Source organism: Acomys minous (assembly GCF_964271855.1).
Source record: "Acomys minous genome assembly, chromosome: 6".
NCBI classification, from domain to species: Eukaryota; Metazoa; Chordata; class Mammalia; order Rodentia; family Muridae; genus Acomys; species Acomys minous.
The window spans coordinates 102,983,631-103,126,280 of record NC_140487.1 but is presented as its reverse complement, the minus strand read 5'-3'; the positions used below and the strand labels follow the sequence as shown (position 1 = coordinate 103,126,280).

The window sequence follows — 142,650 nt, the reverse complement described above, 5'->3', positions numbered from 1 at the left end:
CCCTCTGCCTCCCGCTTACCAGCAGAACCTCAGTGCTTCTGGAGAAACAAAGACTGGTGCCCATTGTCTTAGAAGAACCGGGTTCAGAGAGACTACATCACTTACTCACAGACATGCGGCAGTGGGACTACAAACTCACTGTCCATTACGTTTGTCAGTTCTGACTCTATCCAGCAAGTACTCATATCCTTTGGGTCCCCCTCTGTTTTCCAACCCCATGCACAATTTTTTTTTTATGTCCCTCTGGGGAAAGATCCTTTTTTTCCTCCCTAAGACAGGATCTCATGTAGCCCAGGCTGGGCTCAAATTGCCTTTGTAACTGAGATAACCTTGATCCTTCTGCCTCCATCGGTGCTGGGGTTATAAGCATACACCTCCATGCTCAGTGTATACAGTGCTGGAACCAAACCAAGGACCTCAGCATGCTAGGCCAGCACTCCACCAACTAAGCTATGTCCCCGGACCCTGAGGGCGGTGTTCATATAATATCTAGAAGATGCGCATTCAGCATGCAAACGCCCTCTGCCACCTCTCCCTCCAAGTCGGGGACCACGGGGTAAACTAGAGGCCCAGTAGCTACCAGCTCAGGACTTGCTGTGCACCCGAGCACTGAGAGTGCTCAACCGAGGCCACTCCTGCGTGTCGGTGCACAAACCCAGAACAGCTCTACCAGTCAACTTGACAGAGCAACCTGTCTGTTGATTTCACTTCTTTGTGGGGGGAAAGGAGAGTGAGCATCCGCACTGGTGGAGGCTTCTAGCAGAAGCTAAGAGAGAGGCTCTCATCTGCCTGTGGGCCACCAGTCACAGAGGTGCTGCAGTACATACTGCTGTGAGGGCGGGAGTTGTGCTGCCCAGCTGTGGCAATGAGGGGACGCCGCAGTGAGACACTCTGGGAAGGATGAGAAGACTGATTCAGTCAGCTTCTCACCACGCACAGAGAGAACACTGGTGATAAAACATGTGCGCCCCCCCCCACTCCCGTGGGCTGTCCCACCACACCCCTCAGCTCAGCCCTGGACCGTCCTCTTCCTCTGTAACTGCAGCGGATATTAGGAACCATCCCAAAGTAGGATGCCGCCTCAAAATCTGCCTTCCACACGTTTCTCTAAAGCACCACATTCTGAGCTGATGTTAGAACTGATCCCCAGGGCTGGCAAGCTGGCCCAATGAGTAAAAAAGCTTGCCATACAAGCTTGATGGCCTGACCTTGAGCATCAGAACCCACCTAGAGAGAGAAGGTCAGAACCAACTCCACAAAGTTGTCCTCGGACCCCCACACTCCTGCTGCGGCACAAGCACATCTTCCCCCCGGCCCCTGACATCATAATAGCAAATAAAAATTAAATTGTAAAAAAAAAAAAAATAGAAAAGAACCGATTCTATGTCTAGGTCTGGCAGTGCATGCTGGTAATCTCAGCTACTTGGGAGGCTGAGATAGAAGGATTGTTAAATTCAAGGCCTGACTGGGCTGTAGACTGACTTCAAGGCCAGCCTAGAAAACTTAATCAAGAACCTATCTCAAAGTGAAAAATACTGAAAAGTCTGGGAACATAGCTGTGGTAAAGAATTTACTATGTATAAGGCCCTGAGTTCGGGCCTCAGTACCAAAAGCAGAAATAAAAACCCATCACCACGCACAGGAATCCTGGAACATAAGATCCCAGGCCCACGGGTCTTAGCCAGGGCATGTTTGAGATCTGTTTCATGGACTGTTCTCTGGCCTGGAGGTGTCTAGCATGAATCTCATGCTTTCAAACTGAACAAACCTACCCAGCCCAGCCCTCCAATTCCACAGCCCTCACTCATCTTCCCTTACTGTCCAGAGCTCTATTTTTGTTCTATGCTTATCCGTCTACACACCTGCTTCCTGTCCCTAAGGTCCTGGCCTGAGAATCCAGTCCAAAGAGGCCTGGCCTCCTGCTGGTCTAGCTGTGGGTTGAGCTCCCCGTTTTTGTCAGCCAGCGCAGCCCCCAAGGGAGTCCTGGACGGGTGACTTCTCACCTGTGCTGCATGCCATCAATCTGACCTCGAACCTTCAAGGAAATCCCCAGCTGAGGGACCTGGCCTTTGGTGTTATACCGTGGCCTGGCTTGTAGGTTTAGTGTCTGCCCCCCTCCTCTGCTGGAAATAAGTTTCAGGTCAGTAGAAGTCATGTGACAGGGGATAGATGGACAAGAGCCCCAATATTGTTGTCCATTCACACTCACACATACACACACACACACACACACACACACACACACACACACACACACACAAAACAGGTGTCAATTTTAGTTACTTTATTTAAAAATATTTTTTATTTTTATTTTATGAGTTTGAGTGTTTTTTGTTTGTTTGTTTGTTTGTTTGTTTGTCTTTCTCTGCACATATATAGACATATGTGTGTGTCTGGTGCCCACATGGGCAAGAAGAGGGTATTGGATCACCTGGAAGTAAAGTTACAGATGATTATTGAGCAGGAGATGGGTCCTCTGTAAGAGCAGCAAGCACCCTTAGCTGCTGAGTCACCTCTCCAGCTGGCCCACTACCCCAGGAAAAAATCATTCTTAATTAAGGGTGTGTGTGTGTGTGTGTGTGTGTGTGTGTGTAAGTGTAGGTGTGTGCACATATCACAGCTGCTCTTGGAGTCCAGAAGAGAGCATTGAATTCCCTGGGCCTGGAATTGTAGCATTTGTGAGTCACTCAGTGTGGGAGGTGGAAACCAATCCCTAGCCCTCCGCAAGATCAATAAGCACTCATATTACCAGCTTTAAAGAAATTCTGCTTGTCAAGCACGGAGCCCACATCTGTAATCCCTGCATTGGAGCGGTCGAGGCAGGAGGATCAGGAGTTTAGGGTCATCCTCAGATATGTAATTCAAGGCCAACCTGGGCTACACAAGACCTTATCTTGAAAAAAAAAAAAAGTAAGAGTGATGATGGCCTCAGAGGAGAGCAGAGGAAAGCAAGCTGTACCGGTAGCTTTTACACATGTCACAGATGGGACCTTCCTGAGGATGCTAGAGTAGGGTCCGTTGTGGTAGAGCTAATTGAGGCGTAACTATCGCCCTGTTCTTTCCTGCTGATGATTTGTTGCAGTGAGAGAGAGAACCGTGAAAGGCAGTGTTCCGTCCGTTTGGGGTCTTCAGTGGGTACCTGTGTAGGGGGCAGACAAGTGGGGGGACAGGAGACACAAAGAAATGAGGGCAAGTCTGGATTCTGATCAAACCCCGTTTATTGAGAAGTTTCACAGCGTTTTTATAAGGCAAGGGACAGGGAAGCATATTACTATGGCAACCCAGCTGTAGGCTATCTCAAGACTCGAGGAATTCCAAGCAGGTCACAACCTTCTGCCATACCGAATATTTTGCTATCTTTATCTAATCTAACTGCTAAACTACAACAGGGTGGCTCCGTCTAAATCTTATCTTTAGTCTAACTGCGGAACCATGACAGGGTCTGCTGGTTTCTGGTAAATGGCAGACTGCTGGAGAAATAGGAACCTAGGCTCTGACAAGATGGCTGAACATTGGCCATATAGCCCGTCCCCTACAAAGCAGGGGGTGGGGGGGTGGGGGGGTGGGGGGGTGGAACACTGAGTTTGAATTGGATTAGAATGACAATGCGGGCTCAGGATGCAGTTCCCTTCTGGAATATCTAAGTTTGCTTCCCTTGTCACTAGTCATTGATATGACTTGCAGGTGCATGAACAACTCTGGTGTATTTCTACTTTTGGATTTGACCCAAAAGAAGCACCAGTAAGTCTCAAGACGTGGACCCTCAGAAGCCTGGAGATCAAATACGACAACTTTGAAGACACGTGCAGGAGATATTAGGTGGTGTGGTTAGGTTGTGGTAATTGAGGTATAGAATTAGATTTTCTGACTTTGATTTTTTTTTTTCAGTAAAAAGAAAGTTTTGATATGTTATTTTGTTTGTTTGTTTATTTTTTGGTTTTTTGAAATAGGGTTTCTCTGTGTAGCCTTGGCTGTCCTGGACCCACTTTGTAGACCAGGCTGGCCTCGAACTCACAGCTATCCGCCTGCCTCTGCCTCCCAAGAGCTGGGATTAAAGGCGTGCGCCACCATGCCCGGCTGTTTGTTTGATTTTGAGACAGGGTTTCTCTGTGTAACAGAGCCCTGGCTGTCCTGGACTCTCTTTGTAGACCAGGCTGGGCTTGAACTCACAGAGATCCTCCTGCTCTGCCTCTCGAGTGCTGGGATTAAAATCATGCGCCATCACCACCCAGCTTGAGTGTTATCTTCATTTCATAAGCAAATAAATAAGTGTAGAAGAGCGGATTAAAGTTGGCCTATTTGGTGCTCGCGTCGGCAGCACATACACCAACGTTGGAACAGTCCAGAGAATGTTAGCATGGCCGCTGTGCAGGAATGACTGACGTGCAAATCCACAGAGCTTTCCGCACTTTTTTAAATGGTCTAATCTGGGGAAGAGACAGAGGACTCAGAAGTCAAAGGCACTTGCTGCCACACCTCACATCAAACACCAGGCCCGCATTTGATCTCAGGACCCACGTGGTAGAAGGGAGAAAACTGACCCTTGAAAGTCGCCCTCTGACCTCCACAAGTGCAACATGACATGCATATGCACACGCACGTGCACACACATAAGTAAATAAATAAATAAAATGAGATTTTTAAAAACTAAATGTATATTAAGAGGATTCTTAACAATTGTCTGGGAAAACAAAATCCCAGCCTGCTCAGGCTCACTCCAAGCCTCACAAAGATCTAGAGGAAAATAAACAGAACTCAGGTCCACACAGGCTGAGAAATGCTGTCCTAGCCACCACTCATCGTGCTAATGACCCTAGTTCCTTACCCCTTCCCCATACACAGCCTTTGTCATATGACCTTGTAGCGTTTCCCACTTACAAGGCGCCATCTGTCCGCCCTCCTCTTGAGGTCTGCTCTGCCCAGCAAAATGAAACAGAGATATAACTAGGTACTGGTTCTGAGTCAAGAGCTTCAGAGGCCTTCATGTCTGTGTCTGTCCTCCTTCCAGTCCCACCGAGACCCCAAGCTTGGGTCCACTTGCAAGAAGCAAGATGAGTGACCATGCCACCTCCCTGGCCAAAATCGTCTAGATGAGTCAACAACCAAGTAACTTCCATACTAAAGGTCCCATCCTAAGTCAACAGGGCCGTTCAGCCAAACTCAACTAACTCCCTCCAGGCCTGGGAGCCATGCATCTTTTCTGATGCAAACTACTGAGGTTTTGTGCTCCTCACACAGCGGAAGCTAATGCGTGCACTCTCCGGGCAGCTGTTGGGTTAATTTGTTTTAGCTTCTTTCCTCACAGCGGCCCATCGTCCACTCATACCTGCTCTACCAACAGGAACCTTATTACCTCTATGGGCAGCCCATTTCAAAAACAGTATCTATATTTTGAGTTTAAAGTCTCTGTCTGAAAAAAATAAAAATAAAAAATAAAAAAAATAAAGTCTCTGTCTGTGTACTTCAACACTGAGGATGAACTGGTCAACCTACCCAGTCTATCCAAGTCTATTTTCATGTTTACTTGGGTCCTTTGAGTTTAAAAAGACCCCAAAGAAAGGCTGTTTTCTCTCTTAGTTTGTATAAGACAAGAACCCCTTGGCTCTCTGGAGCCTCCCTCTTCCTCGTCCTCTACACTGAAAAGCTGCCAAAAGGTGAAGATTGAATTTCCTCGGGGTCAGGCCTCACTCTCTCCAGGGCTGGCTCCACATCTCTGGCCTGACTCCCTCCAGCACTTGCCTGTCTGCCAATAGTCACACCTCTCTATTCCTTCCTCCACAGCAGCTGTAATACCGCGCCGCCCAGCCCGCTCAGCGTGTCACCGAGCGTGTGCTCTGATCCAGGAACTGTGTCGAGAATAAGGACGTGAAGGGCGCAGTCCCTGCCCTCCAGGAATTCAGCTAGTGAAGGCGTTTGAGGATCTAACTCAGGGACCTCAGTGGTGACGACACGGCCTTCGTGGGATGCATTGTACATACCAGGTGGTTTATTTACATTCATCTGTTTAGCATGCGCCAAGAGGTCAAAGGACAACTTGCAGAAGTCAGGCATCTCCTTTCTACCGTGTGGATTCTAGGCAGGACTGGAACTCAGACGGTCAGGTTTGGCGGCCAGCATCTTTACCTGCTGGGCTACCTCACCAGCTGCTGTGCTACGTACTTTATATCGTGCACTGTCTTATATCAAGATATTTTATATCACGCACTGTTTTACATCAAGATACTTTATATCATGTAGTACCTTCTTGCCACAAATGCTAAAGTTTTATTATCTTTTCTTCTTCCTTCCTTCCTTTCTTGTGTGGGGTGTGTGTGTGTGTGTGTGTGTGTGTGTGTGTGTGTGTGTGTGTGACTAATCAGGGTCTCTGTTCTACCACTGAGACCCCCCAAAGCTCACATGATTTATCCAAGTTATAGCTTATACACAGCAAGGATCTCCCTGTACACCAAATTGCCTTTGACCTCTCCTATTCAAAATTTTTGTGATGTCACACACCTCCCCCGAGTCCAATAATGGAATAAAAAGCATCCTTTTTTGCGTGGCGTCTGAGGACTCTCCTATTGTTATGCTCACACCAAGCCAGCATTCTCCAGGCTTTCCTACATTCTGAGCCTGGGATGCTCTCTAATCTAGGATGTCTCACTCCCTTTCAGACCCACTTCTTTCTGAGTCCCAACTCTGGAGTCTTCTGCTGGGACTCTCCTGTGTTCCCACAGCACTTTGGCAGGACTTCCCCCTGGCCCAGGCCAGTCACTCTCCCACATCAGATACAGGGGTGTGCAGAAACACAGATCGAGGTGGTACCCATGATGCACCCCACACAGGGCCAACACTCAGGTATCAGTGAGGCCGGACGACTCAGACGATAATATTGACAAAATAGGGCAGTGGACACAATCTTGGGACCAGAATTGGTTATTTAGATTCATTCAGCCAGAGCAAGAGAGAGAGAGAGAGAGAGAGAGAGAGAGAGAGAGACAGACAGACAGACAGACAGACAGACAGACATAGAGACAGAGAGACAGAGACAGAGAGAGAGAGAGAGAGAGGAAAGAGAGAGAAGAGAGAGAGAGAGAGAGAGAGAGAGGAGAGAGAGAGAAGAGAGAGAGAGAGAGAGAGAGAAGAGAGAGAGAGAGAGAGAGAGAGAGAGAGAGAGAGAGAGAGAGAGAGAGAGCTCTTTGTTTAGCCCAGGTTGACCTTAAACTTTGAGCTTCTGGTCCTTCTGCCCTCATCTCTTGGGTGCTGGCATTACAAGTATGCACCACCAAGTCGGGCCTCTGTAGTACTTGGCTGAGGGGGGGGAGGTGCTCAAGCCCAGAGCTTCGTGCATGGAAGGCAAATTTTCAACCAACTCAGCCACGTCTCAGTGCCATTCAAGCGACATTTCTTGAGCACCCCTAGTCAGTCAGGACTCCCGTTACAAACAACAGTAACAATTCAGTGGGAACCCACTGTAGGGGCATGCAGTATCTGCGGGAAGGATCAAAGTGAGTCTTAGAACACGTAGGCACCCAGGAGTCTTTGGCCGCTGGAGGTCTAGCTGAACTGACACTATAGGCAGAAAATCTGTGCAGAACAACACCACAGATGTCCACTCATGCCTGTGGGCACAGCGTCTCTAAATGACTCCTCTGAACCCCTGGATGTTTCTGTGGGTTCAAAGTCCTAACCTAGGTCACATGTCCTTGAGTGACTCTACAAGTAGAAGTCCCCTACTTCCACTGACCTCTGACGGAATGGGAGACAGTTCTTCTCCACCCATCCCCCACAAGACTCGAAGGAGAGTCCGTGAAAATGAGGAAGTGGGTGGGGCGCTGGGCAGCCAGTATTACACAGCTGAGGTCAACAATGGCTCACGCTTTGGAGCAGGGTGAGGAGGAGCCTCAAACACCTGTTAGAACAGTTCCCAAAAGGTAACCAGTGGAACAGTGGGCAGGTGGCTTTGAGGAGGGTTCAGAGGTCAAAGGGGTCATTTGAGAAACACTGCTTTAAACATCTTCAAGAGCTGTAAAAGCTTCTAATGTGTGATGTGCACTGTGTCTACCCAGGGACCCATGACATCCTTGGCTCTCCTGGTCACACAAGCCTTTTCTTGGAGAGTGTTCTGTAGAACTAAACCCAAGAAATCTATCCTCCATTATCAGACAGGGAAAGTGAGGGGCTTTCCTGCTCTCATGGCCTCTGACAGGCAACCCAGGACTCAGGAAAGGACCAGTTCCCAGCAGGAGTCAGAGAGATGGAGGTCAGGACCTGGGCCAAGGGACCAATCAGACCCTCCCCAGCCTGGCACCACGTCCCAGTGCTGCCTGCTGACACAAGCACCCTCCAGGTGCAGCTGGACAATGCACATTCTGTGTCTGCAGGTCTCACTTCCACCCTCAGGGAAACCCCTACCGCGACTGAGAAACACTGGGAGACTGGACCAGCTGTCCAGCTGCCCCAAGGCCAAAGGAAGGAACAGGAGACCCAGCATTTTGCAGGTGCGCAGTCCCCAATATGGAGTGGACTTCAGACACCTACTGTTAGTCCTTCCACACACACATCTGTGTGACCTGGGAGAAAGCTACATTCTCTCAGCCTTGGTTTCTTCAGCTGGAAAAAAAAAAAAAAAATTAAAAGCTGTATCCTATCAGTTGACTCATTTCAAATAAAAATCCAATAAAGTATTAAGCATTTTGTTTTGTTTTGTTTTGGGTTTTTTGTTTGTTTGTTTGTTTTTCAAGACAGGGTCTCTCTCTGTAGCCTTGGCTGTTCTGGACTCGCTTTGTAGACCAGGCTGGCCTCAAACTCACAGCGATCCGCCTGCCTCTGCCTCCCAAGTATTGAGATTAAAGGCTTGCACCACCACCGCCCAGCATTGTATTAAGCATTCTTTAGATGTAAAGTTATTATCATATTAGACATCAAAATTTTTTTCACTGGAAAAGTTTTTATTGAGACCCCACCAGCTGCACAAATTGCTTCTGGCATTAAACACCTTCCTCCTTGGCAATGTGGTCTTTCCTGAGTGGTCTCCGGAATGCTTTCTTCTCCTCCATGGTCTGGAAATGACCGTGGCCAAACTTGGAGGTGCTGTTGATGAACTTCAGGTCAGTCTTCTCCAGAGCTCGCCATTTGGTCTGCACCAGCAAGGACTTGCGGAGAGTAAGCACTCGTTTCTTGCTTCCCACCACACAGCCTTTGAACATGACGAAGCCATTGGTCACCTCACCATAATGGACAAAGCCACCCAGTGGGTTGATGCTCTTGTCAGACAGGCCGCAGTCAGGGGATGCATTGTTCCTGATCAGCTTACCATCCTTGATGAGGTAGCCTTGACCAATCTTATAAATCTTCTTGTTAATCTCTGTTCCGTGGTGGTAGCCTCTCTGCCCATCTCGAGCCACAGAGAAGACCACACGGGCAAGATGCCAGGCTCCAATACAGCCAACTTTGCGTAGCCCTCCGTGGGTCTTTCGCCGTAGTTTCTTCGTATGCCAACGACCGGTCACCCCTTTATATCCTTTGCCTTTTGTCACCCCATGACGTCAGTCATCTCATCCTGTCCAAACACCTGGTTCACAGGGCCCTGCTGCTCCAGCTCTCTCTGGCCCAGTCTAGCTTCTCAGCCACCGTGCCCCCCCCCCCCCCCCCCGGTCACCTGGATCTCCATCAACTGTGCTTTCTTCTGGCGCAGAGGAAGCAGGTGCACCTGAGTGTGGGCAATTACGCGGATGACCTGACTGTACTTCGTGCTGTTGAAGTCCTCCTCCAGCTGTTTCTTGCCCATGTCGTCCTGCCATTTCTTTCTTTTATATTATTTATTTATTTATTTATTATGTATACAGTGCTTGAAGGCCAGAAGAGGGCATTAGATCACATTATAGATGGCTGTGAGCCACCATGTGGTTGCTGGGAATTGAACTCAGGACCTTTGGAAGAACAGCAGAGCAGTCAGTGCTCTTACCCTCTGAGCTATCTCTCCAGCCCGCGTCCTGCCATTTCTTACAGTATTTGGTGAAGGCCTTCTTCTCAGACTTGTGCCAGTTCTTATAGAAGCGCCTTTGACACTCATCGCTGATGTGCTCAGCAAATACTGTCTTGAAGGTCAGGAGGCCTCGTGGGGTTACTACATATCCCACAATGCCCCCAACCACCATGGGTGGGGTTTCCACAATGGCTACAGCCCCCAGGACTTCTTTCTTGTTCACCTTAGATCCTGGCCTGTCGACTTCCCGGACGATGCAGGTCATGCCAGACTTGGAGCCTAGAAAGGCTGTGAGGTAAGGCGGCTTGGAAGGGTCATCCTTGGGGAAGCTCTTCACGTTCCCACAATGCCGGCTGCTGCACTTCTGAGGTAAGAAGCCCAAGGACTCGTACCTGGGAGCAGAGAAGTTCTTGTGAGACATTTCCACCGTCACACGCCACCGATAGAGCTAGACATCCAATTTTTGTTTAAGCACCTCTTTTTCTACTTAAGACCCTGAAAGATTTTTCAAGTAGATCATATACAACACACACACACACACAAACACATATACACAACGCACATACACACACACACAAAACACATACACACAACACACACACACTGTCATCTGTGGCAGAGCCTGGCACATGCAGCTGACAGTGTAAATATGAAACCCAGCTCTCATCTCTCTGCACTGATGGCGGACTCAGGTTTTGTCTTCTACCAACACTCAAAGAAAATCTGATGTATTCATCTCTTCCCCCAAAGCAAACCCCACGCTCCGAGCTCTGAAGATTCCATAGAGGAAATGCAACACCATACAATGAGATTCCAAACACTCGTAAGTGTTTCTCCCAACAACTAATATTCTTCAACCGAAACACAGTGAGCATCAGTGCTCTGCCAAGGAGGGAACACATCATTAAATCAGGGTGGCTGCCCTCTGCTTCATGGGGAAGCCACATCAGCGCAGTGCTCAGAGGCGGGGAATACAAAACCGATAGGAAGGGCTGGGGGAAACTCGCTGAAGAGAAGGCATCGCACTGAACTTTGGAAGATCTAGAAGCCGCCATCAAATGAACTGTCCTGACACCTCAAAGAGGAATACAGTGATAGGAGAGAGAGACACTGAGGGACCGAGCAACACCCACTGCCAACTGTAGAGGAGAAAAAAAAAAAAAACAGCTGAGTATGTCGGTCCTGGCTGTTCCTGGCCCAACCTCCCGCCAGTCCTAGGACAGAAAATAGCCTGGCTGACCCGGAGCATACAAAGCATTTCCTGTGCAGCCCTGGGGACCCCTGAGCTGTACTTTCTCAGGGGTGGGGCTGCCAGGGGGAGGGGGAGGGGGTGTGGGCAGAGGAGGAGGGGACAAGCCATCTTGAACTCTCTCCAACACCAAAGTGGCCAAAGATGGGAGGGAGTGGCAATGTCTGTGCCCAGGCCCGAGTGTAGACGCAAGTGTTCCTGTTTGTGTTAAGGTGGAATGGTGGCGCGTCTCTCTGTGGCTAATCTTGGGTTCTGTGTGCATTTCCCTGGGAACCGAAAGCTGGACAGACACACAGCCAGACCGGCTGGCCACCTCCTTGTTTTAGAGTGACAGACAAGTAAAGAGACTACCGGTGTCACAAACACCCACACCCTTGGGAACCCTTCAGCTTCAATGTTGCTGGAGCAGCTTCCGACTGCTCCCCCATTACCGTATCTGGTCCCCCCAAGACACCACCTCGCGTGTTCCCTTGGGTGCCAACAACTTGGTGGAGGACTGAGTGACCAGCCAGAACTTTCACTGAGGGCCTTTCCCAGGAAGCAGGGTGGGAGTGGAGGGGGGAGGATCCAGGGACAGTGACTCTGGAAGGTTGTCCCTTTGGGAGGAGTCCAAATATCCCCAAGTGACTTTCACCATGACGTAGCCTAGCCTTTCCCCCCTCCCCTTGCTCAGTCCTTGTCCCCGCCTCCAAGGCCACTGCTTAGAGTACTTGTCTTTAAGCCTGCTCTACCCATCTCATCATTAGACAGTTCATGATCTGTTTCTGTTTGGTAGTTGCAGTGGTTTATTGTTTGTTTGTTTGTTTGTTTGTTTTAAAAAGATTGATTTACTTATTATACCTGTACATACACCCGCAGGTCAGAAGAGGGCACCAGATTCCAGTACAGATGGTTGTGAGCCACCATGTGGGTTGCTGGGAATTGAACTCAGGACCTTTGGAATAGCAGTCAGTGCTTTTAACCTCTGAGCCATCTCCCCAGCCCTGTTTGTTTGCTTTTTCATTGCCTCATGATGTCCAACACTATCCTCCTAGCAGAATAGCCACTAGCTGTGTCTGCTTTCAAGAAATCATCACACTGGGCTAGTTGAGGTTTCCTCATAGAAGGAAGGGTCACCACCCCCCTCATCTGAGTATACAGGCCCCCCCCTCCAAGCCAACCTTACGCAGTTCTCCCCTAACTGCACACAGCCTTGGGGTTCTCTGGGAGAAGGTAGAATACATTGGCCAGGAAAGACTGGAGGAAAAGAGGGTCCATCTGTGCACCCCTTGGGAAGTCATCATCGATGCTGTGTGAAAACCTTCTAGTGAAGCAGGTTTAGGGTCACCCACTGTCCTGTCAGTAAGCCTAATAAACTCATTGCATCCCTAGGATGAACTGTAGTAAGGACCAAGCTATGGGTTGTCACTGGGACCTTAGAAGAAAAGGAGGATGTTACCGTCCCTCCACCCCCCAGGAAGAAAATTCTCAAAATATCCCAACATAGGGAGATAGACTTCCCTATCTGTTTGGCTTGCTGGCAAGAGCAAACGTTGCAACTATGGCAGTGGCTGAGTGGTAGGAGTCTTGTGGGAGGAAGTTGAGCTTTTGTGTTCAGGGGAGTAGACACACACACACACACACACACACACACACACACACACACACACACGGCCACTGTCCAGGTAAAACACTGCCTGCCTTTCGGGACACTCACACTCATTAGCCTTATGTCTGTTCTAAGTCTGAGGTCTCCTGTCTCTGCAAGGATGAGTCTCCCTAACCCTTGTTTTCTATCCTGACACACGGGTACCACCAGCCAGGACCGCAACCCTGGACCCCATGGAGTCACAGACTCAGCAAGACCGATGGTCTCCACCTCCGTGACAGGGCATGAATGAACTCACGGTGGAGGAAGAGGAGTGCCTGCCACGTGTCTCCTCTAACCGACCCAGACATCTTCTCAGGGGAATTGAAGTACTGCTAAAGGCTTCTCTGGATTCAAAGTGTGATTGTGTCAGCCGTGTCACCCCTCCCTGTGTGGTTGACAAGAGAAGGGCCTGAGGCAGAAGGAGTACGGAGGAGGCCATGACCTTTCCCAGCCTAGCTCCCGGGCCTGGGTCAGAGCCTCAGACAGGAAAGGAGGAGCCACTGACGGAGTCCGCGGGAGCAATCTTTCCTGAGGAATGTTTAGAGAGAAACTCACAAGCATGCTGTGTTGAGGTTCAGGGACAAAGCATGACATAGATCTGGTGAGACAACTACACACACACAAACGCATGTACACACACACACACACGCACATGCATGCACACACACATGCGGAAACATGGTGTATCCAGATATGGTAGCACATGTACTAATCCCAGCACTCAGAGGGCAGAGACAGGCAGATCTCTGAGAGTTCAAGGACAGTCTCATCCTCTACATTTTAAGTTCCAGGACAGACAGGGCTATGGGAGAGGCCTTGTCTCAAAAGATCCCAAAAACAAAACAAAGAAATAATTTAAAAAGGAAGCCATGGATCAAAGGCCACCAACTCCTGTAACATCTAAGCCAGTGGTTTTCAACCTTCCTGGCGCTAAGACCCTTTAATACAGTTCCTCATGCTGTGGTGGCCTCCAACCATAAATTATTTTCATTGCTACTTCATAACTGTAATTTTGCTACTGTTATGAATTGTAATGTGAATATCTGTGTTTTCCAATGGTCTTTTAGGCATCAAGACCCACAAGTTGAGAACTGCTAAGGCACAAGAGCCATGTGCTCTGCATGGATAGGTCTATGACATGGGGCTTAGGGAAACACGGTGTCGCCTGGAACCCAGGCTGTCTGAGAGTTGAGGGCAGCAGGGCAGCCTCTAGACACAGAACGAAGACTCTTTCAGGTTCCTTGTAGCTCCTCTGTGGCTTGTGGGGGGATGGGATGGGGTTCAGTTACAAAATAGAAGGTGATGACCATGTGAAATGTGACCTACCTCTGAGCGGGTAAGAGTCAGGGGTCCACTGATGTGGAGCCGAGACAGGGGAATTTAAGCCAATATGACTTCATTTGCAGCCATAGGTGGGTAACTTTGGTGGAAGTAAAAAGTGGGGGTGTGGTTGGTAACTTACTTGTATGCCACAGGGGTAAGTTAGATTGTTTAGACCCATGCATGCCCTTTCCGGTCCTCCCTTGAATAAGGACAATGAGCTATGGTGTCAGGAAAAAGAGAAGCAGGCCCCCCCTCCTACCCCTCCACCCGCCCAGGGAGAGCGAGTGTTGGGGCATGGGTTGTCCCTTGGGCTTCTCCCAACAATGGCATGGGTAGCAATGTTCTTTGTTTCCAGAATCAAGATCCCTCCCCGGATACCCACACCCCTCGCTGGCAGTCCGGTGAGGAACAAGCAAGAGTGGGTGGCAGAGGGAGGCAGTTGCTAGTGTCTTTGGAAACCTCCTGGTGCCTGGGATACCACGTCTACGACCATAGCTTTATGTGGCCGGGAGCAGACAAAGCAGAGGTCAGATAGGGACAAGAGAACAGACCGTTCCGTGTATAAGAGAAGAAAATGACTCCAGGCTCAGATGGAGAAAGGATGGGCTGGCCCACCTGGTTGTTTGCCCCCTACTCAAACCTCGGGACCCTCCAACTGTGAAACAAGCAACAGAAGCAGAAGGTCCTTTGGGCCAGAGACCTGGAGTTTGGAGATAAGCCAATCACACATGTGACGCCAGATCAGCTCCTAACCTTGACGCCTCCCCGGTGCCCTTGAACCCAAACTACTGCAGCTGCGTGTTCACCTGCCCAAGGTGGACAAGCCCACAGAGGCCTTCATCACCTTGCCCAACACTAGCCACCTCAGAGCCAGGCATGCTGGGACTTCACTGTTGGTGAAACACAAAGCCATGACTTGGGCTGGAAGAGAGTGAACTAACTCCAAAGGTGGGATCCAGCACAGCAGTGAGGTCTTCCAGCTGAGTGATGTCAGAATAGAGAGATTTTAGAGTTTCAGGAGATGGGTGTGATCAGAGCAGGAGGTCAGGGCACAGGTCAGGGACACAGAGGCCAAGCCCAGCTCCTGTGGGGAGACAGAGAAGGAGCTAAGGCCAGGCTCGTCAGATGTCAGAAGTAAGCGGAGGTTACAGGCAAGTGTCATGGAGCTTGGACGGCTAAGGTCCGAGTGCATCCACAATTCATGCACATCCAGGCCCAGCTAAGAGAGTCATGCCGTGCATGGGTCAGCACCTGCAGCCAAGCATACCAAGTCAGGAGCGATAAACAGTCACCAGCAGGCGCCACCATCCGTGCTCAGAGGGCAGCTGTGCCGTCAACGGCCTTGTGAACGCCTACTGTCCTACGTAAGGAAGACAACGGAACAAGGCAAGGGTATCAGCCCTCAGGCTTTGGGTTAAAGGATCTCATGGTGGTTCCGGCTTCCACAGGCCTAAGCCGCCACAGTTCACACCTGGTGGAGGCCGTGACACACAAGGCGAACAATAGTTGTCAGTGAGGCTGACTTGAGCGGCTTCCTTAGACCAGCTACCAAAGTCCTGCCCTTTGAGGGTCTGCTCACGCACCCTCCCGGAAGAACCTCACCAACGGGGCAGAGTGTAGGGATGAAGAACGCAAGCCCTAGAGACACTCAGAATGCACAGAGGGCAGTATGGACCCCGCTCTTAGCTCCAAGTTCTCTGTTCTTAAAGAACCTAAGTATACTGCGACTCAGGTGTGCACACACAGAACACAGCCTCCAGCACAGCACCCAGTAGGATGTGCCTCAGTGACAGAAGTTTCCATCTCTGCTGACCAGCACTGTAAGTCGCTAGGCATATGTTGCAGCTGAGCACTTAGAAAGTGGCCTCATGTCAGTTCATTGCTTTTGTTTTTTAACTGTCAGCAGTGGACTGATGGCTTCCGTGCTGCACAGCGTAGCCCAGGCTCTTCTATGTGGCAGTGATGATGCTGCCACTCAGATGGGGCTGCACTATAACAGACGACACTCAGAGTATGTCCCTCCCCCTCCACCCTTTCTGCATCCAGCATGGGCCTCTGTTCTCTCTGGTGAACGTCTCTGGGACACTTGCCTGTCTCCAGATCTCATAAAAATCTCCATACTAAGTCAATGGTATGTGCCCCCACTCCCAGGCTTGGTCCAGGGCCAGCTCAGGTCAGACAGTATCAGACGATGCTCCAGATTGTATTCGATCTATCGTCTGTGATATTGATCACAGCTCTGAAAAGAATTTAAGAGGCAAGAGGAAGCTTGCCCCTGTTGCTCTTCCCCATGTCCTTGACTTAGCAGGCCTCGTGGGAACCACCTCAACACTCCCCTCAGATGTCCTTTACATCATCTCAGAAGGCGATATCCTCGGGGAGACATCAGACCCAAAACTGACAGTTTCTGAAACAGTATCTGGCCTCCGTATATACGTTGGACAGTGGCCCTCAGTGGCCTGAAAATGGTCCCTTTCACACCAAAATTCTTACGGACTCAGAACTAGATCATCATAGCACCAAATGGCCTTTTTCTGTCCTGTCTAGCCTAATGTTGTTGTGGCCCCACCTTAAAAATTTCCCATTTCCTTGGTCTCTGCCCAGCTTTCCCCCCTCCCCCCTCCCCCCTCCCCCCTCATCCCCGGCTTTCCCATATGCTGATGTTGCGTGGTTTCTTCCTTTTTAAACACTTCTCTGGAAACTTTTTCTCTGCCTCTCTGCTAGGGCATCAGCAGAGGCTCCAGGTCCCAAGCGTCAGCCTGGAGTTGAAAGCACCGGACTGCTTCCTCTCTCTCCTCCACCAGCCCTGTACTTAACAACTTCCTCCTCCACAGGGGTGCCTCTCCAGTACCCCCTGTGTATCGCACTCAGCCTCTCCAAACTGTTAAGATTTCAACCCCACAAACGAGATCAAAGCTCCTGTCCACTTCTTGTTCCTCCTCACCACAGCTGCCAGCCACACAGCTCTCTCCTCTTCCTGTTCACCTCTCCTGCTTCCTGCAGCATTTGCACCCTGCCCTGCCAGCCACGGGTCAGTACCTAACGAGTCTTTCAAAATCAAACAAATAAATAAAACAAGGTTTTAATTAGCCACCAGTTCTCAATCCGTAGGTCATGACCCCTTTTTGGGGTCGCATATCAGACATCCTGCAAATCAGATACTTACATTATGATTCACAGCAGTAGCAGAGTTACAGTTATAAAATAGCAACGAAATAATTTTATGGCTGGGGGTCAGCACAACATGAGGGACTGTATTAAAGGGCCCCAGCATAAGGAAGGTTGAGAACCACTGCTTTACAATCTGGTCCACTGAGACTGTCTTTTGGGAGGTGGAACGCCCCACCACACTCTTGCTACCACCCCCAGCAAGCCACTGCCACCTGCTAAACTGCCTCCCCCCCTCCCTCCCCTTGGCACACACACCCACTTTGGCTAAAGTTCTGTCTCAGTGTTAACAGTCTTCAGTCAGGTCCTAGAAAATCATGCAAAAGACTTAAAACACTTACATGCCGTTGCCAGGTAACTAATGACCCTGACGATCGTCTCCTGTTGGCCAGCAGTTGTCATGTCTCTCTGGATTTTTACAGTGCATGCTAACTTTATTTGTAACTGTTAATTTAAACAATAAGACCTATCACTCCTAAGCTCACGAGACCTGCCTCAAGTTAAGACAAGCACATCTGGAGGCTGGGGAGACAGCTCAGCAGTTAGCAGCACCGGCTGCTCTTCTGGAGGAACTGGGTTCAACTCCCAGCACCCACATGGTGCCTCACAGCTGTCTAGAATTCCAGTTCTGAGAATCCGTCGCCCCTTCTGGCTTCTGTAAACACCAGACATACAAGTGGTGCACAGACATACATCCAGACCACACACCAAAACACATAAAATAAATTTGAAATAATTTTTTTAAAGTAATACACATTTTTTGTTTTAAAACTAGCTTCCTAAGCTTTAATCTGACTTTTTTTTTTTTTTTTTTTGGTTTTTCGAGACAGTGTCTCTCTGTGTTGCCTTGGCTGTCCTGGACTCTTTGTAGACCAGTGTAGACCAGGCTGGCCTCAGACTCACAAAGATCCACCTGCCTCTGCCTCCCGAGTGCTGGGATTAAAGACATGTGCCACCACGCCCGGCTCTGACTTCTTTTTTAAAAAATATTTATTTATTATGTATACAGTGTTATGCCTGCATGTGTGCCTGCACACCAGAAGAGGGCGCTACTGTAGATGATTGTGAGCTACCATGTGGTTGATAGGAATTGAACTCAGGACCTTTGGAAGAAAAGACAGTGTTCTTAACCCCTGAGCCATCCCTCCAGCCCTAATCTGACTTCTTAAGTTTTCATTTACCTAATTTAAAATATATACATTTGGTATTTAAAAACCAATGAATTTTCATTTTTTATTCAAAAATTCTAACAATAACCAAAATTACAAAGTGAACAAATAAGAGTTTGTTTGTTATTTGTTTATTTAGCCTTTCTTGATAACAAGGTAATTTACAGCTCTTCCTTCGGATATAATTTGGAATTTACTCCAGGCGTGGTGGCGCATGCCTTTAATCCCAGCACTCGAGAGGCTATCTGCAACTCCAGTTAATTGGGGGCTCAATGCCTTCTTCTGACCTCCAAGGGCACCAGGCATATATATATTCAGACAAAACCACTTATACACATAAAATAAAATAAATCTAAACATAATAATAATAATAACTTATGTTCAATAATTAATTATTTGTTTGCTCACATAACTTTAAGGTTAGAACATAGGACTAAAGAGATCTATTTAAGATTAAGATGTAAGGCTTGAGGCTTAAGTGGGGTTCAGTGATGCATGCCTAGAGTCCCAGCTCTCTGGGAGGCAGAGGCAGTCGGATCTCTGCGAGATTGAGGCCAGCCTGCTCTACAAAGTGAATCTAGGACAGGCAGGGCTGTTACACAGAGAAACCTTGTCTCAGGGAAAAAAAAAAAAAAGACTTAAGACTTAAGATCTCCCACCATCTTACAGAGGGCTAGCAAGCTCCTACAGAGAGGATGTTAGTGTGACAGGTGCCCTGGGGCCTCTGAACTTCAGGAAATGCTAAATCCCCCAGGCTCCGCAGCTAGCTATCTCTGTCCCCTTCAATCCGCTCTCATAATTGTTTCTGAGCTTACAGATGCTGTACAAAGAGGTAAATATCCTGTCTGAGTTCATAAAGCATCCTGGGAGATCGGCAGGACTCTAGGAAATCAGAAACCTTGGTCAAAGCACACTCCCCGTGCATGCAACAAAGGCATCTGCCTTTCTTTTCACCCCCCCCCCAATACCTATATTCAGAACTTCCCCCACAATGCACGACAGCCCCTCCCCCCATCCCACACCACACAACTGCCTTAAACGGGGCTCCCTTAGCCTTCCAGGCAGTCCTATATTTTCCTTTTCTCCTTTGGACCTGCCACACCCCTCTGGCATTAAATAATAAGTCTTAGGGACTCAAAGAACAATCTTTAGTGTCTATATCCTCTGCTGTATGAGAAACCCAGCAACAAGAACAAAATGCTGGCTTAAATGGTTTTGTTGACCATGATGATACTTACTAAACTGACGAATTAAGATTTACGTTATTTGGGGTTTTATCTGAGGTATATCTGAGTACAAAACGTTATCAGATTCTGTAAGTGTTAAAAATAAGACCTGATCACTGTTAAATTATAAAGTGCTAACCATTTAGTGTTAAGTGGTATACAGGATTATGGGTGTAAGTGTGGATGTTTTTAATATATAATAGTTTAAGGTAAAGACGTCTTCTATTAATAATGTTTAAACATGGTTTCTTCCCCTCCCTCCCCATCTGAGGCAGGATGTCACTATGTAGAGCAAGCTGGTCTCAGACACACAGAGATCTGCCTGCTCCATTCCTGGCTACAATTTCTTCTTTTATGTGCGTTTTAATAATAACTAATTTCCATAGTAATTTCAAGATGATTTTTTTTGAGTTCTTACTTGTTTATTAAAAGACGTTTTGCTTTGTTTTGCTTTGTTTGAGGCAGGGTTTCCCTGTGTAGCCTTGGCTGTCCTGGGCTTACTTTGTAGACCAGGCTGGCCTCAAACTGACAGAGATCCGCCCGCCTCTGCTTCCTCAAATGCTAGGATTACAGACGTGTGCTACTGCACCTGGCCTTATTAACAGATTTAAGAGTTACAGACATAAAGTACAGATTTGGTAAAGGAGGTTCTTGTTAAATGAATGCCTTTAGACTAAAAAAAAAAAAAGATTTATGTGAGAAATTTATAAGGATGATTATAGTACAGTCACCACTTACTTATAATTCCCAAGGTCAAAATTCTGTTACACTTTAATAGAATAATGTCAACTCTATGTTTGCAACAATAAGTGGCTTATTTTGTTTTGTTTGTTTGGTTGGTTTGGTTTTTTCGAGACACAGTTTCTTTGTGTAGCCTTGGCTGTCCCAGAATCCTCCAGCCTCTGCCTCCTGAGTGCTGGCCACCACATCTGGCTACAGTGCTTTTAAGTTAAAACATATTTCTTTTTATTTTTGCGTATGAGTGTTTGCTGCATGTATATATGTAACCGTGTGTGAGCCTGGTGCTTGCAGAGGTCAGGAAAGGATGTCAGCTCCCCCGAGGACTGGAGTTTCAGATGCTTGCGAGCCTCCACGTGGGTCGGGGAACAGAATCCAGGTCCTCTGCAAGAGCAACAGGTGCTCTTAAACTGCTGAGCCAGCTCTTCGGCCCCTGAATTCACTTTCTTATTGAGTGAAGCCTTCATTTACTAATTAATATCCAGTCCCAGCACCTACGTGATGGCTCACAACTGTTTGCAGCTCCAATTCCAGGGGCTCTGGCTTCCTGTTCTGACCTCCGTAGGCATGAAGAGCACACTCGGTAAATGTCACATACCTAGAGACAAAACACTCCTACGCATGCAATAAAATAATAAACAAGTAAATTAATTAAAATATATTCCCTGTCTTAAAAGGCCGAGCTTTTAAATGCCAAATGCCAAGCAAGCTTTCCATCCCCCCACTCCACCCCGCCCCAAGACAGAGTTTCTCTGTGTAGCCTTGGCTGTCCTGGACTCGCTTTGTAGACCAGGCTGGCCTCGAACTCACAGCGATCCACCTGCCTCTGCCTCCTGAGTGCTGGGATTAAAGGCGTGCGCCGCCACCACCCCGGCTGCTTTCCTTATTTTTGCATGTTGACTGGGTCCAACTGATTAGATTACTGCTCCATTCTCAGCCCAATTCCATTCCCTACACTAAGGGCCTGAAGATTCAAGTGACCTCCGGTCCAAAGAATGTGCCCCCTTCACCTGCCGGTTTTGCTCCTTTCAGGGATGTACTTTCCGCCATCATGTTCCCGTTACAACTGTGTTATGTCAAATAGAACAAAAATGAGCAATTAAGCCTGAAGTATAATATGGCTGATAGGTAATACAAGCCAAAATAATTTCATTTAAAAATGTTTATTTTGATTTTATGTGTGAGCATTTTGTCTGCAGGTGTGTCTGTGTACCGGGTCCATGCCTGGTGCCTATGATGGTCAGAAGAGAGCATCCAGGCCCCTGCTGCGGAGGCCGGAAAAGAAGGTCCAACCCCCTGGGACTGGGATGATGGAAGGTTTTCAGCCTCCATGTGGGTGCTAGCAACAGAACCTGTGTCCTCTTCAAGAACAGCAAACACTCTTACCTGCTGAGCCATCTCTCCAGCTCCCCAGAAATCTCTTTCTTGGTGGCTTTCAGGAACCATCTCTGTCTCTTGAGGATCTGCCTTCCTGACATCTCAGCCCCCTCAAATTCTAGAGTCAACTCCAAGCTACACTGGGACTGGTAGCTGCCATGTTCTGTACGCTGAACCTTCAAGAAGGAGCCAGGCCTCTGCTGAACCTTCACCAGGCTGCACCTGTTAGGGCGTCACGGGTCCAAAGCTAAAGTTACGTTGGGCTACAGCAGCCTTTTTATTACATGGCATTACATTCGTATAACTAATACTCAAAACTTTTTTTTTTTAACTGGGACTAACTTTAAGGAGACCTACAGCAACTTACTGGAGACCTACCTACCTTTTCTCTCTGCCTTCCCCACGACTTCCTCTAAAGGCAAAACTTCAAATCTTCAGAGCACACCTCCTCCTCTCCTGCTAGCCTGCACCCAGTCCTCTCAGGAATTCTCTCATGGACGTCCTGACTTAGGCTTGCAGTTATTCCTCTAACAACTGTTTTGATTCCTATATTCATAAGCAGGCCCTTCTTTTCTACATTAATTTATTTTAAGTATATTGATTGGAGTTTTGCCTGTGTAGACCAGAAGAGAATACCGAGTCCTCTAGAACTGGAGTTGTAGACAGCCTGTGAGGGTTAGAAGTCGAACTTACACTCTCTTGCAGAGCAGTCACGGCTCTGAAACTTTGGGCCATGGCTCCAGCCCAAGGCAAGCTTTTTGCACTCATTAACATCCTCACCTTTGCCCCAGAGACCAACACCTGACTACTTTCTCCGGATGGGGAGTCCCCACTCTAATCCCAGGATATCCAATTTCGGCTCAAAGGAAGTTAGACAATTCTGTCATCCTCTGCCCCTTGGTTTTCCTCCTCCAGCTCCGTCTTGTAAAATCGTCTCTTTCTTTCTGTACATAAACAAAAAACTGGAATGTAAGACGATGACATCAAAATCCAGCCTCCCCACTGGCTGCCTCTGACAGGTACCCTACTGGGTCATTGTCTGGGAAAACACCCCCAACCAGACTTTCTGGTGCCAAGACATCTCACCTGGGAGTGCCACTTCCTGCTCTCCACCCTTTTCCCACTCTTCCCTGGAAACCAGAGAGCCAGACTGCAGGCTCTGGCTGTGAAACTGCCTACCGCTCCCCTCCCCAGCCCCCCAAAAAGTATACAGAGACTCCAGCCCCCCCCCCCTGCCATGTAGGCTCTCATTCCCCTCAGAGACTCCTCCATGAAATCTGTTTCTGGTACTAGAGTCTGATTTCTCCTCGCCACGGCTCTTGCCTCCGTCTATTCATGGCATCAAAGATTCTTCTAGTTAAACTCCTTAGTCCCTCATAATTGGTCTCAGTGTCCTACTGAATCTCCATCTATCTGTGCCGGGCAGTTTTATGTCAACTTGACAAAAGCTAACCTCATCTGAGAGGATGGAATCTCAGGTAAGAAAATGCCTCCATAGATCAGGTTGTAGGCAGGCCTGTAGGGCATTTTCTTAATCAGTGATTGATGGGAGATGACCCAGCCCACTGTAGGTGGTGCCATCTCTGGGCTGGTGGTCCTGGGTTCCACAAGAAAGCAGGCTGAGCAAGCCATGAGGAGCAAGCCAGTAAGCAGCACCCCTCCATGGCCTCTGCCTCAGCTCCTGCCTCCAGGTTCCTGCCCTGCTTGTGTTTCTGCCCTGACTTCTTTCCACTTACAATGTGGAAGTGTAAGCCAAATAAACTCTTTCCTCCCTGAGTTGCCTTTGGTCATGGTTTCTCATCATAGCAACAGTAACCCGAACTAGAACACCATGCCAAGTCTGGTGCTGGGACCACCAACAATTGCTCTCTGCTCAGAGTAGGGCTGAGCAGCAGGACTGTGGGAGGGAAGGAAAACATAGCCAGGTGAGGAGACGCATATTCCTTTATTTCAACCTCACAGAAAGCCTGCAAAGAAAATGTCATTAACACCTAAAAGTACTACATATGGTGGCTCACAACTGTAACCTAACAGGAGGATTGCCACCAGTTCCAGGTCAGTCTGGGTTTCATCGTGAGTTCCAGGATAGCGTGGTCCACAATATGAGACTCTCTGTCCCAAACAACAAAAATCTGAAGGTGCCACCCTACAAACATAGGGCCTGAGACTCCAAGAAGGCAACCACTTTACCAATCAGCCACTCGCTCCAAAGCTAAGATTTGACCACAAGTGTCTGACTCCAAAGTGCACAGCCTTCTGCACCCAGAAGCTGAAACAGAAAGCGGCCTCTTCCTGGTACTGACAGTTTACAGAGCTGAGCAGGACAGAGAGCCAAGGCTGCCACAGAGGTCTCTGTATGGACTCACCTCTTCCTGGGCTGGGTCTGTCCTGTTAAGACTTCTAAAAACTAAATACATCCTGATTCACACATAAGGCACATGGCCAAAGAAAAATTATCTGCTGCCGCTCCATGGGTTGGTTCAGATGATAACAGTTGATCTGATAGTCTTGGCAGAAAGCAGAGAGAAGCTTTGTTTGGGCTGACGTTAAAATGCCGCACACACCCGTCTGCACGCACCAGTTGCCTCGCTAGAAGACCGCTAGGATCAGCACTGAACTTGGAGAGGCAGGTGAGGGTGAGGAAGGCACTGACACTTCTTAGACCTTTAATAAGCACCAGGAACCCAGTCAAAGTTCAGCAGATGGTCTTAATAGCTGCCCTGAGAGCTACCTGTGACTCTCCTCATGTTAAAAGACTCATGTTAAAAGCTCAGACAGACAGGTGAGGTGACTTGCCCAGAGTTACAGTCGACAGAGATGGAGAATGACCAGAAAACCCAGGTCTCCTGACTCCGTGTCCTGTACATCACACTGGCCCCTGATGGAGGGCTAGAAAACCTGCTGACACCAGTGAAACACACCCTCTCCCCCACCCCCACCCCCAGGGCTAAGGAAGGCCTGGAGCACCTCTGCAGTCCTATGGTGCTGAACTTGAAGCCAGACTCCTCGGCGGCCATCCCTTCTTCCCAAAGTTCAGGCTCCCACGGACAAGAAAGGACCCCCAGCCCCCAGCCTTCATTGTGCTTTGGATGACAATGCAAGGCAGGCGTCCCCTTTTCTTACCCACCACTTTCCTTCCCACCCTGTGTGGTGCTGCCAGTTCAGCACAATAGTACATTCTGAGTCCAAGGGCCTCCACTGGCGGTCCCCAGGCTTTTGCAGCCCCCGTAGACAATGGTAGGGCCCCAAAAGGCCTGATAGCCGGTGACAAATGTATGTGAATGACCAGCTCACAGGAAGTGGCCTTCAATAGTCCGATAGCTTCCTGTATCCTGACATTGTGAAGGCCCACTTCCTGCTCTGTCTCCGAAAATACAGTCAGGCACCCGGGGTGGTAGTGGGAGGGGGGGTGCAGGGGCAGAGGCAGAGCCCCCCTTTTCTGCCCCCCCCATTACCCTCCGTCCAGGCTTCTACAGTATTCTGAGGACACCGCCAGTCTCACTTTCCTTGGGATTGGAAGGTGAACTCCCCCTGGCCTCTGACCACTCAGCTCCTCCGCCTCTGGCCAACCCCCACCCAAGTCCACTCAGAACAAAACGACCTTTTTTTTTTTTAAATCTCACAACCGCAGCCTTCCTCAGTTTCACCCGCCACACCCCGCCTTTCCAGGATCTCAGGCCTTCTACTGCTGGGAAAGGCTGGCTCAGGACTCCTCGAGGACCTCCGTGGTCCTCTAAACCATTTCCTGGTTTAGAGCTGGTCACTCTGCTCTGAATGATAACCTTGCCAGTCTCACGGAGGACTCACAATGCAACCTTATCTTCCCAGGGTGGATAATCGAAATTCCTTCAGCTTCCTCTAGGGTCGTGAAAAGCAAGGCAAAGCAAGGAAACCAAGCGGGGCACACACAGGGTCTTCTTTTATCTCCCGGCTCCAGATGGGCTGGGAAAGGCTTTCCCACCTCAGTTCATCCCTGCCCCGCACCTGCCCCCCCCCCCTCCCCAGCAGAGGATAAAACAGCAAAAGACCCAAGAGCCAACTAGCAACAGGGGGAAAGGGGGGGATGATGTGCGAAGCCGGGCACGGCACAGAGAGCTCTTCCTCTCAATCGGTTGGTGGAGTAGCAAGACGCCGTGGCTTCTGCCTCTAAGCCTTGAACTCAAAAGGCCAAGGCTAAAGGAGCATCGAGTGTTGGAGCCAATAGTATAACCCAGGACCTAAAACTCTGCCTGGTGCAGGCATGTGAGTTTAGATGCAGAAGACGACAAAGAGGCTACCACTTTCCCCTGGTATCACACCCTAGGACCCGCCTAGAACCCATGCTGTAGGCATAAAGAAGAGCAGATGACTACTCCCAATCTGCCGGGAGCCTGTTTCTTCTACTTTCAACAAAGCGGGCCCTGACTCAGCCTTAAGCCATTGTAGTAGCTGCCAGGCTCCGGAGGATTGGTACGGGACAGGGGACAGGTCAAAAGGTGACGATCCATTCAATCCCTCAAAGCCACTGGAACCCCTAGAGTCTGTGCAGGAATAGGGGGACAAAGAGGTCTCTAGAGACAGGAAGGAGGCAGGGGGGGAGCAAGCTGGCTCCAACTTCTCACCCCACCCCACCCACCCCAAGCTCAGGTGTCCAAGGGGAAGAGAAACAAAGGGTTCAGCGAAGTTGAGAGGGACGGGCAGCTCCGCTGAGGGACATCTTGTGCTACTTAGGCGTCTCCGCCTCCTAGCCTTGGTTTCCTTGTCAAAGCCAGGCAAGGCTCTCTCCAGATGACCAAAAGAGATATAAAGTGTCCGGCCCTCACGTTTAAAGAGCGTGGCCTCAAGAAGCCCCAGTGAGCAGTTTTCCTTTTCTTCCTTTCTGCCACTCATCCGTCTCGACTTCCTGAGAGGGACAGGACCCACAGAACAGAGTGGCTATCTTCTGCCTTCCCAAAACGCAGGAAACGTCTGTGACCTGGGGGTTTCATGCATTAGGCAAGCAGAAGGTAGCAAGTGGCTGACCAGAAGCGCCCAGCCTTCCTGCTCCTGCAGTGCTGACTCCAGAATCTTCAGGGACAAGGAGCTTATATGACAAAAAAGACTGCGGACCCCAGAAGGAGATGCTAAGAGCTGGGGGAGAACAATGCACTGGCCCCACCCCACCCCCCACCCCCACCCACCCACCCCCGCAAAAAATGCCCCTGAAATGACGTTGAGATCACCCAGTAGGGCTGTGTGAAAGGACATGGCCGGTGGGGGAGGGGGAAGGGAAGGCCGGGCGTGGTGTCGCACGCCTTTAATCCCAGCACTCAGGAGGCAGAGACAGGTGGATCGCTGTGAGTTCAAGGCCAGCCTAGTCTACAAAGTGAGTCCAGGACAGCCAGGGCTACACAGAGAAACCCTGTCTCGAAAGAAAGAGAGAGAGAGAGAGAGAGAGAGAGAGAGAGAGAGAGAGAGAGAGAGAGGGAAGAAAGAAAGAACGGACATAGGGAATCGCAGGGAAGAAAGGAAAGGTCTTCTGACTCCCAGCATGCCCCTGCATCACTTCCCCCGACTCAGCCTCAGCTCTTGCCAGAAAACACGTGAGCGCGAACATGTTTACCAGAATGTCGGCCTGAACCAAGCCAGGCATGTAAATCTTCTGGAAATAATAACAGAAGTGATGTTTGGATTCCCCGAGCTATCTCCACAGCTCATGGCCTGCCTGGGTAGAGTATACAGCGAGTTGCAGGGCTTGGCTACAACTTAGGTCAAAACCCAAAAAAATCACTGCGTGTCCTGTCCGACTGGGAAAGCCGGCGGTCCCAGCCTCGAAGCAAGCGGAAAGGCGTCAAGTTCTGATAAGGCTAGGGGGAAGGATGAGACGGGGCCTGAGGCCTGTTGACTGACTGTTCCTTCACCCCAGGGAACACAGGGATAATGAACTCCCAGAACCTTCCGGCGCACCCTAAGGTCTCTTTGGGGCGGGAGGAGCCGGAGTCAGCAGACTAGCCCAGAGAGGGCCAGCACCTTCACTGGCAAGGCCGCCTACTGTACGGGGCATTTCCCAGACACCGCCGTCCATGCTCCCAGCATGCTCTGCAGGCTCAACGACTCCCTCCAAAGCTGCTGTGTTGATGTTCGAGGCTTCAGTACCTTCGGTGGGGATTAAATTACAATGTGGCTGTTAGGATGGATGCTAATAGAATCTGGCTGGTGCCTCTTGTGGGTTTTGTTTTGTTTTGTTTTGTTTTGTTTTATGGTTTTGGCGTACGGGATTGAACCTAGAGCCTGGCGCTTGCTAGACAAACCCTCTACCACCAAGCCACGGTCCTTTTGTTTGTTTTGCTTTGTCTGTTTTGAGTGAGACAGGATCTTACTTCACAGCCTAAGCTGTCCTGGAACTCACTATGTAGATCAGGCTGATCCAAATTTACAACAACCCCCCTGTTTCTATCACCTGAGTGCTAGGATTAAAGACCTGTGCCATCACACCCAGCTCAACTTGTTTTTTTTCATGTGTGTGTGTGTGTGTGTGTGTGTGTGTGTGTGTGTGTGTATGTGTGTTAGCATGTGCCTGTAAGTCCCAGAAGGTACACTCTTAACTAACCACTGGGCTCTTTTCTTTTCTGTGTTTTGTTTTGTTTTGTTTTTCCTTTTTTTTTTTTTAACTTTTTGAAACCAGATCTCCATTGCCCAGGTAACTCAAAATCCACCTGACTCGGCTTTCTTAGCAGCTGGATTATAGGTGCTTGCCAGTAGGTTCATTCATCTGTTTGTTTACTTTTTTTTCCCTTTGTTTTTAACCAGGGTCTTTTGTTGCCCAGGAACTCACTAGGTAGCAGAATTCCCAGTTTACAAAGGCACCTCTGCCCCCTGTCCCAGGTCTTAATCCCAATAACCACCTTCTCCCAAGTACTGGGATTATAAATTTGTGCTACCAAGCCCAGATCATGATGCAATGTCTTTACAAAATGAAATTTGAGTCAGGCCTGGTGGTTCAGACCTATAAATAACCCCAGCATCTAGGAGGCCTCAAACTAGACCACATAGTGAGAACTTGACTCAAAAAAACAAAACAAGGGGCTGAAGAGATTGCTCGTTCATTAAGAAGGCTTACTGCTCTTACAGGGTACCCAGGCTGGGTCCACGGCACCCTAGTGGCAGTTCACAACCAGTTCCAGAGAACTTGACACACACACACACACACACACACACACACACACACACACACTGTTCATAAAGCATGAAGAGTCACACACATACATACAAATAGAAAATAAATCAATGGCTCTTTAAAACAAAACAAAACAAAAAGCTCGGGAGGGAGGGCCAATGCTGCCAGGGCCTTGGTCTTGGGCTCCCAGGCCCTCAAACTGAGAAAATAAAGTTCTGCTGTTTAAACCACTTGGTCAACAGTGTTTTGTTACGAAAGCCTGGCAAGCTAAGGAACCTCTGTTATCATAGAGATGCAACAGATCTGATATGGAAAGCTTTGTCTGGAGGAAGGGAAAGGGAGAGTTAGTCCTGAGTGGGCCATGAGGGCAGAGAGAGACAGAGAAAGGGGGAGGAGGGGTGCCCCAGAAACAGGGAGGGAGAGAGAAAGCCTAGGGGGAGAGAGAGAGAGAGAGAGAGAGAGAGAGAGAGAGAGAGAGAGAGAGAGAGAGAGAAGGAGAGAATGTGGCAGGTTGGCCCTTTTATAGGCTGATATCTACCTGGTTGCCACAGGGGATGACGTCAGCGGTTGCTAGGCAACCTAGAGGCAGGCTAGCGGTAGCTTGTGAACTAACAACCCATCTTGATTTGTCTGGGGGACCCCAACCCCCAGAGAAATAGAGGTTGGAGCCTCCTCTGCATATTCCTCCCAGCTCAGCCCTACGCTGGTTTCCAGCTTCGCGGTCCACACAAACTAGTCAGAGCCTCTTCCGCTCATCCTGTACCCCCAACCCCCCCCATCCCTTGCCCCACCCCCACCCCCAGCCCCAGCTTCCAGAAACCTTCATCTACCTGTGAGCCAATGAGTGAACCAGCTGGGGAAGGGCTATGTGAGTGCTGAGAAGTCAGCTGGAACTGGGGAGGGCTAGTGGCATCTGACCACACAGTGCAGAAGGGACATGTGGGAGAGCAGTCAAATAGACAAAGAGACAAGTGCCCAACAGACTATAGGCTGAAAACCAGAGTCCCCCGCCTCAGCATTGCTGTAGGCCTCAGTTTCCCTCTATACTGTGGGCACCTCCTCTACGAACCCAGAATCAATCCAGAATCTTTAAGGGTGATTAAATGCTGATCACATTAACCAACTTATCACAGCTGTATGCACATTAGGAGTATGGGATCCTCACCCCACACCCCCCAAAAAAAACGGCCTTGGAGCATTTTGTTCTCCAAACTGCTGTAAAGTCTGGTACATATTTGCCTCCATTTGACACACAGACTTAGGTCTTTAAATGTTGCTGATCAAAGCATACACAGCTCTAAGTGGTAGCTCCCGGCTCTGAGTGAAAGCAGTCTAAGCCTGGACCTTTTTTTTTTTTTTCTGCAAAACTCAAAGAGAAGCCTGGGATGTGAGCCCACCAAGGCCCCAGCATATGTCACATGAGGTAAAAGGCAGCCAGGACAGGGCTTTGGAGACAAGAGCAAGCTGAACAGTCAGTTCCCTGACATCAATTGACTAAATGATAAACACACAGGATTCCCATCTGTGGGAAAGACTGTGACCTCCCACCCGCCCTGCTCTCGGGGAAACAGCTTGGAGAGCATCAAAGGGCCAGAGCTTACCCCAAGAGTTGATCTTTTGTCTGCAGACTGGGAAACAAAAGCCAAAGAGGCAGGAAAAGCAGGTTACAGCCTGCAGCAAGGGTAAATCAGGGAGGGGAATGCCAGCCAAGGGGCTGTGGCGGTGCCTGACAGCCAGCAGGCAAGGTGCTCCCCTGGTCCTGTCAAACAATCTGCAGGTGGGAGCTGACCGTGGCTGGAGTGCTGACAAGAGGCAAGCTGGGAAGGGGATGGTGGGGAGGCTTAGGACTTTCTCTGCCAAGATTCCCATGTTATCTTGGGTGAGCCACTTTCCCGCGCAGGCCTCAGCCCCTCTGTGAGCTTGAGGAGAGCAGTAAGTGCCCACAGTGCCTGTTGGCTCTTCTCTTTTAATTCCTCAGGGGCTGAGGCAAGTGGAAAGAGGATTCCGGAGAAACCTAACAGTCATTATACTAGGTCAGCGTGTTGACCTGGGTTGTTGTTGTTGTTGTTGTTGTTGTTGTTGTTGTTGTTGTTGCTGCTGCTGCTGCTGCTGCTGCTGCTTCTGTTTAATGTCTTTTTAGACCCATGGATCAAAACCAGGACTACATGAGTGTTACCTACAGACTCTACCACTGAGCCACTTGCCTAGGGAAAAAGAAGATTCCACAGCCTGGCCCCATGTTTGCTGAATTGGAACCACTGAGAAGAAGGGCAGAAATCTCTTTTTATTCTCCTCCTGTTAAGTATCTAATCTGGGGCCTCATACATGCTAAGGATGCTCTCTGCCCCATGCTATAGCCGTGCTGGCTTGTACGTAATGCCAGGCTTTGGTTGGTTGATTGGTTTGTTTTTGTTTTCTTCCTTCTCCTTCCTCCCATCCCCCCACCCCTCCCCACCCCCACCCCTGAGACAGGGTCTCTCTGTGTTAGCCTTGGCTGTCCTGAATTCACTTTTTAGAACAGGCTGGCCTCGAACTCACAGCAATCCACCTGCCTCTGCCTCCCTAGTGCTGGAATTAAAGGCGTGCGCCACCACTGTCCTGCTTGTTTCCTTCCTTCCTTCCACCTCCCTTCTCTCTCTCTCTCTCTCTCTCTCTCTCTCTCTCTCTCTCTCTCTCTCTCGTCTTGCCCAGCAGTGGTGGCACACATCTTTAATCCCAGCACTCAGGAGCAGAGGCAAGCAGATCTCTAAGTAGTTCGAGGCCAGCCTGGCCTACAGGGTGAGTTCCAGGACAACCAGGGCTACACAGAGAAACCCGGTCTCAAAACCAAAAAACGAAAAAGAAAAAGTTGGAATCTCACGCAGCTCAGGCTGGCCTTGAACTCACCCCGGCACAGCTTCCTGTGTGCTGGAATTACAGGTGTGTGCTGCCTGCTTTTCCCCCACCTCGAGGGAGGGTCTCAACTAGAGGGAAGAAGGTGCTAAGGGGAAAAGGAAAGAGAAAAAAAATGGAGGTATTCCAAGCCAGCTCCCATAGGCTCTTCCAGGTGGCGCCCTCGCGCCTTCTCAGGACTCCCTTAGCCCAGAGGCTGCTGGGACCTGCTGAGTCTGTGAGCTCCACATAGCAGGTGCATTAAGTGGGTCCTTGCTGGGTTCCTTGGAGTTTCCCCCGTCCGTCCACCCTGCTGAACTGCTGCAGGGCTTTGATCGCCACTACACGAAGAGTTTCCTGAATGCTTTCCTGAGGACATTGTTCCACACTGCAGAGTCATCAGGGTCAAATTCATCATTGGCTGGGCTGGGCTGGTCCAGGTCCTACCCAGTGGGGAAACACAGCCCTCTGCCCAGGGCCCACTTCCCCTTGGAAAATTAAGCTGACAGTTTGTCCTAGGGAAGACAAAGCTGTGGCAAGCAGAACACTGCTTTTCCTGCCCTCGTGCCGCACTGCCGGCCCATCAACACACAAACCATTGGCCGTGCTCCCCAGCATTGTCTCTGTACTCAGGCCCGATTCCTTTCCCTCCCAGAATCACTCAAGGGCCCCTCTTTCATTCAGCACCTATTGATGGTAACTACATATGAGACGTTCCTCCTGGTCCCTGCCCTCAAGGACCTAAGGCAACATAGCAATCACAGTGCCTGGTAACAAACAGTGCCATAGAGAACTGACCACAGGGCCAGAGAGGCAGCGAGGGACTGACAATTGGAGAAGTGTGGTCTTGGGTCCATCATGCGTAACTAGGAGTCCATTAGCTAGGCAGGGAGGGCTGATTGAGAGAGCAAGCGCAGTGTACACGGATGCACCAAGGTTCCAACAAGCAGAGCACAAGCAGGAAATGCAAGAATCAGGTTCTGTGGCTGGGTTGGTGGGCAACAAAGTAAAGAAGGGCTGAGTGGTGGTGGTGGTGGCACATGACTTTAATGCCAGCACTTAGAAAGCAGAGGCAGAAGGATCTCTGTGAGTTTGAGGCCCATATGGTCTACATAGTGAATTCCAGGACAGCCAGAGCTACACAGAGAAAGCATGTCTCAGAAAACAACAACAGCAATGCCTGGTGCCTCAGGGCCTGGGTGGGCAGACCACACCCAAGATGATCCCTACCTGGTGCCACACGGCTCAGGCTGGCATAGCACTCCTGAGACAGTCCCAGACACCTAGAGGCCCCAAGTGCCACTAAGAGGAGCAAGTAAGGGCTGGAGAGGTAGCTCAGAGGTTAAGAGCACCAACTGCTCTTCCAGAGGTCCTGAGTTCAATTCCCAGCCACCACATGGTGGCTGACAAACATCTATAATGAGATCTGGTGCCCTCTTCTGGTGTGGAGGTGTACATGCAGACAGAACACTGTATAAATAATAAATAAATAAATAAATCTTTAAAAAAAAAAAGAGGAGCAAGTAAGAGATGGAGAGATGGAAGAGAAGGAGAAGGATGTGGGCACAACGAAGAGAGGCAGCACTGGAGACTGGAGGGTAGTGAGGACCAGCCTGATGTGAGTAGCCAGTGATGCCACTGAGGGTCGTGTCTGGGTCCATGGCCCTGCAGCAGAGGGGGTCTGTTATTATCAAAGTCAAGGCAAATGTAGCTGGTCTGAGTTGTCCACTGGGACCATGTTGATGCCTGAGGGCTGTGCAGAGCAGGCCCCAGCCCTCGCCTGGGCATCAGGGAGAGCCAGCCCTACAGGCATGAGAGCAGAAGAGCTGGCCTTGCCCTCACCAGCTGCAGCACTCAGAATAGTGGGCCCTGCACAGTAGAGCTGCCCCTGCAGGGCATGAAAGCAGGAGAGCTGGCTCTGGCCCCTTACCCGCTGCAGCATTGAGTGAGCTAGCCAGATGCTGGAGGGCTCACCCTGGTGGTGTGGGTGTGAGAGAGATAGCGGACTGACCAGCTCAGCTACTACCCAGGCCCAGATCCAGGGCTTTGAGTTGGCCCACCTAACTAACATCTACCTCATCTATCAACTGCTGGAGTGTGTGAAGGGTCTGGTCCCACCGATCCAAAGCTACAGGATCTCCATGACACGGGGCAACAACAGGGTATCCAAAAGGAGCCAGGTGAGAATCCAGTATTGATGGTGTCGCAGTGGCCAGAGGCCTCAAACCAGACCAACGACTCATTGAAACGAACATTTGCAAGTAAAGATGCCTGCACCGAAGAGCGTACTATGGAAGACACAGCAGCACACTACAATTTCCACAAGATTTTGTTCTCTCTTTTTTTTTTTTTCTTTTGTGAGGGCTAGTACAAAGGAATTGGGAGGTGAGTGGGATTGGAGTGTATGATATGAAATTCATAAAAAATAAAAAGTTAAGTAAAAACCAAAAAAAACAGTTTAAACAAATAAAACCATCAAAGCAAAAGAGAGTGACTGGGGCAAGATGGAACAGACAGATCTTGGCAGAATAGTGTCATCAAATGTTTTAGAGAGAAATGAGACTATTCAGCAGGGGTCCACGGTTAGGCAGAAGGCGATCAGGGCCTTATGCCGGATAAGTGGGTTCTAGATGCAGAAGAGGGTCCCCATAGCCTGGCAATGGAATCCGTGAGGGAGGCAGCGAGAGGAATGGGCCCCCATGTGAGCAAGATGAGAAGAGGAGGCCTACAATGCCAGCTGCTCAGAAAGCGCAAGTTCAAGGCATGTCATGAGGGTGAGGTCAGCCTGGGCAACTTAGTGGTACTCTGCCTCCAACTAAAACTGTGATTCGAGGAGATGACCCTGTGGGTTTGGGAGCTTGCTGTGTAAGCCTGGCAAGCTGAGTTTCCACAGGAAGGTGGAAGGAGAAAGCTGACTGCTGAAAGCTGTCCTCTGGCCTCCACACGAGCGATATGGTACACATGTGCCCTCCCCACAATAATCATAAAAGTAGCCCGTTGTGGTACACCCTGGAAGGATATGCTGAAGAGGAGGAAACAGGGGAATTACAAGTTTGAGGCCAGCCTTAATTCCAACACTAAAGAGACAAAAGCAAGCAGATCTCTGTGAATTTGAGGCCAACCTGTGAGGAATTTTAATCCAGCAACATGGCTGCTCTAGCAAGAGATCACACCCAAAGACTTTCTAGGTTTATGTGATTTGGCTGGAAAACATATATGCTCTGGATTACAGCATAATCTGGCTGGAATACAGACATTCCCTTAGTGCAGACCTTTCAACCCAAACAACGAAGGTAAGAGTTTATAGGTCACAGAAAGAAGCAGCCATGTTTGAAAGTGAAGTCTAACTGAGGGGCAGACAAAGTGATGAGTTGGAGGAAGATTTGACGGAATGAGTCAGAGACAGGATATGCTCAACTCTCACGACAACAGGACAGGAAAGAGAAGCTACTTAAGAGCAGAGAGGGGGAGAGAGGACTTTTTTTTTTAACTGAGAGGTACTGGGACAGTTTTACAGAGACAGGTTGTAGAGAAAACAAGCCAGACACAGGTAAAGACAGGATGAGCCAGAGAATGAAAAAAGAACCAAAAGATTAAAACAGATTGCCAGAGTTAGTTTGAGCAACTGAATCAAAGCCAAGAGAAAACAGTTTGAATCAGTGCACTTGGAGGGGAGTTTAAGCCAGAACAGCTGAATTGAACCAGCCAGAGACAGTTCAGAAAGAGCCAGAAAGGCTTAGGGACAGTTCTCATCTCATCCCCTCATCTGAGGAAATAAAAACAGCCTAGTCTACATAGAGAGTCCCAGGCTAGCCAGAGATACATAGTGAGACTTGTCTCAAAAATTAAACTCAAAGCCAGGGTGGGGGGGCAGGGGGGGTGGCAGGGGGGTGGCACACACCTTTAATTCCAGCACTCGGGAGGCAGAGGTAGGCGGATCGCTGTGAGTTTGAGGCCAGCCTGGTCTACAAAGCCAGTCTAGGACAGCCAAGGCTACACAGAGAAACCCTGTCTTGAAAAACAAACAAAAAGAAATCAAATCAAAAGCCAGGCACAGTGGTGTGGTGCACACCTGTAATCCCAGCACTCAAGGAGGCAGAAACAGGCAGATCTCTGTGAGTGTGAGGCCAGTCTGGTCTACAAAGAGAAACACAGAGAAACACTGTCTCTAAAAACAAACAAACAAAAACAAATCAAAACAAAATAATAATAAAGCTTAGATTGCCTCACTCCTTTAATCCCAGCACTTTGAGGCCAGCTGGTGGGGGGGGGGAGGAGAAAGGAAAGTGGGGAAAGGGGCAAAAGGGGGTAACAGCACCAAAATGTCTGGATCATATAGTGAAGGGTCTCTGGGAGAAGGGCAGCCCTGGCCCTAGATAGAGGGCAGTGCATACCAGTCACACCCAGCAGCAGAACCTAACAGTCTACATTAGAAAGTTCCAGCGCAGCCAGGGCTATACAGAGAAGCCCTGTCTAGAAAGAGAAAACAAAACAAAAAAATTACTAGTATTTTAAAAGAAAAAAGATAAAAGACCTGGGTTTATAGCTCAGTGGTGTATGTAAAAAGATCTTTTATTTGCCTCTGGTAGTTGTTGCCTAGTCTTTGTGTGCTAACATAGGCCTAGTCTAAGCTGGGCCTAGTCCTGGAAGTCTAGCGCCTGGACAATCTAACTTAGACCCAGAACATTCTCAGCCTCCGAGACTTACTGCTGAATAAGCTCACCCTTTCTTGTTCTTTCTGAGCTCTGGGCTGGCTGGTTCAACTCAGCTGTTCTGGCTCAAACGCTTCTCCCAGGTGACTTACTCGATCTGGCTTCTCACTCGGCCTCTGAATTGCTCTGCCTGGCCTCAAACTAACCCCAGCAATCTTTTTTAATCTTCTGGCTCCTTCTTATTCTCTGGATCATCCAGTCTTTGCCTGTGCCCAGCTTGGCCTCTAGCTGCATCCTGTCTCTCTTTTACTGCCTCAGTAAAACTTCCTCCTTCCTCTTCAGTCTCCGTGTCGCTCCTTTAAGTAGCTTCTCTTTCCTCTCTGATCTTGTAAGAGTTGGGCGTGTCCTACTCCGCCAAATCTTTCTCTGCACCATCACTTTTTCTGCCACTCAATCGAAATCACTTTCAAGCATGAGTGCTTCCTTCTACAAACTAACATTAGCTTCATTGTTTTTTGGGATTTAAGGCACGTATCACCACCTCTGGACCTAAGCTTTTCTTTACCTGAAACTTGCTCTATACCAGGCTGACTTTGAACTCAGATCTGCTTTGCCTCTGTCTCCTGGATTTAAAGGTGTGTTTGTATTCTGGATCACACAGACCTAGAAGGTCTTTGGATGTGATCTCTTGCCAGAGCAGCCATGTTCTGAATTAAATTCCTCCACAGTGGTGTGCCAGCCTAGCCTGTGAGGTTCAAGTCTTGGTAGTTAAAACATACAGAGAGAGAGAGAGAGAGAGAGAGAGAGAGAGAGAGAGAGAGAGAGAGAAGAAAGAAAAGAAGAGAAAGATAGAATGACGGCATTCCAACCCAGTGTTGGGTGTTTCTAAACATTATCTTGGGCTCACAGGTCTGGGGGTAACACTAATTAGCCCCACTTTACAGGGGATGCTTAGAGCTGAGTCGTGCAACTAATCTTGGAGTTAGATTTCACATCCAAATCAATGCACACTGTTCCTTTTGTGACTGGGTCTCACACAAGACCTCAAACTCACTTTGCAGCCAAGGATGACCCAGACATGATCCTCCTGCCTCCACCTCCGGAATGTTGGGATTGCTGGTGCGCACCGCCACAACTGGTTTCGTGCGGTACCAAAGCCAGTCAGTTCTCGGCAAGCACTCGACCAGGCGAGCTCCAGCTCCAGCTCCAGCCCCAGAAATCAGCACTTTTACCCGCCACGCCGCCGATATGCTGTGTGGAGAGCTTGCCTTTCCAGGACTTGGGGGATATATTCAGAAGCAGAGACTCTCATCCAGGAGTCATCACGGTAGATCCTGGTGGTGGCTGAAGCCGCAGGTGAAGCTAACATTGTCCAAGAAAGAAGCGGAAGAGAGGAGTGAACGAAGCCAGGAGAGCACCTCCACTTTTGTCCCAAGATAGGCTCGCACACTGTATATAGCCCAGGCTAGCTTGAATGCACCACAGTCATCCTGCCTCAACTGCCGAAATGCAGGCACGAGCCACTGCACCCGACGCACTTAGAAGGACAGAGGGATCAGTGCAGAGGGGAGCTAAAATGAGACGGGGAAGTGCTGTCGACGTTAAGGAACATGGCCACAGAGACACTGCCAACCGGTGTTGAGAGAGGGTATGACTGAGACTGAATCGAGGAGACCAGATATGTCATCCCAAAAGCATTTAGCCCAAATGGCGTCATCGCTGAAGTGGTTGAAGGCGAGCAGGCAAGAAGCAAAGGGCTGAGCATAGAGATAGTGCCTGAGGCCTGAAGGGCTTAAAGAAGCCTGCCTGCAAGTCTTACCAAGGACGTCCGCATCCCGAAGCCACAAATGAACCGGGACAGGTGCTCTGCTAACGCTAGCTGCAACGTAGGCTGAGAGGCAAACAGGAAGAAGGTCAGGGGGCATGGAGTTGGGTGACAGGCACAGGAGCTGTAAGAGGCTACACAAACCACTAACACCTTTAGGCTTTTCCCAACAACGACTACAACAACAAAAAAGCTGCCCTTGGCAGGGAAGCTAATGATTTACGTAAACCTCAAATAATTTGGAGAACCCGTTTGATATGTTTTGAAAGCCACGGTTTACCTCTGTATTGTGCAAAAAGGATTTCAAAAAGCAGATAATGTTAGCAAATGCAATTCATAATGAATAAGCCGTTGCCAGGTAGATGGGAGCCGCTGCTGGCACAGGATGAAAACTGAGGCCTCCCCAATGGCTAATTATTCTTGACTTTTGTGGCTGATTTCCTCCAGAGAGTTCTATTTAGCAAACACTTTTTTAAAAAGGCTGTGTGCAGTGAAGGAAGCAAAGGCCACTTATTTATATTTCACGGCTCAGACTGGCTGCCACACCACTCACACAGAAGGGAGGCTTTCCCGGGTCAGTGTTTAGGCCAGCACCGGCAGTGGCAAAGCTTTGTTTTTTTCTGCAGTACCAGCAGGGGTTAAGTAACAGCATCCCCAGTGAGCAGGTGGGGGAGACAGAAAACCGGGGAGAGGGGAAGGCAAACCTCAAGCCACCCAGTTCTCTTGTCCACGGCCCTGACCCCTCCATCCAATCTCCACATCTGTGAACTCTCGCTGGCTCCTCGTTTTCCAGCTCTGACTTCGAGTACTATAGGTCTGAGGTCTGAGATCCCTGAACCCTCAGGCCAAGCTGGAGTCTATAGACTAAGACGTCCTTAACCAGGAGGCCTGTTAGGCCAAGGCTGCTCTGCCCTCTTCCCCACTCACCAGGATCACACACAGCTATTAGAGCACAGAGTCACACCTTGTGGGTCACAACCCCTTTGGGGGGTCCAATGACCCTTTCAAAGGGGTCGCCTATCAGCTATCCTGCACATCAGATAGTTACATTATGATTCGCAACAGTAGCAAATTACAGTGGTAAAGTAGCAATGAAAGCCATTTTATGTCTGGGGGGTGGGGTGGGGGGATGGTGGGGGCAGGTCACCACAACATAAAGAAAGGGTCACAGCATTAAAAAGGCTGAAAACCCCTCCCTTGGATGCTGAAATGTGCATGTTCTTCATCAGAAACCCTGACCCCTTTTATAGGCAAAGGCACCAAGGTTTAGAAAGGCTCAGAGACTTGGCCAAGGTCCTTCAGTCGGTTGCTTAGGCAGACGAGAAAGCTCAAGGGTGCAGGCTGTACTTCATCCCCTCTTCTTTACTCCCTAGTCAGCACTCAGTGAGCACAAGGGACCACCCCAAAGAGAGAGACAGAGAGAGAGAGAGAGAGAGAGAGAGAGAGAGAGAGAGAGAGAGAGAGAGAACAACTGAATCAAGACAGGGCTAAGGAGATGGAGCTGTCAAAGTGATCCTCAGGCCTTGCTGGCCCACCAGTCTAGCTCAATTGTCCAGATCTGGCTTCCTTGTGAGACCTCACCTCAAAATAAATAAATAAATAAATAAATAAGGTGGGAAATGAATGAGGAAGATGCCCAATGGTGACCTCTGGCCGCCACAGGTGCAAGCAGGTGCATACACAACCGTACGCACACGGAGCCTTTTCACTTCTTTACTATCTGAGAAGTCCTCTCTCTAATAGTCTCAGCAGCCCAGGGCCCTCAGATGCTGGCGGGCTCGTCCTGGCTGCTGTCCAGCCGACTTGTGCTAACAAAGCCAACAAAGGAAAGCGTGTAGAGAGTGGAAAAGCCCCAGAGAGCCACTGAGGGGACAGAAGCAAGCCGGGCTGTGTTCAGACAGGGTAACCCTGCCCCAAAGTCACTTCATCATAGGGTTGGGGAAAAGACTGGGGGGGGGGGGGAACCACACAAAAAGTTCCAGCCACATCCATATCCATTCACTAACGTAGTTCAGTGAACCTTGACTGTTGAGCCAATCAAGAGGACCACATGTCTCCAAGGTGAATCAGCAAGCATGATTCACCAGGAAAACCAACCCATGCTTTGCTCATCCCAGCAAGCCTGACCTGCGTTTGGCCGCAAGCACATAACCCTGATACTCAAAAAAACAAACAAACAAACAAACAAAAAAACAACAACAAAAAAAACACGTCACCTGCACCGAGGCAAAAGGGTAACTGCCGCTACATCAGCCACAGACCTCAGGCAGCCCGTGGGAAAGAAAGGCCTAGCTGAGAATATTAATAGACTCCCTGGAAGCAGAAATCCAACAAGGACATGCCCCAGGAAGTGAAATTATTTGAAAGAAGGCACAATCAAAGCGAGCGTGGAAGGGAACACTTGGATTTCCAAAGATAGGCCGTCATGGGCCAGGCTCCGGTAGGAGGTGCACCCATGGGGACAGGGTTATTCTAAAATATCCGAAAGTCTAAAAAACATCTATGGGAAAACCTTTTTGTTGTTTCCGTGGCTTTCTTTCTTCCTTACCCAGGCTGTACTGAGCCACACTCCAGACACTCGGGCTACTCAAAAACTGGTTTTGTTGGTTGTCTTTTTCCTTTGGTGTGGTGGGACGGGCTGTCGCTTTGATTTTTGACGCAGGTCTTACTACGTAGTGAGGCTAGACTTAAACTGGTTCCCGCCCTCCTCCTCCTGCCTCGGCTTCCTACGTGCTGCAAATAGACATTCTGTACGGCACCTGGCTCCAAACAGTGCTTTCGTGGAAATCCAACCCTGGGGTACAGTAAAAAACGCATGGCCCTTAGGTCCTATCAGGGGAGGGAACGTTCCTCCCTTGGAGCAGGTGAACCACACCCACACCCTAAGAGGGGCACTGTGAGAGGTCACACGCCGGCAAACTTGGTTTTATTTCCATATTTCGACTATATCCTTACTTATTGCGTGCTCTTCACGTGAAGTCAGAGGACAACCCTCGGGAGTCGTTTCCCTCCGTCTACCACGTGGGTTTTAGGACGGAACTCAGGTTAGCAGGCACGACGGCAAGTGCCGTTCCCGCACCGAGCCATCTTGCGGGCCCTCACTTTAATCTTTTTTGTTTTGTTTTGTTTTTTAAATCCTTGTGAAATGGCATCTCATGTATATCAGGCCTTGAACTTACTGTGTAGACAGTGGCCTTGAACTTTTATGTGTGTATGTGTGTGTGTGTGTGTGTGTGTGTGTGTGTGTGTGTGTATTTTTTTTAATTACTATTTGTGTGTGGTATGTGCATTGCATGTAGAAGCCATAGTACAACATAGGTGATGCTTAAAGAACAGCGCTGTGGACTTGATTCTCTCTCTGTCCACCTTTTTGAGAATTCCTGGGATTGACTTCAGGCCACCAAATTACCTGCTGAGCAATCTCACTAGCCTGACCCTGAAATTCTGATCGCTCAGCCTCTACCTCCCCAGTGCTGGGATCACAGGCGTGACCACCCCGAACACACCCAGTTTATATAGTGCAGGAGACAGAACCCAGGGCCTCGTGCACAGGGAGTCAAGCACTCTAGCCTCAGCTTTTCTTTAACAAGTTGTCGATATTTAGAAAACAGGTTCTACAAAGACAAATAAGAAAAACTTAGCCGGGCGTGGTGGAGCACGCCTTTAATGCCAGCACTCAGGAGGCAGAGGCAGGTGGATTGTCGTTGAGTTCGAGTCTAACCTGGTCTACAAAGCAAGCCGAGGACAGCCAAGGCTACACAGAGAAACCCGTCTCAAAAAAAACGAAAAACAAAGAGAAACTTTATTCCATGTCTGGCATCTCTCAAGGGAGGAGATATAGAAAACCTGGCGCCCCTGAGTGAGCGGAACAAACGGAAAACTGTATCTTTGCTGCCCCCTATCGAAAGGCCAATGGTTTCCAGTTTCTAGCCTGGCCAGGCCAGTCACTCATTTGTCACCTGACTGCCCCCTGCAGGCATCAATTTTTAGCCTAGTGGAGCAGAGGCCGGGCAATACTCAGAACAGCCACAGAGTGGCAGCACGGGGCTGTTAGTGAGACGCATCACCGGCCTCGCAGCTTAGATGATGCTTTCAGAGCCAGTTATCTTCCCCTCCTGACTTGGGTGGTACAGTTGCTCCTAATGCTCTCCATCAGATCTGTTCAAGCATCAGTGGCTCAGCTCAGCAACCCCTTTTAGGCATAGAGGGGCAGCTACTGACTGGACTTCCTCTCTTCCAGGCCACCCTTTGCCATCCATCAGACCTCTGGGGAGAGTTCCTGAGATAAGGGAGGTACCTTCCTCATTTAGAGGCAGGTTCGTGTTTAATCAAATAAATGCCCACCGTACTTTCTTTGCCCGCTTGGCTTAGCCATCTTCTTCCACCCCTCCGCTCTCACTCCCTTTACAAGCTCCCCGGCAATATCCTGAGTGGTAACATACACTACAGTCCTTTTGGAAAGGTGTTTTGTATTATTCATGGAGACCTACTTCATCCAAGGTCATTTTCTCCTCCTACCATCGACTCCAAGATGCAGGAAAAGCCTTACACAAGACAGTCGTGGCAGTATTTTATGGACAAGTGGAACAGTATTTCCATGCAGCAATAGAGACACCTTAGAGTTGGCTTTTCCTGTAGCGTCACCTGATGGGTACATAATTAAGCAGCTACTAAAAACAGCAGTGAAGGGGGCTGGAGAGGCGGTTCAGCGGTTAAAAGACATCTCTCCCTCCCAGAGAACCTGAGTTCGGTTTTCAGCACCCAGAATCGAGTGGTTCACAACCACCTGAGACTCTAGCCCCAGGGGACCTGACACCCTCTTCTGGCCTAAGTGTGCACCAGCACATAGTTCACACACACACACACACACACACACACACACACACGTAACGCATGTTGGAGGTTGGTCTGGTGGCTGCCCAAATAAGCAGACTCACATATCCCAAAATGTTTGTAACCTTGCCTAAGACTTTGTTCCTGTTCGACCAATAAAAAGCCAACACATCTGGGCAGGGCAAATGGAATAGGTGTGGCTAAGGTTCTCAGGCTTTTGGGAGAGACCCAGAGAGAAAGGGAGGAGGAGGAAGGCCTCGCCATGGGTTAGGTGGAAGAAAAGCACATGGCTGGCATGGATGGAGGGAGGGTTTGGCCCAGATGAAGAGCATTAGCAACTATTTGGGATTATGGATGGGATTATAGGATACCTACCCCAATATGGGATGTAGTTTAGGGGATTAATATCTGCCCTGCCCCAAAGAAGCAAGGCTATTTTAAAATATAACAGGTGTCTGTGTTTTATTGATTGATAATAGGTTAGAAAATACCACCATAATAATAATGATAGGGCTAATAAGAAACATTAGGCCCAACTTTTAAATTAACCACAATTTTTTTTTTTAAGTACTAGAGGGGCCAGGTGAGTTACACACGCCTTTAATCCCAGCACTCGGGAGGCAGAGGCAGGTGAATCTCAGTTTTTTTCAAGGCCAGCCTGGTCTACAAATGAGTTCCAGAGCAGCCAAGACTACACAGAGAAACCCTGTCTCAAGGAGAAAAAAAAATGTAAAGTGGCTGGAGAGATGGTTCAGTGGGTAAAAGCACTGACTGTTCTTCCAGAGGGCCCTGGTTCAATTCCCAGCACCCATGTGGCAGTTCACAACTGTCTGTGACTCCAGTTCCAGGGGATCTGACACCCTCACACACACACACACACACACACACATACATGCAGGCAAATCATCAATGAACATTAAAAACAAAACTTTTTTTGAGTATTAGAAGCACAGGCTGGAGAGATGGCTCTGTGGTTAAAAGAACCGGCTGCTCTCCCAGAGCACCCGTATTGGATTCCCAGCACCCACATAACAGCTCCCAACCATCCCTAACTCCAGTTCTAGGCGATCTGACGGCCTCTTCTGGCCTACCTGGACACGAGGCGTATGTGTGGTATAGCCTTACACATACCCAAAACAGCACCCCCTCACATAAAATAATAAAATACATTTTTGTTTGTTTGTTTTTCAATACAGGGTTTCTCTGTGTAGACCTAGCTGTGCTGGACTCGCTTTGTAGACCAGGCTGGCCTCAAACTCACAGAGATCCACCTGCTTCTGCCTCCCAGATTGCTAGGATTACAGATGTGTGCCACCACATGGCTATATAAAATCTTTTTTTTTTTTTTTAAGTATTAGAAACAAGCAAACGATGGAGTCCATCTTGGTAGCGCAAGTCCCAGCTACTCATGGAGCTGAGGCAGGAAGGTCAAGGAGTTAAGAACATCCTGGCAACCTAATAGGACTGAAAAAAGGAGGGCTAGGAATGTAGCTCAGTGACTGCATACCATGTGTGAGCCTCTGGGTGCCACTTCCACAACCTCCACTCCCCAACACAACGCCGACCACCACATGGTAAGATGAAAAGTTAAGTATAGCCATGGGACTCTCATAAAACCTCCACAGGAAGCTAGGCACATGCCTTCCATCTCCGCTCCTGAGGCGCAGAGGCAGGCAGATTTCTGTGAATTTGAGGCCAGCCTTGTCTACATAATGAGTTTCTAGGCTAGCCATCAGTGACTCTGTTTCAAAACAAAGCAAAATTTAAAAGCCCACAGGGACCAGAGTGAAAACAACAAAATGGAACATTGGGAGTGTGGGCAACCTTTTCTCATTCCTGCCCACTTTCTTTAATGTGCAAATATCCCTGAGTGTGTGTGCTACCAATTTAGACTCCCGAGATGCTGCAGCCTGTGCAACCATGTTTTAAAAAAAAAAAAAGTCTCTTGGGAACTTGTGACTGCGGGAGTCTCAGCCAGCACTCAGTAAACACAGCTTCCAGCTGTGCGCACAGCCCTGGGTCGTCTTCAGACATTACTGATGTCATACCCCAAGAGCCTGTGCTAACTCCTAGGAAGATCCGGACCCTATCCAGAAAACAACTCCATCAATGTGTCTCAGGCGCCACTTTAATTGAGGTTCTCACGTCACAGTGAGGACGGGTGGAAGACAGTGACTATTCCCAGGCATATGCCCCTTCGCCCTGAGGTAAACAGCCTGAGCTCCCACAGCAGAAGCCTGCTTTCCCTCCCCTGAGAATCCTACTCCTGAGCCAAGAAAGGGAATAATGTGCACAGAAAATAAAATAAAATAAACTCATCAAGGGAGCCGGGGAGATCTTTGAATTCTTTCCAGTGCAAAAACTAGAACTAGACAGGGAGGTGCCCCCCCCCCAATGGCAACAACAACCCCCGCCCCAACCATTCCCAGCTGAGGCCAAGCGCCTCTCCAGGGAGCCGGCGGCCAGTGTTCGGTCCCCAGGGCTGTTCCCTGCAGTGCTCTCAGGTGGAGCAGAAGCCTGCACAGTCACGGAGAGCCCTTTCAGCAGTCGCCATCTTCCTCTTTGCTGGCCCCTACTGCCGCAGCTTACAGCCATTGAGGACCAGCCAGTGTGTGTGTGGCTGAGGGTGCAGGAGGAGCCAGAGTGAGCAGCAAAGCAAATCAGATGTTCTGAAGCCGGGTCACAGGGTGGCAGGACATGGCACAGCCCGGTGCACCACAGCGACCTGGGCCCTCCGTTAATTCTTCTCTGGACGGTTTCTGTTCAGGACTGCTTTGGGGGCGAATTCCAGCTTGTCCTTAAGGCTCACCACCTGAGTGTGGTCCTTGCCTAGCAGCTCATCCAGCTTTCGGTCCTCGCGGCGCTCCGAGATGCTCTTCTCCTCCTCCACTGGCTGAGGGTCCTTTCCCCTGAGGAACCATTCCAGGTGGTAGCCCACAGCCCCGACCACAAAGGCCACAGGGAAGGTGACATAGGGAGCATAGGTCCGCACCACGGTCCAGAACACCGGCCACATGACATCTGCAGAAGCATACAGCGAGCATTAGGGGGAAACGAGCATCCCCTCCCCCCAGCACGTGTGGACAGCCCATGGGGCACTAATAACTGAGAAAGCCAGCAGCCACCGTGCTTTGTGTAACTGTTGGGTCCCTGAAATACTCTAGGAAGTTGTGAAAGATTGGACTGTTAAGGGTTAAGGGTTGAGGATTAAGATCTCCACGAACTATGCTGTGCCCCCTGTGTGCTCCTCACAAGGAGCTTCCGAGCCCCACCTAACTGAGCTTCAAACCTGGTGTGACCTGAGGTCCCCCTCCAGTCCGTCAACACTTCAGGAAGGGAAAAGAAGTCTTTTCTCTCCCTATGAAACCTCACATGCGCACCCAGCCCCACTCTGAATTCTGGCTCTGTGATGACACGTAGTTCCTTTTCCTTGGGTAAAGTACAGGGGCTTATCTAAACAGCCAAAAACTATGGTCCACTCCCTAACTATTCTGGACTAAAGATAGAGAAAGGCTTTAAGACATCTGGAATTGGCTTTTCTAACAATGACACTAACCTCTAGTTAACAAAGCCCGGTTAAACTGCCTTCAAAATATACTACCTGCAACCACACTCACATCCTCACGCTTGCACAGTACGCCCCTGAAAACACCATAAATGGAGACAGTATTCCAGGTGCCCTAGGACCCTAATACTTGAAAACTCTCAGTGGAAAATGCTGTAAAATAAAAATAACAAAAACTGTGGAGCTGTCCCTTGGGCTTCCGGCAATGAAACACCAAAGTAATACACAAACCCACTTACTCAAATGGCCACTTAGGCACAAATGATTAGCACTATTAAATTACTATTTATACCATTATTTAATTACTGTTAAAATCATAAAAGGCCATTGACAATGAACATAATAATGCTAGCTACCATCTACTGAGTGCTTATTTCAAGCTGGGCCTTGGGCTAAGCACTTCACACACACACACACACACACACACACACACACACACACACACACACACACACGATGCTCTCTAATCCTCATATTCACTCCTCGGTCATCAGCACTAAGTCATTTGTTTACGCTCCCATAAGTATTTCTCCAACACTGCTTCTTCTCTCTGTTATAGGGTGAGCCTGGTGAGACGTGTGAGCCTCATGGAGGAGGTTTTTCTCCCTCTGGTGGAACTGGAGTGTCTTGTGGGCCTGACACTACATAGGGATGGATGGTCATGGGTGGAAAACGGCAGCTGATTCAAGTTTCTCCTCCTGGTCCTTTGACCTGACACCAGACCCTGTGCGCTCCCATGTCACCCTAGTTATTACCTGGCCCTCACAATACCTCTATGATGTAGGACTCTTGTCTAAGGCCACAGTGCCTCAAAGGCCACTATGTCAGCCTGCTAAAATCATGACAGGTGTGTTTGAGGCCAAGCCTGGGCTTTTTTCTCTCAGAGAGAACACTCTGCAGCTGTGTGTGTGACACCTGTTCAAACCATGGGCATCAGGAGTGCATCCTGAAGCTCCTCATTAGCTCCCCCCCCCCCATTACATTGAAAGGCTTCTTTTCTTATGTGCTCTAAAGTTATGACAAGAGATTTGTAAAACCCTGGGATGATTACATTAACAAAGAGGGACACCCTAAGAACACCAACAAACTCAATACTTCTCCACATTACTTTCTGTCTTTTAAAAAGGTTTTGGGGTTTTTTGTTTGTTTTTGTTTTTTTTGGGGGGGGGGGAGACGATTGGTTGGTTAGTTTGGGTCTTTTGAGACAGGGTTTCTCTGAGTAGCCTTGGTTATCCCAGAACTCACTTAGCAGACCAGGCTGGCCTTGAACTCAAGAGATCCCCCTGCCTCTGCCTCCCTAGTCTTACTGGGATTAAAAGAATACACCACTGCCAACAGGGTTTGTAAGACAGATTCTCACGTCGCTCAGCCTGGCCTCACACCCTTAATGTAGCTGAGGATGACTGTGAACTACTGATCCTCTTCCCACTTCTTAGGTGCTTACGATTACAGGTGCACATCGGGCAGGAGTTCTTTACAGCACTCCTAAATAGTGACTCTCAATTCAATTTTCCGTTGTCTTTGTTTGTTTGTTTGTTTTTTGTTTTCCAAGACAGGGTCTCCCTGTGTAGCCTTGGCTGTCCTAGACTTGCTTCGGAGACCAGGCTGGCCTCGAACTCACAGCGATCCGCCTGCTTCTGCCTCCCGAGTACTGGGATGAAAGGCGCATGCGCCACCCCACCCGGCCTCAATTTTCCATTGTCTTAACGCCAGTCTACAACTATTATTCTCTTACATATAAAGCGCAAGTGCTACATGACCCAGACAACCAACTCCTCTGCTGCAAGCATTGTTTTCATCCCTCAAAACACCTTGAAACTTTAGAAGGCTAAGAACCAAGGATGTCCGGATCGTACTATGCTCTGGGCCTCCTGCCATCTTGCTATCCTCCCTGGCAAAGTGTTAAAAAAAAAAAATGTGATCGAACAAACGGCAGGCAGAATAAACAAGTCGCTAATAGAAGACTACAGCAGTCTTCCGCCCACACTCAGAGGGGCAGGAATACGATCACAAGCAGCTAGACTTCATGAAATCATCCCTGGGGTATCGAAATGTAAGTAGCAGAAGTGTCTCGCAAATACTGTGACGCCTATTTCCAGCCGGGCATAGAAGGGAGCCTGCCAAAGAGTCCAGGTACAGATCAACTGGGCCGTCCGGAAACCTGTCCTTGTGCATGGACCCACCGGAAGCTACACTCCAAATTCCAGAGCAGTCGTGAGAGGTCCGGGAATGTGAAACCATCAGCCTTGACAGCTACTCCAGTCAAGTTTGGGGATGGGAGCTCCAGTGAGGTCAGAGTCATCAGCTGCCGGTCCCCTGTCCCGTCACACCACACGCGTGGCCTCGTCACCCTCCCGCCTGCGGGTGCCTGAGGCGGACGAGTTCTGACCGCAGCCCACACTCGGCTAGCCAGAGATGGCCAGGGCCGGGATGGTCACGGAGACCATCGCTCCGTCAACTAGGAGGGCACGGCCAGGTGCGGTCCCCATGGGACCCAGGGCCAGCGATCCTGGAAAGTGAAGCACCCTCGGCCCTAGGAACTCACCTGCGGCCCAGCCCGCACACCCTGGACCGGCCCTGCGCCGCGCCCGCTAGCCGGGAGCAACACGGAGGTCGTGGCTCCCAGTGGCCCGCGGGGCGTCGCCCGAGGCCCCGCCCACTGGCGTCCTGGCTCTCTCGGAGAGCAGCGATTGGCTGAGCTCCGGCCAAGCGACAAGAGAAAGGAAGCTAGGCATCCGCCTCTCTGTTGGGACGGACGAATAAGTGTATAGCGGCCCCTGGCGGCTCGGAGGCTCCCCTGTGTCGCTGCCACATGTGTGTGGAAAATGGTGAAAAGTTATGCATTCTCTGATCCAACTGAAGTTCATCGGGCATCTTCTGAAACCTAGGTCCGGTGTTACCGAACCAGAAAACCCAATCCCTGACTAGCTTAGCTCCCTTAGCAGAGGATAAACTAGTGCTTTAAAACCTTAGGGCCAGGCGGTGGTGGCACACTCCTTTAATCCCAGCACTTGGGAGGCAGAGGCAGGCTGATCCCTCAGAGTTAGAGGCCAGCTTGGTCTACAAAGAGAGTTCCAAGAAAAGAAAGAAGGAGGGAGGGAGGGAGGGAGAAGAAAGGAAGGGAGGGAGAAAGAAAGGAAGAAAGAAAGGAGGGAAGGAAGGAAGGAAGGGCGGGCAAGCGAGCCTCTTCACATCTGTGCTTTCTGGCTGTGTACCCATGGGAACGCTATTAGTCTGAGCCTCATTGCTTCTGTATAGCAACACCACCCATTTTCGCAGGGATGTTGTGAGGCTTATGTAATATTTACATATGTAAAGTACTGTGCCTGGCACAGAGCAAGTAGGGAACTAGATGGCAGCTATGGGGAGTCTACAAATAGCTGTGAAGACCAGACCCTCTGATTCATGTGCCCGCTCTCCACTATATTTCCACTGTCCCGGAACGGACATGTATTTATCATGTACAGGAAAAGGCCTCGTGCTCAAGCTCTTTAATGCCCCAACATGGTCCTGCCTTCCCACTCTCCCCGCACCAAACCTAACAAGTCTCCTTACCATAAGTAACAAATACTAGAAATCAAATTTCTAAGCCTGTGCCTTTCCATGCTCTTTCATCTACCTGGAGTAGTCTACCCGCTTTCCCTTAGCAAGTTAGCAGTGAGCCAGTTTTCAAGGTCATGGGTGCTTTCATAGGAAACTTCTAGGCTGCATTGTCAAGTAAGAGATTCTTCCTATGTTATGTCAAAGAGCTCAAAGCTAAGCCTGAGAGTGAAGATGGGTAGAAAGAAGCTGCCGGCAATTAGCAAGTGCAATTAGCAGAACTTAATTGCTTGTACACTAAACAGAGAAGAGGTCAGAACTGTCTAGAACCCAGGCTGGCATCTACTCAGCCTTTCTACGTGCTAGACATTGGAGATCCAAATGGGGACTTCCCTCGGGAGTTTTCTGGCTGAAGAGAAAGCACGTAGGCCCACAAAATGGTAGCAGTCTAAGAAATGTCATAACAGGAGGACACAGTGTCAGTGGAGGGTCCCTGAAAGGACGGGTCCTTAGCTGTAGCTTAGTAGTGACTGGATGCTCCCTCCAGCAGAACTGAGTGAGCACGAAGTCTTGACTTAAGATGAAATGACAGTGCTTGAGACGTGCTGAGGCTCAAGGCCAACCTTGGCTGTATATGGAGATTCTATATCAACTGAGGGGGAGGGAGAACTGGGCATAGTGGTGCACACGCCTTTAATCCCAGCATTCCACAGGTAGAGGCAGGTGGCTCTCTGTGAGTTTGAAGCCAGCCTGGCCTACTTAGCACTTGCAGATCAGCCAGAAGGAAGTTCTGAGATGCACCTAACTTTGAAAATTAGTCGTGGGTTCAAATCTTGACTCTGCGGCCTGCTAATCTGGGAAAATACACTTATATCCTATTAAAAGGATTTTAAGGGGTTTGGAAAGATGGCTCATTGGTTAAGAACACTGACTGCTATTCCAGAGGACCTAGGTTCAATCCTCAGCACCCACAGGACAGCTCACAACTGTCTCTAAGTCTGAGATCTGACACCCTCACCCAGACATACATGCAGGCAAACACCAATGCACATAAAATAAAAATAAATAGAAACCTCCAAACAAAAAGAGGATTTTAATTATGTGTACACAGGTATGTGTGTGCACATGAGGACCAGCACCTGTGGGGGTCAGAAGATGGTGTCAGACACCCTGGAGCCGAAGTTAAAGGAAGTTGTAAGCTGTTAGATGTGAGTACTGGGAACCAAACTCGGATCATCTGCAAGAGTAGTCTGTTTCCTTAACCACTGAACCATCGCTACAGCCCAATCTGTATTAAACAAACAACTGACAGGTGTGGTGGCGCACGCCTTTAATCCCAGCACTTGGGAGGCAGGGGCAGGTGTGGATCACTGTAAATTTGAGGCTAGCCTGGTCTACAAAGCGAGTCCAGGACAACCAAGGCTACACAGAGAAATCCTGTTTCGAAAAAAACCAGCCAACCAAACAAACAGCAAAAAACGATAAGAAGAAACCCTAAGACTGGCCAAACGGCTCCGCAGATTTGCTACCAAGCTGATAGCCTGAGTTCAATCCTTAAGATCCTCATGATAGCCCGGCATGGTGGTGCATACCTTTAATTCCAGCACTCGGGAGGCAGAGGCAGGCAGATCACTGTGAGTTCAAAGCCAGCCTGGTCCTGGTCTCCAAAGTGAGTCCAGGACAGCCAAGGCTACACAGAAAAACCATGTCTCAAAAAACCAAAAAAAAAAAAAAAAAAAAAGATCCTCATGACAGAAGGAGAAAACCAATTCCCGAAAGTTGCCGTGGGACCTCCCCACCAGGCTTGTGGCATATAAGCACCCACTCACACTCACCCACCCACAAATAAATAAATAAACATAAAAGTAATAAAAATTTTAAGACATCCTCTGGGGCTGCTGTTCTAAACCATCCCACTGTGCAGAAACAGCTTGCCACCGTTCTTGGCATCTGCTCAGTGAGTGTTCGATAATGCTTCTTGACACGTTAAGCCTTCCCCAGATTTGTGTTCCTTTCTGCGATGTTCATTCCAGGCATCACTCGTTCATTAGCAGCAGCAGGAAAGAAAGAAGAAAAAAAAAAGCCCTGACTATCTTCACGTCTGCTCATTTCCTCACGCCCCAGATCCAGCCCACAGCTCCTGATTCCTAACGACCCCTCAAGATCAGCATCATTCCCTCTTCCCTGGACCGTATTAGCAGCTCAGCTCTTCACCCCTCCACTTCCCCCATCCATTTCTTCGGCCAAAGAACCCTTCAAAAACTAAAATAAAACAATGGACTCCGCAGTTTAGCCCACAGATCTCTTCTGGCCATGCCAGCAGGCCATGTCATCTTGCCCTAGCTTGTCTTTCCGGTCATCCAATACGGCCATCCCTCCAGGCCTCGGCCAGACTGGTCCCCTGGCTGGAAGTGAGCATCCTCCCTCCCTTCCATTTCTTCTATGCAAGCGGGACAGTTCACAAGGCTTTCCCAAAGTCCCGGTGCTGCAGATAGATGTTCATTTCTGCTAGAAAAACATACTGAAATCTAGTTGCCATTGTAACCACGCAGAGATTGAAGCCTATCTAAAAAGTGATTAGGCCACAAGGACTCCAAATCTGTGGGTGAGTTGGCAAAGGGGGCATTGGCCTCCCTCGACTCCTCTCCCTCCTCTTGCATGCCAGCATGGGACAGGTTCAGCAAGAACACCCTCACCACCAGATGCAGGCTGCTGTGTTGTTTGCTCTGAGAATACAATCCACACTGGCCTTGAACCTCCGACCCTCCGGCCTCCAGCTGGGAGGATGGGTGCGTGGCTGGTACCTTTTTGTGTTTGTCAGTCCTTTTGAGGCCGCAAGGTTATTCTTTTGGTTTTGCCTTTTAAATTTTATTTAAAATTATGAGTGTTTTGTCTACATGTATGTCCAGGCACTACATGCATGCCTGGTGTCCAGAGAGGTCAGAAGAGGGTGTCAGATCCCCTGGATCTGGAGTTACAGACAGTTAGTTCTAAGCTGTCAAGTGGGCGCTGAGAGCTGAACCTGGTTCCTCTAGAAGAGAAGCCAGTGCTCTTGACAGCTGAGCCGTCTCTTCAGACCCCTTTTGAAGTCAGTCGTGCTGTGTAGCCTAAACTGGCGTTGAACTCACTTCGGTCTTCTTACCTGAGCCTCCAAAGTGCTGGAATTACAACCTTGCCTTACCATATCCAGCTATTGTGTGTGTGGGTGTGTATATTTTTTAGATTTATTATTTTATGTGTATGAGTATTTATTTTGCCTGCATGGACGTTCATGTATCATGAGCTTGCCTAGTGCCCTAGGAGGGCAGAAGAAGACATCAGACTTGCTGGAACCGGATTTACAGACAGTTGTGAGCTGCTATGTGAGTGCTGGGAATCGAATCGCAGTCCTCTGCAAGAGCAACGAGTGCCCTTTAACCAGCTCTCCAGCCCCACCAGTTATTTACTGTTGACGTGGGGGTCTTGATATGTTAACCAGGCTGCCTGTGAACAAGGCCCACTGGTCTACCTGTCCTGACTCCTGAGCAGGTGGAGTTACAGGCACAAATTATCGTGCCCTGCTTTACATATTCTGTTGTTGTATTTTTCATTATGCTTTTTGCTGTTTTGCTTTGTTTAAGCCCGTCTCACCCAGGAAGGCGGCATGGTGCGCCTTTAATCCCACCATGGGAGGCAGGGGAGGGTGGAATCACTGTGAGTTCAAGGCCATCCTGGTCTACACAGTGAGACCCTGTCTTTTAAAAAAAAAATCTCATGTTTACCAGGATAGCTTCAAATCCCCTAGGTAACTACAAATGATCTCAAACTTCTGGTCCTCCTGCCTCCACTTCCCAAGGGCTGAGATTTTAGGCTTGTGGCATCATACCTAGCTCTTTTTTTTTTTTTTTTTTTGGCCATTTAGAAAGAAGACCTTCCAGCCTCCAGAACCGGGTTCATGATAAGGTGTCCAGAACCAGCATTCTGCAATAGCTGTGTCAGTACTCATCTCCCTGAGAGCAGACCCTCTTCAAACTAGAGCTCTCCGCTCCTGTGCCTGCTTACCGTCAGGCTGAGAGCCACTTGTACCCAAGGACCATCGCTCCTCTTTAGCGTGCTTCTGGGGCACAGAATAACTACCCAGGCAATAGTACCAACACTGAGAGACCACCCCACATTCTCAACCTCTAAAGGATATTTTATTTCGGTAGTTTTGAGACAGGACTTCTATGTAGCTCTGCCTGTCCTGAAGCTTGCTAAGTAGACCAAGCTGCGCCCAAGAGTTCTGCCTGCTTCTACCTCCAAAGTGCTGGGACTAAAGCTATGTGCCACTATGCCTGGCTCCTGGTGACATTTTTAAGCAGATGCTCACTGCAAGATGGCAAGATCTGCTGGTATTGACGGTTCCTTGTGTCTACTCCACATCTACTACATGATTTCAGGAAATGCAGCCCTGTCTCTGAGAAAGGACACAGACCTCTTTGAACACTGTAATGTAGTCCAAGTATAACATAGACTTCTGAGTCCTCCTAGCTCCAGGATTATGGGGAAGAAGTTTAAAGCTCTCCAAGCTTGTCTCCTCATCTGGAAATCACAATATCTGCTACACAGTACTGTTCTGATCATTCAAAACTTACTCACATCCAGACTTCAGGGTAAAATAAAAAAAGATCTCCAGAGAAGTAACAGTAGCCCAAGCCCCATCTGGAAAACCAATAGAAAATAGACACTCACGTACACCCTCATGTGTGCGTGCTCATGTGCATGAGCACAGGCTGCACGCGCGTGCACACACACACACACACACACACACACACACACACTTAAAAAAATAAATAAAATAGCATTCAGGGATCCCTCCGTGGTGCCTGCCAGTGACAAATGTTTGCTGATCTACTGAATATAAGAATTGGCTGGTCCAGTGTAGCCCAAAAAACAGCAGCCAACACCAAGGCAGCCTTTTCCTCTGGCTTCAGGGTAAGACGTCAGCCCCAAGGGACTATAAAGGGGACTTGGGACGCGGGGCGGGGGGCTGCTGTTAAGTTCCTTCTGAATTGGGAACACCATCTAAAAACGTCATAAATTGATATTAGACATGGCCAGGCCCATTACTTCTAGCTTTGTGTCTCTGGAGAGCCCACTTAAGGCTCTGAGCTTCAGCCCTCTGTCTGTGGAGAGAGCACTGGGCCCTTGGCTGACCCTCAGGGGGCATTCAGATAACCCAACAATGTCTCCAAACTTTTAGTCTCTCCGTAAAGTTCTATCCTTAATAGATCCTGCAAAGTGTCCACCCACAGGAGGCATCACGGAGAAAACGGCAGCACAAATCTGGAGTTCGCTGCTGCTGACTGGATTAGGCTGGAGCAAGGCCTGTCCTCCGTGGAAAGCGGAATGCATTCGGTGACTTCTAAGAATAACCAGCGCCCCACCCACCCACCCCACCTATGCTCATTTGTACATGTCCTGTGTGCCAAGCTCTGAAATGCAGGACTTCTCTTTCTGGAAAGGCTGGGAGGCAAAGGGACGTGGACTGAATGAGGGACGAACTGGTTCCGTCCTTCCTCTTTAGACACCAGCAAGACCCCTCCCAGAAGACACAAGTCCTTATTGTGACCGCCAGAATCCTCTTCCTCCCAGCTAGCTCTTCGCCCAAAAGGGCTCAGGCAACCCCTGGGGTCCCCAAACCAAGAGAGCTAACTAAAAGCCCTGGTCTTTTCTCTTACCCTACCCCCATCCCCGCCATCTTATCTGATTTCCCCCGCCCCCTTACCCCCTCCCCCACCGAGGTGGCCTCCTTCTTCTGGAGAGAGCTGGCTCCGGTGCAGTTCTGCGGTTTTATTTTTCCTGGGATACTCAAAGGGATGTGGGAACAGCCACAGGTGTGGTGAGGGAAAGCCCCTGTCTCCCCTCCCCAGATGTGGGAAAGGGGAGAGGCCCAGGCGCCCTGGTCCTGGGTTGGTCCAGCCACTGTGGTCCCTGGGCCCTGTGGGCGGAGGGCTGAGGGTGGAGCCCTGGGAAGGTGGGGCGGGCTCCTAGGCGGGGTTCGGGATTCTTCATAAAAAGCCACGAAGCTTGATCCCCACGAAGCCCAGCCCCGCGGGGTGTGTAAGAGGGGACGCAGAGCCCAGATGGAGGACCCGGCCCGGCCTGGCCCGTGGTGGGGTAAAATAATGGCAGAGATGGTGCCCATGGGGAGGGGGGGAGAAGGTGGGGTCAAAGCGTCGGACCAGGAAGATGGGAGTTCCAAGTGAGGGGCGCAGGGCGGAGAGGCACGGCCCCCAGCCTAGCCCGGGCGCCTTTGCGTGGGATCAAGAAGGTAAAAAACCCACGAAAGCTCGGCGGGCAGGAGCCGGGGCGTGCGGTGCCGGCAGGGCGGGCGCACGGAGCAGCCCGCGTTCACAGTGACCTCGACGCTGGGTGTACAGTACGGGTAGAAAACCGCGGGCCCGGGCCAGGGTGGGCGGCCCGGGCGGGTCACAGCCTGGTCTGGGCCTCGGGGATGTAGATCTCGATGCTGTCCGCACTCTCGGTAGCCGAACTGTGGCGGAACGAGGCGGCGCGCTTGGCCGCCAGGAGCCGCTTGCGCGCTTCCTGCCGCTGCCGGTCCACGGAGTCCAGGGAGCGCTCCTTCACCGGCACGCCCCGCCCCCGCGAGGGCTTCTTTGGTATCGGCGGAGGGACCTTCTTCTCCTCCTGTCCAGAGAGCGCAGGACTTGAGCTAGGCGGCGGGGACCACGCAGCATCCCTACTCGCGCCCTGTTCCCCGAGCAAACTCCCCGAGGGACAGAATTTGTGTGTGTGTGTGTGTGTGTGTCTGTGTGTGTGTGTGTGTGTGTCTGTGTGTGTGTCCCCGTCCCCCGCCAACAGGACCGCGCCCAGAATTAGCCACTGATGCCGGAGACGCGAGGCTGCAAGGTGCACGACTTTCCACAAGGTCAAAGCCGGTCAAAGCCCCTGAACAGGTCTCCAAATAACGACGGGCTCGAGCGCCCCCTGGTGGAGCCGTTCCTCAGTAGCTAGCACTTGACATGCTGACTGAGGGGTTGTGGAGAGCAGGAGCCTGCCCAGTGTCACCTCCAACAACCATCTCAGACATAAATCTGGCTGAAAGTCACCAAAAAAAAAAAAAATCTAGCTCTATTCCCCGCACTGCAGCTGTCCAGAGGTGGAAGAGGCAGCAGCGGTGTGAACAGCTGGGCCAGGAGCGTGGCTGTTTTTATCTAAAGCTTTCTTGCTGCCCATGTGCCTGTTTCCCCTGTGACTTGGCCACACCCACACCCCCCTTTCTGAGGAGGGGATTCCAGCGTGTGGCCCCCACAAACACACCTTAGGCTCCAGGAGTTTCCAGCTGTTGGCCTTGAGTTGTTGCAGCTCCAGGAACTTGAGGGTCACATCCTCAATGGAGAGCTGCAGGAGATCCCAGAAACCCGCCAGATCCTGGAAGGTGGGCACAGGGAACGCGGTGGGGTCCTGCCATGTGGGACACACAGGGGAGGCAGCCAGTCAGGGAGGAGGTCTGACCCCAGGGCAGGCTCGGGCAAAGTCATGCCCAGCCTCACTATTAGGAAGCTCAGTCTAGGGGAAAGGGTTGAGGAATGGGGGACAAGAAGAAGAAAGAGCCCAGGTCTCAAATACCTGGGGCACGAACCCCCAGACTCCACCTCAAGGCACAATACCCCAAACATGCCACATCGGACAGCGTTCGGTTTCTCTGAGCCACACTAGATGGACTGTCTCGGACCACACCTGATCCACCACTCCAAGTACCCAGACCTGGTCCCACCTCTCAGTCACGCTGGGTCTCCTGTCAGCTCCACACACCTCCCCGTACCCTCACAGACACTTACCAAGCTTTGCTGACACAGCCTGAAGAACTGCTGGACCTTCTGAGACAGGAGAAGCTGGGTACTGCCCACCGCACTGCGAATCTTCTCCAAGACTAAAGAACAGAAGGAGGCTCAAGGAGGTGGGCGGGCGGAAGGGGGGGGCATGAGATCCCTCTTTCCCAAGCCCCCAGGAAGTTAAGATGCTCACTTCCTGGTTACTGTGCCGTCTGGTCCGTCCCCCTCCTCTGGCCCCTTTCCTATCCTATCTTCAAACTTGCTGACAACAGCTCCTCCCCAACCATCCGGAGAAGACCTCATCCTTAATGAACGTCCTGCCATCATCACACGGCCTGCGTGTACCAAGTGCTGGTCCTTCGGTATCCTTCCTCCCACCTGTGTCGCCCAGCTTAGCCTTCCATCCATGGCCAGAACACTAGCTCAATGATCATTCACCGGCCAAATTCTGTCACTAATCAATACACGCCTCCTCTGTTTGCTAAGAATTGTTTATTCGACTCAGGGACTTAACACTGATCTTCCTGGTCATTATCCCGTCAACACGGGGAGTCTGTGGGGGAGCCTACGGCTCTCCTCAGACTGGACACAAAGGGAAAAGGCACACCTGGTGTGACAGGGCCATCTGCCATGCTGACCCTCTATTTCTTCCTCAGATTTGTTCTCGCTTGAACTGCCTCCACTGGCAAGGTTAAAAATCCTATGTCTTTGACCGAGGAATCCCAGCATCCCCTGGGAGAGCCCTTCTGGACAGCTCAAGTCGGAATGTCTTGTGGCCTTCATCACCAAGCTTTACACTGGGTCCGTACATTTGTCCAGATCTGAACAGGTCGTTCCCCACAGTGCTAGCGACTTAGACAGGCAGCCACCTACTAGAAAATCCAGCCTTTTGCCTGACCATGATCCTCCAGATCCTAACCCTACCCTCTAAAGATGTCCCCTTCCAGGGGCTCCCAGCATGCCCTGTTGCCAATAGGAACGTCTAGTTCCATCACTGAGGGATCAAGGGGGAGACAAGCCCAGGCGTGAAGGGAGGAACCTGCTGGTGTGTTGCAGCCCAGACGAGACCCTGTTCCCCTACGTGGATGGCTGTGGACTCACTCTCCTCCGGCAGCTCATAATCCTCCGCCTCCCGCTCCATCTGCTGGCACCAGTGTTCCAGTTTCTCCACCTCTGCCCGCAGCATCTTGATGAACCACTCGCCGTCCCGTGGGCAGGGGGACGTTCGGCCTGAGTCAGGAAGGCTACGTGAACCACGCTCCATCCAGGAATCACGGCGGCCAGACCCGGGGCCAGGGGCGGGAACAGGGGTAGGGCCAGGCGACCCATCGGTGGCCGGCGGCTCATACGGCAGTGGGTAGCCCTCACGGTAGGCCCACTGGCCTTGCGTGTGGACCGTGCGGAAGACTGAGTAGGTAGGGGCCCGGGGCCCGGGCTGGGGCTCAGAGGCGTGTCTCTGGAAGGAGCGTCCAAACTGCAGGGCCTTGTCTTCTGTGGCCACAGTGGCCAGGCCGGCCAGGCCCTCCAGCTCCAGGTCTGCCTGCACACCGGCTGTCACGCTGTTGGAGCGCTTGAACCTCGCCCGCCTGTGGAGGGAGAAGCCTGTCCTCTCTGTTCCTGCTTAGGTCACCCCAGGTCACCGCCCTCACCCCAGCTCCAAGCCAAAAAAAAAAGAAAGAAAGAAAAAGAAAAAGCGCTAAGGAACCCACAAAATGTTGGCCACCAATCCACACACTCAAACTCAATTAATCCTTGCAGTTGGTAGGTGCCAAACATACCTACCTATTGCACTGGCACTAAACAGCAGTGACAGTAAAAATAACAACCTGTACCTATGACCAGAAGAGATGCTGGAACACACCAGACAAAGCAGAAACCGACCTACAGAAGCCAGCTGTGGGGCCAGGGTGACGGACATTGTTACTTCTTTTGTTTGCGTTTGTTGTTTTGAGACAAAGTCTCACCGGGTACCCAGGTTGACCTGGAACTCAAAATGGATCCCCAGGCTTCACTCACACAGCATTCCTCCCGCCTCACTTCCTGAGTACTGGGATTATAGGTGTTGAGTCACCACACCCAGCCGGTTTACACTGGCTGTCCTAGGCCTACAGAGAAGTGAATAAATGGGGTCCAAAGGGCTCTCAGGTCATCCGGCTTCAGAGTGACAGAGCCAAGATTTGGACCCAGGGCTGTACTCTAGGCAGCACCAGCTAAAGGAAGAAATGCCTGGGAGTGAGAAGCTTGGGATGGGGGGGGGGGGGTACAGCAGGGAAGACGTCACCCCTGGGGGCCCGATGGCTCAGCCCAGAGCCTGGCCAGACAGTCTGCCAGAGCCAGTGGAGCTGAATTAAGTTGTTGGCAGGAATGACACAGGGCCTGGAAATTTCTTGTCTTTGAGTTAATTATATGCAAATCCTATGCAAAAACAGAAAGTCAATTGGCCTTGTTCATTTTTCCCACTCTGAGTTCAGCACAGGGGCCCTTTTCTGTAAAGAAGTCAATGAGCCCTATGAAGCATGAGGTTGGGGCCAGCCAATACTTCAAGAAGTAAGGAGGGGGGAGGGGGAGGGGGAGGGCTTGGAGGGGGCAGCCGCGGGGGCAAAGATGAACAGAAGTTGAAGTAGTCTGGGAATTCAAAGAACTTCAAAGGAAAGGCTCACAGGTCCTTATCTACCTCCACCTCTCATGGTCAAAAGGTGTCTTGTGCGGCACCTCCAGGGGCCTGTCCAGCTTCCCAGGAGACTGTCCCACCCACCCACTACCCCCATCCCTGCAACTTTAACCTTCCTCCTGTGGCCCAGGCCTTCTCTCCAAGCCTGCCTGCCTGCTTCCTTCCAGCTGGCAAGCTGCCTGCTGGGAGCCTGTTGCCATAGAAACCAGGCCCAGAAGGATGCTGCAGGACTCAGGAAGGAGAGATGCGCTCATGTGCAGTCTCCAATGAGGCCCATGCCCCCACCCCCACCCAAGGAAAGGAGAAAGAACATGTTTTCATTGCCTCCCACGTGCCCTTCCCTTTGGTATCTGCCCTGGGCACCATTCATTCACCTTGACTACTGGCCCAGCCTTCCCTCAGATACCTGCACTCACTCTGTATCAGGAAAGCCCTGGACCTGGAAGCACACCCGAGTTCTAATGCCAGCTTTGTCACTGTGTGCCTTAGGGACGTTCTCCATCCAGGCTATCTAATGCGTGTGAGGCTGCATGCAAAATGCGGTCCAACAGCCCCACGTGGTGGCGCACACCTTTAACCCCAGCACTCAGGAGGCAGAAGCAGGCAGATCTCTGTGAGTTCCAGGCCAGCCAGGGCTACAGAGTGAGTCCCTATCTTGAACAACAACAAATAGCCTGATTAAATATGTATTGAATATGAATATTATATGAATATGAATAATAAATACACATACGCGCACACACATCAAACCATAGTTAGTTGTGGTTTAATGTCCCATAGGAATGGGGCAATAGCTGCCAAGGTATTTCTTGTCTAAAATTATATCCCTGCCCAGTCTACCCTGAAACTGGCATAGCATCCCTAAGGGAAGCTTTTCTAAGTTGCTCCCTGCTTGAAACCCTTCCCATGACTCCCCAATGCCCGCAAGAGAAAGCTCTAACTTCTGTGTGACCCCTGACCCTACACACTCTGGATGTGTGCACATCCTCAGCCTCTGCCCTACATTCCCCTTGGTCCCTAAACGGATCGCATCCGGACCTCCAACCTCTGAGATGGCCTTCGTCATCCTCGCTCCCTGACCAGTGCTCAAGCCCCTCTTCGCCCATGAGTTCCCCCGCTTTCCCCAAGATCTTTCCTCAATTCTGTACCCCATCAACAGTCTTCCTGCATTTAAAACCACCCCACTATGTTGACAGCCACACGTGTCTAACTGCACTCTCGGGACACACCTTGCCTCCCTATGAGTATCTGTGCCTTTGAGCTCCAGTTGTCCCATGGTTCCTTCCAGGCTCCAGGAACTGCAAACACCAGAGGTCACGACAGGTTTCCCCAACGACTACGTTTCTGAAGAAGTTCCATCCCAACATGTTTCCCTGCTATTAGAGCTTTGTGTCCTAAATGACCCCCAGAGGCTCATGTCTTTGAACGACTTGGTCCCCAGGCTGTTGACAATGTTTGGGAGGGTGTAGAAGCTCTCTCTGAGTCCTGAGACCTAAGCAGCAGGTCTCACTGCAGGGTGGGCCTTGAAGGCTATCTATTACATTTCAGATATGACCGTGGGCTGTCTGTTTCCCAAACTGCCAATAAGTGGACAAGCTACAAGCCCACATCATCATGGACAGCCTGGCCCTCCCTGACAGCCTGCACTCTTTGAAACTAGGACCCAAAGTAGAGTTTTCCTCCTTGAAGTTGCCTCCGTAAGGTCACTCCCCATTAAACACACTCTGCCCTTGGACTCCATTGGTCTGATGCCTTCATCTGACCTCGGCGGAGTCCTGAGAGGATTCCACGCATCAGCTTCCACACTATCTCTAGAGAGAAACACAAAGTGTGTCAGGTCTCATGGTTCTAAGTCCCCTCCTCAGGGAGTTGTCTCAAGGCATAGACCTCAAGGAAGGCTGGCGGAGCGGAAAAACCGCTGCTCTCAGAGAAGCTTGGTCCTCACTATCACTTCCAGCCTGAGTCGTAAGTGCACAGGATGGGCGGGAGTCAGCCAGCCTTGTGAACCAGCCATTAGTGTGGGACAAGATCACAATTTAAAAAAAAAAAAAAAAAGAGCCCCGGATCAAGGACCTAAAGCCCCAAGGAAACCTGGATATCTCACAGGTAGGTGGAGACAGGACAACACATTGCATGGATGAAGCCAGAGAGGGAGGGGGAGGGAGGAAGCCAGGAGGAAGAGAAATTGAGATGGCTCAGTAGGTGAAAGCACTTGCTGCCAAGCCTTATACCCTAAGTTCAAGCCCCAGGACTGGCGTAATGTAAGGAGAGAATCAACTCCTTCAAGTTGTCCTCAGACATTCACACTTGTGCCATGGTGTACAAAGGTGCATATGTGCACGCACACACACACCACACACACAGGAGGGGGGGGGGAGAGATGTAATTTTTAAATAAAAAAAAAAAGCCAGGAGGGATATGTAAAGGCAGACGGAGATGAGGAAGGCCTCAAGAAGGTCCAAGCAGCCGACAAGAGTCTGCTTGAGAACACAAGGTTGGCCGAGGCTCTGCTCCTACCCACCTCAGCAAGAGCAGGCCTGCTGGGATGTGGGAGCCAGTGCAGGCTGCATCGGCTGTCAGGAGGTGGGGGAAACTAGTTAACTCATCAAAGATGGTGCCCGAGAAGCAAGCAGGAGTAAGGAGAATGTCCGCTGAAGGAGGAGAGGTTTTGGGTAACTCTTCATAGCCATGTTCTGGAGGGAGGGGGGAGCCTGAGGGGACAGGTGAGATAACGGTGCTCAAAGAGGTCCCTTTCTTAATCCTGTAGGTATGCTACCTTCCATGGCAAAGGGGACTTTGTGGACTTGTCCAAGTTCTGGATCCTGAGATGAGATGACTTAGCGTAGATTATCCAGAGTTGATGGTTCATCTTAACTGTCAGCCTGGCTGGGTTTCAGTCGGGAAGGACACCTCTGGCTGTGGCAGTGAGGACATTTCTAGAGCCGGCTCACTGAGGGGGACAGGCCCACCCTAAGCAAACTGAAAGCCGGCTTAGCATCTTGTCATGCTGGGCATGCATCTCTCAGCTTCCTGACTGTGGATACAATGTGACAGCGGGCGGTGGTGGTGGTGGTGGCCGCAGTGACACCTATGCCTCCCAGCACTCGGAGGCAGAGACAGGTGGATCTCTGTGAGTTCAAGGCCAGCCTGGTGGTCTACAAAGCAAGTCCAGGACAGCCAAGGCTACACAGAGAAACCCTGTCTCGAAAAGCAAAACAAACAAACAATGTGACCAGCAGCCTCAGGCTCCTGCTAGCATGCTTTCCCTGCGGTAAAATACTGTTTCCTCTAATCAGAGAGGAAATAAAGCCTTCTTTTCTTAAGTTGCTTTGGTCAGGTACTTTATAACAGCAATGAGAGAAGAGTAACAAGCCAGATGTGTGCAACCTAAAACGAAGGGAGGGAGGCCAGGAAGGAGATAGAGAAAGAAAAACAGGGGAAAAAGATAAATGGAGGTCTGGGTCAGAAAAGACTACTTGTTTAGCGCAAATGCCTGAGGCCCTGGGTTCAACCTCCAGTGTCACAAAATTTAAAAGGAGAATAAGCAGGAAAAGACAACAAAATGGCTTCTCCCTTGACCCTCCAGAAGGCAAATCATCTTGCCAACACTTTGATGTAAATCCAGGAACAACTTTTAAGCCCCAGAAATGTAGGGTGTGTGTGTGTGCGCACGTGTGTGTGTGTGTGTGTGTGTGTGTGTGTGTGTGTGTGTGTTTACATCACCTGTCATGGCAGGGATGGAGGGATGGGAAACAAACACAACAGGTAAAGAGAAATGGACTGAAAACAGAGAAGAGACACAGTCCAAGTGGAGGAAGGGCTAACAGTTAACATTTTCTGAACACTTAGTATGTGCTAAGTTAATCACCTAACTTGACTAATAGCATTTAGTCCTCACAATCGGGCCCAGCATCAGGGTAGCAGCAGCGTTCCTACTCACAGATGAGAGAAGCCAAAGTGATTTCCTGAGATGGGACAGTGACCCAACCCTGCAGGGGCCACCTCAGGTCACTGCACCCCACCCCAAGCATCCCTATACTTAGGAAGAGAGAGCAGCAATCAGTTGGTTTGGCCACTGATGCAGGCAGGGCTGATGGCTGAGGAGAGGGAAGAGATCCAAGCAATCGAGGAGGTAGTCTGGGAAGTGAACTGAGGTTCCGGAAGGTGGCCTGGGTCATCACAATGGAGCGCGTGAGGAGGCTGCCTGCGCTGGGGATTCGTGGGGGTCGGGCAGGAAGGAGAAATGAGCTGTTTGCGGGGGGGGGGGGGAGTGTCATCAGAGTGTGTGTTAAATCTGGGTTCTCTAGAGCTTGTCAAATGCCAGCTGGATGGCACTTGCCTGCTTCCGTCATCTTTTAAGTGAGAGTGACAACAGTTACCAGCTCCAGGGTCCTGGGAGATAATGTATAGGGAGAAGGGCCAGCACCTGGCCTGCCATTGTGTGAGGAGTAGGAAAGTTTGTGGCTCCCGCTGCAGCAGAGAAAAAGGAGCTGGCCGAACACAATAACCCAGTGTAGCACTGTGGGGGGGGCCCCAGCTCGGCCATTGTAGTCATTAATTATTCTGATTGCTTTTGATCATTTCCATCTGTTCTCCCGCAGCACCGGAACAAAACCTCCTTTATCCTCCCCGTCACGTGGCACCCGAGTCCGTTATTTGCGTGTATCCGTCCCTTTCACTGAGTGGAGCAGTTTCCTCCAACAGCAGTGTTGGCTGGTTGGCTGATCGGTTTGGTCGGCTGCAAGGTGGGGAGTGCTAATTATCCCCAACATCTACTCTCCCTCTCTTCCTCAGTCACAGAATCCCACGGTTTTAAGCTGGACAGGTGGCCACTTGGGATAATGCTTCACTTCCCAGCCTCCCCTGTGACTAGGTAAGAGCTATGCCACCAAGTTCTAGCCCATGGGATGGATGTAAGCGGAACTACTATGAACGACAACTTCCAGAAAGCGTTCTTTCTTTTCTTTGGGAGGAAGTGTTGGGCTGGGCATGTAGTTTGGTGGGCGAGAACTTGCCTGGCGTGCACAAAGCCGTAATAATGAAAGCGTTATTAAAAGTAGGGTATAGTCTGGCGAGATGGCTCGGTGTGTAAAGAAACCTGTACCAAGCCTAACCACAGGAGTTTGGCCTCCGAGCCCCATTTAATGGAAGGACAGAACCAACTCTCTCAAGTTGTCCTCCAACCTGTGCGCGCGCGTGCACACACACACACACACACACACACACACACACACACACACAATTCTAGTCCTCCCTGAGGACTAGAATGCAGACTCGATGACAAGACCTCAAGCAACTATTTGAGAAGATGAAATACCGTGCGGAGACAGGAGTATGCCAACACGGCCTGAGCTGGGACCTTCTGGGACACCAACCAGACCTTTGGATACCTAAGCAAGCAAGAAAGCAACCTCTGCCATATATATAGGTCACGGTCATTCGCGGACTTTCTGCAGCTCACACCCAAACCTAATCCTAAATTAACATGAACTTCCAAGGTCTCGAAGCCCAGAAGTTACATCCCGATTAGGTTTGGGACGTGAACCATCACCGTGACGGTCTTCAACAAGCTGTTAAGCACGGGTAGGAAGTGGCTTCCGCTGTGGTTTCCCACTCACGGGAAGCAACGTGTCACATTTTCTCCCGGGCCTTTTAACCAGGCTGCAGAGCGCACCCAGCCTTCCTCCAGCTCTTCCCGGTGACAATGATTAAGTTCCTGGTATGCCTGGAAATTGTTATCATGGCCACTTCCGGGAGTTGTCCCTTCTGTGGCTCTCTGGACAGAAATTGGATTACCCCAAGAGGCGTAGTATCCAAGGAACATTCAGTACCCATGCCAGGAGCGTTTGGCAGCAGGATGGCGGGGGTGGGGGGTGGGGGTGGGAAAGGGGTGGGCATAGGAAGGAGGGGGGAGAGACATGTCAGTGCACCAGTCTCTGGAGAAGCTTGTCTCTGAGAGAACAGCCAAGACTTCAAGCCAGGGTTCAGCAAGGCAGACTTAGACATCACAGGGTCAGTTAAGAACCCCTCTGGACAGCCATGAAGAAGGATGAAATTATGACATTTATGGGAGGTGGGATATCATTGTGTTAAACAAAAGAAGTCAGACTCGAATAACAGCCCGGTTTGCTCTGGTGCAGAATCTAGATATGTGTGTGTGTGTGTGTGTGTGTGTGTGTGTGTGTGTGTGTGTGTGTTAAAAGTAGAAGGGAGGTCGGGCGTGGCGGCACATGCCTTTAATCCCAGCAGAGGCAGGTGGATCAGTGTGAGTTGGAGGCCAGCCTGATCTACGAAAGCAAATCCAGGACAGCCAAGGGTACAGAGAGAAACCCAGTCTCAAAAAAACAAAACAACAAATCAAAAACAAACAAACAAAAAATGTTGGGGACGGGCTATATGGCCAATGTTCTTCCATCTTGTCAGAGCCTAGGTTCCTATTTCTCCAGCAGTCAGCGATTTACCAGAAACCAGCTGACCCTGTCGTGGTTCTGCAGTTAGACACCTGTTGTAGTTTATTGTGGGGGACGATCATTCTAAGACCCCCCAAGCTCATATTAAGAGCTACTCCTTTCTGGCCATAAACTAACTTTTCCAGTAAGACTACTGGTAAAATCAGATTAAAGGCCAGCTGCCGGTGAGCAGCAGTTCCGGGAACTTTTTCCTGACTAATCACATCTTTTACAACTTCCCTTTCTCTCTGGAATTTCTCCATCTTCTGTGATTATATCAGCTGTAAAGGTAGACACCTATCGGAGCATTCCAGAGTTAGGTATCCATAGCAACCCTCGATTACGCAAACACCCATACCTGAGTGCCTATAAAGACTCTGTGAAAATTGTCAATAAACGGGGCTTGATCAGAATCCAGACTTGCCCTCATTTCTTTGTGTCTCCTGTCTCCCCGCTTGTCTGCCCCCTCCACAGGTACCCATTGAAGACCCAATTGGCCAGAACAACAACAAAAAAAAAAATCAAAGGGGAAAAATAAAAAAAAGATTTCAAACCAGGTATGGTGGCACACACTTTTAATTCCAGCACAGGCAGAGGTAGGCAGATCCATGAGTTCTAAGACAGCCAGAGCTATACAGAGAAACTCTGTCTTGGGGGAAAAAAATAAAATAAATATCCTACATTCTCTCATATGTGGAATGTACTTGTATATATATTTACATAAAAAAATATATATATATATATAACATGACATCAGAATGGAGACAGTTTAGAGGGGAAAAAAGGGACCAGACAGATGAAGGACCAGGGAGTGGGATGGGTGTGTATGTGGTTACTATAAGCAAGGCACAATGCTATACCAGTCTTGAATTAGAAGAGATCCACCTGCCGCTGATGCTCCAGGGCTTGGATACAGAATTTTGAGGCCATCCTGAGCTACACGAGACCCTATTTCTAAACATCAAGAACAACAACAACAAATCACCTTTTCTCCGGTCTTTTCTGCATATGCTGTATCTGGTGACTATGGTCTAGGGGGCTTGGTCTGGGAAGACAGGTGCAGTAAGACCATCTAATTCTGTTTCCTGTGAGAGTCTCGGATGACCCTGAGGCTAAGCTTCAAAGGGCAGGGGTTCATCTGGTTCTATTCATCCTGGCAGCCTGGTAACCTACAACGGTACTTGACAAGTGTAACAAGGATCCAGTAACCAGTAAGCAGGGGTGAGGGTCAGAGGAGATGGAACATGAGGGATTCAGTGCCAGGGATGACGGGTGACTGAAAGCATCCACAGACAAGAAAGGAAATCCACCCAAACTACACCCAAGTAGCTACCAGGGAGTGCACCGGCAGGTGTGGTCATTACATTTGTTTGTTTGTTTGTTTGTTTGTTTGTTTGTGCGGGAGTGCATGCCACAGTGCAGATATGGAGATCAGGAGACTACTTGCAGGAGTTGGACTGGACTGGACTCAGGCTGTGAGATTTGAGATTTAACAGCGGGCAGCCCTCTCACTGATGCTGCCCGGCCGCTTTGAAAACAAAAACACAGACTAGCAAGCAAGGAAGGCTAAGAATGCAGGAACATAGGTGGCAGTGGGCAGAGGGAGGCCTGGAAGAGCAAGGTCGCTGGACTCCACGGCTCACCTCTAGGTACCAGTTTGGGGCACGGTGTGCGGGTGAGTCAGAACTAAAGTGCCAGGGACAGAAGGGACAGCAAGTGCTGTGCAGGTGTATAACAAAGGATGCCTTAGGCAGACAAGCAAAGGCTGGCCAGAGAGATGGGCCAGATTTGCCCTGTCCCCACCTGTCACTCCCTCTGAATTCCCAGTGTGATCACCTGTCCCAGAGACTCATCAAGACCTCAGCACATTCCCTGGCGGTCTGCCATGGCTCCCTTCCCCCTTCAAACTGCCTCTCCGGCGGATCTGCTTCTCCCTGTGCTGGCTGCGAGCAGCCTTGTGGAAGCGACTGATCCTGATCGATACAGGAGAAGGCATGCAGGAAGCACCCACCCAAACACCCAAAAGAGCTGGGCGAAATAAAATCAGAAAGGTGTTTCTGCTCCCATGCCAGGCTTGGAAACGGGAGACAGCGTGAGGTTCCAGAAACCAAAAGCAGGACTTAAACCCTGAACAGTGAGTGGATTTCTAAGACAAGTAAACCACAGGAGGGGGCCAGACATATGCTGGAGGCTGGAAGGGAACGCCTGGGGGAGGGAGAGAGGCGAGACCCCAAACTTATACGCCATGGAGAGCTGGAAGGAGATTTCCTGTGTAAAGCCAACAGCCAAAGAGGTCAGCCTTGTTTATAAATGGAGACTAAAGAAAGCTGCATGTTGGTGTTTCAGGAAGGCAGCCTGGAAGGAGAATGCTGGGAAATCAGACCACGAAAGCTGTTTTTGTATGGGGACGTGGGGTTCCAAGTGTGTTCTACCAGTTAAACACGGAAACTTCAAGCTGAGATATTAACTTTCAATTTGATCTAAAGAGCAAGTCGTGCCCCCAGAGAGGAGGAAATGGGGCTCCCGAGGAAAGAGTGGGCAGTAGCAGACTGAACACAAAAGTCATCCAGTCATGTTTGTAAATCCACACTATTAGACCACAAAGGACGGAACAGCTGATTTAGCACAGCCCTTTGAAGAGGTATAATGAAAGTTCTCCATAAGCACTCACACGGCTAGGAAAAGGGAACTGAGATGGTGCGGTAGGCGTGCCTATAGTCCCAGCAGACGGAAGGCTGAGGCAGGAGGATCACCACGTGTTTGAGATTAGCCCCGTCTCGGGATGGCCCACTCCAAGAAAATCTCCACAAAATAAAGCATCCCAAGATTCTTTTTAAGTCTACAGGGGAACTACTGACTAACCGTGCGACTAGAATAAGCTGAGAGTAAGTATTGCAAGCTGGGTTTGCACATTTTATTTTGAGACATCGTCTCCCTAGGTTACCCTGGATGGCCACCTGCCTCTGCCTCCCCTCCCCCGCTTCTTGTCTTTCTTCCTTTTTTTTTCTTTTTCTTTTTTTCTTCGAGACAGGGTTTCTCTGTGTAGCCCTGGCTGTCCTGAACTCGCTTTGTAGACCAGGCTGGCCTCGAACTCACAGCGATTCGTCTGCGTCTGCCTCCCAAGTGCTGGGTAAATTACAGACGTGCGCCACAACACCAGGCTCCCCCCTTTCTTCTTTAATACAGGGTGTCACTGTGTTTTTTAGGCTGGCTTCAAATTCCTGGAGTACTTCTATGAATCTGTTTCTTCTTTCTTCTTTTTGAGACAGGGTCACAATATGTAGCCTTGGACGGTCTAGATCTGGCTACTTAAACCAAGCTAGCCATTGGCTCACAAAGATCTGCCTGGCCTTGACTTTTGTTTTGTTTTGTTTTGTGTTGTTTTGTTTTTTGAGACAGGGTTTTCTCTTTGTAGCCTTGGCTGTCCTGGACTCACTTTGTAGACCAGGCTGGCCTCGAACTCACAGCAATCCACCTGCCTCTGCCTCCCGAGTGCTGGGATTAAAGGAGTGCGCCACCATGGCCGGCTTCTGGCCTTGACTTCTGATTGCCACCATGCTCAGCCTGTGTGAGACATTTTTACACACTTCTCTGTCTGGACTTGTGAATTAAACATATCAAGAGAATGAAAGATAAGCATCTGGAAGTTATAATTTATACGTCTAATCACATATGAGACATGTAACATATACAAAACCACACATCTATTGTATGTATGTATGCATGATGGAGAATGTCTCAGTTATCTAAGAAATTGGGCGGGAGAGATGGCTCAGTATTAAAGAGCACTAACTGCTCTTCCAGAAGATCCAGATTCAAACCCAGCACCCAGGGCAGTTCACATCCATCTGTAACTCCAGCCTCATTGGTTTAAACTCCCTCCTCTGGCCTCCACAGAAGCTCATGTTTGTGGTGCCCAGATATACACGAAGGCAAAACACCCATATACATAAAATAAAAGGTAAAATGAAAATTTTTTTAAATATTTAAAAGAAAACAATCCAAAGAAGGAACATCAGATGGAACACATACTGTGGCCACACGCATTAAATTCAGAAATTAATAATCAGAATATATGCTCCCTCCAAAAATATATATATTCAGAAAGTGAAAAGACAGTAAACCTCTTCCAAATAATGCAAAAGTTAAAACAGAAATTACAGGACTGGGTGGTGGTGGCATACACTTTTAATCCCAGCATTTGGGAAGCAGAGGCAGGTGGATCTCTGAGTTAGAAGCCAGCCAAGGCTACCAAGCAACTTTCAGGACAGCCAGGTCTATACAGAGAAGCCTTGTCTCCCCCTGCAAGAAAGAAAGAAAGAAAGAAAGAAAGAAAGAAAGAAAGAAAGAAAGAAAGAAAGAAAGAAAAAGAATGAAAAGAAACAAATTATGACAAAAGTTATAAACTATTTAGAACCGACTAATATAAGACACTAAATTTGAAACCTTCAGATGTAACAATAACAGAATAATTAAATGGGATTTTAGAGCCCCAAAAAGCTTACACTAAAAGCCAGGCACGCCGGGCGGTGGTGGCGCACACCTTTAATCCCAGCACTCGGGAGGCAGAGGCAGGGGGATCACTGTGAGTTCAAGGCCAGACTGGTCTACAAAGCGAGTCCAGGACAGCCAAGGCTACACAGAGAAACCTTGTCTCGAAAAACAAAAACAAAAACAAAAAGCCAGGCACAGTGGCATGGGCCAGCATTCCCAGCACTTGGGAGGCGGAGTCAGAAGGGCTCAAGGTCATCTTTGGCTATGCATCCAGTTCAAGGGGATCTGGGAGTCTGTCTGTCTGTCTCCCTCCCTTCCTTCCTCCCCACCTCGGTCCCTCCCTGCCTCTGCTTCTCTCTCTCTCAGCACATATTAGGAAGTAGGAAATACTTCTCACTGAAACTAAAAGACCAGGCTCAAAAAACTAGTAAAAGAAGACTTAAAATTATGTTTCAAATGTTAAAAATGCAAAGTTGATCAAGAAAGAGAATCATCCATACAAATACACGTTTGGTGGTTTGAATGAGAGTACCCCGCACAGGCTCGTAGGTTTGAATACCTGGTCCCCAGTTAGTGGAACTGTTTTAGGAGGACTAGGAGGTGTGGTCTTGCTGGAATAGGTGTGGCCTTGTTGGAGGACTTATGTCACCAGGCAGAGTCTGGCTGTCTCTCTTCCTGATGCCTTTGAATCAAGAAGTAAAGCTCAGCCGGGCGTGGGCGCATGCCTTTAATCCCAGCACTCGGGAGGCAGAGGCAGGTGGATTGCTGTGAGTTCGAGGTCAGCCTGGTCTACAAAGTGAGTCCAGGACAGCCACAGCTACACAGAGAAACCCTGTCTTGAAAAACCAAAAAAGAAGAAGAAGAAGAAGAAGAAGAAGAGTAAAGCTCTCAGCTACTGCTTCCTCAGGATGCAGGCAGGCCTGTCTGCCTGCAGCCATGCTCCCTGCTACAATGCTCGTAGACTAACCCTCTGAAACTGTAAGCAAGTCCACAATTAAATACCTTCCTTTAGAAGTTGCCATGGTCATGGTGTCTCTTCGCAGCAATGGAACAGTAACTAAAACAACGTGGTATTAGAAACGCAAATAAATGTACAAAAAGCGACAGAGAAAAAAATAAACATTGATGGCATTACGATAGCACGAGAAAAAAAAAATATTTTCTGCCCAGAATTTTGTAAACTGTCCATTTTTATACAATGGTTTAAAAATACCGACTCAAGAAGAAAAAAAAAATAAAACCAAACTAGATTAATAACTACTAAACAAAGTAAAGTTAGCTTTAAAACTTCTCCCATTCCCCAAAGGACACTAGAAAGTTTTTATAGGCAACTTTTGCTAGCCATTAGAGAAAAGATCACCCTGCTTTATACAAACTGTTTCTAAGAACACACACAGAGAAAGCTACCAAACTCAAGGTAGAGGTCTAGCATTAGTTTGATATCTAAACTGAATAACAGCTGAAACAAAATTATGGCACAAGCTCGGTAGCACACACCTCTAATTCTAGCACTTGAAAGATAGAGGCAGGAAGGTCAGAGTTCAAGGCCAATCTGCACTACATGAGATCATGTCTAAAAAAATTTATGGGCCAATATTTTATTTATGAGCACATATGTAAAAATCTTCAAGCAATAACTATAATTGGATCTAATTATATTTAATTAGATCTAATTATATTTAAAAATAATACAGCAAGACTGATTTTTAAAACTGCTAGGACTCCATATATCCATTTTTGGTTTTCTCTTTATCCAAAAAAGCCCCAGTTGTTAGCTGTGCGCTTCATGTCTTGTATACCACTTCCTGGGTTATAGACTATACTTCACAGCCTCTCTTGCAGCTAGGTACCCTCATGTGGTGTGGCCACAGCCTCTCTTGCAGCTAGGTACCCCCATGTGGTGTAGCCACAGCCTCTCTTGCAGCTAGGTACCCCCATGTGGTGTGGTCACAGCCTCTCTTGCAGCTAGGTACCCCCATGTGGTGTGGCCACAGCCTCTCTTGCAGTTAGGTACCCCCATGTGGTGTGGCCACAGCCTCTCTTGCAGCTAGGTACCCCCATGTGGTGTGGCCACAGCCTCTCTTGCAGCTAGGTACCCCCATGTGGTGTGGTCACAGCCTCTCTTGCAGCTAGGTACCCCCATGTGGTGTGGCCACAGCCTCTCTTGCAGCTAGGTACCCCCATGTGGTGTGGCCACAGCCTCTCTTGCAGCTAGGTACCCCCATGTGGTGTGGCCACAGCCTCTCTTGCAGCTAGGTACCCCCATGTGGTGTGGCCACAGCCTCTCTTGCAGCTAGGTACCCCCATGTGGTGTGGCCACAGCCTCTCTTGCAGCTAGGTACCCCCTTGTGGTGTGGTCACAGCCTCTCTTGCAGCTAGGTACCCTCATGTGACGTGATTACAACTAATATAAAGTAAATGAAGGTCCTGGAATTTTCAGGAAGTCTTTTATAAAAGAAGACTCTATCCTCCTCCTCCCACCCCCTTCCAAACTGCTAAGATTACAGATGCAGAAAGTATAAATTTAAACTACACTTTTGGGGGGATATGGAGTAATAATAAGGGGGGACGAGCAGTAAATGAGAAGGAGCCTAGGGTCCTGGCATTGCCTGTGTCAAGGCTAGCTTTTTTTAAAGTGAGAAGCAGACTTGTTTATGACACTATTTAAACCCTGTAAAGCCAAATTTAATCTAAGCACATAATAGGATCAAGCAGAGATTATCCCGAGTTTGAAAGTCTAGACCAACATGGAAAATTTATTCATGTATTATATCACATTCCACATGGAAAAAGAAAGTTCAAGATCATCTCAGTAGAGTCTCAACATTTAGTCAAATTCTACTTTGTTTTAAAAATAAAAATAAAGCTGTAGCTCAATGGTAGAACTCTTGCCTAGCTTATGCAAAGCCTTAGGTTTGAGTCCCAGCACCAGAAAATAAGGAGGTAGGGGATTAAAGGGTATTTATTTATTTATTTATTTATTTATTTATTTATTTATTTGGCTTTTCGAGACAGGGTTTCTCTGTGTAGCCTTGGCTGTCCTGGACTCACTTTGTAGACCAGGTTGGCCTCGAACTCACAGCGATCCGCCTGTTTCTGCCTCCCGAGTGCTGGGATTAAAGGCATGTGCCACCACGCCCGGCTAGGGTTTTTATTTTTTTTTTAAAGCCTTAATAGAGTAGGTATAGAAGAGAATTCCTAAATACATCAAAATGGTACCCATCAAAATTTGTAACAACTGTCATCTTTAGAAGTCTGTCCTGGGAGCTGGAGAGATGGCTCGGTGGTTAAGAGCACTGGCTGTTCTTCCATAGGAATCCAGGTTTGATTTTCCGCACCCACATGGCAGCTCACAGCCATTTATAACTACAGTTCTAGGGATCTGACACCCTCTTCTGGCCTCTAGGGGTCCTGCATACACACGGTGTGCAGGTATACCAACAGGTAAAACACCCATACACATAAAAATAAAATAAAAATGAGCGAAGTGCATTGTGGGCTCAGTGAGATGGGTCAGCAGGTAAAGGTTCTTTCTGTTGAGTCTCACATTTGATCTCTGGGACCCACAATGAGGAAGGAGAGAACCACGTCTTATGAGTTATCCTCTGACTGCGTGTGCGTGTACACACACACACACACACACACACACACACACAATCTGGAATGGGATGAGCCCACTACACTCAACAGGGAGCTGAAATCTTTTGTTTGCTTTTGTTTCCTGAGACAGAGTCCCTCTGTGTAGTCTTGACTGTCCTGGACTCGCTTTGTAGACCAGGCTGGCCTCGAACTCACAGCAATCCGCCTGCTTCTGCCTCCCGAGTGCTGGGATTAAAGGCGTGCACCACCACGCCCGGCAAAATCCTGTTTTTAATTGCGAATTATCTATGCACTGTCTCGACTTCCCTCTATCCTATAAGTTCCATGGGGCAAAAGTCATGTCTTTGGCGGCTCTCAGGGCGTTCAATACATAGTCCAGGAGCTCTCATACCAAATGCTCAATAATTATTGGTTGAATGACATTATCAGTGAATGGCCCAGTGCCCATCAAAGGCCTGCTGCGCCATTTGCAGGATTCTGGCTTGCTAGAAGGAACGGAGGGCCACCCTCCAGTAGGAACCTATCTGAATGAGGAGCCAAAAAGCCTTCGAGGGAACCAATGAGGATCTGTGGGTTGGTTTAGGGCAGGCACTGAAGTCGGGATGAAGAGTGGGAGCACAGAGCTGCATCCATCTGTGATGCTTAACGCTCTCAAGGATTCAAACCATGGTTTGCGCGTGGACTTCGCCATGCAGTGTCACCGTTCTGCAACATGGAGGAGGGCAGCTGCGGGAATAGGTAAGGTGACTGGGCAGCTTTTAGCCACGCCAACATCTCAGAAGCATACAGGGCTTCATGAAGCTACAGTAGCAGGAGTGGACAGAAAGAGTGACTCCCCCCGAGGAACCCCAAGACTTAGCCAGTCACTCAAACAAGGCCACTTCAGGGGTTCAGGGGGTTACAGGAACTGTAATGACTCGGGGGGGGGGCGGTTGGAAAGCCTCGCAACGGTGCCTGGGAACAGCTATGAAGAACTCAGGCTCTAGTTTCATTCCTGCCGTGGCTACTGCCTTAATGACCCCCATTACCCAGAGCCCTGAGAGCCAGCGCCAAGAAGGTTCCCAGCCACAATACTCAGGCCCGCCAGCATGGTGTCATTGCAGCCTAGAGGACATGTGGGGCCACAGTGGCACTGCCACCTGGTCATTAGAGAAAGTGTCTCCCTACAGGCTTCCCAAAGCAGGGAGGACTCTTTCCAGGACTCCCTCCAGAGCTCACAATGTTAATTCTTCACCTGGAAATTAAGGAAGCAGTGTTTCTGAGGCCACCTAATGCCAGAATAGTGGCTGCTGGCAATTCTAGTATCTCTGAGTCACCACCGATTCAGGCACATAATAGGTACCCCCTACTGGTTAAATGCTTGTGCGAGCCAAGTGAGGAGGAGTGTTATAACTGCCAGGGGCCCACGAGAGGCAATCTTCCTGTTTGTTTGTTTCGTTTGAGCTCATACACTTGTACACCCCAGGATATAACAAGGGACTGGCAGAATCCTGCTATCTCCTGTTAAAAGACAACTGCTGGAGGCCCGCTCAGCCAGCACCTACCTAGAACCTTCCCCCTGCACCCCCTCCATGCCCTCTTCTTTCCCCTGACCACTGTCTCTCTTCTGCAGCCTCCGGTCACCTGGGCTGGCAATAGTTCTCAAGCATTCGATGTAGAGTTGGTGCCTACCTTAACAACATCATCGTGTTCAGCACATCTGCCCTGACTCCACCCCAGTAGGGGAAGGGATGAGGCTCAGTGGTGAAGTACTCCTCATTCAAGCACCAGGACGGAGGTTTAATCCCCCCCAGAACCCTCATACAAAGCCCAGGTATGTACTTGTAACCCCGGCACTAGGAAGGTAGAGGCAGGAGAACTCCTGGGACTCGGTGGCCAACCTAACCTAATTGGTGAGCATCAAGCCACGGAGAAACCTTGTCTTAACAACACAAGGTGGGCTGGTGAGATGGCTCAGAGGGTAAGAGCTCTTGTCACAAAAGCCTAATAAAATCATGGTGGAAGGAACCAACTCCTGAAAATTTCAACATTGGTACCTACACACACACACACACACACACACACATACACACACACTATATATATATATATATATATATATATATATATATATATATATATATATGACCTCAAATTGACCTCTGGCCCTGACACAGATGGAAACACACACACACAGACACACAGATACACACACAGACACACACAGAGAGACAGACAGACAGAGAGACACAGAGAGACAAAGAGAGAGGTGTGGCTTCACATCCAGGAAGATAGATAGCATATGCAAAGACAGTGGGCCAGCAAAGACGTTACACTTCACACAGCCCTGAATCCCCTTCATTCCCAAACCCCCAGGGACACCTGAGAGGCCCACGCTGACATACCTCTTGTCCTCTTCCACCTGAACGCCAATGGAGTGGAACTCTCTTCGGCTCCTGTTCTCGGTGTCCGAGTCTGAGATTGTCTCCACCTGGTGGCAGGGCGGAGGAGTCAGCGGCTGTGACTAGCCAAAGAAGTACCCGGTACACATAGGGCTAGACCGGCCAGAAGTGCCTATGCACCAAGCTAGCGGACAAGTCCCAAACACAAGAGACCAGGGAAAGAGTGATGGAGTATTTAGAGGCAGCCTCATCTGTCAGGGGAAGTTTGTTTGCTTGTTGGTTTGTCTGTTCAGGTCTGTGTGTGTAGAAGTCCCCTTTGGTGTCCTTCCATCTGTTCTCAAGCACATAGGGCCAGAGCCTTGGAGAGCTATTACTGCCAACCGTACCTGCACCCCAATGGACGGCCGCCACTTCCGCTGTCGCGCCAGGCTCCGCAGCTCCTCCCGGCCGGGGATGGTCTTGATAATGAGCGTGGGGGGCTTGGGGCTGGCCCGGGGTGGCACCGGCGCCAGCTCCAGGGTGCGTGCACCCATGGTGGGGCCGTCTAGACCGTCCGCGGAGCTGCAGCGCCGGGCCGGACCCTCTGCTGCGGTGAAGCTCTCATGGGCAGAGTCGGTGCTGCTCTGGGCGGTGATGGAGATGCGGGGTGGGGCCTGGCTTCCCGGCGGGATGGGGGGCGGGGCCTTTCTGAAGTTGAAGGCTGCAGACAGGGATACAGATGGTAGTCTAACATCCCCACACAGCCACACCCACGAGATTGGTTCACAGGACCCAATGGCCAAGGGACCATTCCTCCTGCCTAATCCTACCCAGAGACAGAAGCCACGGGGGCAGCTGGCGGCCAGGGGCAGACAGAGGGTATACTCACAGGAGCCGGGCCTCCCTGAGACAGAGGCAGGGGCAGCAAGGAGGGGTAGGCAGTCGTCGTCTTGAGAGCAGCCGGCCTGGATGGCCCGGAGGTAGCTGTGGCTCCGCATGCGGAAACAGCCGGGCAGGTCCAGGGCGTCCACGGCCTGGGACTCAAGCTCCCCAAACACGGACCCGCACACGGCCTCCAGCTGCTGGTTGAACTCCTCGCTTAGCTGGGGAAGGGGCCAGGAGGACCTTTATTGAGATGCTGGGATAAGGTGGGGATCAACTAGGGGCTTCGCTTTGGAGAGCACCTAGGTCTACAGTGGCCGCGGCTCTGTGCGACTCTTCTCCATTTGGAGGCAGGAGGTTTCCCCAGGCCTGCCTTGGGACCACTCTGGTCCATTCTCCCTCTAGACACACAAACTCCAAAGTACAACTCCCTTCAGGGATGTTGTGTGCCAGACTCTAGACTACCTCATCTGCCCCTCTGCCTAGTCCCATCCCTCACATTTCTCTCACTTGAGCCCCGCAGCAGGAACCAGGAACTAAAACATCCACCTTCCTGGCCAACTTCTGGGTACAGAGCAGACTGCAGGAGTGAACACTTCTTACCGTGACTTTGTTTTGGGTTTCGTTTGTTGTATTTCTAAGACCAAGCTCACTGTCACCCAGGCTGGCAACAGAATTCAGAGCACCCCTCCCGCCTCAGCCTCCCCAGTGGATAGGACCACAGGTGTTCATCACTGTGCTGGGCTATGAACTGATTAAAAGCAATAGTAAGGAGACCGTTGACAAAGGACAAGTTGGGAACTGATGGGTAGTGGCACAAAATGTTCTCCAAGGGTCCCAAGCTGCCCCCGCCTACACACCCTCCCTAACTATGCCTCTCATTTAATCCACTGGCCATGGCCCTGACTGGTCCCCCACTTTCATGGCTATGTCCATAGCACAGCACAGGTACAAAGCCCCAAACTTGGGTATGAACTTGACCTTGAGCTTCCACTCAGCCAACACATGGAGGTTCCCAAATGAGCCACAGCGCCGACTCACCTGGACTCAAGATCTGCCACTTCCTAACAGTGTGGCCTAGGAACGTGAAAATCTGGAGGCCTCAGTTTGCTCACCTGCCCAGTGGGAGTGCTAAGGCCACTAGCTTACAGATACTGAGAAGGCCCAAAGTCGACCCATAAGGCATTTGGAGCAGACAGTGGCACCGCGTGAACCCTCCGTGGTATGCGGATATCCCAGGGCCTACCTGGTACACACGGGCCAGGTGCCCATGAAAACTACAACGCTGCTACCACTGAGCCCAAGAGAAAACACACCCCAACACACACCACCGCTGATGGTTATACGGAGGCCACTGGATGGAGTCATTGATGAGGTTCTCAAAAACCTTCTGGGACGGGGGGGGGGGGGGCACAGGAGGAGGTGGGGGGAGGGAACTACAACAGCAAGTGCGTTTTGTGACATCTCCTTGGAAAGATTCGCATCACCACAGGGATCTCACGTCCCTGGGTAGGACGCAGCTCAGTGTTTCTCTAACTCGTCTTCCCCAGTGGCATGTGATGTCACTAGGCATCTCCAGCACCGTCTACCAACGGGCAGATGAAGGCTCAGCGAAGCAGATCAATTGCCCCTGGGATGCCCAGCTGGTGGGCAGTAAAGCTGAATTGCAACACCGTATTTCTTGGCTTCCGTGTAAAGGTGGCTGGTCATCAGAAACTCCCCGGGGAGTTTGCGGAACCTGCCCTCGAGGCAGAGGTGCCCGCTCCCTGCTTTTATTCCTTAGAACCAAAACTGCTGAGGATACTAGGGTGGCTCTCATGTAGACCCCAGGAATGACACAGGACTGCTTGGACCTCCTGAGGCCGTTCCCAAAGCCACTTCATTACCAGTGTGCAGAAGTCCAACCCCTGTGCAGAACCCTAGATCCTGGAGCAGTTTAAGTTCTCAGCAGTGGCTCTCCCAGGGTTCCTGGATGGCTCCTGAAATGCGGGAGCTAAACTAACTGTTATCCCTGGGCTCGGGGCACTCCCCACGGAAACTATCCATCCCAAAGAGTTCTGCCCACAGCGTAGGGGAGCTGATCGAACCCTGAGCAAGGATTTTCTAGGCTTGAGTTCCTGTGGCCTCCGAGATGGAAGCAATCTCTTAGGTCCCAGCGCCCTGCGATTATCTCTAGCCCTCCTCTGCATGTAAAGCATGCGGCACACAGTAGATGCTCAGTAAACATCGGCTACTACTATGAGCAGCCAGAGGGTCTCCGATCATGTGGACAGGACCGCTCAGAAGGATAGGCCTCTCTGCTCCGGGGGTGGCTGGGCCCTTAAGATTCCGCCCACAGGTAGACCCAGAATGAACTCCATTCAAAGCAGATAGGGGGAGATAGACAGGGATAGAGGCATCCGCTCCCATCTTCCAATAGAGCTGGCCAAGGGGTGACTTGGTCCCAACAAAGAGCCAGGACCCAAGGAAGCCACAGGCACACATAGACTCCGTGAGCTGATCTACACTGCTCGCGATCATCAAATGATAACGTTTGCCTGTGGACACTCCTGCTGTCCCTGCCTGGACTTCCACTCTACTTCTCCCAATACCCACTTGCAGGAGAGTTAAAGAGCCCTCTGGGGGAAATGAGATCCTCAGCCTCACTCCACCCGAGTCAGAACCGCCAGCTGTTTCCAAGCACGCGAGACACAGAGAGGAAAATACTTTGTCTGGATCTAATTGGAAATTGTCCACGCTAGAGTTGGTGGGGTCCAGCTGGGGGGCCAGGCAATATCTGGAGACCTGAAGGATGGCATTTGTTTTAGCTAACCTTTGGAAACGCCTCCCGTTTCAAAGCGGTCCACGACGCGGGATGAAACATAAGCAGCGTTGTTTTATATGCATAGCTGAGCTCACAAGAAAGCGAGATCAGTCCCCAGGGGAGAAATGCAAAGAGGAGCCTGGAAAAATCAGAATATAAACTGTGTGTGTGTGTGTGTGCCAGTGCTGCCAACAGCCTGGTGGGGGCGGAGGCCTGGGAGGCAGGGGCTACTGGTCTCGGTAACCAATGGTTTAAGTTTTAACACCCACTCCGGTGCAGGGGTGAGGCTTTGGGCCTGTGTGAAGCCCAAATGAGAAGCAGAAATGAAACCTTCATAAACCTTTGATGATAATGTAGACTAGAAAAAAAAAAAAAACTAAAGCACTATCAGTCATCACCACAGGCCTGTGACAGGGAAGCCAGGCTGTAGCTGAGATACCAGGGAGAGGAAGGGAAGCAAATCGTCTATGAATCTCTGCACACGAACCAGCCAGTCCTCCCACAGTCTCAGGACTGTGTGTGCATGGGCTTGCATGGCCCAGATTAAAAATTAACATTGAGCAGTCTCAGATTGGGAATATTCTAACAGAAGCAACCACAGGATGTATCCCAGGAGATGGTGCCTTACCAAGAGGAAGCCACATCGAAGAGGAGGTAACCTTGCCTACGTGCAAGCTATCATGAATAGCATCCTTAACAACACATAACTCCTCCACAATGCGGACCAGGCCCGGTGGTACACATCCAATGGAAAAGATGTAGCAAACAGAGCGGCTTCCACCTTAGTTTCTTCCCCCAACCCCCCCACTTCCCTCTGTGCCGTTGCTATGGTGGAGATAAAGCTTATATCTCGCTGCCCAATAGCCATGGCAAACCCAACAGCCGCATGGGTAAGCAGGCAAGCAAGTCTTCCTCCAGCCAGGCTGGGAGATAACTGCAGCCTGGCCATCACCTTGACTGCAGCCCTGTGGGACACCATACCCAAGTGCACAGGGCTGAGCTGTACCCAAGAGTCCTGGCTCACAGCAGCCAGGAGATAATTTAAGGCTCTGTGTTTGGACAATTGATCATGTAGCAGTGGGTAACTAATTCAAACTAGGACATGAAGAAGAAGAAGGAGGAGGAGGAGGAGGAGGAGGAGGAGGAGAAGGAGAAGGAGAAGGAGAAGGAGAAAAGAAGGAGAAAATTGTTAACTGGGTTAAGTCATCCAGAACTTAGGCATGGCGTCACAGCAGCTGATATTGCCTTGACGACAGTGAAATTTCTTTTAAACCACATTGCGCTTTGCGGTTATGTTTTGTCACTGTTGTTGTTGTTGTTGTTTGGCTTTGTTTTGAGTTTTGCTGTTGTGGTGGCTCTGAGTTCCTTGCTTGCCTCATGTAACCCGAGCTGGCTTTGAATTCACAATGGAACCAACGCTGGCCTTGAATTCCTGATCCTCTTGGGTCTACCTCCCATGTGTGTATACCACAATGGCCAGATAAACAATGAAGTTTTAAGACAAGTCTATTTTGCCAAGTTCACACAATCCTCCGGCCTCGTTCTCCTAAGTACGAGGATATATTGCACTCAGTATTAAACAGTTTTAAAGTTTCTCATTTAAATGCTAAAACTAGGTAGGCACAGTGGTGAATCCTTGTAGTGCCAGCGCCTCAGAGGTGGAGGCAGAAGGATCAAGAGTTCAAGGACACCCTCCACTGCGGTTGAATCTATACCAGCCTGCGCTACATGAGACCCTGTCTCAAACAAACAACAACAACAGCAAAACCCTCAACGTTACGGCCAGGCGTAGTGGCGCACACCTTTAGTCCCAGCACTTGGGAAGCAGAGCTAGGTAGATCTCTGTGAGTTCGAGGCCAGCCTGGTCTACAAAGCGAGTCCAGGACAGCCAAGGCTACACAGAGAAACCCTGTCAAGAACACAAAGTTAGCTTGGGGAATAGATATTAAAGATTTTAAAAGGAACCCCAAGAAATTTCTAAAAATTAAAAAAAAATCTCAGTGCAAGTGAAAGTACAATTTGTAAGTTGAGAGTAGACAAGAGACAGTAGAAGAAATTTTAATAAAGTGACAATTCCCAGAGGCAGCGGAGGGAGGCAAAGAGGTAAGGAATGTGAATGAAAGGTTAAAGGTTAAAAGAAGGACTGTCCCGGACACACTGAGGGGAGCTCTAGATGGAGACTCGGAGGAGGACTTCGAGGAAGGCAACACGTATTACAGAGATGCCACTGGCTGGGAATTCCCCAGACTTCCTCACAATTTCAGACAACACAGAACGAGAACAACAGATCTCACTCCCCAGACAACTCTAAAGATGGACTCGGCCATCAGAAACAACCATTTTGTCACTCTGAAGACCGATCAAAGGCACACAAGAAAATTACTAAGCTGTGGGTGAGAAGGCAGGACTCTGATCCTACTCCCATTCCCCAAGGCCCCAGCACTCAGGGCACGGAGCTGCAGGCTATCAAAAGAGCTGCTTTGTTGCCGCAGCCAGAGACGCCCCTGAACTTGGAACACTGTCAGGTACAGTGTCAAGAGCAGGGAGGAGGCCAGCAGCAGCGCTGAGCTGTGGGGCAACAGACTGGATGACTGGACTGCTAGGTTTTTAATTTTTTTTTTCTATTATTGCTGTTGAACGTACATAATGTGGATGCACACATGTGCCGTGGCACTGTGTGGGGATCAGAGGACAACCATGTCAAATCGGTGTTCTTTTCCCATCTTTACATGGGCTCCAACTGCCAGGCTAACACGGCAAGCACTTTTCCCTCCTGAGCCATCACACTAGTGCTAGCCTGATACTGAACAGAGAATTCTGGGAATGAGACAGAGAAGGGCTGGAGGACCTGTACAGCGTCATCCCATGTCCCTCAGCAGGGAAATCTGTATACATGTGCACAGGATATACAAGATACCCTGGTGATGAATGACAAACAGCCTGAGAGGCTTAGAAACAACCTCAAACTGAAAGAAGGAAATTCACTAGCTCAAGGGTTTTGAGGACAACCACTCAATCTCTGGCCTAAACAAAGCTGTGCAGACGCTGGAGCAATCTCTAGGATACGGGGCTTTTAAAAAAAAAAAAGTGAAGACATCAGAGGCTGCGTGCCGCAGGAAAAGCAGATTTCACAGGTTTACTCCAGGAATTAACACAAATAAACAAAGCAACAGCAATCTTTAGAAGGTAAAAATAAAAGCCCAGAATTGTCACACTATCTTACCTAAAATGCTCAGGACTCAACAAAATATTTTGTCATGCAAACAAAGAAGGAAGTATAAATGGTCTCGAAACACTGGGTTTATCACACGCAAACTAGAGAGTAGTTATTATAATCATATTCAAAGAACTAAAGGGAGCCATGTTTAGAGACTGAAAGGCACGCATGACAACCAGGATTTCATGGGTACAAGGCACAAGGAACAAACGGAGAGGAGGAGGAGGAGGAAGGCTTTAGACAGGCTCTCCTGGGAGTACCCAGGCTAGCCTTAAACTCACTCTGCCGCCCAGGTTGACACAAATCTCAAAATCACTTTGCATTGGCTTTACAGAACTATAGGCACGCACCACTCCAACTAGCCTGTTTGCTTTTTATTTATTTTACAACTATGTGTATGTGTGCATTCAGATGCCCTCCAAGGCCAGAAGACAGCACTGGATCCCCCGGGAGCACTGTAGTTACAGCACCATGTGGTTTCTCAGGACAAACCTGGGTCCTCTGTGAGAGCACCACGCTCTTTTAAGTGAGAGTCCGTCTCTATTATTAATTTGTTTAAAGAAAAGAAACAAATGTGAAACCAGTGAGATGGCCCAGCATGTGAAGGTGCTTGACAAGCAAGCCTGGCTACCTGCGCTCCAACCCTGAACCCACATAAAGGTGAAAGGAGAGAACGGATTCTGTAAATGTGCACGGTGGCATGTGTGTGCACCAAAATAGACACACACACACACACACACACACACACACACACACACAATGCATCTGTAAAAATTAAGAAAAGAAACAAATATGTATTCAAGAACTGAAAAGTACAATAACTGAAATTAAAAATTCCATTGAGAGATTTAATATAAAGCATGATCAGCAAACTTAAAGACAAAACAATATAAAGTGCCCAATTTAAAGAGTGGAGAAAGAGAAAAAAAAACTATCAAGCAGAATGAGCAAAGCCTCAGAGACACACGGGACAACAGCAAGCACACAAGCATGCGTGTGATGATAAACCCAGAAAGACAATGGAGGAGAAGGAAGAGGAGGAGGAGGAAGAAGAGGAGGAAGAGAAGGAAGAAAAAGGGGAGAAGAAGATAGAAAAAAAAGCCATGGCCAAAGGCCTCAGTGTAGCTCATTTGTAGAGTTCCTGCTTTTCACCCAAGAGCACCTGGGTTCAACCTCCACCACCACAGAAACCAAGCAGGGAAGGTGCCACAGCCTTGCAACTCCAACCGTGAGGCTGGGGCAGATGGACCAGAAGTTCAGGACCCACCTGGGCTACCCTGAGTTCAAAGTCAGCATGGCCCAATTCAAAATAGCCTGTCTCAAAAAGAAAAGAATCTTTGATCAGACAAGGTCTCATTATGTAGCCCTAGTTGGCCTTGAACTTGCTATGTAGAGCAGGTTGGCCTCAAACTCACCCAGAGCCTGCCTCCCTCTCTGATGCTGGGATTTATAAGTATGTACCAGACCAAAGAAACAAGAGAATGGCCCGGAGACATAGTTCCATGGTACAGTACTTGCCCAATATGTGCAAGGCTGTGGATTCAAACATCAGTTACAAAGTTGAGGGTGGCGGTTAGGGGTAGGGGAGTACCAAGCAAGGAAGAAGAGAGTGTTTTCCAAAATCCATGAAAGGCACAAATCCTCAGATTTAGGGAGTGTATATATGAACATGAACACGTGCGCGCGCACGCGCGCGCGCGCACACACACACACACACACACACACACACACACACACTCATACACACGGAAAAATACAGACACCAAAGTCTAAACAACCTCTCAACAGCAACCAGAGGAAAATGGGAATTATGCACACAGACAGCCATGTTGCAGCAGACTTCTTTTTTTTTTCTATTAAAAATCTACTTTTTTTAAAAATTAATTTATTCATATTACATCTTGATTGTTAGCCCTTCCCCTGTTTCCTCCCATTCCTCCCTCCCTCCCACTTCCCCCCTTCTCCCCTCCCCTATGTCTGTGATTGAGGGAGACTTCTTCCCCCTATGTATGCTCTAAGATTATCGAATCTCTTCTTGGTAACTTGCTATCCTTCTTCTGAGTGCCACCAGGCCTCCCCATCCAGGGGACATGGTCAGAAAAGGGGCACCAGAGTTCACGTGAGAATCAGATCTCACTCTCCACTCAACAGTGCAGAATATCGTGTTCGTCGGCTAGGTCTTGGTAGGGGTTCGAAGTTTACTGCCTATTTCTCCTTGGCTGGTGCCTTAGTTTGAGGAGGACCCCAGGACCCAGATCTGCCTGGCAGCAGACTTCTTAATATCAGACAATGAAAAGGATAAACCTGAATGTCCCTTAATAATCTAAATTACATCAGTCAGTCAGTCAGAGCTTGCTACCAACAGTCACTGAAAAACTAAAGAATACACTTTAGGAGGAAAGAATTAATATAGGAAACTATAATGACCTGGAAAAGGGCAGGAGACTGGAGCATTTATAACTTAAGAGGAATAGCGTAAAAACTAACAAGGGGCTGGGAGTCCGCTCATCCATAGATTGCCTTCCTGGCACGCATGAAGCCCGGGGCTCCATCCACAGGACTGCATAAACCAGGCACAGTGGTACAGGCCTGTCATCCCAGCACTCAGGGCCGAAGCAGGAGGGTCAGCAGTTCAAGATCATCCTCAGCTATATACAAAATTTGAAACCAGCCTGACCTGAGTCACAAGACACCCTATCTCAAAAAAATGAAAATCAAGGCCAGGTGTGGTGGCATATACCTTTAGTCCCAGAATGCAGGAAGGCAGAGGCAGAGGGATTTCTGTGAATTCTAGGCCAGCCTGGTCTACAAAGCAAGTCCAAGACAGCCAAGGCTACACAGAGAAGCCCTGTCTCCAAAACACCAACCAACCAAACAAAAAAACAAAAAACAAAACCAAAAAATGAAGATCAAATGTCACATGCCCTCCCCCAAAGAACTCTCAAAGTGGATCATATGCCTAAATTAAAATGCAAGAGACATTAATTTTGTTGTGATCTTGGATTAGGTAAAGATTTCATTTTAGTTTAAAACAAATTTTCTGGAAAAAAAATTAAATGTTATGAAATACATGTCCATTAAATTTAATGTGATTTATTGGGGCCTGGTGGTATAGGACTGTCATACCAATACTAGAGAAGTTGAGAGATAAGGACAGTAATTTCAAGACCAGCTGGAATTCCCTTAATCCCAGCACTCAGGAAGCAGAGGCGAGCAGATCTCTGAGTCCAAGGCCAACCTGGTCTACAGAGTGAGTTCCAGGACAGCCAGCTATACAGAGAAATCCTATCTCCAAAGAACAAACAACAACAACAACAAAAATCATTTCTTTAAAAAAAAAAGGTTTAAAAAGTTCTGGGGGTTATTGACAGCTCAGCGGGTGAAGGAGCCTGTCACCACGTCTGGTGATTTGAGTTGGATCTCTGAAACCCACGTGACAGAAAGAACAAACCCCCACAAGCCGTCCTCTGACCTCCACAGGCACACTGTAGGACATGCACACTAAAATAAAAATGTATAATTTAAAAAGTAAAAAGAAGGCCAGGCATGGTGGCGCACGCCTTAAATCCCAGCATTTGGGAAGCAGAGACAGGCAGATTTATGAGTTCAAGGCCAGCCTGGTCTACAAAATGAATTTAGGACAGCCAGAGCTCTGTTACACAAAGAAACCCTGTCTTGAAAAACCAACCAACAAGCACACAAAAAGTAAAAACAAAAGAATTCTGAGGATATAATGCAGTAAGTAGTACAGTACATTTGCAGCGCGTGTAAGGCCCTAGGAGAGACAGTGTGCATTCACGCTGTGAGATGGCACAACAAGGAAAGGGTGACTGCCATCGCCAAGTCTGATAACCTCAGAACTGACTCTTCCAAATTGTCCTCTGGACTCCACATTATGTGTGCTATAGCACACATAAATAAAAATTTATCATTTAAAAAGTAAAAAGAAGGTCAGGCATGTAGCACGCATGTGCAGAAACACATAAATAAATAACAAATAAGTGTAATAATAACTATAATAAAATGTCTTCTTTTCAAATGGCATGAAAACGCAAGTCCCTCAGCACAGGAAAACACCATAGCTGACATCTTAACACTACATTTCCAAGGCCGAGTGTGGTAGTGCAAGCTTTTAATCCCAGCACTTGGGAGGCAGAGGCAGGTGGATCGCTGCGAGTTGGAGGCTAGCCTAGTCTACCCAGAGGCAAGGCTACACAGAGAAACCCTGTCTCGAAAAAAAAAAACACTACATTTCTAGCATTTAGAGTTTCAGGAAAGCAATGCTTTCATGTGGGCATTGGGGAAAGAACCCAGGGCCCCATTCTGCTGGGCAAGTGTTCCATCACCGAGCCAGAACCACCCTCTCCTGCCCTCAGATAAATTTCTATTGCTTAAAAAAGAGAGGTCATCAAATTTAAAGTACCCTAAGGATTTTGCATTATTCAGAGCGAGAGTGGGAAACCTTGTCTGCTTCAGACTAAGTCAAGCATGCACATTAAAATTACAGGAGTAACCATAAAGAATAAAACGGGATGCGTAACTGTCAAGCCAGTGTGGGATTTGGCAGAGAGAAGAATAAAGCAATCTCAGTCAATCCAAAGACGCACAGCAAAGGAACAGAGAAGCACCAACTCTGCTGGGTGTGGTGACATAAACCTGTCATCATCCCTCTGGAGGCTGAGGCAGGAGGATAGTTACAAGTTTAAAGCCAGCCTGGGCTACATAGCAAGTTATAGGCCAGCCTAAACTACACAGTGAGAGCCTATCTCAACAAAAAATGAAAGACAGACAGGTAGGCATAAAGGAAGGGAGAAAAATATCGTCTAAAAAGCAGGAGAAGGCCAGGAGAGATGCCTCAGCGAGTAAAGGTGCTTGCCATCGAGCCTGACACCTCACTTCACTCTCTTAGGATCCACAGGGTAAAAGAAGAGAAGCAATTCTTCATGTTGCCATCTGACCTCCGCACATGCACCCCAGCATGCACTCTCCCCTACGCCAGCAGGATAAACAGAAGGCACAAAGTAAGACGACAGAAATAAATCCAAGCATATCAGCAACCACAATAAATATAAATGTACAAAACTCTCAAGCAATTATCAAACGGGCGCAGGATCAAATCTAGTCATAAACTATTTGCAAAAGACGTACCTGAAACATAGGGGACAAAAAAAGACTTTAAAGCCAAAGATGGAGAAAGGCGTTCAAGGCAAACACTAAAGAGAAAAATCCACTCCGGGAGGACAAGCATCATTAGAGACAACAGGGTAGCGTCTCTGCTGCTTTAAGCCTCTCTCTCTCCCTCCCCTCTTCTGTAAAGCAAGGACGCGAAGTCACACCTCCAGGAGAAACATGCCAAGTATATACTCTGTTAGATAATGTAAAGTGGGAGGAGGAGAGAGAGGAGGAGGAAGGCGAGGAATAGGAAATGTTTGGAAGGTTCAGATTAAAATTTCAGAACATTTGGAAAAGATCTGAAAAAAAAAAAAGAAGAAGAAGAAGAAGAAACAAAGAAACAAAGTGATGAAGTGGTCCATGGGAGAGTCTGGGAGAAAGACACCCAGGAAGTAACAAACGCTAAAGTCCAAAGGCTGGAGTCTAACTTCTGTGTCTGGGAATCAAACAGGTGCAGTGTGGTGAAGAAAAGCAAGGAAATGGGAGGGGGAGAGGGGAGAGGGGGGTGGGGGGGTGGGGGGGTGGGGGGGTGGGGGGGTTGAGGGAGTGGGCGGCCCAGCCAGCTCACACAGGGCTTTGTAAACCCCAGTAAAGCCCTGGCTGGTTACTCCGAGCAGAGAGGTAAACAAGTGTACTTATGTTTTTGGTTTTGTTTTTTTTGGGGGGGGGTGGAGGGGGGGTTGGTTTTTCGAGACAGGGTCTCTCTGTGTACCCTTGGCTGTCCTGGACTCCCTTTGTAGACCAACTTGGCCCCGGACTCACAGAGATCCACCTGCCTCTGCCTCCCGAGAGCTGGGATTAAAGGCGTGCGCCACCACGCCCGGCGTACTTATGCTTTTTAAATACTCGTTCTGACTATACTGACAAGGGAATGCGTTGGAGTCGGTACAAACACAGAAGACCGACAGGAAGGCACTGTAACCGTCCCAATCAAGCCCATGGGGACCGGCAGCGCAGCTGACAAAGGGTAGGTGGAGCCTGGAAATACTGTGCGGAGGGTCTGCTGAAGGACTGATGGACAGCAGAGTCTGACTTCATGCATCTGGGGCTACAGCTCCGTGGTGGAGTGTGTGCTCAACATGAGTTTAATCACAGGGTTTAATCAGAGCACCAGAAGGAAGGGAAAGAGGGAGGGAGGACGGGAGGGGGTGGGGATACCAAAAAAGACTGACTTCGGGTTTCTAGACCACAAGCCCTAGAAAAATAAAACTGCCGTTTATCGGCGAAGGAGACGGCGGGTGGAGTAGAGGTCTGGGGAGGAGGAGGAGGAGGACAGGACGGCCTGCAGCAGCCATCCAAGGGAGTTCCAACACACAGTTCCATGTAACACGCCTGGCACCTGAGGGAGCCTTTGGGCTGGAGTTCTGCGGCTGGGAGTCACCAGGCCCTCGGGAATATTCAAAGCTGCGAGCCTGGATGAGGTCACCTATGGAGTGGGTGTAGGAAAGCAGAGCAGGGGACAGAGGCCTGGAAAACCACAGTGGTGGCATCCAGAGACACAGATGAGAATAAGCATTTGGGAGGGGAGGGGCGGGGGTGGGGGGGGTGGGGGGAGGTAGGAGGCGGGGCGCAGGGAATGGTGTGGTGTCCGAAAAGCTGCCGCAGAAAAGTGTTCCAGGAAGAAGGGTCGTCATCTGTGTTAGATGTCACTGGTGGTCAAGAAACAGGAAGAAACTGAGCATTAACCAGTGGGGCTAGGAGCAGAGGCCTGCTGGAGGCAGAGAGACAGCTGTGCCAAATCAGAATCCCTTATTCAGGAAGTGGAACAAAAGGGGTTCTGAGAGACTGCCGAGGCTCACAATAGGAGCCGATGGACGCTCTTCTGAGGCGCTTTTTTGCGTTGCTCTCCCCGCACCCCCCCCCAAGCAAACAGTAAAAATAGCTAACCTTTATTGAGCAGTGACTATGTGCCAAGAATGCTATTATGATGCCTATTTTTAAATAGGGAAGGAAGGGGCTCAAAAGTCATGCAACTTGCCCCCAGGTCACTCAGCTGGTAAGTGGTTCAGCCTCTATTCAACCCTGTTTCCTACATTCAAATATAGACTACTACTGGCTCCATTTAATGAAAAGGAAGGCCTACACTTAGGCATAGAAGTCACTTTATTCTCTTTGAAGTAAGATTTCTTGGGCCGCAGGCTGGCCTCAAACTTGATGAGTAACTGAGGATGACTTTGAACTTTGGGTCTGTCTGCCGAGATAGGCATGTGCCGCCACACTCAGTTTTAGGCAGCGCTGGGGATCGAACCCGGGACTTTGTGAATGCTAGGCAGGCGCTTTGCTAAGTGAGATACATCTCTAGCACTGGAACTCAGTGTTATAAAACATCAATTTGAATCATGTTTTCTATTGAACCCCCCAGAAATGCCCTGAGAGACGCCTAACACTAAAGTTGTCTTTTGGTTTTGTTTCTCTGAGATTGGAGTCTTACTACGCAGCCAAGGCTGGCCTTGAACACATGACCTTGCCCATGTCCACTTCCCAAGCACCGGGATTACAGAGTCACCATTTCCAGTTTACTCTTGTCACATCAAAGATTACGAAAGAGGGGTGTTGAAAAGGAACGTGGCCCATGGGAGCGGAACCCTGGGTGACTTCAGCCCTGTCTCTGCCTTGTCTGTGCCTTTCACTTATGAGTCTGGGGCAGTTGGGCCTGGAGAGAATTAGAGAAACCCCGTTAGAAAAACGATGCTGCCCTTCCACCCACGCTCACTACTCTGAGCATACTTGGGTTGGGTCTTTGGGATTCCCAGCCCAAGGCACCTCTGGAAGTCACAGGCAGGTGTCAGGGCTTCCCCAGAACAGACTTTGGGCTTTCTCCTCAGATAGACTGACATCACAGCCTAGAAAGAGCACGGAGCCAGCCGGCCTCCCTTTCCTACCCTTCCTTCCCTCCGTGTTTGCGGGGCCACTCCCTACCTGTCCAGTTGTGAGGGAACGGCTGTAGCCAGGGATGGAACTCCGGGGATGGATCCGGGGTGGGACACAGCAGCTGAAAGAGGCAAATGCCAAAGTCAGACTGGGAGCATGCTAGGGCAGAAGAGACGGGGCATGATAATATCAGGGCCTCTGACCAGGTTCTGTTCCTCATAACCCACCCCCTTGCCCCCACCCCCACCCCGACAAAGAGACTCCCCAGAAGACTCTGGGTAAAATGTCCCTTCCCCACACACATATGAAAGAAGTATTAAACCAAAGACGGTGACGCCACTCCGTATGGAGCACCCCAAGATAGTCCTAAGCAGGGCTACCCACCCAAAACCCTCTACACACAGGTCCTGTGGGAACTCGGGATCATCTCTGACACCCCCCCCCCCGCCCCAACACCATCCTTACTTGATCCTGGCTGTGTCCACGCTGGAGGAACGGCGGGAGGCAAAGCGTCGGGCGAGTGCTTTTGGAGATGTCTTGGGGCTACCATCTGAGTCTCCACTCTCCTCATCCCCCATGGCTTTGATGTAGCTGCCACTCCGCATCCTGCGGCAGGGGATCTCCCCATCCTTTCCACCCGTGGGGTAACCCCCCCAGTCATCTTGCGGCACCTGCAAGGACAAGGGCCTCCATCTCTCAGACATGTCATCACTCAGCTTAGAGGAGAGGGTATTCTTCTCTTCTCTCCCTGCCAGTGGGGGGCGCTCTGCCCTGCTTGGGGGGGTGGGGCAAGCCACACTGAAGAGTAGACACACAGAACCTGAAGGGGATGTCTCAGGGGTGTTCCCCTCCCTTGTGGGAGTGGCTGCAGGGTCCCCTCCAGAGACCTTTTAGTGACTCGACAGAGGGTCAGCTAAAGAGCCTTAGAGTGACAGATCAGAAGACCAGAGGCCTGAGTGGCCTGTCAATCATATCCTCCCATCCCCGTAGGTGCAGCATCACCTGGACCTCAGTCACCTTTCACCCCTTCTCCTTCATCCTTTGAGCACGGCTTTGCTCCCCATCCTCTGTCTCTCTCCCAGCTCTCAAGGAACCACACAGGGTATCGGGCAGGGAGCGTAGCAGCGTACTGCAGTCTAGACAGAGGCTAGCTAGATGGCCAGAAGATCAGGGCCGAGGAAGAAGCTCAAGTGGTGGGAGGGAAGCCAATTAGGAGGCTGAGGCTGTTATGCAGGCAAGGGATGATGAGGCCTAAATTAAGACAATGAGAATAAGGGGAAAAGGAGGAGATGGAGATGAGAGATGCTAAAGAGCATCAGTGAGCCTGATTGGTGGGGGAAGGAGCAGGAGGTGGGGGAGGATCCAAGATGACTGAGAGAGGTTGTGGCTGAGGACCCACGGCGGGGTGGGGGGTGGGATGGGGGTGGGGGGGTGGAGGTGGGGGTTACTGTCCTTCACTGGGCCCCAGAACTCCAGATAAACAGATTCGGGGGAAGTGTGACAGGTTCAGAAGTGAGCACCCTGAGTTTGGCCTAGAATAATTAAGAAGGTGGTTACTATGCTCCGTCTCGCCGCGGGGTGGGGGGTGGGGTGTTTACTGGTAGAGATGGGCTGGAGGCAGACATGCAGAAATCAAGGGTGGTAACTAGATGCATAGGAGTAAAGGGGACACCCCAGCAGAGGTGGGGGGGTGGGGGGGGGAGAGGGAAAGAACTGAGGAAAGACCCACTGACATTTTCAAAAGGACTGCAAAGAACAGAAAAGGGGCCTGTGAAGTCACCTGAGAAGGAGTGGGCAGAAGGGTGGGAGGGAGTCAAGAGAATGCCATGTCACAGAAACGAGACATTTCAAGAAGAAAAGAGTCAATTATGTCAAATGCCAAATGCTCTCCAAGGTTAGTAACTTGTGCTCTTTGAGCTGGGAGACCCAGGGCAAGTCCTGGCCCCGTCGCTTGCTAGCTAGGCGAACTCGAGCAAAGCTAATTAGGCTCTCAGAATCAGTTTCCTGGCCTATAAATTGGTAGAAGTAATCATACCTACATCAGAATGGTGGGAGGAAAAGATAAACAAGCAATACGGAGTGCCTGGGACACCGAGATCGCTCGACAGACGTTGGCTGAGATTACAAGCATTAAAGGGCAGGTGGGAGACTGCTGCCCAGAAGACCACCGGTGCCCAGGGCCCAGGGCGCCTTCAAGGGCAGGATGTGAAAATCCGTGGTGAGAAGTGAGGGGAAGTGAGGAAAGGAGTCCATGTTCTGAGTAAAAACAGAAAAGGACGACAGGAAGTGGTGGTGGGGGGGTGAGGGGTTTAGAGCAAAGTTTTAGGATAACAGCAGCAGTGGGTGTGTTTTCAAGAGAGCCGGTCGTGATAGTTTTTTTTTTTTTTAACTACAAGGGCAGTTTAGGGAATGAAGGTGCTGAGGTGCCCTGGTGGAGGAGGGACCAACATGGGTTGGGGTTCATGATGGGCTCTGTGAAGAATGCGATGTAAGGGGAGAAAGTCTGCGGGGAGGCAGCAGGGAAGGAGGAGGTTAAACAGTGCAAGGACGGAGGCTCCGAGAAGGAGCAAGGCTGAGGGAGAGGGGCTCATAGGAAGAGTGAAGCCAGCTAAGGTACCGGGAGACACCGTCATAATGGAGCAGGCTCAGTGAGGAGCCAGAGCGCCATGGAAGATGGGAACAGAAAAGGAAATGAGTGAAGAAGCTCTAAGCAGGGAGCAGAGACCCAGAAAAGGCCCCGCAGGCACACTGGTGTCCAGTGAGAGAAACCAGGCTCCATTAAAAGGGTAGGACGCTCTGTGTGGTGATGTAGTCTTGTCTGTAATTACTGCACTTTGGAGGTGGAAGCAGACAAAGGCAGCCTGGTCTACACACAGTAAGTTGGAGGTCCCCTTGGGTTACATGAGACCCTATCTCAAAAAAAAAAAAGAAGCCTAATAAAGACATCATATCACAGAGAGCCAACCTCCCTAGCTTATGTGCCTAGGGAGCAAGGCTGTCTTGGAAGGTTCCTGCAGCCTTTGGTTTACCCACAAACGGGCTCAGGCTTCCATCCAACCCCCATCATATTTATGATGCTCTGGAACCCCAGGCCCTGATAACTATCTCCACCCCCACCCCCACCCCCTCCAGAGGGAAGTGGCAGGAGGCCAGCAAATGGGACAGCCAGGGCACGCACTGCACTGCCACACTGCAGGGCTCCCACTCCACAGCCACTGCAGAGCTCTTTGCTCCTCTGCAGGACACTGTGAGGTGCATGTTAAAAAGGAAGCCCCCAGGGAGGTCAGGACAGCCCTGGAGGAAGCAGCAGGGAGCAGCAAAATGGTTCCAGGGGAGGAAAGGGTGCGTGTGCTTCCTGCCTGCACTCTTCGGTTCTCAGTCTAGAGCACCCCCCCCCCAGGGAGCAAACACTCTGAGGTTTTAACCTACCCCCTCCTACCCACCCCACCCACCCTCCCCGCCCCCCCCCCCACCCCCGTCTCAAATCCCAGAAGTCTCGTCCTGTTTTTGCTATAGTCCTTTTTGTTCTCTTGGGCTTTCATGAGATCCCCCAGGAGAACACTAACATGTGTACAACTTACAGGCAAGGCCAATGTCACCCCAAAGGCTCATGCAAGCTCACCTCTCCATACTTTCCGTCAGGCTGTACGATCTTCCCGAGAAACGCCTTCAGTCTGCACTAACTTGGGCTCCTCCTCGGAGAGCCAGCTCAAGGGACCTTCCTCCTAGAAACCTTTCCGAGCCACCCCTAGCCACCACCCGCTGGTGAGTGAGGGGGCCTCCTCTGTGTTCCCACGGACCCCAGGACTCTCTTCTAGCATACAGCCTCCTTTAGCCCCTAGTCCCTAGAAATCCTGAGCTCTGCATCAAGGGCATGCTCACGGGATGAATGAACGAGTGTGGACTTTGGAGACAACCCTAAATCTGCCGGGCGTCGCCAAAATCTGTATTGACTTTTCCTCCTAAAATGACTGAAACACTCACAAGCACTAGGCTGCAATGAAAGCCCTGGGAAAGGGCTCAGAGCTCCTTGTGGCAGAAGGACCAAAAAGGCTACTTGCGACAGGATGGGAGAATTCCACGGCCATCACTTGGACAGCCACTCTTAAGTTGGCCTGCCTGGCAGGGCATGATGGCACACACTTGCAATCCCAGCACTCCAGAGACAGAGGCAGAGGCAGAGGCAGGATCACTGTGAGTTCGAGGCCAGCCTGGTCTACAAAGTGAAACCAGGACAGTCAGGGCTACTCACAGAGAAACCCTGTCTCGGGGGGGGGGGGGACGGGTAAGGGGGTGAGGGAAAGGGAGCCCTGCCTGGAATGACAACAGGCCTCAGACTCCAGTGTGTCACCACCCTGGGGAACCCCCTCCCCCAAGAGGCATGCTTCCAGGCTTCTCTGTAACTCCCTGGACTGTCCCACCACACCGTAGCCTACAATGACAAACTCAAGTAGAGAGGCAAGTTCTTGAAACTGATCTCCATATTCCAATAAGTGGACCACCCGGATTTGAGTATCAAAGACCCAGGGCAGGGCAGGAGGAACTACTTTCCAACCTCCAAGCTCCAAGGCAGTTAGTACTGTTATGTCCTATCAGCTGCCTTCCCTTAACCTCACACCACCTTCAACCCCAGTAACAGAGGTCAGCACGTCTCGTTCAAACCAGAAGGTCAAAAAGGTTTCCTGGTCCTGACATACATGGTCAGATTAAAGGAGGCCCTTTCACTGTACAAATGAGGAAAAGTGAAGCCCCAAAGGGGGTTCAACGTATCACAGAGGCAGGGTCTCCTGCCTTCAAGGCCTCCAATACAAGAACAGCTGGATTCCACCCAACCACGTCCACTCTTCCCCCCCCAGCTGACCAGACTGGTGAGGGTTCAGAACACGGTTCCCTACCCCCACAAAGCCTCACCTGCAAATAGTGATAAGTCCTGGCTTTGGCCTTGGTCTCTGGACCCAGGAGCCCCTTGCCTGGCCCAGCCCCTGGGTATCCATCCCGGCCCTGGCTGACCACCATGGTATGCCAGGCACTTCGCTTGACTGACTGCCCATCCAGTGACATGGACATGCCAGTGCAGGCAAGGCAGCGGCCTTCTGACCCGCCCGAACGCCCCTTGAAGCTCAAGTCCCGGTAGGACCCATCTGGAGCGTCCAGGCAGAAGGGACCACCAGGCTCTCCAGGGGGCCTCCCACCCAGAAAGCCACTGTCACTGTCCAAATTGTCATCAGAGCTCCACCAGCCTGTGGCCTTGGTCTGGTGTCGCCCATCCCCCTTGCGGTCCTTGCTCTTGCTCCGTTTGCCATGCCGGGACTGGTGGTGGTGGTGATGGTGGTGGTGGTGATGATGGTGGGAGGTGTGAGGGCCTCCAGAGCCTGGACCAGGGTAGCTGTCTCCTCCAGAGCTACTTCTTCCCTCGGCCTTGGGCCCGTTGTAGTCTCGCTTCCCAGGTGCCTCCAGAGAGTGAGACTTGGCAAAGAGCTTCTGCACAGAGTGTACCAGGTGCCGGATGCGGCTAGGACTCTCGCTGCGAGCCTCAGGGGCAGCGCCAGATCCAGGTCCAGGCCCAGGCCCTGCTGGACCTCGCTGGTATGGGAGTGTGTGGAAGCCATCTTGTTGAACTGGCAACTGCTTTTCAAACTGATCCAGGAGTGTGGGAGGCAGGCGGGTGGCACCCTTACCCTGTGGGTGGCCCACACAGTCTTCACAGGTGTCGAAGGGGCCCTGGCCGGGGTACATCCTGGGAAAGGTACTGCTGCCTCCCCCAGCCCCCACCCCCCCTGGACCTCCCTCAGGGCCTACTGATGATGGACCCTCACTCAGGCTCAGGGGCCCTTCTGGAGAAAGGTGTCCCAGGCCAGCTCTCGGGGCACAGAAGCGGGGCTCGGTGGAGAAGGCCTCCCTGGAGCCCAGCAGGTACGGGGCCCTGGCAGCTGGGCCCACGTCCATATGCTGCTGGTCAGCAAAGCGAGCTGGGCGGGGATGGCTGCCTCGGTCGCCATGGTAACCCCTCATGGCCTCAGCAAAGGCTCTTCATATTGTTGGGGGCCAGGCCCCAGGAACCTCCTGAGAAAAATAGGGAGAAAAGGGATTTGAACTGAACAACAAGCCACTTCACCTAAAATCACCTTTCAGTAGGGCACTGTGGCATCCCTCTCAGCAGTGCCTACCAATTTATTGTGATTAATTAGACAATCTTTCCGCACATGGGCTGGAAAGTCCTTAAAACAGTCATAATAGACACAAGGGCACAAAATAATCCCATCCCCTCATCAATGCTGCAAATTTGATAAATACTTATCCACAAGAGGAAATGCTTTCAGTCAAATGGGCTTTTAAATAATATCCTCAGATTATCATAAACAAAAGGAGACCCAAGCAGACATAACAACGTATTCAAAGAAACCAGTCGTTAGGTGAACTGGCTTTTAACAAGCGAAAGCTGTAGCAAATTGGTCCACGGTCATCCCTCTGCCCCAACCGTATCCCACATCCCACTGATGCAAGTTCCAGGCCTCAGATCTGGAGCACCCAACACTGTAATGGAAGAGAACTCTAACTTCAAGTGTACATCTCCATGCCATGCCAGAACAACCCCCTTCCTTGCACAGCTACTTCCTGACTGGAGGCTCCTCCCCTCCCCTTCTCTCAGAATGCCATTGGCAGGAAAATCTGAGTTGGTTCCTCCTACCTTTGCTGCCTTCCAGACACTCCCTGCTGGAGTCATCCCCTCCCCCTCCCCCTCCCCCTCCCCCACCTCCAGCTTGCTACTTCCCTTTGCCACACTCCCTCTCTATGGGAGGGCAGCATGGAGGAAGAGAAGACTCCAGAAAGGGAATGCTGGCTAGACTAGGCAACATGTGACCCCTGGGCTGAGAACTGAACCCAGGAGTTCTTCCTCCCAGGAACAGTGGGCCGATGAGGCTGGGAGCCAGTGGAGAAGCCTTTGTGGAACTAGCGGCCCTGGCCCCTATCCCAGGCTTGCCAAGGCGACAGGACAAGAGAGGTCAGCTCTCAGCAAGAGCTGCCTCCAATCAGGACTCCAGGAGGTGCCAGGACAGGAGCTATGGCAGGAGGAGGTGACAGCAGGAGGGACAGGGACAGAGGCTCTGGCAGACGGAGCCCTCCCCCCACCCCAGACCAGCTCCTGGGCCATCTGCTGACTAGGAGATGACAGTCTCAAAGGCTCCAGACAGCGGTACCTCGGAAGACTCACTCTCCCTTCCTCCCTACACCCGCTCTGCTTCTGGCTTCTTCCTGATCCTGTCCCAAGCCTGTCTCCTACTATTTCCCTAGCATTATTTCCCTAGCACTGGGTAGTACTGTGCACACCTCAGTCTCTAAGCCGACGGAAAATCCTGTCGGGTAGACATTATCCACCCTTACCATGAGGAAATGGACCTCAAAATGGGGGGGGGGGGGGAGATGGGAAAGCCAGTAAGTGAGAGAGTCATTTCGAATCAAGTATTTGGGTTTGAGCATCTGAATATAAACCCCATCTCGCCAACTCCTAATACTCACCATCCAGGGTGTCCCATCCTTGACGTCAGGATCCCCACCACCAGGCAGAATCCTAACTTCGGCAGGCGCAGGACCACTGGCTCCTGACAGGAAAGAAAGAGGCAGTCAGCCAAGGAGGCATGACATTTCTCCTGGAGTCCTCAGGACGGGTCTCTAGCCTGACACTTTTCTTTCCCAACCCCTCCCCGCTCCAAAGCAGAACTGGTTAGATCCCCCCCATGATGCAGAGGCTTTAGCCCCTCAGGGAAATGAAGTTGGCTTCATTATGCAAATGTATGCAAATGCACTCACAGGTTGGACTACCTCCAACTGCAGGTGTCTGTGTGATCTGTCCGCGGTGCTCCGCTACAGCACCCTCACTGCTCTTAAACATGGCTGCGATCCACAGACATTTGTTGAGCACCTACCACAAGGCAGACTGAGTGAAAAGTGTCCGGAGGTCATCTGAGTATGGACCCTGTCCTGAAAGGGTCTGCAGACTGATCGGAAGAACCTCTCACGGGGTAGAATTATCCGGTTCCTACATTCCGGCACAAGCTGTTCCATCCTACTTTCAGCCACCCTCCAATCTCTCCTCCTGGCTAGCACTTACTCAAATGTAAGCCTCACCTTCACATGGAGACTTTCTGTACTCTTTATTCTGGGTTATGCCTCTCGTTTGGGCTTCTATGACACTCCGGGTGCCCCCCGGGAAGCAGTAAGCACACAGGATTGAAATTGCTTCCTTCAGTCTCCATGTCCCCTACCACCGTGGTCTCCAGTAAGGTGAGGAGAAAAAAAAAAAAAGGTCCCAGACATCTCTGCCTTGAGCCTGTACTAAGTGAGTGTTCACTGCGGCAGATCAGGAAATGGCCTGTGCCGGAGAGAGATGACAAAATGGTAGGCTGGCTTGGATTGGCAGCCAAGCCAGATTCCGTAGAGAGGAGTCAAGGAAGACTTCCCAGAGAGAAGAGGGTGTCGGAAGCACAATGTGGGTCCCCAAAAGTTGGGCGTGGGATAAATTCCCAGTGGAGAAAAGAGTGCACAGCAGACAAAAGAAAGCAAATACCAAATTCTGAGCAGTGGGCTGAGAAAGTCCCAGAAGCCAGTTAGGGTTTGGCAAATACTGGGAGAGAGAGTCAGGGAGGAAGATGACTCTGAAGTTGGCGGCAGCCGTGACTGGAAGACTAATGATGCCATTATTAGACACAGGGATGTCAGAGGGAAGAGCTCGCTTTTTGGGGCATGATTAATAATAGTGGAAGAGGCACAGTCAGACATCAGGAAGAACTTCCTGACTCGGAGGAATGTGACACAAGGAAGAAGATTGTGGAAGTTTGTAAGAGCCGGGCATGGTAGCACACGCCTTTAATCCCAGCACTTGGGAGGCAGAGGCAGGTGGATCACTGTGAGTTCAAGGCCAGCCTGGTCTACAAAGTGAGTCCAGGACAGCCAAAAGAGAAACCCTGTCTCGGGAAAAAAAAAATGTTCTATAGAGGAAAGATTCAAACTTGCAGCTCCCAGCTCCAGGGCCTGGACCAAAGGAGCTGTTCATTGCCTTGCCTAGAGGGACACTGAGGTGACCTTATTGGTACCAAGAATCTGGTTCTGTGGCAGTTCTCCTTTCTTGTCCCTTTGCTAGGATAACAGAGGGGGAGCTCAGACCAAGACGCCTTGAGCTCTCGTATAAAGCCACGCGGAAGCAGCTCCCACCTGGGATGCAGCATCGATTGGCCTAGAGCTTTGTCTGTGGCATATTATTTTTGCTGCCCCCAAGAAGGACATAGATCCCAGCCTCACAGCTCAAAGGCCACTTTGGCTGAAGCTCACATCATCCCATTTTCCTTATCTACAGTCATATCAAACCGGAACCTTGCGCTGCCCTTCCTAGCGGTGGAGGTTCACAGGTAACCCGCCACCAGCTTCCCACACCTGCTGTCACCGAGTGGCTGGGCTACCACTGAGATGTTTGTTTTGCTTTGTTTGTTTTGTTCCACCCCCCCCCCCCTTAGGATTCATGTACTTTATGTGTATAAGTGTTTGGCCATCATGAATGTATATGCACCATATGTGTACCTGGTGCCTGCCAAGGTCAGAAGAAGGGGTCAAATCCCCCCTGGAACTGGAATCACAGATTATCTCAAGCTATCACGTGGGTGTTGGGAAACAAACCCAAATCCTAGTGAGTATCCTTAACCATGGACTCATCTCTCCAGTGGTCTTGGTGTTGCTTTTGGAGAAAGGTTTCACCTGCCCCAGGCTAGCCTAGGGCTCCTTCTATAGCCAAGGGCGACCTTGAACTCCTGATCTTACTGCATCCACCTCCTAAGTGCTGGGATTATAGGGATGAACCTGCCCATCCAGCTTGTCAAAAAGCTCTTACCAAACTTGATTCTCACCGCCCCACATTCCCTTAGCTCTAGCCTCAGACAGGAGCTCTAGTATTCGCTGCTCTCCAGACAGACCCCAGCACCCGTGCCCTGCAGGAAAGAACTATCTAGGAATAGAACATAGCCCCAAGACCAGGTCTAAGGTATCAGGCAAATGGTGTGATCTTTTAAGCCTAACCTCACCTGTTCACACATCATCCAGGACTTTAGTGACCATCAAATGATGCAATACACGTGAAAGCCATTTTAAAACCATAGAAGATTGGGGCTGGTGAGATGGCTCAATGGGTTAAAAGGCACTTGCTGCCAAGCATGACAATCTGAGTTGGATCGCCAGAGCTCACAAAGTGGAAGGAGAAAATAGAGCCCCCAAAAGTTGACCTTTGACCTCCTTGTATGCCTTGTAACATTTGTGCACACCTTCATGAACACACAATAAATAAGATTAAATTTCAAAAAAACTTTTTTTTGTTTTTAGATTTATTTATTATTATGTGTACAGTGCTCTGTCTGCATGTACACCTGCAGGCCAGAAGAGGGCATCAGACCTCACTATAGATGGTTGTGAGCCACCATGTGGTTGCTGAGAATTGAACTCAGGACCTGCGGAAGAGCAGTCAGTGCTCTTAACCTCTGAGCCAACTCTCCAGCCCATTTTTAGTTTTTCAAGACAGGGTTTCTCTGTGTAGCCTTGGCTGTCATGGACTCGCTTTGTAGACCAGGCTGGCCTCGAACTCACAGAGATCCACCTGCCTCTGCCTCCTGAGTGCTGGGATTAATTTAAAACCCCCAAAGATTATACAATGTAATCTCGATCATCACACCTTCATTTGTTTGTTGTTTTCTTCCTTCCTTTCTTTTTTTTTTTTTTTTTAAATTGGGGTGGGGAGGATTCGAGACAGGGTTTCTCTGTGTAGCCCTGGCTGTCCTGGAACTCGCTCTGTAGACCAGGCTGGCCTCAAACTCACAGTGATCCACCTGCCTCTGCCTCCCTGAGTGCTGGGATTAAAGGTGTGGGCTACGGTGCCCAGCTTATTGTTTTCATTTTTATTTTTTATTTTTTGGTTTTTGTTTTTGTTTTTTTTTTCTTTTGGTTTTTCGAGACAGAGTCTCTCTGTGTAGCCTTGGCTGTCCTGGACTCACTTTGTAGACCAGGCTGGCCTCGAACTCACAGCGATCCGCCTGCCTCTGCCTCCCAAGTGCTGGGATTAAAGGCGTGTGCCACCCGGCCTTGTTTTCATTTTTAAAAGAAATTATTTTTAATCATGTTTACTTGTGTTTCCAAGTGGGGCATTTGGATGTGATATTGATGGTCATGGCAGAGGTCTCTGAGCCTCCTGGGACCCAACATGGTGCTAGGAACTGAACTCAGGTCCCCCTGCAAGAGCACTAGGGGCTCTTTTTTTTTTTTTTTTAATTGGGACAGGATCTCACTATGTAGCCCAAGCATGGATGCTTTTTTTTTTTTTTTTTGAGTGTTGGGATTACAGGCGTACAAGCAAACCCACCAGAAGCCTTTATTTGACTGTCTAGAATCTTCAACATACAAACAGGAAGCAACACAGCTAACTACAAGTTACTGAAGGAAAGGCCTACTCCATTACTGCCTCTCCTTTAAAATATATTTAATCTCATGGAACCCAAGCCAGGTCTGAACTCCTCAGACAGACAAAAATGACCTTGAACTTCTGATTCTCCTTCCTCCACCACCAGAGTACTGGGATTGTATTCGTGCACCTCCACACCCGGCTTTAAAGGAAAGATTTAATTATGAACTGGCTTCCTTCTACGGACTAGTCTTCAGAATCCTATGTCTCTCGCCTCGGCCCCCACCTCATTACTAAATACAATGAATGGGAAGGAAAAGAAAATGAAGAGAGGACTCATTGCCCAACCCATCACCACCTCCTATGGATTTTGCTTCCTAAAAATAGCAGAGCCCACTTAGTCCCATACCCACCGATCACTGTGGGCTGACTAGCAGAGACTGATTCCCAAACCCCTCTCCCTTCCCAGCCTCCCTTGCAACGAGGCCATGACGCTCCATTGTGGCTAACGATTTATACGCGGGATATGAGGTTCCTGGAGGGAAAGTCGGCCTTTATGACAAGGGGTGGCGCTCTGCCCTTGTCACAAGGGGTGCCACCCTTCCTCCCCTGCTTTCTGCCTGGAATAACGCAATGGTGGCCAGATCTAGGGTATCCAGCTTGGAGAGAGAGAGGCTTAGAAAAATCACAGAGATGTTAGTCCTGACACCATTGAGCCACGGAACCAACACAAGCGGTTGCCTTTCTCCAGGCCTATATATGATAAAGGAACAAACTCTATTTTAAACCACTGTCGGCCAGATTTTCTGCATTTGCGGCAGAAAGCAGTGCTACCAAATCCAGCTGCACTTCAAACATCACCTTCTGCCGGGACATATGCAGCAGGCTCCTCGCCGGTCTCCCTGTTTCCGGTAACCCAAATGATCACTTGGAGATGCGCAGGCGTGATTGTGTCACTTCTCTACTTTCTTCACCGGTGTCGGTGTCCTTGGGTCAGCTGCTTCTGTTTCTTCTTCTTCTTCTTCTTCTTCTTCTTCTTCTTCTTCTTCTTCTTCTTCTTCTTCTTCTTCTTCTTCTTCCTCTTCTCCTCCTCCTCCTTCTTTTTTTGGTTTGGTTTTTTGAGACAGGGTTTCTCTGTGTAACAGCTCTAGCTGTCCTGGACCCCCTTTGTAGACCAGGCTGGCCTCGAACTCACAGAGATTCCCCCTACCTCCGCCTCCCAAGTGCCGGGGTTAAAGGCGTGAGCCACCACCACCCGGCTGGGTTAGCTTCTTAACCTGGCCAGCCACACACACCTGGCCAGTCCTGCTTTCCCAGCATCTTCTCCCCACACGCTCCCTCCCTTGCGTGCTCGCTCTCTCTCTCTCTCTCTCTCTCTCTCTCTCTCTCTCTCTCTCTCTCTCTCTCTCTCTCTCTCTCTCTCTCTCTCTCTCGGCTTCAAGTCAAGCCAGCCTTTTTTCAGTGCCATGGTCCTTCCCATCATGGGGCCTACTCCTTGTCCAGAAAGCTTTCCCTTCCCACCCCCACCCCCACCTCTGCCTTGCTGACTTCTGTTTGTCCTTCAGATCTCAGCCCAGTTGTTGCTTCTTCGGGGGAAGTGTTCTCTGGCCTCCCTGACTAGGTCAGATCCCCCTGCTGTTTGCTCTCAAGGCACCAAGTACCCTGCTCTTATCTAGTTACCATTTTAAACCTGTGTGACTCTGTAGCAGTCTTCTTCTCCTGATAGAAGGTGAATTCTATGCAGGAATTCTGACCACCTTCAGTGCATAGCCCCCCACCCCCACCCCAACACCCCACCCCACCCCCCGGCCCCTGGGCACAATGCTTGGCATGTTGAATGGCTCTATGCCCACAAAGAACAAGGTCCATTTCACTTAAGGCATTTTATTTGATTCCCAAAACTACCCCAAGATGTGACATCATTTCTCCATACGCTCCCATCTAAAGAAAGCAGAAACAGGGGAGGTGGGGAGCTGGGGGGTAGCTGGGGGGGGGGGGGCAGGGCTTGGGCCTAACCAAGATCTCCCTGAGAGCTGATAGGGAGCCCACACTGCTGGACTCCACGGCAGATTGGCCTTGACTGCCTGGGCTACTAGCCCGGAGAAGTCGAGCTTGTGAAACGGCATTGGAAAGTAACAGGTATTAAGCAACCAAACAAGTTTAAAAAAAAAAAAAAATCATGCGTACCACAGAGCTAATGGAAACCTCATTTAACTATTCCCCCTATGTGTGGAATGTCACTTTATACCAAGTCCAAGGTCAAATAAAGAGAAAAAAGGGGACTCCCTGAAGCTGTTGTTCCCCCACTCCCACCTGACCCCCTCCCCCCCACCCCAGACAGGGTCTTACGTAGCCTAAGCTGGTCTCTAACTCACGACCTATCACCCTTGAATTTGTGATGATGATCTTGCCTCTATCTCCGAGTCCCAGGATTGGAGGCATGTGGTTCTGGGGACCAAACCAAACCACGGGGCTTCGCATTCACGTGCCAGGCAGACTCCTCTACCAACTGAGCTGCACATCCCCCACGCCCTTGCGTCCTCCATTTTACCACACCAAGTCACTTTTCTTTCTTCTTGTCCCTTGACACAGACAGCTGCCCAGACGGTGAACCTCTGGGCCAGGGAGGCAGCCACTTCCGCAAATCACCTATTGGCTGGCTGGGACGTGGAAAGCAAGGGAGTCTGGGAGGGCGCTGTGTGTGACAGGTTCTTCTGTGACAGACCTCGAGTCTATCTGGGAATGGAAGAAGTGGCACAGATGCCGTCACCAAGAAATTACCCAATTTAGCACCAACTACACAATCCGGCAATTAGTTTCTTAAACCGGAACTTGCTGGGGGCTGCCAGGCTGGCGAGGTTGTTGTTACAAATCTCACTGGGAAGCCAGCTGTGTAATTCACCAGGAGGCTGTCACTGCCCCCCAAGCAATTACCTTCCAGAAAAAGAATAGAAAATGGGGAGGGGAAAGGAAAAGCGCTGCAGAAGTCAGAGTACTTCCTCCTCTGCCCCAGGGTCAGCTGACACTCCTCTCCTGAGATCAGGTGACTCCCGGACACCCCGCCCCCCCCCCCCAGGCCTCTCTCCAACCACTTCAAACCAGTCACTGGTGTGGCTGTGCCGTCTCACTACCTAGGTTGAAATCCCTTTCTACTCACTTACTAGCTGTTTATACAGGGACCAGTGACTCACCGCACTTACACCGTGTTCCCATCTATAAAATGGGGACATTAGCGCCATCGTGAAAGTGCTAATGACGCGGTTAATACTTAGCACATCTACTCCTTAGCACTGTGGCTAACCCAGCAAATATGCCATGCAAGTGGCTATCGTTATGTGTGCAGTTTTATTATGTTTTTTTTTTTCCTTGCTCCACCGGTTTACAGCGCGACCTTGAACAGGTCGTTTGCCGTCTCTGAGACAACCATCTAAGGCCGATGGTACTCCCTATCTGGGGACCAAGGATCCAGATGTGCTCAAGAAAAACCAGTGTCTCCGAGACTGACACAAGTGATGTCTAAGGTGAAGATGGAGGTTTCAAAAAGTAAATATTAGCTGATTCATTGCTTCCTCGGGAAGCTGCTGGGAGAACTACAGGCTAGACTGGATGGTCCAGAGAGTGGCTTAAGGATGTTGAGACTCTTTGGACAGGGTCAGCCTTATCCTTTCCCACAGGGCCTGTGAGATCGTCTCCCTACTGGTTTCAATGTAACAGATTTCCCAGCAAGGGAGGCCTAGGGTTTGTTTAGTTGCCGGGAGCCTGGGTTCCTCCATGCCTGTGAGTGAACCAGGTGTGCTGCTGTGAGCCGTGGCTTCCGGTTGTACCTAACCATCCCCTCCTCCTGCGTTAACTCAACAGCTAGGATTTGAACCTACTGATAGTAGTTGCATGCCCACTCCGGGTGGGGGAGAACCTCTGAACCCTAACACAGAACCTCCGCCCCGGCAACTCAAATTCCACAATTAAGTTATCTTTGCCCATGAATTCCTCCCACCGCCCCCCCCCCCACCTCTTCAAACATCCACTTGCATCTGAGTCCCCTTAACCAATCTGGCTTTACTTTGGTTCTGGTATGTTGTCAACATCTCTGTTGCTAGGCGGTGCCTGTTCCCTGGTTTCCCTCAACCCAGTCCCATGGCCCAGCCCTAGCCAGCCCTCAAGATTCCAAGGAAAATGCCTCTGCTAGCATCCCTGCCACAGGAAATGGACAAGGAGGAAGCTTGCAGACTTATTCCCTTACCTTCATTACTTTATTTAATCAACTCTTTCTGGGAGCTCTGGGGCAAGAAGGCTGCAGAAAATGGGCTTACTCTTCCAAAACACTCAAGACATTTCAGCAGAGCTGAGTCTAAATGCATCTCCTGACCCGTCAGACACTGCCCATGCAAGCCTGTGAATACCCCATACCACCTATAATCTCTTTGAAAATCCCACCTCAGGGGGGCTTTGCACTTGATGTTCTTGCTGCCAGAACACTCTGCCCCAGATATTCCCACGGCTTCCTCTGTCTCATCTTCCAGTTCAGACAGGGCCTTCGCTGACCGCTCAGTCTAACGACTCCCACCGCACCCTCCCCCAAGGCTCATTCTACCTCAGCCCTGTTCTGCTGCCCCATAGCCCCTTACGGAGCTTTGAGATTACTTCCTTCGCCCATTACATTTTTACGCTATGTCTTCCAGGAGCACAACACCTGCTCCGACGGGGCAGTGACTAGACCTGTCCCACGGCTGCAGAAGTCTGTGATCTAGAATTGCCTGGTGCCAGCAGAAGCCCTCGCCCACTCCCCTGCGCACGGAAGCCCGCAGAAAGGGACCCCCCCCACACACACACACTTTTCCCTCCAAAGACTCTGGAGAGCTCAGAAAGATCAGTAATCAAAACCCTGTCTCTACGCACTACCCTTCCTCTCTTCTTGTTTGCTTGGGCCACCCAGGTGTGCTCTTTTGCGCAGAAAGGCAGTGGCCGAGAAGAAAGAAGGAAAAAGATGACCCTTGCAATGCTACAGAGATGGACAGGCCTGTCAAGAGGCTCTAGGGACACCAGCCAAGGACAATACAGGCGGTAAACTTTAAACCCCTACCCAGATCTAGCCAATGGTCGGAACAGTCTCCATAGTTGAGTGGAGAGTGGGATATGACTTTCTCACATACTCTGGTGCCTCACATTTGACCATGTCCCCTGGAGGGGGAGACCAGATGGCACTCAGAGGAAGGACAGCAGGTTACCGAGAAGAGACTTGATACCCTATGAGCATATACAGGGGGAGGTAATGCCCCTCAGGAACAGTCATAGGGGAGGGGAATAAGGGGAAAATGGGAAGGAGGGAAGAATGGGAGGATACAAGGGATGGGAGAACCATTGAGATGTAGCAAGAATAAATTAATAAAAAAAAAAGAAAAAAGAAAAAAAGTAAAAAATAATAAAATAATAAAATAAAATAAAATAAAATAAAAAGAGGCTCTAGGGGGCTGAGGTGTAGGAGCAAGGCTCAGTGTCCACCACCAGCCCTGAATAGGTCATGCCACTCCAATCTGTTGGACCCTGGCTCCTTCTCTAGCTGGGGCCACTCTGCAAACAAAGTACAAGCTTCCACCTCCTTCTCCGGGGCTTCCAAAAGCCCTCTGAGATACAAACACGTTGACCATGGCCGACTACTTCCAGACCATTTGCTCCTGGCTATTTCTATCACACACACCCCATTTCCACCCCCACTCCTCAAAGGTCTCCGAGAGCCCTAGGATCCTCCTGCTGAGAGGAAGAGTCCCGAAAGCAGAGTTCCTCTGAGGATCTGACCAGGGGTAGCTGGTGACAGAGTGTCTTTTCTAAGCTTCGAGCTAAATCATTTGGGGTTTCTAGCCCAGGTCCACCAGTTACTAGCCTTAAGGATTGCTTTCCTCTCTCTCACAAGTCCCCTAAATGGGAGCAAGAACAGTCTCTCCCTCGGGGTCTGCGATACTACAAGGATTAAAGTGATGCAGGTAAGGTGTGCAGCACAATACTGAGGGCTGGCTGAAGATGAAGGGAAAGTCGTTTCAATGCCCAAGAATTAAACACAGGGCCTCTTAAGAGAGGATTTCTCGGACTTGGGCAGAGACTGCAGCCATGCCTGGTAGGTCAGAAATGGGTAGGTACTGTGGGGAACTCTTTCATTTTGTGCATCCAGGAATTTGCTTGCCTAGGATGCTTCTGAAGACCTCTCCCACATCTCGAGACGGCAGAACACAGCAGAGCAGCCCCACTGCCCCCAAAATGGTGGAAACGGAGAGAACTAGAGCCCTCTGGTTCACAGGCCTCCAGAGTCCTCTGTAGCCATAACCAGGAGAGTCTCTCTTCCCACTCCAGAGAAAAGAGAGCTCAACAGTCCCAAACCGGGACCTGGGAAGACAGCTACCTACCTGCACCTAGGCTGCCTTAGCTGAACTCCAAACAAACAGCTTGTTTTCTCATCTGTAAAATGAGACAACGATATCAGCCTCCCTAAGTCGGACAAGGAGTAGCTAACTGGTCAATCCAAGACATGGTCAATCCAAGACATGGTCCCCATCCCCACGTCTGCTCTAACGCGAACACCACAGCGCCTTCTTTCATCTGTGTGTGAACTTGCTCTGGCCTCCAAGATGTTGCCAGACTTGAGCCTGTCAGGGCCACCAGAGAACGAGAGGTAGAAGCCAAGGCCCAACAGGGGTCCAGTGGACACGTGAGTCTGTGCCAGTCCAAGTCTGTGGCCTTTTTCTATTCCCGGCCTAGCCAACCGGCCACATGTCCCCCTGCCATGGAACCTACAATTTAGGGTTAGCATACCGTCCCCCAAATCCTCTATATAACCGGCACAGGGATGTCTAGCACAAAGGCCCATCCTTTCCTTCTGGGTCAGTGTCACGGGAGAATCAAGCAAAGGAATGGCTGCTTTGAAGGGCCTTTTGTAGGCTGACTCCAGGGTGGACTATCCTACCCTCTCGCTCGGCCTGAAGTCTGTTGACCCTGTCCCAGCTGCAGGGATGCTGAAGCCCAGTTCGCCTCCGGACCCCTGGACTTAGAGGACCTGAGGGCAGAACGGGAAGCTAAAGAGGAGGAGCCCAGCAGGAAGTGTACGGGGCAAGAAGCAGCACAAACGGCAATAGCCATCCACGGAGCAGACTTGTCCTGTCAACAGCATCCCTGACGCATGGGTTTTATCGCTGTTGCTGTTGAGAAAGGCTCACGAGTAGCACAGGCTAGCCTCAAACTCACTATGTAGCTGAGGATGACCATAAATACCTGACCATCCCGTCTCTTTTAGGCACGTGTCATCATCCCCAGTTTGGGCAGTGCTAAGGCTCCAACTTGGGGCTCTGGTGGCGTTAGGCAAGCATTCTGTGAGCTAAGCTACAACCCAGCCCTACATGAAGTTATTAACTATGAGTGGCCTCCCCACGAAGGCCAAGACAGAGCAGATGCTGCCTCCCCTTCTGTCCCATATACCCTTATTCTGTACAGTAAAATAAATGTGGGGTGCAAGCGTTGAACTCCTTAGAGGCTAGGATCAGATAGCTATTTCTACATGGCCAAGCAAAGAATACAGTGGATTCCCAACGAGTTCAGCTTCAGTGACCCAGTCACCAACAAGGAGCAACCAACAGCTGATGCACAGGGAGAAGGGAGGAATGACCCTGAAAGTGGGCCAGACTTCCATAGCACACAGCTTGTGTCCTGCCCAGAGAGGCACGCAAGCAGAGTCCGGCTCTGAACAGAAAATCTCAGGTGCCTGCCCACTCGGGAGTCTACGGTTTGTAGCCGAAGCTGGCCTTGAACTTGCTACACAGCAGAGAATGGCTAAGAATGACAGTAGCAGTGGCAGTTGGTGGAGGTGTTTGTTGCTTTGTTTTTTGAGACAGCCTTCCTTCGTAGCTCTGGCTAGTCTGGAACTCACTATGTAAGGCTGATCTGGTCTTGAACTCACAGAGATCCACCTGCCTCCACTTCCTGAATGCTGGGCTTAAAGCTGTATGCACCATGTCCAGCCTTAGGTGAGGATGACTTTAAAACTTCTGATTCTCCTGCCTCTTCTTTCTGACTCCTGGGATTACAGGTGTGCTCTGTGTGGTGATGGGGATGGAGCCCAGGGTCCTGCATGCCAGGTAAGCACTCTTCCAACTGAGCTACATCCGTGGCCTTTGGTTCTCTCTGTATCCTTGGCTGTTTTGCAAGTCTCTATGTAGACCAGGCTGGCCTTGAACTCACAGACTGCCTCCAACTGCCTCTGCCTCTCAAGTACCCAGATTTTTGTAATTGATGATGTTAAATTTAAAAGACAGAGTCTAACAGACTGGAGAGATGGCTCAGAGGTAAGAGCACTCCCTGCCCTTCTAAAGGTCCTGAGTTCAATTCCTAGCAGCCACATAGTGGCTCACAACCATCTATAGTGAGATCTAGTGCCCTCTTCTGGCATGCAGTTGTATATGCAGACAAAACATAGTATACATAATTAAAAAAAAAAAGTCTAAAACAGGCATGGTGTTGCACACCTTTAATCCCAGCACTCAGGGAGGCAGAGGTAGGTGGATCCCTGTGAGTTCCAAGGCCAGCCTGGTCTACAAAGTGAGTGCAGGACAGCCAAGGTTACACAGAGAAACCCTGTCTTGAAAAACAAGATAAACAAGGGGGGAAAGGTCTCACTATGTAGCCCTGGGTATCCCGGAACTTAAATAGACAAGGCTGACCTCAAAAATCACAAGTTAGAAAAAAAAAAATCACAATTTAGGCCGAGATGGTGGTACACACTTTTAATCCCAGCATTCAGGCAGTAGAGGCAGTTTAATCTGTGAGTTCAAGGCCAGCCTGTTCTACAAAGTGAGTCCGGGAGAGTCAGGACTACAAGAGAGATCCTGTTCTCAAAAAAACAAAACCAAACAAACAAACCACAAGTTAAGCTAGGAGGTCTATGAGGTAGCAGAGTGGCAAACTGCTTGTTTAGCATCTACAAGGCCCTGGTCTTGGTCCCCCAGCAGCATCGCACACACACAGAAGCCCAGCAATCTCTCTGCCTCTGCTTCTCCAAAGGCTGGGGTTACACAGGTGCACCATGACGCCCAGCTATTTTAAAAATCACCTGCTTATGTATATATCCATTTTTACTTATGTGTATGTACGTAAAACTGCTTGTTTGCACATGTACCACATATGTGCAGTGCTCATGGGAACAAAAGGGCATTGGAATTACAAGCAGTTGTGAGTCATCCAGTATGGGTGCTGGCAATCCAGTCCTGGTCCACTGCAGGAGTAGCAAGCTTTCTTAACCATTGGGGTTATCTCTCCAGCCCTCTGTTTTGATTTCGGAGACATCTAACTATAAATAGCTTAGGGTGTATAGCCCAGGCTGGGCCTAAACTTATCAACTGATAATCCCTCTGCCTCAGCATGCTGAGTACTTGGGTTACAGGAGTGCACCCCCACTCAGACCGAGTTCAGCTTCTTGAGTGCTATAACTGCACAAACACTGTGTCAGACAGTATAGGAGAAACCGCCTTCTCACAGAGTCACCGCAAGTGCCCCTGGTGGGTACCATCTTGTGTCCCACCTCACACAGTCACCACAACTGCCCGTAGTGGGTATCGTCATCTGTCCCATCTTCCAGATGAGGAAACTGAGGCTAAGAATGTAAAGGAAACTGCTCGAGGTGACACGGATGGTAGAACGTAGGGCTGACACCCTCACCCTCAAGGAGGTTGAACAGACTGAACAGGTACGTATCAGAAGCACTCTTCTGAATCAGGTCCTCCGATGAGATCAGCAGATAGACCCCCTCTAGGTCTGTCTCTGCCTCAGGAAAACTCCAGCCCTACCATTTCTCCCTCACACGTGGCCACCCAAGTACCTCAGACTGTCCACTCACCTTTACCTCATGCGCATCCAGCCACGCACGCAGTCATCCACACAGCCTTTACCCAGCACTCACCCACAAACGGAGTCCTGGACACTCGGCCCCTAGAGACACCATTCCCTCAAGGCTTCATCCACTGCATCTGCAGTGTCACCCAAGAGGCACCGATGTCTGGGTGCTGCGCAGTTGCAAGCATGACACACATGTCCACACGCTTATCTCCCCTATGAGAGCTCTATGTGTTTACATCTCCTAGGCACCCACGTCCGCTCAATGGCATCCATCAAATCCTCCCCCCAAAAGAACTTTATCCATTGTTCCTAGATACTAGGCCCAGGTGAGCAATGATCCTCTCTTCCTCTGGGGTTGGCCAGGCAGCCCAAAGAGGGGGAGAAGGCTCGGCCTGCCTGTGATGGATGGAATTAATCTACTGAGCTAGAGAAACTAAATAATTAAATCCCTAATCACCCCCCAAGCCAGCCCAGGCCAATATAGTTGAGGGAGGGAGGGGACTCGGAGGCCCAGACCAATATCCTAGAGGGGGAGGGGCTGAAAAACAAGGCCCGGGCAGAACCCTTCTTGAGGGGAGGGGCTGGGGGGTCTCTGCAAGGAACTGCAGCAGACAAAAAGGGCTTCCCCCCCTCCCCTTTGCTTGGCAATGAGCATCTTCGGAAGCCAACCAACACCAACCACTAAAGCAAACGGCGGCGTGAGGGCACAGCCCTTCCACTATGCCCAGAACCCTTCCTTCCACTCCGTGAAATGGGAGGTGCACCCCGGGGAGGCGCACAGGGGAAGGGACATTCAAAGAGCCAAGGGCTCCCAATCAAGGGCATCTGCCCAAAGTGGCTGATTGCTCTCAAAGCAGCTTTGGCCCACCCCTAGCCCCAGCCAGGGCACGATCTTCCCTAAGCCTAGTACAGATGGCAATGAAGAAGCCCTCCGCACAGGTGCACCTGCTTCCCCTACGAAGTGGGTCCAGCACGTGGCGAAGAGGCTGAGGAATGGGGCAGAGGCTTGGGCAGGGGGGCTCAGGGAATCAGCCTGGGAACAGGCCCCAGCCCGATTGGTTGAAAAGTGGGTCATTTTCCTTTTGAAAAATAGTGAGAAAATGGAGAAGTAGGTCGGGCTCTCATCCCCTCAGCCCCAGGCACCAACCCCCGACTTGTATGGGGAGACATGGAGAAGCGTGCATGTGCAAAAACTCCATGTCCGGCCCCCGTCCCCGTCCCCGTTCCCCCCCACCCCCCAGAACACCAGCCAAGGTCTACGAGTAAGAGGCCAAGGTCATCCTTCTCAGGCCACTCAAGGACAAGCACACTATGTAGCCAGGACTTAAACACAGCCACACCCTCCCGTGTGGCCTCTGGGGAGAAAGGAGTTAGGGCTGGTCCAAGCCGACCACGAGTGGAGACCCTAGCATAAGAGACCCTGAGAAGCCCCCTCCCATCTTCACATCGCGACACCTCTCCTTCTCTCTTCTCCTCCCTTTCCTCTTCGTCCACGTGGGCAGAGTCGTTGCCATGACACCGCGGGCAGGTGGGCGGCTCTGGCGGCTGTTTCGGCCCAACCCCCAAGCTCACAGCCCAGGTGGGAAGGGAGAGGCTGCCGCAACGGGCCCCTAGCCCGGAAGAGAGAGGAGAGAGCAGCTGCAGAGGGGTCCGATCCCCTCCACCTTACAACCTAGACCGGGTTCTAGTACCAGCCTCTCTGTTGCAAAGCAGCAACCCAGCCCTAGGTATAGAGGTATAGGGGAGTAACACTCAAAAAGACCTTTGGCCTTGAATAGCCCCTTTCTCCAGAGGTCAGGGAGGGGGAGGGGAAGGGTTACCCACCACCCCCATTTCTTTAGTCCTCACCAACATCCATCACACAGACTGTGCCTAGGTGCTTCTCGCCAGCGGCCCATTGGTCCTGCCTGAGGTCTGACCTTAGTCTCCCCCCCCCTCCCCATTCTACAATACAAGCTCAAAGCCCCTGGCTCTCTTGGGGGGTGGGGGGGGACAATCGGTCAAGATACAAAGAGAAAGTCCTCCCATACTGCCAAGGCCCAGACTATAGAAACTGGACTTGACTTCACATCACACCAACAGCTCCCAAGCATCTTTGGCTAAGGTACCCACCCCACCAGGGGAGGGGGTTGGACTGGTCAGGAAGGATATACCACATCGGATTTCAGGAAGTCTGAGCTGTTCCTAATCTCTCCCTTCTCTGTCTCTGTCTTCAGGACTGTGCCTGTGGCTCTGGCTTGCTAAGGTCCTTCCTGTTGTTCAGGGACCCCGCTTGCAATCTAAGCCTATTCCCTAAGGCATGAGCCTTACGTCACTGATGCAAACGGAACCACAGAGACCCTGCTTAGCAGCCCTCCGCAGCCTGGCTGGCAGAGGTGGGCGTGTGTGTGGGTTGATAGTGACAAGATCCAAAAGGGAGGGAGAATGGCAGCCAGGGTTAGCTGGAGGGTGTCCGGCTTCTCATGAGGGTATTTAGTCGTGACATACACGCAGCGCATAAATACACAGAACACACACACACACACACACACACACACACACACACACACACAACTTCTACTTCCCTCAGCCTCCCTCAAAGGGAGCAAGTATGACTGGCTAAAATACATGTGTATGTGTGCATGCATGTGTGTGTGTGTGTGCACACACACGCGCACGTGTGTGTACATACGTGTGTACACTATGTCACCTTTTTCTCTTCCCCCCACAGTTAATACTCTGCATCAAGGCCATCCTCATCCCAACTTCTCACCAAAGCAATCACAACAGCATCCCAGCTGGTCCTCCCTGCCTCACACCTTGATCCAGTCATCCTATCAGCCTCCAGTGTGATCCCTTTATAATATTACAAATGAACTGAGAGTGCCCTACTAGGAACCAGAGACTCTGCCTGGCATAGTCAGTAACGGCGATGAGCAAAGCAAAGGGACCTCCCAGCCTCAAGGAAGTTTATGGTCCAGTGAGGAAAGTGAGATGGGAAACCAACATGTGAGGTAATGGTGGTGGCGAGTGAAATTTTGAAATCTATATAAACCGAGGTGAGGGGGTAGAGTGAGGAGGCTATTTAAGTAAGACTGCTGGGGAGGGAGGGAGGCCTCTGCCGAAAAGAGACTTTTGAGCCAAGATTTGAAGGGAGGGAGGAAGGGAGTGGCGTGGATGTCTAAAAGAGCATCTCAGGCTTCATGGTGGGGACTTCCCAGCTTTATGGGATGGAAAGGAAGCCTCTTGGGACTAGGGAAGTGATGGGTAGTGATTTTACACCTAATGCTCAGGCTCTACCCACTGGGCATTCCAGGTGCTACTCCCAGTGAGGTGGAGAGCATGACCATGCTTGCCTAGCATGCACAAAGCCCTGGCTTCAATCCCCAACGCTACATACAATCTACCATGGTAGGACAGGCCTGTAATCGCAGCAATCAGGAGGGAGAGGCAGGAGGACCGCAAGTTCAAGGTCACCCTCTGCTACTTGGTGAGTCTGAAGCCGGCTTGATTTGAGATCTTGTCTCAGCAAGGAGTGGGAAAGAGAGAGGGAAGAAAGGAGGAAGAGAGTGACAAAAGGCTTCTGAGTCCATGGAGCAAGAGGGTGGGGGACCAGCTGGGGCATTTCCTTCTTATAATGTGTATGCACTTATTCACGTGCTTATTTATCTATTTATTCACTTGTTGTGTGGGTGGTGCCCATGTGGAGGGCAGAGGACCCGAGGAAGGCAGTTCTTTCCTTCTACCATGTAGGTCCTGGGCATTGAACTTAACAGGTTTAGTGGCAAATGTCTTTGCCCACTGAGCCATCTCACCATCCAACTGGACTCTTCTTGCCCTGTAATACCATCTCCGTCAGTTGCTCACATGCCAAAAGCTTGCTCCCCTTTTAAGCGTTAGTTCAAGGCCTCCACCTCCTTCGGGCCCTAGATAAATTCTGCCCTCCCACTTCAGAGCTGACCTAACTTCCTCAGGCCCGGGGTGCCCATTTTGTTCATGAGCCTCCACATTTCCCCATCAGACTGTAAGTCACTGGAAGCTGAGGATCATCTGGCATGCCAGTACAGTGTGTGGAATATGGTCAGCATAAAATAAACATTGGCTGAGTGACTGCACACCCTAGGTGAGGAACGTGTAGTAAGCTGTCTTCAGACTTGGATGAGCCAGACATGGTGGCTCATACCTGTAATCCCAGCACTCAGGAGGCTGAGACAGGGGCGTTGCCATGAGTCTGAGAGCATCTTGGGCTACAGATTGAGTTCTGTGCCATTCTGAACTACAGAGTTAGACTGTCTCAAAACACACAAAAAAACTGAGTAAGTGAAATACAGAGGTTTATGCTTACAAGTTGCTATTAGGCCACTATTACCATATAATGGGATATTTCTATCTTTTGTTTGTTTGTTTGTTTGTTTGTTTGTTTGTTTTTCCTGACAGGGTTTGTCTGTGTAGCCTTGGCTGTCCTGGACTTGATTTATAGACCAGGCTGGCCTTGAATGCACAGAAATCTGCCTCTCTCTGCCTGGGATTAAAAGCATTCACAACCACGCTGGCCCTGGGATATTTCATATGTATTGTTCACATATGTGTGTATGTTAACATTATGAGCATGTCCACCTGTATACTCATGTAAATTTGTTTTCATATGCATTATTAGAAAGCACACTTATGTTAAATGCGCATATACCACCATAGATAAGTAATGCACACATTGGCACATGTCTCATATGGGCACACACATATATACATATACATACATACATACATATATATACACATATGTGTATATATACTCACACACATATACACACATACTAGGCTTCCTTAATATCATCTGTCCCCTCCCCCTATCATGCTCAACTTGTTCTTATTCATGAAACCTCTGGAGTAGTGTTGATGTTTCTCCTCTCACACTTCCCCACAAACACCCCTAAACATCACAGCATCTGGACAACATCAGGACCAGATCTCTCTCACAGCTGTCTTCAAGATCTCCCTCTGCAAACTGCCTTCATATGAATGGTGACAGGCAGTAGCTGGCTTCCCAGGACATGAGAATTGGAGATGCCTGCTTTCTAGAAAAGAACTGCAGACATTGGGATGCACCAAGTTTGAGCTAGTGGGAAAATAACTTTTGGACAGAGCCAGTGTTGAGTAAAACTCAACAACTATCTCCTTCTCTCTACAAATCAACTTTTTTTACACATATATTTCTATGCTCCTAAATCATTAAATACACGTATATGTATTTACTTATACATAAGTATATATACGGGCTCACAGCCATGTTCACATACACATGGCCACACATCTGTATCCCTGGGTGGGCACATCACACACCCATCTGCTGGTTTAGCTCCCTTCACAATCACATATATAAACGGATGTCTACAAAGCCATACATACACTCATACGTGTATGTGCCCACATGTATATACACAAATATACATCATCACAGACTCACTCACAGGATAGGCAGATCACCCCCTGAACCCCCAGGCTTCTCTACCCTGTCAACAGAAACAGAAACCCACCAGCATATTTCCCGGTAACGAACTTATGCTTGCAACTTGAAAGTCTCCCACCTCTCCACTTGCAAAGTTCTTCCTGTTAGCAACATGGTACACTCTACTTACTCCCAGATACATCCCAGTCCCACCTCACACAGCGAAAGACATTTCAGAGAAAGGTCTTGAATTCCCTTGTCCCACGCCTGGCAAAAGCAGTATCTATCTGCTCAGACAACTTGGGTGAGGACAACAATAAAGTTGGCGTAACTCTTCCCATCCAAGAGGCACCCCACCACCACACATACATCCCCTAAACTGTAGGAGAAGGAAAGAGATGGTTCCTCTGAGCACCTCTGGGTATGTTTCTCCACCCTTAAACTTCTAAACAGATGTTGAGGCAGAGAAAGGACAGTCAATGCACTAATCTGTGCCCAGAAGCCTCCTGGGATAGCCCTCTTCTTCCCTACAGAGTAGGTCCACGTTGCCCAGTTTCCCAGGGCAGCCTGAGAGCCCTGACAAGGGAGAGAAGAGGCTAGACCAGAAAGCCCACAAAAGTAAAGGGAATGACCTGGGATCAAAAACAAACAAACAAACAAAAAAAAAAAACCACAAAAGCAAGGGTTTCTAAACAGGAGCCACTCAGGGACAGGGAGGCAAGCTGCGGACACCTCCTGGCAAAGAAGCAACTGCTAGAACACCGGATCGTGAATAGCAGGACTCTCTAAGGGGCCAGGGAGAAGGGGGGTGGACACCAAGCCTTCCATGAGGGGGTGGAGGGGTGACTGCTTCAGGCAGTAGCAGCAGCTCCAGAGCCTTATCAAAGCTGTTATGTAACCAAGGGAGCCGAGTGGAGCACAAACACCTCCCCTCCCCAGACAGGCACCCACACCCACACCCACCACCTCCCAGCACCCACAAGCATAGGAAAAGCTCAGCTCCTCTCAAGCAGCTCAAGAAGGAGGCATCATCTTGATGGGTTACATCAAAAAACGCGATGGGCGGAAGGGTCCCTTGTTAAGCAGGAGTCCTCTCCAAGGAAGGAGAGGCCGGGCTCAGTGTGAGACCTCTGGAAATCCCTCCCTTGTCTCGAACTTCCTGCCACACCCAGTGGGCCGCCCAGAGTCATCTGGAAACCGTGCCCTTCCCCTCCTCCCCCCCCCCCCAGAAGGATCCCATTTGAATATTTGATTGTGCTCTTGGGGATGGGAGGTGAGCTGCCATCAACCCCTCCTGCCTGTTGTTCCCCCACACTCTCATCTGCATGTCCTGACATTTGGCTCTCATCCCCCTGGGATGACAAGGAAAGGGACCTGGGGAAGTAACTCCTTGCTCTGCTCCCTTCACCGCTACAAAAGCAGAGCAGAAGAGCCCAGATAAAAGCCCATGACCCTGACCGCAGGGCAGCAGGAGGAAAGCTATCCAGAGGAGTGGAGTATTAAAACCCAGACCTCATCCTTCCATCTGATTTTTTTTTTTACTCCCCCAGATCTTCCTTTTTCCCTGCTGCCCCGTCTCCAGTAGCCTCCTCCTCCTCTTCTCCATGGCACTGAACAACCCCACCCACTCCTTGAATCCTTTGCTGAGAAATGTTCCTCCCCAACAAAAAAAAAAAAAAGTCTCTCCCAAAAAGATGCTTTGAGCTAAGGCTGGGGATGGGCAGAGCACAAGCAGACTTGCAGAATATTTTAGGGTTCCTCTCCGCAAATCTAAAGTTATGGTTAGCAGGTTGGCACCAAGTGGCCAATCAATTATCTCAAGCTCTACCACGAGCTCCATCCACTGAGGTCTACCCTGCCAGACTTAAGCTCTGAATGTCTTGAGTCTGTATTTGTGGGGCCCAAAAGGAGAAAGAATCGTGCAGGGTCCATAATTTGTTGTACTAAAGATGATCTCAGAAGAATAAAGCTCACAGCCACAACTGTGTTTGCTCCCTCCTAGCCCCACACCAACAATACAATAGTTTTGGAAAGAAGGTGAATTCAAATAGGGAAAAGAAAGTCTTTTTTACCAAATGCCACTAACAACTGTGAGGCCTGAATTCATAAGAATGACCTCAGAATTTATATTTCTATCCAGGGACTCTGCCCTTGGAAAGTGGGTCACCTGGGAGAATTTTTCTAGTGAACCCTCAACACTGCCCAGGCACCTTTCAGTCAATGGAACAAACCCTTTTCAGCACCCGGGACAGCTCCAAGGGAACCAATCTCAACCCAGTCTCATTCAGCACTGAGGACAGTTCCTACAGCCAGGGGACTGGGGGGGGGGGGGGTCCAGAAACCCAGAAGCTTTACCCAACCCCTTCACCATAAAACTCCCACCCCTGCTTCCATCAGCTGGCACACCGGCCATCCCTCCCTTCTCTGAAAGTCTGTCTCAGAAAGAAATCCAAACCCGGAGCTTCCCTCAAGAAGCCTAGAGATAGGACCCCACCCACACCCTTCCAGTCTTGAGCCTCTCAACACCGCTCACAGCTGGTTCTAAAACGCACTCTCCTTTTTAACCACCACTCCCAAATAAAATAAATACTCACGTGGGGGCTCTCAGCCCTGCAGGCAGATGTGCTGGGAGGAGGAAGAGAGAGGTAGCTCCCCACGCCCTGTCCTGAACCCCCTTTCTGAAGAAACCAGCTCCCATCTGGACTGGGAGGAGGAGAGGCATGTGGAAGCACTGAGTGGAAGAGGAGAAAAGCAAAAGAAGGGGGACCGCAGGGCGAGGGTGTTGGGGTGGGGGTGAGGAAATCCTTTTTAATTTCATTCTCTCCCCATGTCTACATCAGCCCTGCAGGCTCAGCTCTTTAATATTTACACACAGGAAGAGGAGAGGATGAGAAAGAACAGAGAGAGTAGGGCGGGGAGGTGGGTGGGTAGGAGAGGGGCTACCTGAGCTCAAAGGGCACAGAGGCAGAAGCCTCCTAGAGCCGAGGGCTTGGGTTCCCTGTGCCGCCCCCAGCCTATTCCCATACTGTGCTCTGGACTGGAAGGAAGAATAATCCTGGGACCATTCTGTCCCTTTGTTAACAAGATACTTTGAAGCTGCGTCAGAAAAAAAAAAAAAAAAAAAAAGATCAGATCCCAGCCCACATACCTGGACACCCCCACAAACCCAGATTTCTTGGGTGCCTTATGTGCAGATGGGAGAGGCGGTGTTCATACACACGTGTGTCCTGATGCTTGTTACATGCTTGCCTGTGGGCTGTTGCTGTATATAGGCACATGGTCATGTCAGCCAGCATGTACAAGTTTATGCAAGCATGAGTCTATTTCACACATTAACAGCCCAAGAAATCAAACCCGTGCAGCCACATTTGTAACTCAGCTTCCAGGCAACCTCACCTCTTAACCCTGTGGCTTTTCCAGCTAGGGACCCAGAGGAAAGGCCACCCAACCTTCTCAGACTCCTTCTCTTCCCAGGCCCCGTCCTTCCTAAGCCTCACTTTTTCTGTCTGTAACATGGGAAGAAGGGCTTATGGGAAAGGATGCTCCACTAAAGCCCAGGGGCCCGACAAGTTATTAGCAACGATGAGCTGGCAGCTCGTTACCATAACGATGGTGCCACCGCCTCACCCCAGCTCAAACCCAGACTCCCCAGACGGCAGGAGGCCCGCTGAGGCAGCAGCCTTCAGACTGAAGGGGAGGGTTGGATGAAAAGGGAACTGAGACATGACGCTTGCGGAGTGGAGGGTACACAGCTGTTCTTCCAACCCCCCCACTGAGAAACAAAGCTTTGACTCCCCCAAGTGGGAGTGAAATCGGAATCTGGGGAGGCTTCCTGACCATGGGGATGGGAAGACACTGGGGAAGTCTCCAGAAGCTTGTCCCTCTCCCCACCTGAAAACCTATCCGAACAAAAAGCCCCTCGTTGAACTGCACTCTCCTCTACAGTTAAAAAAACAAAACAAAACAAAAAAAAAAAACCCGAGGGCAGTTATGTTTACCACTTGCTCTAAACTCCTGGAAGATTGGGTCAGAGAGGGTTCAGGTAGCCATCCGCCCTGTCTCAATCAGACAAGACTCTCAGAACTTTTTCTACCCAGCAGAAGCCCAATAAGGTTAAAAAAAAAAACTGTCAGTCCAGCTAGAGGCAAAATGCATCACGAACTGTGTGGGGCGAAGAAAAGCACCAACATCAGCTGGAAGAGATGCTACATTGCCAGGCAGCTGCTGAAAGCAGACACTGAAAGAAGTCTGAAGTTGGGCCCAGAGCAGCGCCATCCCTAGCCAGCTGGAATTAAGCCACACCACGGCCTTCCCCTACGGTGGGTCTGCCAGGCACGCCGCCCCCCACCCACCCCACCCCCCGCCCCAGAAATACCTGCAGCCTCCTCTGTTCAGAGAAGAGCCCCAGGTTGACAGGTTGACAGCCTGAGGCACACTCAGTCTTCATGTCCTCTACCCACATCCACACTCAGCTCTGAAGGGGGTAGGGACTCTGGGGGATAGAAATGTGAAGGTTAGGGAATTACCTGTGGGGACACTAGCCGGGGAATCCACAGGTTCATTGTGTGACCTTGAGCAGGTCTCCTCTCTTTCAGAGTCCCCCGGGTTGTAATTAAGAGGTTGGACCAAGTCAACTGCAAAGGTTCTTCCGCTGGCTATGGTTCTACAGTTCCATGCAAGCTCGATCCTTGGATGTGAGCCCCCTGGCACAAAATGCAGTGGGCACTGCCTGCCAGATCAGTGGGGCAACAGTGGGGGGGGGTGGGGGAGGTTGGGAGGGGGCTGCGGGGGCTGCATGTGAGGCTGTTCGTCCCATGTTCACGTTCCTTTTAGAAACACCTGCCACCCTAGCCCTCCCAGCTCTCTTTTTAGACCCTGATTCACTGCCAACTCACGAAGCTCTCCCCCCCCCCTCCTCTCTTCTCCCTCATCTCTCTCTTTTAGGCACTGACAGCTGGGTACAGAAGCAGACCACACACACACACACACACACACACACACACACACACACACGGAGTAGTGGACGGTAGTGGAGGGCAGTGACCTAGTGTCAGAGAGAACGCACTGGAAAGTACCGCTTACTCTAACGGTGGCCTAGCTGAGTTCCTTGGGTCAATGGACGACCTGGGTGAGAATGTTTCTCTACCACTGGCAATGCGCGGGTGGGGGAGAAATGCAATTCACTTCCCAAGCCTCAACATCCTCTTCTGCAAATTGGCATCGTATTAGACTGAGCCATGCAGAATGGCTGTTTTTGCAGGTTAAAAGAAAAACAAAAAAGACAGTTGAATACTGTCAATTTCACATGGCTTAACATGACGGCGGCCCTACCTGTTTCCAAGGCAGTTGAAGAAACAAGAAGAGATGAGAGAGGAGCATTTTCAAAAGCCCTAGACAGATACAGGTGCAATGTTTATTACTACTTCAAGGAACTTAGTACAGATCCATCTGGAACTGTGAGCTAAAGCAATGACCCAGAACTTGGAGATTGGAGACTTGGAACTCTGGGAGAAAGCCACCTGCTCCAGTGACTACAAGGTAATCCTCCTCCTGGCCTCCTCAGTATCTAAAGGGCCTATGGCCAAACAGCACTGAAATGACACAAGCTCCCACCACCTCCCCCTCCAAAAAGAGCATCCACAAATACACACACACAGACACAGGTACACAGTCTTGGACTCACCACCAACAAGGACCCAGCACTGGGGAAAGACACCAATGGCATCGCAGAGGGTGCCCCAGGAGGTGGGCGAAGATGCAGAGTGCCAGGAACTCTTGTCTAGGTTCAGGAAAAGAAGACCCTGGAGGGAGGGGACGATCTTCCCATGCTATGTCCCACCAGGGATGGGGGCGGGGCAAAGCCCAGGTGTGGGTGAACCCTGCTTGGATACATTCCCACACAGTCACACAGTACACATATCCAGACCCATTCACAGAGATAGTCGCACATGCACATGCACACGCACGTCCATTCATACACACTCAGACACCTACATACACAGGCATACAGTGAAAGCACACACTCATCCACACATATGTCGACAGATGCATGGACGGTACCACCCTGCACGCTCACTGCATTACACTCACTCACCCACAGACCCACACGGCGACACCCTCATCACAGACACAGGCACGCTCACACACCTGCAGAGGAAACTTCTCTCCGGATCTCCCCAACACCACGACTTCACCCCCACAGCCAGCAGGCTACTCCCTCCCAGATCTAAGCTTCCATACCAGCCGGGCAAAAGCTGGGCGGGCGCTGGCCGGCCTCCCGCGGCCCCAGCCAGAACAGCGCGTCTGCGGAGCGCGTGGTCCCCAAGCTGTCCCTGGGGTCAGTCATGCCAGCCTCTAGGCCCAGGGTGAGACCCGGGGCGACTGCCGAGGCCCAGCCCCTCCCCCCGCCCCATCTCGGGGCTCGGGCCCAGGCCGCGGGAGCCCCGGGCGTGGGCGTCGCCGGGGCTGCAGCCCGACCTAGCCTGGGGGGCGCTGCAGAGGGCGCGGCAAGCGCGTCCGGATCCCCACCCCTCCCGGCTGCTTACCTGGCCCGTTCGGGCTCTGGCCGGGGTTACATGGTGCCGGCGGCCCGGGCCGGGGGCGCTGCGGCTGCGGGCGCGAATGCGGGCTCCCAGACCCGGCACTGCGGAGCCCCCGGCGAAGGGGCTGCGCCGGCTGCGGAGCCCCGAGCAAGTGCTGAGCGGCCGCGGGCGCGGGAGCCGGAGGCGGCCAAGCCACGGAGGCTGGATTTCCCGGGGACCAGGACGGGGAGGCGGGGGGATCCCGCCCGCGCGCTCCGCCCCCGCCCCCGCCCCCGCGCAGGGCGGCCGAGCCAGGAGCCCGCGACAGGGAGGGGGCCCGCGCTCCCCGCCCCCGCAGCGGCCCCGCGAGGACCGAGGTCGCAGCCGGCGGGCGGCCGCCGCGGTCCCGAAGGAGCGCCCGCGTCGCTGAGCGACAGCGCCGGGGAGGCCCAGCTCGGGGGTGCGAATGAGGTCCCCCGGGTCGGTGTGCACCGAGGACCCAGGAACCAGCACATTCGGTGTCACGACCGCGCACAGCAGACCCGGGCACGGGGACCCAAGCCCAGAGCGCGGGCAGCTGGGGAGACAGACAGCCTCACCGAGGCAGTCACACCCTGAATGTCACACACAGCCTCCCCCTACCAGGCACGTCCCTTAGGCTGCCCTTAGTTTCCTGGGTATGCTCTCCGACTTCAGTTCTTGGCCTGGGCACTAAGAGTGCCCCCTCTCCCCGCCCAAGTCCCTTCTGCCCCACCCCTGCCAGGGCGGGGCGCTGTGCCCAGCCTCCGAGTCACTGACAGGCGTCCCTCACCCACAGTCCGCCAGCGAAGGCAATCCCCAGTGTGCCGGGAGAACCCCGCTATACCTGCCGTCTTAGCTGGGGGCCCCACCCGTGCCCACTGTGCCCGCCCACCTCTGGGCCCGGAGCCAGGGGCTGTGCCATGGCGGGGGTGGGGTATAGGAGGAAAGGGGACTGTCCGAAGCACAGCGCGAAGCTGCAGAGCCAGGACACAGGCTGCAGAAGCGCGGAGAGCTGACTGCAGCAGTCCCTGGCTGGAATCCGTCTTGGCGCCTAGAGCGATGCTGTAATGGGGGGGAGGGGGCCCGCGTGGGGAAGCCGCAGGAGGAGGGGCTGAGGAGATGGGGGAGGGGCCGGCCCTGGATTCTGACTTTCCCTGTGGGTGTGAGGGCACGCTGCCTCGGGCGCTCCAAGTTGGGGTAGAGGGCGATCTACATCTTCCACCCTGTCTAGTATTGAAAACTTAAGGTCGTGAGGTGTGTGGGCTTGGGAGCCTTGAGAGGCAGGCCACCACCCTAGGGACAGACCTCGGGAGCTGTTCTGAGTCAACGTTCCCTACAAATGACTCCTTTCTCTCTGTATCCCTTTGGGGTCACTGGCTCTCCTCCTTGAATAACCAGGCAAACTGAGGCACCGTATGTAAAAGACACTGGCCCTGAGGAGCTAAAACCTGGAGCCAAGCCCACACCCAGTCCCCAGGGAGATGTTTTAAGGTGCCACATTACATAAATGACATAAAGGAGGCTGGAGAGCCCTTATCCGGTGGGAAGCTGAGTGGTCAGTCTGGGGGGGGGGGGGGACTAACAGACTGGCCTATGAGACCACTTCATTGTTCCTTCAATCACGTACTGAGGCTGCAGACAATTCCCAGCCCAGCGTTCATTCAGCCAAGAGCAGATGTCAGAGAAAGTAAGATAAAAAGTTGGTCCAGGAACACTTTGTAGAACTGAAAGAACCGTCTCATTTCCCGTGGAGCATAAGAGCAGCCATCGTGTAGGATGCTAAAGGGTACCTCTGTGCTTTGTCAGCTCTGAGACGCATCTTGTAAACCGGAAGGCATCTAACAGTGAACAGGGACATCTAGTATATAGTTTTTCTTCTTTTCCGTTACCAAAGAACCGCATCTTAAAATTGAGAGCCTAGGTGAGAGGGCTCAGCCGGTGAAGGTGCTCGCTGCCAAGCCTGATGGCTGAGTTGGATCCCTAAAACCCACACGGTTAAAAGGAGAGAATGACTCTCCCAAGTTGCTCTGACCTCCACACAGCCTCGTGGCACCTATATGCACTACCCCCCTGGCCCCATGCACACTAAATAAATTATTAAAGTTTAAATTTTTCAAACGAAACAAATTTTTTTAAAAACATGATGGAGTTTGCATGTGTTCGTTGGACACTTATTTGTCCTAACTGCTCCGGGCACCTTGCTACTGTCCTGGAAATTAGTAATTAATCAGACAGGTTAACCTCGGATAGAGAACACCTACCCAGTGATTAATGAGGACAATGGCTATTTAAACCATTATAGTGACAATCCCTCCCTGGAAATTTGGCCTGTGCAGCCATGGTCGAGACCAGCCTGGTCTACAGAGTGAGTTCTAGGACAGCCAGAGCTACACAGAGAAATCCTGTCTCAGAAAGCCAAAATTAATTAATTAATTAATTAATTAAATCTTAGGGGCTGGAAAGATTGCTATTAACAGCATTTGCCGCTCTTGCAGAGGACCAGGATTCATTTCGCAACATGGTGGCTCTCAACCACTCCAGTTCCAAAGGATCTGATGCCTTTTTCTGGCCTCTGGGAACCTCTAGACACGCATGTGGTACATATATGTACATGCAGGCAAACACTCATACACATATGATGAAAGCAAATTAATCTTTAAGATGATAGGTAAAGGCTGGCTCTGTGTCTATGGTGGTAGAGTGCTTGCTGAGCATACATGAGGCCCTGAGTTGGCCTTAAAGACACCATATAAAACCAGGCATGGTGGTACCTACCTGCAATCCCCAAACCTGGGCAACAGAGGCAAGATCCGAAGTTCAAGGTCATCCTTGGCTATTTAGTGAGTTTGAAGCCGTCCTGAGATACACGAGATCCTGTCTTACTATGCACACACACACACACACACACACACACACACACATACACACACACACACACACACACCAAGTAAATGTAAGATTTTTAAAAATATTCTTAAATATATCAATGTGCTAGGGAAAAAAACCCAAAACCTAAGTCCCAAATATAAATGAAGGCAGAACCAAAAAAGAATAGAGCATAAAGCCAACTTTAGTACTTAAGTCTTGGAGGCTCTGTTGTAAAAAAAAAAAAAAAAAAAAAGTAGGCGGTATCATTTGGGCCTGGGCAAGGTGGGTTACACAGAGGGTACTCAAGAATTTGCCTTCTGTGGAGCAGCTAGTTCCTGGCACACAGTAGTTGGCCCATGTTCCGTGGTCTTCTTTGGTGACTCAGGCTACAACCCTTCCCGGGTAATTAAGCAGTGCACAACACTCTGAGGTATTGTGGGCATTTGGACGGTGTTGACTGGAAGAGAAGGGAATACTTGAAAAATGAAGCCTTGGGGGAAAGAGATAGAGTTCAGGGAGCAGAGCAGTGAGATGCAAGGGGAGTGTCCACCTCCCAGAGGTATCTGAGAAGTAGTGGGTATTTTTTCACTTGGTGTCTTAGCTGACGGAGACCCCTGGGGACTGTGGATCAGTAGACCTTTGTCCTCCGGGACCTTGAAGAGCCAACAGAGAAATAGGAAAACCTAGACTCTGGGTCTTTGTTGAGCCCAACACTGCAAACTCTACCAACAAACCCCCTCTGCCTCTATTTATCTCCCTCAGTGAAATAATGAAAAAGAGAGACACTGACAAATTCTCCTGTCTCTGAATGGTGTGTGTGTGTGTGTGTGTGTGTGTGTGTGTTTTTAAAAGATTTATTTATTTATTTTATGCATGCGAGTGCTCTGTTTGCATGTACACCTGCAGGCCAGAAGAGGGCACCAGATCACATTATAGATGGTTATGAACCATCATGTGGGTGCTGGGAATTGAAACTCAGGACCTCTGGAAGAACAGACAGTGCTCTTAACCTCTGAGCCATCTCTCCAGCCCTGAATGGCATTTTGTTTGTTTGTTTGTTTCTTTCTTTCTTTCTTTCTTTCTTTCTTTCTTTCTTTGGTTCCTCTGTTTTGTTTTGTTTTCATATGACTTTGCAACTCTCCCCCCTCCAGTCTGGGTGGACCTGTGACTTCTATTTAGCTTTGGCAGTGTGCAATGTGGTCCTAGGATGCTAGATCACCCGATAGCCCACTGACCTCCGAATGTGGGTGAGCGCCCTGACCAGGGACAGCGGGGATACATAGCAGGCCACAGGGTACTGTGGCAAGTCAGTAAGCCCACATGAGTAGGAAGAGCCATGGAGTCACGTTGAGAACTCACAAGCAATAGTAAAGCCTTATTAACTTCACTCACAGAGCTTTGGGTTGGTGAATTATACCACAGCAGCGAAGCAATAAGCAATCAATACAGGGATACTTGCTGAAAGATTACATGCTTCTCTTGAAGCATGAGAGAATGAAGATAAAATCTAGAGTATGGGAGCTGGAGATTTAGCTCAGTGGTAGAGCACTTGCCTAGCAAGGGCAAAACCCAGAACAAACAAAAAGCCCAGGGTCTACCCAAAGTGGCCAATACTCTTCTGTATAAACGTAAGAGTCTAGAGGGCTGTAGTTTGAATGTACAGAAACTGAAGATGATCATTTGATCATCACATGAAGAAAACTTCAAGAAAAAGGTCTCTCTTAAACTTGGTGATGAGTGTGAAATACTCACTTCCTGACAATCAAACTAAAGCCAGTCCAGCTTGTTCCAGAGGAGCTGCGAAGACTCAGTGCAGGCATTAGCATAAACGGTTCCAGGGTGGTGGGGGCTCCAGGCACCTGGCCAAAGCAATTTTTAAAAATAGCTAACATTAGGAGGCTGGGGGTCTGTCGCAGTCACTACAGTGCTTGCCTTGCAAGCACGAAGATTTGAGTACACACATACAATGCTGGGCATTCACAATGCTACTGTTGGGGAAGCAGACACCGGAGATTTCTGGTCAACTAGTGTTAATGAATTAGTGATGCCAGGCTCGGTGAGATGCCCGGACCCAAAGGAAAAAAAAAAAAAGAACATAGATCACAATTGAGCAAGTCACCCTATGTCAACCTATGGTTTTCACACACACACACACACACACACACACACACACACACACATACACACAAACTCTCTTTAGGAGAATGAGATGGCATAGTCCCTTGCTTTAATTTCAATACTCCAGAGGATGAGGTAGAAGGATCATTATGAGTTCAAGGCCAGCCTGAGCTACATAGGGAATTAAAGACCAGCCTGGGCTGGATATGGAGACTTGTGCCCCCAAAAGTAAAATCATTCTTTTTCTAAGACTGAAAATTATTCTCTCTAGTACAGTTCCAAAGAAAATAAACACCTCAATCAAATGCCACTGAACACATAAGGAAATATGACACCATAACAGGAGAACTCTAGTGGGGCCTAATCTCATGTCAACTTAGCCAGGTTAAGAAATACACCGCTAGCTGGACACAGTGGCACACACCTGTAGTCCCAGCACCAAGGAGGCAGAGACAGGCAGATCTCTGTGAGTTCAAGGCCAGCCTTGTCTACAAAGTGAGTCCAGGACAGCCAAGGCTACACAGAGAAACCGTGTCTAGAAAAAGAGAGAGAGAGAGAGAGAGTTAAAGTTCCGGGTTCTCTTATTCACCAGAAAATACAGTAAATAAATAAGTAGATAAATAAATATCTTGGGTCTCCAGTTTGTACCAAAGGTGACTGATAAAGGCTACTTAGTATTATAATAAGCATATTTGGATTATTTCATTTTATCATTCTTTTAAAAGGTTTGTTTCTTCTTTTATTACTCTGTTTGTGGGGTCTGTGTGTGTGTGTGTGTGTGTGTGTGTGTGTGTGTGTGTGTGTGTGTGTGTGCTCGCGCGCAAGCCAGTGGGCACTGGATCTCCTGAAGCAGGAGTGTGGTGGTTTGAGTGGATTGGACGAGAATGACCTCCTTAGACTCATAAACTAAAACTGCTTGCTCCCCAGTTGGTAGAACTGTTGGTGGGTCTTGGTTGGAGGAGGTGCATCGCTGAGGGGGGGCACCCTGTCTGCCTGTCTGCTGCTCTACTCTCCGCCATGATGGTGGTGAACTCTAACCCTCTAGAACACTAAGGATGAACTCTTTTTTTTTTAAAGATTTTATTTATTTATTTATTTTGTATACAATGTTTTGTCTGCATGTACACTTGAAAGCCAGAAGAGGACACAAGATGTCATTATAGATGGTTGTGAACCATCATGCGGTTGCTGGGAATTGAACTCAAGACCTTTGAAACACCAGGCAGTGCTCTTAACCTCTGAGCCATCTCTCCAGCCCCAGGATGAACTCTTTATTCCAAAAGTCTCCTTGGTCACAATGTCTCTTCACAACTCTAGAGAAGTAAACGACACGTGGAGTTCCGGGCTATAGTGCGTCACCCGACGTGGGTGCTAGAACACAATCTCCAGTCCTCCGAAAGAGTGGCAGCGGCCATAACCACTGAGCCATCTCTCCAGTGCCTCTCACCTTGAAATTTTTTGTTTGTTTGCTTGTTTTTGAGACAAGGTTTCTCTTTGTAGACCTGGCTGTCCTGAACTCTCTTTGTAAACCAGGCTAGCCTTGAACTCTCAGTGATCCGCCTGCCTCTGCCTCCAGAGCACTGGGATTAAAGGCGTGCGCCACCACACCCAGCCTGAAATTTTTTTTATTTTATGTTATTTTCCTTTATATTTGTTTTTATTATTATTATTATTATTATTATTATTATTATTATTATTATTATTATTATTATTATGTGAGGGTATGTGAGTGTGGGTTCCTGTCCAGGCCATTAGAGGGCACTGCATCTCCTTGATGTAGAATTACAGGCAGTTGTAAACTGCCCAACATGGGTGCTAGGTTCTTTAACAGCAAGTACTCTTAACCACTGAGTCATCTCTACAGCCCCCGAGTCATCTCAACCACTTTGGTATATTTCAGTCCACTGAAACTGTCTTCAGACACTGGGTGGAAATCTGCTCCTGACTCACACAATAGGCCAATTAAATTCAGAGGCGGGGTATTGAAGCAAGCAGTTAATTAACAAAGTCAGCTAGAAGAGAAGATGGAAGCACTCTTGCCCTGGTATTGGCCTTGCTGGGGAGCTGCCTTAGGAGTAGTTTTGGTTTGGTTTTTGTTTTGGGGGGGACAGGGTTTCTCCGTGTAACCTTGGCCTTCTTGGACCTCACTTTGTAGGCAGACGGGCCCTGGAACTCAAAAATCTGCCTGCCTCTGCCTCTTGAGTGCTGGGATTAGAGGTGTGAGCCACCACCAACCATCTAGCCTAAGAGAGGTTTATAGAGGGATTCCATGGGTGGTCACAGGCTGGCTGGCTCCTTCTTACTGAGGTCGGCTAGAAGATGCACTCCTGATCCTTAAGACTCAGACATGAGATGCTCTTCAATTCTGCACATCTCCAAAACAAACATCATTACTTCCCCAGACTCTTCTTGTCACTGATTAATTTGCTCACATGCTTCTCCTGACATCTGACACAGTGAGCAGGCTGGAGGGGGTAGATGCCCCGAGACCCTCTCTCTGGTTGCCATGCTCACAGTGGAGGGAGGAGCATCCTTAGTCTCACCTTCAAGTTGACTTATGTGCTCTTTTTCCAACTGGGGCCAGTGGTGGCCTCTTTTCCTGCTGGCCTTGAACTCACAGAACTCTGCCTTTCTCTGCCTCCAAAGTGCTGGGATTAGAGGTCTGCACCACCACACCCAGCTCTTTGTTTGTAAAGATGGCCTCTTTAAATTGGTTTCTAGCTAGGCAGTGGTGGTACATGCCTTTAATTCCAGCACTTGGGAGGCAGAGGCAGGTGGATCTCCATGAGTTCGAGGCCAGCCTGGTCTACAAAGTGAGTCCAGGACAGCCAGGACTACACAGAGAAACCCTGTCTCGAAAAACTAAAAAAAGTAAAAAGAAAAAAAATGTTTTCTGGTCCTCCACAAACTCCAGAGTATTTGGAGCTTTCCTTGTCTTATAACATAAGAAAATATTTTAACTCATTTTGTACGTGGTCTGAAAAGAGCACTCCCCCACCCGTACCCCCCCCCCAGTGATCCAGGGTACCATTAATATGAAATGATCTTAAAAACTTCAAACTGGGAGCTGGAGAGATGGCTCAGAGGTTAAGAGCACTGACTGCTCCCCCAGAGAGTCCTGAGTTCAATTTCCAGTCAACCACATGGTGGTTCACTGGCCTGCCTGTGTACATGCAGGCAGAGCATTGTATACATAATAATTTTTTTTAAAAAAAAACTTCAAACTGGAGACTGAGAAAGTTCATTAATTACTCTAAACACTTTTTGAAGAAGACCAAAGAGATATGCTGCTCCCTATCACATATCAGAACTTACTAAGAACATACAACATCAAGGCCTTATGTATGGGCCTGGAGAGATAATGGACCAGAAGGTCAAAGTTCATTTCCCAGCATCCATGCCCCAGGCCTTACAACCACCTGTAACTGAAGCTCCTGGAGATCTGACATCCTCTTCTGGTCTTTGCTGGCACTGAGTCCACAGGCACAAACCCACACAAGAGACTCATAGGTAAATAAACATAAAGAATAAATCCTTTTTTTAAAAGGCCATGCGGTCTATGCTGGCTTGGAGACACAAGACAGTTACTACAATAGACTAGAGATCATAAACAGATTTATATATGGAAACTGTATCAACAGAAAGAGCATAGCAGTAAGATAAGAAAGGAGAAAAATGACTATCAATTTGGAAAAACAATTAATTGAATCCCAACTTCACACACCATGTGCAGCTCAACTCCACTTGGATTGGCTTAATGAATTAAATGACAAATATGAAGTTATTAATAGAAATTGCAAAAAAAGATTTTTTAAAAAGTTGCATTAATCTGTGTTTTGCAGAGAAACGGACCAGGAGAGGGAGAGAAAGAACGTAGATTTCTTATAAGTGGTTGGATCTCAGGATTATGAAAACTGAGAAGTCTGAGGGTCTGTGCTAGGCAAGCCAGAGGCCCAGGAGAGCTGAGGACCCCTTTCCAACCTGAGGCCCCATCCAAGAGACAAAGTCCCTACTCCAAGGCAATCAGGCAGAGAGAAGAAATAGTCTTTCTTAGTGTCATGAGAAAGCTACATCAGAAACAAGCAGACAAGCTTGCCTCTTTCCACAATGTCAGAATTCACCAGATAACAGAAAGTGAGATTTCATTGGCTCAAACTCACCATGTCCTGCTCTTTCACTTGATGATCGTAGTCGCTGGCAATCATAGGCTCTTTCATTCCAACCCTAATTTCTAAATGTTTATAAAATTATAATTACTTATCTGTGTGTGTGTGTGTGTGTGTGTGTGTGTGTGTATACACTTGTCACAGATACTTGTAAGAGTGTGGGTCCCAGAATTGAACTCAAGCTGTCTGGCTATGTGGCAAGAAATTCCACCTACCCACTGAGCCACTCTGCTGGCCCCCAACCTTAATTCTTTTGTTACTGTTGTTGTTTTGTTTTTGTTTTTCAATACCAGATTTCTGTGTGTAGCTCTGGCTATCCTAGACTCAGGCTGGCCTCAAATTCACAGAGATCCACCTGCCTCTGCCTCTCCGAGTGCTGGGATTATAGACATGTACCTCCACTCCAAGCTCCAACCTTAATTTTTAATATTAACTCTCAAATTACACGTTATAGTTTACACAAATACACACACACACACACCACACACACACACACACACACCACAAAATGGTTATTAGCCAGGAGTTTGCCTTTAATCCCAGCACTATGGAGGCAAAGGCAGGTGGATCTCTGTAAAATCAAGGCCAGCCTGGTCTACATAGAAAGACCCTGTCTCAAAAACAAAAACAAAAAATGTCAATATAAAAGGGCAAAAAGAAAAGAAAAGAGATGGGCAGTGGTGGTCCACATGCCTTTAATCCCAGCTCCTGAGAGGCAAAGGCAGCCTTGTCTACAGAGTGAGTTCCAAAACAGCCAGGCTATACGGAGAAGCAAACAAACAAACAAAAAAACCTAAACAAACAAGGGTGAAAGGGTTAAAGAGCTGTATAGGGTTCAAAAAGGCCAAACTGAAACAAGAGCAGGTTGCTGATACGGGTGCAGAGCAGGTGCAGGCAGTGATATAGTCGTGTAAGAACTCAGCCGCTGCATTTCAGCGCCCAGAGCTGGTTCCAAGCACAGAGTTGGCTCAGGGCACAGCGTCAGATCCTAATGAAGAGCCTTGTCATTCAGGGAAAATGCTAAGTGGGATGGGGATGAGAAGGGAAGTTGAGGGATGGGCTCCAGTCTTCCCCAGTATTAGCTGTATGCACTGAGGGAGGGAGGTGTCTCCTTTTGTATTAAAATCATTCATTGGTCTAGTGAGTTCGATAAGTTCACAGGCCCTGTTTTCCTAATATGATTTCAACATGCCCGCGTGCCCTGTGTTCCTGGTTTAATCTGTTAAGTTTATAGATGGTGGGATTTTGTTTGCATAAATAGATTCTGTATCAGCCTGTGCCTTGTGAGCCTGGCCAGATGCCCAATGCTAACTTGTACAAAGGGGTGGAGTCTTTGCCTCGTGCCTATAATGGAGCAAACCAATGCTGTGTAAATCATCAGTATTAGGCATAGCCTAAAAGCTGCTCGCTGTTCTCTACAATTCCAAGTGGCCTACCTGGAGCGCAGCCTGACCTGCACGTGTCCTCAGCCTTCGGTAGACTGATGGGGCTGTCCTCATGAGGAGGCAAGCTTCCAGTCTATCATTTAAATGTTAACCTCATGAGAAACACTCACAGACATGCCCAGAAACATGGGTCAACAAAGTATTTGGGCACTCTGAGGCCCAGTTAAGTTGGCATACAACATTAATCATCTGTCTTAGTTAGGGTTTCCTATTGTTGTGACAAAACACCATAACCAAAAGCAACGGGGGAGTGGGAGGTGTGTTTTCAGCTTATAGTTCCATGTCACAGTCCACCTCTGAGAGAAGTCAAGGCAGGAACTCACACAGGGCAGAGACCTGGAGACAAGAGCTGACGCAGAGGCCATGGATGGGTGCTGCTTACTGGCTTGCTCCTTGTGGCTTGTTCAAACTGTTTTCTTTATAGAACCTAGGACCACCTGTCTACGAGAGGTGGAGGCACATCCAAGCCGTGAAAACCCTGCCCTGAGACTGTCAGGAGGACCCTTCCTTCCCCGCCCTGGGCCTTCATGTCCTGAAGCACATAGCCTTTTGACCTCCGCATCTGCCACCCTTGAGTGGTCCTGCAGCCTGGCTGCCAGGTTACAGGTTAAACTTCCCCTTCTCCTAGTCAGTTTGGGCACAGTGGCGCACGCCTGTGGGTTCGAGGCCAGCTTGGTCTAGAAAGCAAGTCCAGGACAGCCAGGGCTACACAGAGAAACCCTGTCTCAGGAGGGAAAAACAAACCCACAAAACTTGCCCTCTTCTTATAAGGTGATGTCCAGCACGCACTTGTTACTCCTCCAGAGGATTTGAGTTCAAACTCCAGCACCTGGCAGGTGTGGTGACACACGCCTTTAATCTCAACACTCAGGAGGCGGAGGCAGGTGGATCTCTGAGAGTTCAAGGTCAGCTTGGTCTACAAAGTGGGTCCAGAATGGCCAAGGCTACAGAGAGAAATCCTGTCTCAAAAAAAAAAAAATTTCAGCACCAATGAGAGATAGCTCACCACTGACTGTAATTCCAGTTTCAGATGATCCGATGCCCTCTTCTGGTCCCTGATGACACCAGCAGATCTATACATATACACAAAATAAATAAAACAAAATAAAGCTTTTAAAAAAAAACATATTTAGTGGCACAGCTTTCTTGGGAGGCAGAGGCAGGTGGATGTCTGTGAATCTAAGATGAGCATGAATGGGCTACATATAAAGTTCTGGGCCAGCCAGGGTTGTACAGTGAGATCCTGTCTCAAAAATTCATACATACACACATACATACATACATACATACATACATACATACATACAATACCCAGCCATGGTGGCCCACGCCTTTAATTCCAGCACTCAAGGAGGCAGAAGCAGGCAGGTTGATGTGACTTTGAGGCCAGCCTGGTCTACAAAGTGAAGTCCAGGACAGCCAGGGGCTACATAGAGAAACCCTGTCTGGAAAAACCAAAAAAGAAAAAGAAAGGTAGCTAACTAGCTTAACCCAGAGCATGATGCCCTGGGTTCCATCTCCTGTGTCACAAAAGCAAACAAAAACCAAACTAAAGAATAGATGAATCTTTCAAGAACAGAAGTCAGGGGCCGGGCATGGTGGCGCACGCCTTTAATCCCAGCACTCGGGAGGCAGAGGCAGGCGGATCAATGTGAGTTCGAGGCCAGCCTGGACTACAAAGCAAGTCTAGGACAGCCAAGGCTACACAGAGAAACCCTGTCTTGAGAAGAATGGAAGTCAGGTATAGTGCTACAAGCCTTCAATCCCAGCACTCGGGAGGCAGAGGCAGGCAGATCACTCTGAGTTTGAGGCCAGCCTCATCTTATATAATATAAGCTGAGCCAGGGCTACACAGTGATACCCTGTTTCAAAAATGATGAAGAGGAAGAAGAATTTGAAAAACTGAAAATAAAGCTGCAATGGAATCCTGTTGAATGATTATTAATATTTAATACTGATTTATTATTTTATAAATCAACAGCTACTCCTTAGCCAGCTATATACCCAAATAACTGCACAGAGAGACTGGGATCTATTCAACTAGCCTAGAGCACAATGCTGAGCAATAATTACTCCATCCTAAACCTCCAAGAGAGTATCGCTTCCTCCCATTCAGATTTCCCACATTATACTTGCTTTTTACTCATGTCCTAGGTCCAGTTCATTTCTCCTGGTGTTTCCCAGTGCATCCCTCCTGTCCTTTTTTGCTCAGCTTTGGCTAGTTGGCTTTTATTGGCAATACAGAGAACAAATGGTGACGAGTTTCCACAAACTTGAGACAGAGATACTTAGAATAAACATCACAGTGCAGTGTCCTGACTGAAACCAGATAATGGGGCAGAGAAATCAGCATTTGAATGAACAAGGGTAAACTGTAGACAGTCCAAGAACATTATGGCACCAGAATCCAGAGGAAAGTGGAAATGTGTGTGAGGGTGGGGGGAGGAAAGAGAGAGAGAGAGAGAGAGAGAGAGAGAGAGTGTGTGTTTGCATATACAGTTGTTGTGATTTGTTTTAATTTTACCTTGGAAAAAGCCACCAGACTTATTATCTTGCACAGTAAAAGTACACTTAAGTTTATTTATCCACAGACTCTCCACTCTCTTTGCTTTTTATTACTTCTGTATTGTTTGTTTTATTTTGCTGTTGTTTTCATCTTAGTCAGGTTCTCAGTATGTAAGCCGGGCTGTCCTCATACTTGAAAAGATCCTCCTGCCTTAGCCTTGTTGTGGAGTTGCAGGTGTGGCCAAACACACTTGGCCTGTTCCTCATTGCTCTGCACCATGGACCTTCAGTCTTTTTGGTGGTGATGGTGATGTAGTGGTTGTCATGTGGTGGTGATGGTGGTGATGGTGGTGGTCATGTGGTGGTGATGGTGGTGGTCATGTGGTGGTGATGTGGTGGTGGTGATGATGGTGGTGGTGATGATGGTGGTGATGTGGTGGTGGTGGTGGTGGTGATGTGGTGGTGGTGATGGTGGTGGTGGTGATGGTGGTGATGGTGGTGATGATGGTGGTGGTGGTGGTGGTGATGGTGATGGTGGTGATGGTGGTGGTTGGATGCAGGGTCTCTTGTAGCCTTAAACTCAGTGTATAGCTAATAATGGCCTTAAACTTCTGATGCTCCTACCTCCATTTCTCCAGCACTAGGGTTTGTAGGTGTTCTCTGCTACGCCCAGCCATAGATAGACCTTCACTCTCATAAATATTTTACAAAATCTCTCAAAGCTAACAAAAAAAAAAAAAACCTCAGATATTACCGGTTAATTAGGACAATTGTCATCCATGTGAATACAACTAAACCTCAGGAACTTAAGACACTGAATTTTGCAAGTAAGAAACATGTGCGATTTTTTTGTTTGTTTGTTTGTCTTTGTTTTGTTGGTTTTTCAAGACAGGGTTTTGCTGTGTATCCTGGACTCACTTTGTAGACCAGACTGGCTTCGAACTTACAGTGATCCTCCTGCCTCTGCCTCCCAAGTGCTGGGATTAAAGGCGTGCGCCACCACGCCCGGCAAGTGTGCAGAATTTAAGCCATCATTAGCCGAGTCATCAACAACGTTGCAAGCTCAGGGACTCAGTAGCTCAGGGAAGGCAAACAGCTATGGCAGCTGACTTCTGCCGGTTCCATCGTTAGTGGAACCGAAACACTGCTGCTTTGGTTTGATGCCCAAGATTAAAGTTATCTCCTGTGAAACGGAGAGGACACTTTTTCCTGTGCTGTGCTCAGTTGGAGAGGTCCCGGTGTAAAATTGCCTGAGCCGTTAGTAACACTGTTCTGCTCCTCATTGCCATGGACATCCAGGCGGGGACTCCATAACCTCAGGCCCTAACGATTCCTCAGTCCTCCTGCCGAAAGTCCGTTCCTGCGAATGCTCTCATCGATGCTACCAACCAGGAATCAGCAAAACAGGAACTCGGCTGCGCTACACGCTAGTGGAACTCTGCCAGAGCCCGAAGGCCACGCAACGTGGACACTTCACTGCAGAAAGCCCTTGGAAATAGGAGGGTGACTCGTGCAGGATGCTTAAGGGAAGAAAGGAGTCATAGCAAGGCTGACAGAGCCCCCACGATGCTTTGAGACCCATCAGTTAGCTCTTCCAATACAAATGCATCACCCAGCTCTCTCTAGACACTCACCTGCCAGCAGAAGTGAAGCCGGAGTCGGCTTCAGGCTCGTCGCCGTGTTTTGCACCCAGAATCAGTTGTCTGGGAACTAATGCTAGTGTTGGTCCACGAGTCCCACTCGTCTCAGGCATTACTGAGTTCTCCTCAGTGGCTTCTGGAGCCCTTCCCTGCCACTATACCGATCCACCTGCCATACCTGTGCCTAAAGAAGAGTTCAGAGCTCCTCCTCGGAGTCCTCCAAGCTCTGGATAAAATTAAATATAAATGGATCAAACCTAACTTCTCCCAGAAAGACCTGAGTCCTGCCAGCCAGTGGTGGCACACACCTTTAATCCTAGCACTTGGCATTGGCAGAGGCGGATGGATCGCTGTGAGTTCGGGGCCAGCCTGATCTGCAAAGTGAGTCCAGGACAGCCAAGGCTACACAGAGAAAGCCTGTCTCAAAAACAAAACAAAACAAAATACCTGAGCCCTAATTTGTGCCTAACCATGCCTTTCTTTTACACTTATATTACCTAAAAGCAGCTTTAGAAATGCTTACAAAAATAACATTCACATTAAATTTTCAATTAAATTTAGATAATTTACTAAACAGCCATTCCACTGTCTGTGCATACATGTATATACATGCCTACGTTGTGGCACATGCTTACAATCTCAGCACTAGGGAGATGGAGGCAAAATCATGAGTTCGAAGCCAGCCTCGGCTATCATAGTGGATCTGGAATGAGGCACTATCTCAGATGCCTGTGGCCTGCCCACCGGAGTGTGAGTTCTGGGACCCACAGGGTGGAGAGAACCAACTTCTAAAACTTGAACTCTGGCCTGCACACAGGTGACATGGTATGTGTGCAAGAGAACAGACACATGCGAATAAATAAGTAAGTAAATATAAAATCAAAAAGAAAAGAAAACTGCACTAGGATTCCGGCTATCAGGAATATGAGCAACAATGAATGCTGGCAGGGAGACAGGGGGGAGGGATCCACGGTGCCGGTAGAGTTGTAAATCACTCCAGAACCAGTGTGGGTGTTTCCTTAAAAATACAAATAGATTTTCCATATTATCCAGCTATCTCACTCCTGGGTATGTGCCTGAAGAAATGAAAGTCAATACCACTAGATGCTCACCACTGTACTGGCCGCAACATGCTCACCACTGCACTGGCCACCATACTCACGTCATGAATCAGCCTAGATGCCCATCAACAGAGGAACGAATAAAGGAAATCCGTTAAGTATCCTTCAACTCTAAGCAAAATAAAATTAGGTCATTTGGGCAGGAGACACGGCTGAGTGGTTAAGGGTACTTACCAGATTTGGCTCCCAGCACCCACACTGGATAACAGTGTTAACTCCACTTCCAGGGTACTAGATACGGTCTTCTCGCCTCTAAGATATCCTGACACACGTGCCGCAGACACACACACACACACACACACACACACACACACACACACACACGCACGCACGCACACACACACACAAATAAATCTTAGTTGTTTTATAAATTTAGTATGTGTTTTGTAAGGCAATAGATGCAACTTCAGAGGCCCAAGCTAAGTGAAATAAGCCAGACCTGGAAAGGTACATATCACACGTTATCTCTCATACATGAAATCTAGACATTTTTTTAAGAACCACATACAATTGCAGTTGGTTTTTAGTTTAGTTTAGTTGTTTTTTGTTTTGTTTTGGGTTTGAGTTTGGGTTTGGGTTTGATTTTGAGAGAGGGTTTCTCTGTGTAGCCTTGGCTGTCCTGGTCTTGCTTTGTAGAACCAGGCTGGCCTTGAACCCGTAGAGATCCACCTGCCTCTGCCTCCCCAAATGCTGGGATTACAGGCATATGCCACTGTGCCAGGCTTTAGTTTTGTTCTTATATGAGCTAATAAAGGATGGAGTGCTCTGTTGATTTTTTTTTTCTGATGACGTCTGTTAATGGAAGTGGGATAGTGTAGTCACCCTCTAGCATGTATTTGGCTTGTCTCTCTCTTTATGTCTTTATGGTGTTTCCTTTTTGAAATTGAGTGTGGCAATATTGTGTATGTATTT

At 49.8% G+C, this 142,650-nt stretch overlaps 2 protein-coding genes, 1 long non-coding RNA gene and 1 pseudogene across 8 annotated transcripts in view; 1 reads left to right on the top strand and 3 right to left on the bottom strand.

The window, feature by feature from the left end:
- Positions 1 to 6,908, top strand: part of LOC311600325 — a 25,778-nt gene extending 18,870 nt beyond the window's left edge. The window contains exon 3 of the long non-coding RNA XR_014780212.1: positions 5,782 to 6,908. This is a non-coding gene — a long non-coding RNA (uncharacterized lncRNA). The remainder of the gene's footprint in view (positions 1 to 5,781) is intronic.
- Positions 6,909 to 8,909: 2,001 nt separating this feature from the next.
- On the bottom strand, positions 8,910 to 10,427 carry LOC311599226 (large ribosomal subunit protein uL3-like; annotated as a pseudogene). The gene is made up of 2 exons: positions 9,975 to 10,427; positions 8,910 to 9,775 (listed from the first exon to the last, which is right to left on the bottom strand). The product of its transcript is annotated as a large ribosomal subunit protein uL3-like (transcript).
- Positions 10,428 to 45,273: 34,846 nt separating this feature from the next.
- On the bottom strand, positions 45,274 to 49,417 carry SMIM12 (small integral membrane protein 12). Of its 2 annotated transcripts, none has more exons than XM_084786225.1 (2): positions 49,274 to 49,417; positions 45,274 to 46,184 (listed from the first exon to the last, which is right to left on the bottom strand). In XM_084786225.1, the coding sequence occupies exon 2, from the start codon at positions 46,177 to 46,179 to the stop codon at positions 45,901 to 45,903; it is 279 nt and encodes a 92-aa protein (XP_084642351.1). In that variant the 5' UTR covers positions 46,180 to 46,184; positions 49,274 to 49,417; the 3' UTR covers positions 45,274 to 45,900. The 2 variants fall into 2 exon arrangements, with proteins under 2 accessions (XP_084642351.1, XP_084642350.1); XM_084786224.1 differs by lacking the exon at positions 49,274 to 49,417 and adding an exon at positions 48,912 to 49,078.
- A 6,647-nt stretch (positions 49,418 to 56,064) lies between these two features.
- On the bottom strand, positions 56,065 to 126,005 carry DLGAP3 (DLG associated protein 3). 4 transcript variants are annotated; one of them, XM_084786226.1, is made up of 12 exons: positions 125,879 to 126,005; positions 100,123 to 100,205; positions 97,516 to 98,667; positions 93,070 to 93,275; positions 92,653 to 92,725; positions 78,549 to 78,762; positions 78,067 to 78,380; positions 77,684 to 77,769; positions 59,187 to 59,671; positions 58,092 to 58,183; positions 57,571 to 57,714; positions 56,065 to 56,937 (listed from the first exon to the last, which is right to left on the bottom strand). In XM_084786226.1, exons 3-12 carry the CDS (start codon positions 98,614 to 98,616, stop codon positions 56,719 to 56,721), a joined length of 2,934 nt encoding a protein of 977 aa, XP_084642352.1. In that variant the 5' UTR covers positions 98,617 to 98,667; positions 100,123 to 100,205; positions 125,879 to 126,005; the 3' UTR covers positions 56,065 to 56,718. The 4 variants fall into 4 exon arrangements, with proteins under 4 accessions (XP_084642352.1, XP_084642355.1, XP_084642354.1 ...); XM_084786229.1 differs by lacking the exon at positions 125,879 to 126,005 and adding an exon at positions 125,574 to 125,597; XM_084786228.1 differs by lacking the exon at positions 125,879 to 126,005 and adding an exon at positions 125,017 to 125,294.
- Between the last annotated feature and the right edge of the window lie 16,645 nt (positions 126,006 to 142,650).

Bases quoted from the DNA above. Each gene is read 5' to 3' on its own strand.
- DLGAP3 (XM_084786226.1), bottom strand. From the start codon at position 98,616: ATGAGGGGTTACCATGGCGACCGAGGCAGCCATCCCCGCCCAGCTCGC. The intron at 93,276-97,515 runs GTGAGGCTTTGT...TTGTCCTTGCAG, and splicing joins GGACTTATCACTATTTGCAG to GTGCCGCAAGATGACTGGGG. The intron at 77,770-78,066 runs GTACGGTTGGCA...CCCTGCCACCAG, and splicing joins GGCCGTCCATTGGGGTGCAG to GTGGAGACAATCTCAGACTC.
- SMIM12 (XM_084786224.1), bottom strand. From the start codon at position 48,969: ATGGTTTCACATTCCCGGACCTCTCACGACTGCTCTGGAATTTGGAGT. The intron at 46,185-48,911 runs GTGGGTCCATGC...ATGCTTCTGCAG, and splicing joins AATTTGGAGTGTAGCTTCCG to ATGTCATGTGGCCGGTGTTC.